Source organism: Saccopteryx bilineata, chromosome 12 (assembly GCF_036850765.1).
Source record: "Saccopteryx bilineata isolate mSacBil1 chromosome 12, mSacBil1_pri_phased_curated, whole genome shotgun sequence".
In the NCBI taxonomy this organism is placed as follows: Eukaryota; Metazoa; Chordata; class Mammalia; order Chiroptera; family Emballonuridae; genus Saccopteryx; species Saccopteryx bilineata.
Window position 1 is genome coordinate 50246314 of NC_089501.1, and position 139568 is coordinate 50385881.

General features: G+C 53.6%; 3 protein-coding genes and 1 long non-coding RNA gene across 4 annotated transcripts in view; all 4 read left to right on the forward strand.

Annotated features, from left to right (window-relative positions):
• The first annotated feature begins 3286 nt into the window (after positions 1-3286).
• SYNJ2 (synaptojanin 2) lies at positions 3287-103279 on the forward strand. Its single transcript, XM_066247808.1, is given in 29 exon segments — positions 3287-3664; positions 27534-27620; positions 35323-35593; positions 39791-40016; positions 46973-47056; positions 56104-56165; positions 60889-60985; positions 65922-66094; positions 68463-68544; positions 69143-69292; positions 69366-69531; positions 73927-74118; positions 76394-76475; positions 77177-77317; positions 78295-78487; positions 81601-81759; positions 83213-83373; positions 83627-83733; positions 84392-84509; positions 88398-88587; positions 88589-88617; positions 88729-88807; positions 89353-89518; positions 89939-90109; positions 92567-92698; positions 94181-94296; positions 95720-95828; positions 97520-97671; positions 99211-103279. Coding segments are annotated over 29 exon segments (4533 nt in total). The 5' UTR covers positions 3287-3537; the 3' UTR covers positions 99922-103279.
• Positions 103280-104076: 797 nt separating this feature from the next.
• LOC136316369 (uncharacterized) lies at positions 104077-105547 on the forward strand. Its single transcript, XR_010727690.1, has 3 exons — positions 104077-104283; positions 104502-104691; positions 105446-105547. It is a non-coding gene; the product is annotated as an uncharacterized lncRNA (long non-coding RNA).
• A 1149-nt stretch (positions 105548-106696) lies between these two features.
• LOC136316364 (E3 ubiquitin-protein ligase RNF213-like) lies at positions 106697-115138 on the forward strand. Its single transcript, XM_066248388.1, has 6 exons — positions 106697-106781; positions 107530-107769; positions 108591-108667; positions 109384-109418; positions 114284-114369; positions 114748-115138. The coding sequence occupies exons 2-6, from the start codon at positions 107542-107544 to the stop codon at positions 114808-114810; spliced, it is 489 nt and encodes a 162-aa protein (XP_066104485.1). The 5' UTR covers positions 106697-106781; positions 107530-107541; the 3' UTR covers positions 114811-115138.
• A 1930-nt stretch (positions 115139-117068) lies between these two features.
• LOC136316363 (uncharacterized) overlaps positions 117069-139568 on the forward strand; it is a 27736-nt gene continuing 5236 nt past the window's right edge. The window contains exons 1-7 of the mRNA XM_066248387.1: positions 117069-117737; positions 127978-128054; positions 128654-128815; positions 130746-130818; positions 131440-131535; positions 132629-132760; positions 136300-136452. Coding sequence (XP_066104484.1) covers positions 117281-117737; positions 127978-128054; positions 128654-128815; positions 130746-130818; positions 131440-131535; positions 132629-132639 — 876 coding nt within the window. The 5' untranslated portion in view covers positions 117069-117280 and the 3' untranslated portion in view covers positions 132640-132760; positions 136300-136452. The remainder of the gene's footprint in view (positions 117738-127977; positions 128055-128653; positions 128816-130745; positions 130819-131439; positions 131536-132628; positions 132761-136299; positions 136453-139568) is intronic.

Below are 139568 nucleotides of genomic sequence, written 5' to 3' on the forward strand. Positions count from 1 at the left end.
CAGTTCTCTCAGGGCCCACGCCCACCCCGTTTGCTCACTGGGAGTTCACCAAGGGCCAGGCCTCCGGAAGGGTGGCTCTGCCTCTTCCCCTTCTCCCAGCCCTGTAGCTGTCCTCCTCCTGGCTGTCTCCACCCCCCCACCTCCTCCCCTCCCCCCTCTCCCTCGGAGGCGCTGATCCTCCCACTACTCAGGGCACCTCCTCCCCCACCACCACCCCCACCTCCTCCCCTCCCCCCTCTCCCTCGGAGGCGCTGATCCTCCCACTACTCAGGGCACCTCCTCCCCCACCACCACCCCCACCTCCTCCCCTCCCCCCTCTCCCTCGGAGGCGCTGATCCTCCCACTACCCAGGGTGCCTCCTTCCCACCCGCAGCTTCAGCGCTCCTCTTCCGCTGCGCTGCTCTGCTGACCTGAGCAGCCCCTCCCTGTCTTAGGAAGGTTTCCACCAGCCAGGCTCCTAGGACCAGCAGGTCACGCTTAGTGCCTGCCTTTCTTCCTTAAATCTTTGTAAGCTGCGTTGATTGCCCAGCCCTCTAATAAAACTGCCCACTCAAAGGTCACCGTTACCTTCTGGCCGAACCACTGTTCTTTTCTGAGTTCTTCTCAGAGACCTGAGGTTTTCAAACCACTGACCACTCCCTGCTTCCAGAACATTCCACACCCCACACTTAGCTTCTCTAACCTCGCAGGCTGCAGCCTCTAGTCTTGTCCCATGCTCAGACGGGGCCTCCTCGTCCTGCCGGGCTCCCCTCCCCGCACAGGCCCGTCTTCCTTTCTGGGCCTCCCCATGGGGAGCCCCTCCCGACCCTGCCCTCAGCACATCCAAACCATTCCCCACCCCCAGTTCCTGTCTCTGCTCCACCAGCCGCCTCCCAGAGTCTCCTATTTCTGTCAACGGGGGTGCCACCACTGTCCCAGTCCCTCAACCCCGGGGTCCTTCCTGAGGCCTCCCCGTCCTGTTCTCCTGTCCTGCGATCAGGTGCCACACGCAGCCTCGCACTGAATGCAAAGCTTGCCCGTTTCTCCCTCTGCTTTGGTAACTCGCTGGGCCCCGGCCCCCCAGGGCCTGAGGCCGCACAACCATGCAGAAGTTTCTGCAGTGGCCGCCTCCGCGGGCTGATGGAATTGGCTGTTTCTTTCTTCCTGACCTCCTCTCCTCCAATCACAGGCCTCCAGGAGCCCCACATCTCAGGGGCGGGACGCCCCCAAACGTTCCCCACTCGGACAGGTCCACCTGTTTTCCACTTATGGGTTAGGTCTCAGAGCTGACCCTTTTTTTTTAAGTGTCTCAAGATCAGTTACTTTCTCCATCTGCTAAATCTGCCGGTGCCCCGTGACCCTGTGACCCTGTGCCTATCGAGGTGGGGAGTCTGTATGGAGGCTGCTTCCTCTGCCACCCAGATTGACCGTCCTGCTCCAAACCAGAGGACAGTGACCTGAAAACCAGCAGGTGCTTGGTTCATTCAGCCAGTTCTCAGAAATAAGGGAACTGCACTTGGCTCACTGAGCCTAACGTGCACATTATAACACTGCTGAAATTAGGGCATAACTGGCAATTTCATTAAACTGTGTAATTGGCAGCATTTCTCCTTCCTTAGTGGTGCATAAAGTACATCTTACAATTGGTTCATCTTACAATTAGTTGTCTTAGATTCTAGAAGCCATAAAGCTCAAGTGCTGGTCTTGACTCTAGGAAAATTTCTAAAATACGTTCAGCGTGCCACTTTTCAGCGCTTTAAATTATGTGATGGGAGGGAGGGCAGAAAAGGGGAAGAGAGTTAAAAAGGCTTGGTCCCCTCCCTAAGATCTTATACCTAATTTCTGAAACAAGGCTAAGCAAGAAGAAATATGAAAACACTTCTCAAGAGACACATGAACAAGTGAGAGTTGATGTGTGCATCTGTGAATCTGAGTGTATGCAAACACTATTTCTGGAACCTCAGCATCCCAGGAAGGCTTCCTGGAAGAAGGGGGCTTGGGGTTTAAAAGGAAAGGAAAAGTGAGCCAAAGACTACTCTGCCTCACTTAAAGGGCACACTATTCTCCGGAGGAAGTAATACCTCCCTCTTACAGAGAACAGCTTATGCATATCACATGTGGGACACCCACCACTTCAAAATGTGTGCACGAGGGGTCAGAAGGCTCTCGAATGATTTGAATCTTTAGCGGCTGTTCACGTTTTTATACCCCAAATCATCACCTGGGAAGTTGTGCACAGAGGATGGAATGGATGTGTGGTCATTCCTGGTGGTTACTGAATGTCTGCTCCTTCCAGACACGCCCAGGAGACAAATGGCTTGACCCACAATCATCTTTTCAGTGTGAGCAGGAGTGAGAGAGGAACCAGGCTGGTTTGGGGACCCGGTGGCAACACCCCGATGGAAGTGTGGGAGCTACCCACACACATCCATTGCAAGAGAATGAAATGAAACCTCCAGGCTCACCCAGAGGGCGATTCCAGGTAAGCCTGGACGCCAGGCAGTGCCCTGAGGGGCTGCTTCTCCCTTTACTTAGGTCACCCTCAGGTGGGCAGTACTCCCTCATCCCGTGGACGAGGCTCCCATAAGTGCTGGTGTCTACACAGCTGAGCACAAACTGGCTTATTGTAGCATGTGCCCTTAAGTCACGGGCTACACTCAGCGGAAGGAGGGCTGGCAAGTTGGAGGGGAAATGGCACCCCTCACTACCAGGCTCACCAGCACCTCCTCCTAGTTGCCCCTGCTTGTGACTTCCCAAGCTTCTGGTCCTTAATTCCTCTATCACCACCTGTCACATCCCCGCAGCCATGTGTAAGGGCGTTGAGGGTGGAGTGGGGATGCCTGCACAGGTAATGTCAGGTGAGGAAAGGCTCAGGGAAGTCAAGGTCACAGGCTAATTGGCAGGTCTAAGGACAGAGGTACAGTCTCTCTGAGACAACACACCTTTGATCTCCATAAAAAGCTGGGAAAAGACAACATTTACCGAGCACTTCCCACTCTGCGGGCTCTCCCTAAGTCCTTTCCGCGAATTATATAGTTCCATCCTCACCTCAACCTTACGAAGTAGGATCAGTTCTCAGTCCCCCTTTACCCGCAAGGCCACTAAGGCGCAGAGAGGCATAGTGACCCGCGTGCCCGCAGCGCCGGCCGGCAGGGCTGCCCATATAAGGCCTCGGGCGTCCGCGCGGGTTTAGGACCGGCCGGCCCCCGCGGCCAGCAGCCTCCCCCGCGCCTAGGAATGTGTGGAATCCGCTGCCCGGGCGGCCGTCCCCCCTGGGGCCCGCGACAGTCCAACCGCGCTCCGGGACGCGGGAGCCGGCGCCCTGGGAGCCGCGTCCCGGCTGGGCGTCACCGCTTGGGGGAGCGCGGCGCCTGGGCGGCCGGCCGGGAGGTTGGGAGGCCCCTCACCTGCCACGGGCGGCGCGGAGGAGGAGGCAGCGGCCGCGGGGAGGAGCCTGCGCCGCCCCCCACCCCCCTCGCAAAGCGAAACTCCGGGAAGTTGCGGGCGCGGGGAGCGTGGCGTTCTGCGCGCCCTCGGGCTGGACGGGGCCTGGCGCCCATGGCTCTGAGCAAAGGGCTGCGGCTGCTCGGGCGGCTGGAGGCCACGGGGGACAGCAGCGTCCTGCTGGAGGCGCGCGGCCGCGGGGACTGCCTGCTCTTCGAAGCTGGCACGGTGGCCACGCTCGGTGAGTGCCTGCACCCCCTCGCCGCCTGCCAGGGCGGGAGGGGGGGAGGGACACCCAGGAAACAGGGCCCTGCTTGCTGAGACTTGGAGACCCGGGCGCCTCCCTTCCCCGAGGTGACCGGTCCGGCTGAACCGAGACAGCCGGGCGTGAGGGCGGGGGGCCGGCTTGTTTGAATGAAGTGACCACTGGTGATACGGGAGAGCACTTCTGGCTGGGCCCCGTGCGCTGCGGCCCTAAGCCCACCTCGGCCGGCTCTGCCATCTGCGCGCCCTACGCAGGGTTCAGTTCTTGCAGAGCTGCTCTGGCCTTTGATGCCCTGCGGGGACGAGCTGCTCTGGCCTTTGATGCCCTGCGTGGATTCGGTACAGATCCCTGATGGTCGGAGGGGGCCGATGTAGGAGCCAGCTCTTTTTCTTTTGCACCTGTTGATGAGATCCTTTGGTTTGTGTGGTCAGCTTCAGCCCCAGGGGGGATGGGGACAAAATCTCCATAACACAGCCTCTAAGAAACCACAGATGCCACCTTTGTGTGTGTTATTAGGTGCATTTGAGTCGGCCCTGACACTTGGTGACCTGGTCTCTGAATGAGTGATGTCCACATTGTCCTGCCCTCAATAACCTGCTTGTTTAGCTCCAGTAGACTTACTTCAATAGCGTCTTCTTTTTTTCTTTTTTCAAAGATCTTTTTATATATTGATTTTACAGAGAGAGGAGGGGAGGAGTGAGAAGTATCAACTTATAGTTGCTTCACTTTAGTTGTCCATTGCTTGCTTGTCCTTAGATGTCTTGACCCGGCAAGCCCAGGGTTTCAAACCCCCAACCTCAGTGTTCCAGGTCAGTGCCCTATCCACTGGGCCACCACAGGCCAGACTCAATGGCTTCTTATAGGGAATCATGCCCTCTCATATTTGGTCTTCCTCTTTTCCTGCTGATGGCTCCTTTGCTGCACGTATAGTCGGTGGAGAGCCCTCAGTACTGCAAAGAATAGAACTTGGAGGCAAATTACTTCCTGATGACTCCGTCTTTATGTTGGGTGTTTTTGAGTAAGATGTCAAGCCAGTATGTTTCATGTAGGGCTTCAGGAAGTCTTTAGACAGACATTGTGCTAAGAACTGTAGAGACAGTCTCATTTATTTTTACAGTTCTACGAAAGAGCTATTATTACCCCCATATTACAGATGAGTAAACTGAGTCCAGAAGAGGCTAAGAAACTTGCTTGCCCAAAGTGACCCATCTCTACCTGACTTCTGTGGCTATTCTGAAATCACTGACCCTGGTCCCTTACTTTGTGGCTAACATTCATGCGGAAGGCTTAGGTAACACCAGAGTGAACGAAACCAGGCAGGGTTGTTAGAACTTTGACTTGAACACTGGAGCGGAGGCTTCCACCTGGTGTCCCACTGTGCCGTCTTCCCTTGTTCGTAGCTGGACAGAGGATGGTCAGTTGTCCTTTGATGGATGACCAGTGTGCTGGCTTTCACAGCACTTTATAAAATGTCTCTAGTCTTTTTTTTTTTTTTTTTTTCAGAGACAGAGTCAGAGAGAGGGATAGATAGGGACAGACAGGAACGGAGAGAGAGATTGGAAGCGTCAATCATCAGTTTTTCGTTGCGAAACCTTAGTTGTTCATTGATTGCTTTCTCATATGTGCCTTGACTGTGGGCCTTCAGCAGACCGAGTAACCCCTTGCTCGAGCCAGCGACCTTGGGTCCAAGCTGGTGAGCTTTGCTCAAACCAGATGAGCCCACGCTCAAGTTGGCGACCTTAGGGGTCTCGAACCTGGGTCCTTCCGCATCCCAGTCTGACGCTCTATCCACTGCGCCACCGCCTGGTCAGACATCTCTAGTCTTTTGTTCACATTTGTGTGCATCGGTTCTTAGGATCTATGTCGTGGAAAGATCATCTCATCCACTTCCACTTTCCTAATAATTTTATTAGCATTTAGGTATGGGCCTGTTTGATCACTTTCAGAAAATAACGTCTCCAGTTGTGTCAGAGCCATACATGTTCCCCGAATTCGGGATTAAGTTGTTATCAGGTTATTTCTGTTTGTGCTCAGTCCTGAAAAGTCCAAGTTTGGTCATTTGCTAAGGTCTTGTGAGAAAACCACAGAAATTTCCATCCCATTTTAGATGTCCACTTCATACCACATTTATCAGGGCCGAGAGATCAATTTCACGGTACAAGACTTTCATTCAAAGAGATTACAGTGTCCTTCAGTTGGATTTCTATGTTAAAGAAGATTCGTATGCATTTGAGTTCTTTTGAAGCCACTTGGGGAAAGAGACCTTTTTTTTTTTCAAAAGTGAAGATTTAAACATGATTAATGAGAATAATGTCATGCATATTTTCCACTTGGAAATCGAGAAGGGGCTGAAATGCACGGACGTTACATTGTTGCGATGACCGTACATTGGGTTCTGGAATCGGGGGTGTAGTGAGACGCATGGCACGCCTTCTCCTCGTGTACTCCCTGTGTTTGTCACTTAACCCTCCATCCGTGTTTCAGTAGACCCTGGGCTGAATACTTGAATTTTTTTTCTTTTTTTTTTTAAGAGAGGAAAGGGAAGAGAGAGAGAGAGAGAAACATCAGTAGTTGTTTTGTTTTTTTACAGAGACAGAGAGAGAGTCAGAGAGGGATAGACAGGGACAGACAGACAGGAACGAAGAGATGAGAAGCATCCATCATTAGTTTTTCATTGTGCATTGCAACACCTTAATTGTTCATTCATTGCCTTCTCATACGTGCCTTGACCGCGTGCCTTCAGCAGACCGAGTAACCCCTTGCTCGAGCCAGCGACCCGGGGCTCAAGCTGGCGACCTCAGGGTCTCAAACCTGGGTCCTCCGCATCCCAGTCCGACGCTCTATCCACTGCGCCACCGCCAGGTCAGGCTGAATACTTAAATCTTTAAAGTCTGTCTTTTTTAAACTGAGTGCACCTGTTTTTTTTTTTTTTTTTTTTTTATTTTTTTTTTTATTGATTTTTTAATTGATTTTTAGAGACAGGGGAGAGAGAGAGAAGGGGGAGGAGCAGGAAGCATCAACTCCCATATGTGCCTTGACCAGGCAAGCCCAGGGTTTCGAACCGGCAACCTCAGTGTTCCAGGTCGACGCTTTATCCCACTGTGCCACCACAGGTCAGGCAGCACCTGTTTTTTAAAAGCAGCTGCTGTCGCATTTGGCGGTATTGCTGGTCCTGGGAGGGACTGTGGAATGTTTCGGTTACTAGAAAGTGGTTATCTCAAACTTTTACAGCACCCTCAGCTCACCGGAGTCAGTTAGAGTGGCTCTAAACTGGGAATTTCCATCTGTGTTCCAAAGCCCTAGCTTCTCTGTTTCCCTTTCCTTGACAGGTTAAGAATGCTTCCTTTTCTTCTCCCCCCCCCCCCCAAGGTTGCAGTTTCAGCTGTTGCGTGGGACAGAACATCTGGGGCAGCTGGCACAGCTGGCCGCCAGTCCTGACCGGGCACCCTTTCTGTGAAGTGCAGGGTGAGGAGCGGCTTTCTCTTCCACTTCAGCCGTGGTTTCCGGGGACAGGTCTCCCAGTGACGCGTGAGAGGCCAGGGAGACTTGAGTGGAGGGTTTCTTCCTGTGTGGGTTCTGACTTCTCCCCAGTTACAGAGTGGTCCTAAATTCTGCCCCAGTCTGTGGCAGATGCACGCTGTGTGTATGGGGAGCAGCAGGAGAGCAGTGCCTGGTGGCCAGCCATCCGTAAGCACAGCTGGGGCACATTGAACCCCACGCGCATCCTCACGTGAAGAGGCCTCTCTGTGGAAGGGGCTCACGATGGCTCAGTGTTTTCAGGCGGCGCCCAGAGAGGGTCAGGTGCTTGAATTGGGTTGTAAGTTTAGGAAAAACTAATGATCCTTGATTGGTGGATTGCTGGGTACATCCCTCTGTTCCAGCGTGTCCGCCGAGGTCTCCACACCAGGTCATCCAGCCAGCCAGCACGAGGGCGGCTGGAGGAATACTTCCCAATCCCTGCTCCTAAAATCTATCCTTAATGTGGATTGGGGAGAATGGGCATTCCAGAGGCAGAAGAGCCAACCATTTTGGTGCCCGTTTCAAAGGTTTTTGTAACGTTTCCTCGGGGACCTGATTGAGCGGCAGGCGGCTTCGTGGGTACAGGTGAAAAGCCACCGAGTGTAAGCATTCCGCTTGGCTCACAAACCAGAATTAGGGGCTAGAGGTTCTCTTATTGGCCCACCGGGGTCAAAAGGACCTGCTGTCCTTGTCTCTGCCTCTTTTAGAGTTTCGGGTGCGGTGTGGGGCAAGCTGAAGGGAAACGTGCCTGTTGTTCATGGGTTTCGTCCATCCTCAGGGCCGGCACCGCTGCTCCGAGGTCCCGCATCCTCCAGAGGCCCCCAGGCGGGGCTGTCTGCGAGCGAGCATGTGTGCTGCGTCCGTGTTCGCACCTGTGTCTGAGCTGGTGCGGCGCTGCCTCTGGCTGGCGGGTGACCACGCAGTGGGGGTGGCGGGTGGGGAGGAGGCTTGGGAGACTTAATTAGTGAGTGTTCCTAAATCACTTTGAGCTATGTGTGTGTTGGGGGGGGGGTATCTATGTGAACGCCGCCCGGGTTTTCCCAGCTGCTGTTTGTACAGAGGCCACGCTGTGTGCTTGTTTGAATTAGGTCGCCATGGAACCGAGCAAGGCTTCCTCTGAACTGTGGCTGTGGGCACTTCCGCCGGCTCTGGGGCCCGGGTGTATTTGGTCGGGGACTCGGAGTTTGACCTGCGTGTTGAGCCCCTGAGAGGATCGAGTGGGTGGCCGTCCATCACCTCTCGGGGCGAGGCCGGTGGCCGGCTGGCCTCCGCGGCTTGAGCTCGGGCGCTTCCTGGCTGTAGGTTTGTTCAGCATAATTTTACAAAAAATGCAAACTGGGTTCGTGGGATTTCCTGTCTGTGATTTCTGTAACTTACTGGTAGGAATGTGATTTCAATTCTTGCCGGGATCCTTTTGGGGTCTTTAACCTTTAATTGTGAAAATCTTTATATGTGCCCAAAAAGAGGAAGGAAAAAGTCATTCCCATGTACCTGTCACTCAGCCTTGATAATTATTGATTTATTTCAAATCTGTGTCACCCGTGCCCGCATCATGTTTTATGAAAAACGAATCTTCTAAAATAGTTGGTTCAGTGCCAAGCAAGGCTCTAACCTGGCTTGGCTCCCCCGTCCCAACTTGCATTTTGTTTAAATTCAATTTTCCCTGACAGATTCAATTTCCCCTGACAACACCCGAAATGGTGGTGTGAATTGATTCTGAGGTCCCGGCCAGGATGCATTTTTAAAAGCAAAGGGGTCCCCTAGGCAGAGCAAACCACAGCCTGGAAGAGCAGGCTGTCCCCTCCTAGGGGTGACCTCGATGGGCTCAGGAGACAGTCTGCTCCCAGACCACAGCAAGAGGGACCTCGCCTTACGCCTCTCCCAGGAGGGATGAGAGGGGCCAAGGGACCGTGTCCACCTGTCGACAGTGCCCCCCCCCCCCCGTCTGGACCGGAGTCTCCTAACACCTGGTGCCTAGCCCGCTTCAGGCCTGCTCTGGTCTCCTCCCAGAGCCCTGCGGAGGACTGCACAGTGGGGGTGTCCACTTTGCGCCCCGGGGAAGGGGCGTGATGAGGGAGGGACTGGACACACCCCAGCTGGGGTGTCAGGGTGTGTGCGCTGGGGCCCTGGCAGGTGGTCTGAAGCTGAGAGAGAGAGAAAGAGAGAAGAAGAAGAGGAGGAGAAGGAGGAGGAGGAAGAGGGGGAGGAGGAGGGGGAGGGGGAAGGGAGGAGGAAGGGGGAGGGGAGGAAAGAGAGGTGGGTGGAGCCTGACCAGGTGATGGTGGTTAGGGCATTGGACTGGGACACAGAGGACCCAAGTTAGAAACCCCGAGGTTGCCAACTTGAATGAGGGCTCATCAGGTTTGAGCAAGGCTCACCAGCTTGAGTCCAAGATCGCTGGCTTGAGCAAGGGGTTACTTGGTCTGCTGTAACCCCCCGGTCAAGGCACATATGAGAAAGCAATCAATGAACAATTAAGATGCCACAGGGAAGAATTGATGCTTCTTGTCTCTCTTCCTTCCTGTCTATCCCTATCTGTCCCTCTCTCTGTCTCTTCCTGTCTCTGTCACAAACAAGATGGGTGGAAAGATACTGGGGTGGGCCGGAGGACAGTCCCCCCACTGGCCAAGTTCATCACGGGGTGCACTTCTCAAGCTAAGAAGCTAGAACATATTTTGTTTAATAGTTTGTTAGCTTGATTTAAAACTTAAAAACTATTTCAACATACGGGGTACAGGGCTCTGTTGTGAAGACGGTCAAGCAGATAAAAGGGACTGGTGTCCTCCCAGGTCTTGGTCTTGAGTGGGGAGAGGTTTCTGAGAGTGTGCCGGGCGCCCTGTAGGAAGGTATCTTCCTGACCGTGTGCTTGTTGTGAGGAGTGGACGGGGGCTCTGCCCGGTGGGGACGTACCGTGCTGTGCACCTGAGGTGACACTGGGCACCCGTTGTGGGCCTGGTGCTGGGCTGGGCACCTTAGCAAAGGGCCCCGCTGGGAAGGGGGGGTTGGCCAGGGCCTGGGGGAGGAGGCGGGCTGCACTGCTGGCACAGGAAGCTGGCGGGCTGCCCTTTGCTTGTAAAATATCCTGTTCAGAAATGACTTGAGGCGGGAGGAGGGTCCCGCTGAGCACATTATCGGTGGAAGGCGGCCTGGGTCCCTGTTCATGGCAGCAATTCCAAAGCACGAGCGTGAAACTTCAAGTTTAAGGTAGTTTCTTGAGGATATGGGAGGCTTCTGTAACATCCCAGGAGCTGGTACCTCATTTTGTCGCTGCATATGTGCCACTTGTGCATGGCCTCCTCCCTTCCCTGGGGCTGGGAGTGACCGAGCCGCCCTCCAGCCCGAGGTCCGAGGATGGGGCTGTGCTCTGCTCGCCCCAGACTCTTCCTCATGTGTTTTCAATGAAACCCGCCACTCCCTGAGATCAGGGCCTGGTCTGCCGCTGCCTCTGCTGCCGCTGCCTCTGCTGCTGCTGCCTCTGCTCCTTGACAAGGTCCGAGGTGATGCTCAGAGCAGAACAGGAGAGAAGAAATGGAAAGGGACCCCCCGCAGCCTGTGAAGCAGGGTGAGGCCACTCATTGCAGAGCGCGGGGTGGGGAGGACAGGGTGTTCCCGGCTGACGCTCTCCGCCAGCGCCAGCACAGGACTCGAACGGTCTCGCCATCACCTGTCGAGATTCAGATGTAAGGGGGCACCTGTGCTGGCTGCTCCTCTTTGTATTCAACTTGTATTCACTTCTCCTTGATTGGTGATAGTAATCTCTACAATGAAGAAGCAAACTATTCCCCTGTCCTCAGGTCTGACCCCTGGGGGGCAGTGACAGCACTCCAGACCCTCCACCTGTTTAGTCTTTGTCAGCAACAGCAGACACAGGACCTGAGGTCAGGCTTTGGACTCCTCCTGCGTTTTTGCCTTGCGGGAATTAACCCCTTCAGACCTCAGAATCCTAATCTGAACACACATGAATGACAGTCTGTATTGCCTTTCTACTCTGAGAGTCCTGTGTCTTTAAAAAAAAAAAAAGCTTCAACACTTAAGCATAAGCAAATAAGAAAAACCACTACTTCACACACCTAGTTAAAATGATAGGGATTAAGAAATACAAATTGGTAGTTACAACATGGTAATGGGGCTGCAAAGTGCAGCACAGGGGTATAGTGAGTAGTATTGTAATAACTATGTATGGTGTCAGATGGGTGCTAGACTTCTGGGGGAGGCGGTCACTTCATAAGTTATGTAAATGTCCAATCACTACACTGTACACCTGAAACTAATGTTGTACATAAACCGTAATGGAAGAAATAAAAAATTATTTTTAAAAAGTCACACACACACACACACAAAATTATAAACTGAGCAGAAATTTAAATCTTAGAAGTGACTTGCCCACGTAACATCTAAGTTGGCTCGGATCCGAGGCTGGACCTAACCTAGGAATCTGATGCTGTATGTTTTTATTGGCTGCTTACCAACTAATTAAAATGCATGAGAACATCTGCCCTTTGTTTTGCTCCTTTCCTATAACCAGGAAAAAAAAAAATTAAAAGGCCTTGATGATTTCAGTTGAAATTAGGAACACGAAGTGTGGTACTTATTAAAGTATCATAAACTGTGGTAATTCACTAGTTCCTTTAGCCCAGTGGTCCCCAACCTTTTTTGGGCCACGAACCGGTTTAATGTCAGAAAATATTTTCACAGACCGGCCTTTAGGGTGGGACGGATAAATGTATCACGAGACCGAGACAAGTGTCAAGAGTGAGTCTTAGATGAATGTAACAGAGGGAATCTGGTCATTTTTTAAAAATAAAACATCGTTCAGACTTAAATATAAATAAAACGGAAATAATGTAAGTTATTTATTCTTTCTCTGCGGACTGGTACCAAATGGCCCATGGATCGGTACCGGTCCGCAGCCCGGGGGTTGGGGACCACTGCTGTAGCCTGTTCTTATCAATATGCACTGCTCTTAGAGCTACCTTTCGTCATATTGCACACATTTTTTTTAATGATCTGGACTGGAGTGGAGAGCTTGTGTGTTGGGCAACGTGCAGTCTTTTATTTTTTCAATCTGTCTTAACTGACTGGCAGCCTGAGCTTAGCTTCACAACGAATCTCATCCCTGGCTGATAAATACCGTGTGTGGAAAAACTCTCTTAACCCTTGGAGTAGTGAACTGTTTTCATGCTCGCTGACCCCCGGGAGTGAGTTTTCTTTTCAAAAAATGAATTTAGTTCCAGTTGTATTAACTTAAAGTCATGTTTGTTTGATAACTAATTTATGGAAACAAGAAGAACATACATCTGCCTTTCTTTCATGTTGAAACAGAAGATTCCATTTGTCCACACAAGAAACAAAGTTTCAATGTGGCCGGTATGACATACTCTGGATAGTCAGGAGGCACGAGGATGGGATGCATGTGAATGTTTGCACTACTCAGAGGGTTAAAGCAGAGGGACCATTCTCTGCAGCTCATACCACCTGGCTTAGTGACACTGAGGTCAGCTGGAGCCGAGCTGGACATAGTGATGCTCTCATCCCAGCCTGTTTCAACAATGGGCCTGATTTTATTTAAATGGTGTGGATAAAGAAAGGCATACTGGAAAACGAGGGTTGGGAATCACTCGCCACCCGCCCAGGCCTGGGCCAGGGCCTTGTAACGAGGTCCACATGCGTAGGGAATCTGCTCATCATGTCACGGAGACCACCAGGAGAGGGGAGTCCCGGGGACGGGACTGGAGGCGAGGTATGGAGGTCAGACACCTCTTTGTGGGTAATGTGGAAGACCAGCAGTCGAGCTGGAAGAATGGAGGGCCACATTGAAACTTTGTTTCTTGTGTGGACAAATGGAATCTTCTGTTTCTCATTTCCAAGGGCTTCTTGCCTCTTTCTGCAGACAGACTACAAAAACAGTGTTTTGAGATGAGGGCTGAGACATTTTATTGGGTTGTATGGATTGATTTTAATAAGAATTCTATCATCTAAATCTTGCTGTTTATTAACAGGGAAGAGGTTCGATTCTCATTAGAATGTTAAAAATATTGACAGCCTGTGATGCAGGTACAGGGGAAGGTCTAGGCCTCAGTGCCAGGTTCTGAGGGGCTGCTCCCAGCTGTGTGTGTGTGTGTGTGTGTGTGCGCGCGCGCGCGCGCGCTTGTGCAGTTTTTCCGAATCCTTCATAGGGGCTGGAGGCTGCCCTGGAGAAAGTCAACTGGTAGTGGCTTTTTTCTAACTCGTGTGGTAGTAATAAAGTTTTTAACTCGACGGTGAAGCTGGTTGTCCCCTACAGCATGGGAACAGATTACAGAAGACCCCATACATGAAGTGAGAAGCTGTAATGAAACAGCATGGCCTGCCAGGCATGGCCCCGGGCCGCAGCAGGAGAGGGCAGGTGTGTCTGGACCCGGGAGAGGGCAGGTGTGTCTGGACCCGGCAGCCTGCTCCCCTCTGGGTTTCCGGTTCAGTTTGCTGTTGGGAAAGTGAGGTTACCGAGAGCCTGTTAGGATTTGGTCTTGAGAGAAAACATCCCCCAAGGGAAGACTTGTAGAGTGCCCCTATGAGAAAAGGTGGCGAAAATTAGAGGAAGAACTTTGTGCCTTTGGTTTGGTCATCGCCGTTGTCCTGGGGACAGACTCCCTCCATTGTGGGGCTACTGTCTTCCCTGCATCCTGAGCACTCTCAAGCCTTCTGGGCACAGACGATAGATTTGTACACTTAGAAAATCCAGGAGACGGATTCTGAAGGGCAGTGATATCTCGGCTGGCATTAGCTTGTCAACACTCCAGGAGACAGACAGACAGACACATGCAGCAGCAGCAGCAGCGAGGAGAGAGTAAGTGATACAGATTGGGAGGATGTTGATGGCTGCGGAGCTGGGTGATGGACGTTCGGTTGTCCATCAGACAGTGAGTTCATCTGTCTGCCTTTCAGGCACAATAGATAAAACTTGCTAGCTTTCCCAAGTTTTATCATCAGTCAATTAAAGTGTGTTTGTGGGGGAGGGGGAGAGATTCCACTCCCAGGGACAGCAGTTTCTGGGAATAAACATAATAAAAGACATAAGGCCTAAAAGATGAAAGGTATGAAACCTGACTGAAGCACCGGATACGTGAAGAGGTGTAACCGCACTTGGGGGACAGGAGCATCAACAATGAAGCCTATTCGTTCTCCAGTTCATCTATCAGTGCAAATAAAATCCAATTACATTCAAATTAAAAGTTAATGGGCGGATTTTAAAGTATATCTGGGACACCCCCCCACACACACACACACATATGCACTTAAGTGTTTTCTTACCGTAATCCCCCTCTCTGGTTCACGGCAGCCCATGTGGGCGGGACAAATGCTCAGGACCAGGACTTGTGAGCCATCTGGGTCCTGCTGTCTTCCGCAGCCCCATCCAGCCCACCAGCAAGTCCAGCCCACTGTCCAGATGGGTCTGAGCCCCCCAGTTTCCCCTCCGCAGCCCTCCCTCCCTCAGACCGGCAGCCGCCACCTCACGGGGTCCCGCTGGCCCTCGAGTCCACCTCCCCAGTCCCCGCAGCGGTCTGATCGTGCCTGCACAGCCAGTGTCCTCTGCCCGGCTGCTTCTCCAGCCCCCTCCCCCGTGTCCTCGGGGCTCACTCCCCTCCACAGCCCTGGCGGGGTCCACTCTCAGGGTCTCCGCACTTTCTGTGCCCTTGGCCCACGGTGCTCTTCCCTCAGACCTCTCTTGCCCGCCTCCTTGGGCAGGCCTAACTCAGTGACCTCAGTGAGACTGTCCCAGACCACCCTAGCGGTCCACGCCCCGACTGGATCGGTTCCAACATCTGGTTTCTCGTCTTCGTAGCACGTATCGCTGAAATTGCCTTCTTTACTTCCTCCCCCTGGTCTGTGTGGGTGTGAACACGGGCTCCTTGGAACAGGACGCTGTGGGTTGTATTGTGTCCCCAGAAAGACATACTCGAGTCCTGACCCCTGGCAACTGAACGTGACTTTATTTAGAAATAGGGTCTTTGCAAACCTAATTAAGATGTAAATTAAGGTAAGGTCACACTGGAGCAGGCTGGGTCCTCAGTCCAGGAGGATCCAAGGTGGAGGAGGAGCAAGGGGTCTTGGGGGACCACCAGTCCTCTGTTTTCAGATGTTCGGGCTGGTTATTGAGTGTGTTCATTTTGTGAAAACTCACAGAGCTATAAACTTAGGATCTGTTCCCTTGCCTATATACGTTATACTACAATAAAAAACCACATTTCTTTACAGTCTGTCAGGTTCTTTTCTTGTATGACTTCTGAGTTTGATGCTTTGCTTGGGAAGGCTTTTGTACCCTTCCATAGGAGAATTTGACATTTGTTTAACTATAACACTGCTTAGGGCAAACATGGCCTTACCTGGCAGATTGCTTCTGGAGAGGGAAGACCTGCAAGTGAGTGATAAACTCGGGTGGAGACACCAGGCTTTGTGCTTCCTGATGTCTAAGAGCTCTGGACCCGGGCATGCCCCTGGGGAACCCTGGAACCTATAGCGTTGGGGGTTTTGTAAGGGGTGTGGGGCTCCTGTGGGCATGAGGCTTTAAGCTGGGAAGAAGCTCGTCACCACTGTAGTCATTCTCAAAAGGATACGCACTTATGGCCAGGACGGGGGAGCCCACACTGCTGCTGAGCCCCGTGATCAGTGTCGGACGGATGAATGCTGATTCTCTGTTCTCCTCCTCCACTTCTCTTGCTGTCTCCTGTGATTCAGGGAGGGCAGTGCAGGGTGACAAACAGTGTACTCTCTTAGTCACCCCTCCCGCATGCCCCCAAGGCTATGCCCTCACAAAGGTCCCTCTCTTGGAGGCTGACCTCTTTCCCAGGAGACATCAGGGTCTCCCCTGCACTGGCTCCAGGGCCAGCCCCTCAGGGCTCCAGACAAGCCCAGATTTGCCTTGTCCCCTACGGGAGTATGGGCTCAGGTGAGAGCCCCGCTATGCTCCGTGCTGGGAACACGAGGGCAGGGCTCCGGGCGTGAGGTGTGAGGCGTGTGCAGTGACTGTGGCAGGACCAGGAGAGGTGAGGACCAGAGCATCCTTCCCTGCTTCCTTCGTCCCCGTAAGTCCCTCCGAACCCCTGCCCAGAGTGCTGCAGCCCGCCAAGCCCTCAGTCTGCGGACGCCCAGCCCTGCCCTCCTCGTCTGGGCAGCTCCTGGTCCATGGCAGCCGTGCCTGCCGCACTAGCCCGCTTCTCCTCTGCACTGTCCAGGGAAAGCCCAGCCCCCCGCCCCAGGCTCCGCACTCACAGTGCTGAGCGGGGCTGGGGGAAGACGGGGGCGCTGGCCTGTCTGTTGTAGCCTCGTAAAGCATCGTCAGGGCTGCGCGGTAATCTTATTACATCTCCTCGGTCACGCTCCTCTGCTCTCCGGGAGGACTTCTCCACGCCCACTGTCTCATGCCTTCAGTGCCTGTCCCCTTGGCTAGTGGTTTAGCTTCCTATTTCACTGAGAACATAAAAACAAGCAGAACTTGGACCAGCCCCACCTCCTCGTCTGTTCGCCCCGTGCTGGTGGGCACCGCCTTGCCTCTGCCCCACCGACGACTTCCCGCATGGACCCGCCTTTCCGCAGGGTCCTGTCCCCTCTCACTGTGAAGACTTCGCTACCACAATTTCTCCTGTTCCTTCCAGCGAGGTCCCTTCCACCCTTACGCGGAGACTGTAGACTCTCCTGTGAAGAAACCCTCGCTCCGCCCCAGCCCCCACCCCCTTTCCTTGTCCCCCATGGAAAGGGGGTCGTCATCCACGCATGCTGTCTCCACGCTTCCCCCTCCTGCTCTCCCCTGACGCAGGGCCTGCCGGCTGCGGCCCTGGCCACGCCCCTGAAGCCCTCCATCAACGTCCCCAGAGTCCTCCGCCTGAGGGACCCCGCAGGTCTGACCTCCATCCGGCAGCAACACTCAGGGACCCCACCTCCCTCCTGAGGTGATGCTTCCTGTGCTGGTCCTGCCCCAGCCTTGCTGCTGTGTCCCGGGGGCTAGAGCAACACACACACACACACACACACACACACACACACACACACACAGCGGCGCGTGTGAAAGGCTGTGCCTTTCTCATTCCCTCCGACTCCCCCCCTGCATCTCACGCAGAGCGTAGTAGTAAGGTCTGTATGGATCACACTGCACGGCTTCCGGAGGGGTGTGCGTGTGCGCACGTGTGCGCGTGTGCGTGCAGTGCCCACGCAGGGAGCCGGGCTTCTGGGTAGGAGGGCGCACTGGGGGAGGTTGTGGCAGAGCTGAGTGGGGCGCTCAGTGGAGGGATCACGGGAGGAAGAGAGAGGAAGTGCCCAGGGACGAGTGTGGCGGGTCTGCTAGCGAAACTGGAGGAGAGGCCGGAGCGGAGCGGGAGCCTGCAGCACCAGCCCGGGCACGGGCTCGTTTAGTTTGGCATCGGAAGCACACTGAAGGGCTTGTCCTATGAGGACGTGACATACCTGGCCTTGGTCCCAGAGGAGCCCCTTGGGGGCAGGGAGGGACCGAGGCCCGGGAGTGAGATCTGGGGTCAGGCCAGGGGCCGTCCCCAGAAGGATCCGTCTCTGCACACCCCCCACCCCTGTGTCTAAAGAGAGCACATGCACATTTGTGGAGACCGGTGTCTGTGTGCCCACGTCCACCCTAGCCACCCCCATGCTGTACCATCCTAAGGTGTCAGGAGCTGCTGATTGGGGCGTGGGTCCCTGTCCCTAGCTGGCCAGAAGCATTTTCAGCGCCGTATCCGTGATGAATTAGGGCCCAGATTCCCTCTCTTTATGGGGGAGAGGGGGACAACTGTAAAGGCTCCATGTCCAGCTCTGCACTCAAGCCTCTTGTCTGAGGGGCCAGCCATCTCCTCCTCCTTCGGCCTTGTCACTCCAGCCAGCCACTGCTGACCCCGGCACAGGGAGGGGTGTGGCCCGGTCCGGCCCTGCAGATGTTTCTCAGCTGTGGCTACAGAAGAGGATCAACTTTCCTCTTGTTTGCTCTGGCTGCGTGGTGCTCAGCAGCAGGGCTTGGTGGGAGGCCGAGCATTTGCTTAGGTAATGCTTTTTTGAGGGCGCCCCCCCCCACCCCCGTGGCGGACATTTTGGTGGGGGGAGGGGAGGGGAGAAGGGGCAGGAAAGTTTCTTAGCAGGGTGGCGGGTGTGCCAGTTGGCAGTTGGCTCTCGTCTTGGCTCCCTCCAGCTTCTGTTTCAGACTGACTGATGTTTTGATTTCCACTGTGCTTAGCAACGCCCCTGGGGCCTCTGTCGTCCAGGAAAACCATTGTCTTTCTGAAGAGCTGCTCCAGCTCCAAACTGATAACTCGGCAAGGAACAGCCCTAGCCAGTCTGAGCTGGGCCGGGAATGAGCACGTGGAGGAGACAGTGACCTCGATCTGGAGGATTCTGGCCTCCTGAGATCCTGAAACACAAGCGGGCGGTTTAATCTTCTGTGCAGGAATGCGGCCACACATGGCACCTCCGTCCCGGGCTGTCTGCATTGTTAACTTGACCTAGTTGTTTTTCTGACCTGTGGGCTGGGTTTTTCTGGAATTTCCTTATGGCGTGTTAGTGTGGAAAATATTATGAAAGAAAAAAAAATATTATGAAAGAAGGAAGCGCGTGTGGTTGGTTTGCATATTTTTTTTAATATATTTTTTTAATTTTCTTTATTCATTTTAGAGAGGAGAGAGAAAGGGAGAGAGGGAGACAGAGAGGGAGAGAGAGAGGAGAGAGAGACAGAGAGAGAAGGTAGGGAGGAGCTGGAAGCATCAACTCCCATATGTGCCTTGACCAGGCAAGCCCAGGGTTTAGAACCTGCGACCTCAGCATTTCCAGGTCGACACTTTATCCACTGCGCCACCACAGGTCAGGCCTGGTTTGCATATTGCTCCGGACCGGCTGCTTGCTGACCAGGAGCACTGCCCGCCTACCCGCCTACCCTGGGTTTTAAGGAGCAGGCTCTGGCTGCCCCGGTGACAGCCGCCCCCTGGAGACCACCCCCAGCCTCCGATGTCTGGTGGCAGAGCTCTGTGCTGGGGTCCAGAGTCCAGGGCCAAGTTTGCTGTGCTCTGGGGCAAGCTGCTGGTTCCCCGCAGGCAAGCACTCTTGCCCCAGTGGGGGCTGATTCCCTTCCCGTCCACTTGCCCACTAGACCCGGGGGTGGGGTGCTTGTCCCCTGGGCTTCTCTCTGCCCCCTGGACACGCTCCTTCCCTCCTCCATCCTAGCACTCAACCTGGAATCTCCTGCAGAGCACCTGCCAGGAGGCCTTTCTGGGTTCCTCTAAACATCCGACTGTCACACCCCTCCGGGACCCGGGACAGACAGGAACCACAGCTCTTTGGCGCTGGTGGGCGTGGCAGAACATGCTCCCCCACAGCATCCCCAAGGCCTTCCTGTAAGTCCCCACGGCCACCGAAAGTCCCCCAGGTGCAGCTCACTCACCTGACGGGGATGCCAGGGCCACGTGGCTGGGCAGTCTCACTTCCCACAGGACCTGTCTGTGTCAGAGCGGTGAGCTTGCAGGGTCTCTCAGACGACCCCTGCCCCGTGGCTGTGATAGTTCACTTGTGCTTCCTCTCTGTCCAGATCCTTCTGTCAGTTGGGTCTATTTTTATCATAAGCCGAGTTGTCTAATAACATAGACAGCGTTTATCAGGTTACCAGGGAAACAAGGCTAGAAAGTGGACCTAAGGTCAGATTCTCCAGCAGGCTGAGTTAACCCTGTGCCCACAGGTGCCAAGGAACCCTGTCGCTCACCACCCCTCCCTGAACCTGACTGGTTCCCTGGCGGGTGTACCTTCCGCCTCTGTCGGTCTCCCTGTTGCTGTGTCCTGCCCTCACTCCTGGTTCCTTCAGAAGCCACAGAGACCTTTCTGAAGACCTTGGCCTTCAGTGTCGTGACTTCCCCTCCTCCAGCGAGTGTGTCCTGCACCCTGGCTCGGCCACTCACACCACAGCCATACCCTGGTCCCGGCACCATCCGTGTCAGTCATCCCTGTCCTCATCTTCCTCCTCTGTCTTCTTAGCTCACCCTCAGTTCCCCAGCTCCACCCATCTCTGACCCTCCGGGTCGGCGAGCCCTACAACCTGCCACACCGCCCAGTCCCTCCCTGCCCCACGCCCCTCGTCCCTCTTCACTGGCTCGCTCACTCGACCTGGCCTTGCACTCTCCTCCCTCTCCTGCTCTCTGCTGCTTGGTCAAACCACTGGGTAGCTCCTTCTCGCCTGCACCTGCCTCTCTGCACCTAGAAACTACCCAGCACATGCTCACAGGCCTCACTGCCACTCCATGATCCCTACGTCTGGTGGCCCCTTCAGTTATCTGTATCCAGTTCACTGTCCCACCCCCAGTTAATTTTCACACCTTCCCTCTTCTCCCTTCCCCCTCCTCCCCCCTTCTTCCTCCTCCTTTCCTCCCCCTCCTCCTTCCTTCCCCTCCCCCCTTCCTCTCCCCCTTCCTTTCCCTCATCTCTTCCCCCCTCCCCTCCCTCCCCTCATCCCTTCTTCCCCCTCTCTCCCTCCCCCTCCCCCTTCCTCCCCTCCCCCCTTCCTTCCCCTCATCCCTTCCTCCCCTCCCCTCCCTCCCCCTCAGCCCTTCCTCCCCTCCCCCTTCCTCCTCCTCCCTTTCTCCCCTCCCCCCTTCCTCCTCTTCCCTTCCTCCCCCTCCTCCCTTCCCCCTCCTCTCTCTTCTCCCCCTCCTCCCTTCCCCCCTCCTCTCTCTTTTCCCTCTCTTCATTTCCTCCCCCTCTCCTCCTCCCCCTCCTCACTCTTAGCCAAGGGAGTTGCTTCTCTTTGCCCTGAGAAAGTGGAAGCAAGCAGGAGAGAATTTCCGCAGCCACCCGCCCACCCCCATCTGTCCCTTCTGTCCGGTTAGCCTTGGAGGACTGTCTGAGTTTCAGACAAGCCGCCACCCATACATTGGGTCCCCTCGACCTGCTCGAGGTCCTGGCTCCAGCAGAGCTTCCTCTCTCTCCTACGGCATCCGTTTCTACCTCTCCGGTAGTTCCGACCCACCTGCACCCCAGGTGTTCACCCCCCCGCCCCGTACTAGAGGAATCTTTTGACCTCAGTGTCCCCTACCACAACCTCCCATTTCTCTTCTACACCATACACAGACACACACGCACACAGATACGGGCGCACGCACACAGTTCCTGAGAGAATTCTCTCTCATGGTCTCCACTGTGGCTTCGCCCTCCTGGGGGGCTCACCAAGGCCTCATTTTAAAATGACGCGAGCGCTATTTTGTCACAGGACGTAGAGCTGCGCCTGTCCCACTGACCCCCATCCCCGCTTCCTGGCACCCGTTCTTCTCCAGGCTTTGGGACACCTCACACTCCTGCTTTTCCGCGTGTCTTGGCCATGTCTCGGTGCCCGGGCAGTAAGCACACTGTCGCCCACCCTCACTCCCCGGTGATCTGCCCATCTCACGATGTTCAGTGCCTTCTGCTGGTTCTCTCTTCAGCCGTCCTCTCTGCGGGGCTCCGGACCGGCTCCGGACCGGCTCCGTCCTCAGCTTGCCACAGGCCACAGGCCACCGCTGGGCATCTGGCGGACCCCCCTGCACCACCCAGCCCTGTCCTGTCAGCCTTCGCCAGCACGGGTGACAGCCACTCTTCCCTCCGGTGGCTCAGGGGACAAACTCAGTGCCATCCTTGAACCACGACCTCTCGTACCCACACCCAGCCGGTCCACAGGCCTTTGTGTTCTACCTTCAAAGTGCGCAGCTGTGTGATGCCGTTAAGGAATTATGCCTGTGCTTTTTTTAAAAGGTGGGGTAATGATATTGTGGTTATGAAAGAACCCTTATCTGTTAGAGATTCTAACTGAAATATTTATAGGTGAACTGATGTGAAGTCTGGGGTTGACTCGGAGTAATCTAGGGCAGTGCTCTCACCAAGAGGACTCATTAGAGCACAGATTTCTGGGTCTCAGGTCCACAGTTGCTGATTCAGCCGGGCTGGGGTGCCGCCTGATAATTTCTGTTTCTAACGCTGGGTGACGCTTACTGTCCGGGGGCCCTGTTCTGAGGCCCACTGATCTCAGGGTGAATGAAATAAGGTAGGGCCTGAGCTGATGTGGGAGCGGGCGGGTACACGGCAGGTGGGTACACGGGAGGCGGGTACATGGCAGGGGAGTACACGGCAGGCGGGTACACGGGAGGCGGGTACACGGCAGGGGGGTACATGGGAGGCAGGTACATGGGAGGCGGGTACATGGAGGCAGGTACATGGGAGGCGGGTACACGGAAGGCGGGTACATGGGAGGCGGGTACACGGGAGGCGGGTACACGGCAGGTGGATACATGGTAGGCGGGTACATGGAAGGTGGATACACGGGAGTTGGGTACACGGCAGGGGGGTACATGGGAGGTGGATACACGGGAGGCAGGTACACGGGAGGCGGATACACGGGAGGCGGGTACACGGCAGGCGGATACACGGGAGGCGGGTACACGGGAGGCGGGTACATGGGAGGCAGGTACACAGGAGGCGGATACATGGCATCTATTACACTTACTCTGCTTTTCTCTGTGAATTTCCATAATAAAGGTGTGTGTGTGTGTGTGTGTGTGTGTGTGTGTGTGTGTGTGTGTGTGTGTTGTCGTCAGAATTCGGCTGTTTCTCAGCTTCTCCACTGCTGCCACCACGGCCCAGCAAGCACCATCTCTTGCCTGAGTCATTGTAGTGCCTCCTAGCTGGTCTCCTTGCCTTTCCCCCTCACTCCTGTGGGATCTGTTCTCAACGCAGCAGCCAAAGTGACCCCCACAGCCCTGCAAGGGCTCCCTTTCGCTCAGACTGAGACCCGAGTCTTCTTATGACCTAGAAAATTCTTTAGAATGTGTCCTCTACTCCAATTCCTCTCTGTCAGACACTCTTATCTTCTCTCTGGTCCTTGAATATGCCAGGAACACCTCCACCTCAGGACCTTTGCACGTGTTCTTTTGGGCCTACAGTGCTCCTGACTCTTCACTCAGCCTTCTCTCTCATTTCCTCCAGGTCTGCATTCAGAAGTCACATCGCAGTGAGGCCTTCTCAAACCCTACTGTGTGAAATCTCTCTCTCTCTCTCTCTCTCTCACACACACACACACACACCTTCGTGCCCCCCTTCCTTGCTCACTTTCTCTCCTCAGCTCACATCACTGTCTGTATGGTGCTGACCGGCCCTGTCTGTCTGCCCTGGCAGGAAGCTTTCATACTGTGCCTCGGCAGTGCCCCTGCTCCAGGGTCCCACCCACTGGGTGACCGCCACTGTTGTCACTCATCCATCATGCCATCCGTTCCGCCTTTGCCACAGCCCAGTGCCTGCTTGGCTGACCCTGGTGTCCACGGACTGTGGTCTGTCCGGCTCACTGTGGGATCCCTGCTCCTGGGGCAGTGCCAGCCCCCATTGGCTCTCGGTGCCCGTTTGCGAATGGCTGGCGCACAAGGGGCCAGGGGTGGGGCAAGGAAGGGGATGGCAGAGTGGACGAGAGGACGTTCCTAACAGGCTGGACGTTCGCAGCCCAGGGCAGGGGAAGCACCGACGTCCTCGCGGGGGAAACCTGCAGGAAGTGCAGTGGGAGTGGAAGAGGGGAGTGTTCTCTCTCCGAGACACCACGTGCGGAAGGCCTGAAGCTGCAAACGGGCAGGCACATGCAGCCTGCAGAGGTGTGTGCACTGCCCACGCGGTGCTTAAAATAAGTCTGCGCTGGTAGTCAGCACTGAAGAGTCAGGACTGTCCTATTTCTCGCGAAAAGGAGACCTGCTGGCAGTGAGCTGGCGCGCCCGCCCCGGGGCCGCGGCTGGAACCGGAAGGGACGGGCGGCCCCATTTGAGCCGGGCTGTGTCCTCTGGTCACCCACGCCACCGCCAGCAGCGACATTCGTGATTTGTGAGCCCTCCTTTGAAGAACAAAATGGATTTCTCCTTCCTTCAGAGCTGATGAGGGTGTCGGGGGATTGGGGAGCAGGCTGCCTGGGCGGCTGGGCTCTGCGGACGGTGGCATCTGTCCTGCGGGGGGGGGGGGCGGGTCAGGGGCCCTTGGAGAGGAAGACGTCGAGAGAAGAAGCGAAGCTCACTGGAGAGATGGTTTGCCGGGGAGTCGAGGCTTTAAAAGGACGGGCTCCCCACGTGAAAATCATGGCTCCCCATGATTGCCAAGTGTAAGTGGGTTCAGTGAGTGTGTCCCCTAGCAGGACATGTTGAAGTCCCAACTCCTAGCACCTCAGAATGTGACCTTATGTGGAGTCATTGGCAATGTAATTAGTTGGGAATGCAGTCATTCTGGAGTTGGGTGAGCCCCAAATCCAATAGACAGGGGTCCTTACAATCAGAGGGGAGAGACACAGACACATGGGGGGGACGGTGGCCGCCCCGGGAGGGGGGAGGAGGCAGGGAGGACCCTCGCTGGAGCCCTCAGAGGGAGCCCGCCCTGAACACCCTGCCGTCAGACTCGTAGCCTCCAGAACTGTGAGGTGGCAATTTTTCCATTTTGAGCCCCCGGTCTGCCTCCTGCTTGTCTGTTCGTGGTGGAAAATGGTGTCTTCTCACAAGAGGGATGCGGCCACTGAGGTCACCACATGCTGTGAGTAGTCACGTGGGACGTCAGGCAGAAAGATGTTGACACTAGGGAGTCAATCATTTACAGGATCTGCATGGGACCAGGTGGCCCTGTGGGGTGGCGTTTGTTTGTTTTAAAATACGGAGATGAAAAGTCCTTTTTGTTTCTTGGTTTCATTTTCCCGCTGGCTGACGGGTAAAGTGATGTGTGCCTTGTCATCTGTGACCCAGCGGGGCAGGCGGTCAGTCTTGTCTCCACAGCTTCTCCTGCGGTCACGTTCCCGCATCTGAAGTGTGGGTGTGACCCCACAACCTTGCCTAGCGGTCTCCTCCTGTTCTGTTTGGTGCCCAGAGGGCCCCTTGCTTTACGGTTAACAAGCTGAGGACCAGGTGATGCCCAGGCTTCGGGGTTCTGTCGGAAGGCTTCGTAAAGCTCCTCGACTTGAAACGCAGCTAGATGGTGTGTCAGGATTATCCCCTCACATTTATCTGCTCTTCTGCTGAGCGGAGGCCCAGCAGCTGCCCACTGATCGCTCCCTGGCTCTGCCCACAGCCCTGTGGACCCTGAAACGCCACACCAGGCCATGCGCATGCCTGCAGGAGGGACATTCACCTCCACCTGGGAGGCTGGGGTTTCACAGGACTCACCTGTCCTCCGGCAGGGAGCAGGCCTGTTTCCAGGAGGACTGTGGGACGCATGACGGTGCCGGTCCCTTAGCAGTGCGCCTGTCATTGCCTCTGTGTGGAGGATGTTGTTCAGCCCGGCTGGGAGCAGGCGTGAGGACCGGAGAGGGTGCCTCGTCCCCTCATCCTGCATCAGGGTGGGAACGGAGACCTGCAGGCTCGAAGGAGTGCATTGTATCCACCTGTGGGCCTCTGAGATGTCCACGTCCCAACCCCCAGTTCCTGTGAACGTTCCCTTACATGGTCAACGGGACTTGAGCCGGGAGGTCATCCTGGGTGCCGTGGGTGGGCCCAGGGTGCTCACAGAGGGAGGCGGGGTGGGGAGGAGGCGGGGGGTGCCGTGCGTGGGCCCAGGGTGCTCACAGAGGGAGGCGGGGTGGGGAGGAGGCAGGGGGTGCCATGGGTGGGCCCAGGGTGCTCACAGAGGGAGGCGGGGTGGGGAGGAGGCGGGGGGTGCCGTGGGTGGGCCCAGGGTGCTCACAGAGGGAGGCGGGGTGGGGAGGAGGCGGGGGGTGCCGTGGGTGGGCCCAGGGTGCTCACAGAGGGAGGCGGGGTGGGGAGGAGGCGGGGGGTGCCGTGGGTGGGCCCAGGGTGCTCACAGAGGGAGGCGGGGTGGGGAGGAGGCAGGGGGTGCCATGGGTGGGCCCAGGGTGCTCACAGAGGGAGGCGGGGTGGGGAGGAGGCGGGGGGGTGCCGTGGGTGGGCCCAGGGTGCTCACAGAGGGAGGCGGGGTGGGGAGGAGGCGGGGGTGGGGTGGGAGCAGGGCAGAGGGACACCGTGGCTGTCTTGGGAGAGGGGGAATGGGCTGGGAGACCAGGCGGCCTCAGGGGGCTGGAGAGAGAGCCTGGCTGCGGAGTCTCTCCTAGAGCTTCCAGAAGGAACCCCGTCCTGCTGACTCCTCGACTTGACCTCAGGGAGACCCGTTGCAGAGACACCTGACGTGCAGACTTGTCAGACCATAAACGTGTGGTGTCTTGAGCCGCGGAGGGTGTGGTCATGTGTCAGCAACAAGCAGGAACGGACAGGCCGTTCGGGCAGCTGGACGCGGTGGGCATGACTAGAGCCGCCCAGCCCTTTTCATAATTATCTTTAGGGTCACTCTGTCCCCACTCTCCCCACAAAAAAAAACCCCAATCAGAAAATTCATTCATACGAGTATTGGGTAGACATGTCATTTATTCAAGTGGTTCTTAACCTCTCTGGTGTCACTAACTCCTCCGAGACGCTGATGGAAACTATGGACCTAGCTCCTTAAAAATATACTCCCGAGAACATTAGCATGCAGCGTTAGAGATGAGGCAAATTCCCCCCAAAGCTTCCGCCTCCGCTGCAGTGTGGGCCGCGCCTTCCTGTCACCCCAGATTAAGAGCCTTTGTATCAAGTGAATGCAGGTGAGGCTGAGTGACAGTTTCCCTGGGAGTCTGCTTTGCTGTGCTTACAGGTCCTCCCGTGAGGAGTCACCCCTGCTTGTGCGGTGCTGTGCATTTGGAGACACGCTCCTGGGAGGGGCTCCACGCGGCCCCTGTAACGGCCAGCCGGGGCCGGGGCCTCTTTGGAAAGGCTGGGGCTGGCTGCTCTGAGGGCCTTCCTTCTGCCAGCCCTGTGTTCACAGCAGCCTGTGACTTACCCCGCTGGGGAGGGTGCTCTGTCTGCTCATGCACCTTGCCTTGGGGTTCACTGTAAGGGGGCGACGTGGTCTTCTGCTCAGCCCCTCTGTGAGCACTGCAGAACAAGCCTCCAGGGGACATTCTTAGGAAGGAAAGTCCTCCCCAGTGGGTAAGGATGACTCACTACTGTTCCCGAGAAGGTGGACGGTGGTGCAGAGTGACAGGGTCAGGCCCACGGCACCTGCTGCCAGCGTGAAGCCAGCCAGCCCGGAGGCCCCCTCGACCTCCCCAGCCCCCCAGGAAGCGGTGGGTGCTTCCGGAGAGCAGGCTCTCCCTGGGGAGGCCTGAGTCTCTGCTGCCTGGTGATTCGCTGATGGTAAAACCTCCACACGCAGGCCTGGGGGCCGAGCTATTGTCTCTGCGTTTTCCTTTTCGAGTGGGTGGGGAGCCATTGGAAGACGGCAGTGAGGGAACCCCACCCGGGGGGAGACTCAGGCTGATGTGGTCTGTGATGTGTTTGTCCCCCAGCCCCGGAGGAGAAGGAGGTCATCAGAGGCCAGTATGGGAAGCTCACCGACGCCTACGGCTGCCTGGGGGAGCTCAGGCTAAGATCTGGTGAGTATCCCTCCCCGCGGAGCAGGGAACAGCAGCTGTCAGAGCGCCTGCCGGCTGGGCAGCGCCTCCGTGGTGCTCTGCAAAGACTGCCGGGTTCTGCATTGTCGCGTTTTAACTGTCAGGATCGTTTAGATGTTTGTTTTGCTGAGCCTGCTGCTCCTTGCCGGGAAGGTCAAGGTGAGTGCAGCCTGGCTCTCACCTGTCTGTGTTGCTTCCGGCCTTGGGTGCAAAGAAAGCTCACCTTTGTGTTTGCCTATCAGGACCTTGGGGGGGGGGTTGTTTGTCATTTACGGGGACCTGTACTCTGTACTCTAGAAGGGGTGGACACCAGAGGCCCTAAGCCCCCTGGCAGGCTGGGTGTGTTCTGAGGGAGAGGGGTGGGGTCTGGACATGGTTGGCAAGGAAAGAAAAGCCACGAGGACCTGAGCTCTGGAGGCGGTGGCGGAGAGGCAGGGGGTGGTGATCCAGAGGAGAGGAAAGTGCATCACAAAATGGGCCACTCAGTCTGACTGGAAAAGGCAGAGAGCTGACAGGAACAAGCGGGCATCGCTGCTCAGTGTGAGATCGAGGGGCCGAGCAGTCAGCCAGCCGAGGCTGCCCTCGGGCGTTGCAGCCTCCCTCTGGGACCACCAAGTCACCTCTGCACCCCTGGACCTCCTGGGAGCCCGGGTGTCCCCACGTCCTTCCCTCTGTCTCAACCGGCTAATTTATGTTGGTCTCACCCGGTGTCGTCAGTGAGTTAAAGGGCCACGACCGGAGCCCAGGTGGCATTCCTGATTCTAGGTCCCACTTGGTCAAAATGGGAGTGGCTGTGAGCTGACCGAGTGCAGGCCCACGGCTTTCCCACGCCCAGCACGCCCCTCTCCCCACCGCCCTCAGTCGCTGTTTTCAGACGGACGCCGGTCAAAGCCGCCAGACCAGCACAGGTGTGGGCCGTTACTTCTCTGGCTCTTTTCTTTTAGGGAGTGATACTTTCCTGAACTAAGATGATGACATCGGTCATTTCTACACAGTGTTTAGGGAAAACACTCCATACCCACACGAGAAAGTGCATTTATTAAATGTCTACTCTGTGCCGTGCCAAGGACCAGACATGCATTTCCTCAGCTAATCCGGCAGGTCAGCAGTGTGAGAATGCATCTTCCTCCCGGTCACGGTACAGGCAACAGGCTCACGGGGTGACATAACTTGCCTAAGAAACAGCTAGGATCCATGCCTGAAGGGAGCTGCCTCCAAACGCTGGCTTTTTCTGTGAAAATGTGCTGCCCGCCCAGGGCTGTCTACAGGACGCCCCCTCCCTCGCCTTCCGCTGTCATCTTTCCGAGGTGACGAGGAATTCCTGTGGCCCTTGCCTCACTCGGGGCCCCACAACGCTGAACTGGGCTCTCCTGACAGCCTGGGAGGCTGGGGCTGCCTCTGTCCTGCCTCACAGACTAGAAGGACCAACTGGGACATCTTCCCTGCCATGCAGCCTGTCCTCTGTGCTGTGACACTTTCTTTGTTGTTTACATTCTAACCTCCAGGCACTCAAGAAGTGTAACAGTTGTTGGCATGTTAGTTTCTGGTATCTTACTGTTATAATTGGCAACGTGTTTTTTTTCCCCTTGTACTTAATGAAAGGCTCCATTTGCCCCTCACGGGGTCTGGCATTCAGTGCGTGCTTGGCCGAGGTCAGGCATTCTGAAGCTGCCACTCAGGATATGTGCCCTCGGGCACCGGGAACTGCTTCCCACCCCTAGGCCGCTCTGTCTCAAAGGGCCCACAGGGACAGTAGGGCAGCACCTCCCCCACCCCAGGGGAGAGCACCTTCTCGTGGGCTGTGATCTGAGGTCAGCTATAGGTGCCGGGTCCTAACCAGCAAGCGTGACAGCCTCCCAAAATATTATCGGAGCTGGCTCGCAAGTCTGCGGGGTGCCCAGCCCAGGGACCAGGTGGCCTTTGGCAGCAGCGTGTCCTGGGGCAGGGGTGTGGAGAGGGGACAGCTCCCAGAACTGCCCTGGTCCAGACCTGCCCCCTTCCAGCAGCCACTGCCCACCTCCTGTCCTCCGCTGAGCGGGGGCGTGAGCACAGCCGCTGGTGACGCGAGCTGAGGAGGCCCTCACGTCAGGTTGCCTGCCCCCACCTCTAAGGTCCTCTGAGTAACCCCAGGCCCACTGGCCCAAGGCTCCCTCCCGGGTGGGCTGAGAGGGTCCCCGTGGGGTGAGGACAGGAGTCACTGTCGGAATGTCAGGACTATTTGGCCTTTTCCAACACGTTTCTGGATGTGACCTGGGGTAGCTGAAGCATGGAAGGATTGGGCCTTATACCTGACTTTTCCAAATGCCCTGAGGTCACACTGAGGAGTGTTTGACTTTAACTTGATTTTCTTTTCCTCGGAAAGCCACTAAAGCCACTAACCCAAACTAGGTGTTTTCTCCGCCCCCCCCCCCTTCCACCTGGTGACAGTATTGGGGAGGGAAGTTTAACAGTCTTCTGAGAGTCATTATTCTCCAGCAAGTTGGGAAATGGAATGTCCTTCATCGGTCTTAGGATAGTTTATTTTAATTCCTATACCCAGTGGTGTGCTGGCAAAAGTCAGACATCCAGCTCTTTGGGGGAGTTTCCATGGTGTCAGGACGTGGACCCTGGCTGATGGCAGGCTACCAGTCAGACTGGGGACGGCAAGGACACCAGCTCACGTTCTGGAAAGGGAAGGGGGAGTGCTGAGACCCCGCTGTGCGGCTGCCAAGGCAGTGGAGTCCTGAACTTGTTCGTACAGGGCGGGAAAGGGGGTTCTCGGGGATCCTGTGGCCAAAGTGCCTCACTTCCCAGTGAGACAGCCCAGAGGTCCTGAGTCCTTTGTTTACAGATTACAGTTTGCGTGTCCCGGGCGAGCGGAAAGATGGGACAGACGGGCAGAAAGGTGGGACAGACGAGCAGAAAGGTGGGACAGACGGGCAGAAAGATGGGACAGACGGGCAGAAAGGTGGGACAGACGGCAGAAAGATGGGACAGACGACAGAAAGATGGGACAGACGGGCAGAAAGATGGGACAGACGGCAGAAAGATGGGACAGACGGGCAGAAAGATGGGACAGACGGGCAGAAAGATGGGACAGACGGGCAGAAAGGTGGGAGAGACGGGCAGAAAGGTGGGACAGACGGGCAGAAAGGTGGGACAGACGGGCAGAAAGATGGGACAGACGGCAGAAAGATGGGACAGACGGGCAGAAAGGTGGGACAGACGGGCAGAAAGGTGGGACAGGCGGCAGAAAGATGGGACAGACGGCAGAAAGATGGGACAGACGGGCAGAAAGATGGGACAGACGGGCAGAAAGATGGGACAGACGGGCAGAAAGGTGGGACAGACGGGCAGAAAGATGGGACAGACGACAGAAAGATGGGACAGACGGGCAGAAAGATGGGACAGACGGGCAGAAAGATGGGACAGACGGGCAGAAAGGTGAGACAGACGGGCAGAAAGATGGGACAGACGGGCAGAAAGATGGGACAGACGGGCAGAAAGGTGAGACAGACGGGCAGAAAGATGGGACAGACAGGCAGTCAGCAGCGCAGAGTTGTGATGGGCAGGAGCCTCGCTGGAGAGAGAGCTCAGAGCTGAGCAAACCCAGAGAGGTGCCAGCCCCGGGGAGGCGGGGCCCCGGGAGAACACACCCGGCATTGTCGCGGGATGAATGGCATTGTGTCTGCCATGACTCATCGTCATCCCATGCCAGCCCTCCCTGCCAGATGACAGATGGCCGCAGCGAGATAAGACATGGACCCTGTCACCTCAGGGCTTGCGGGTGTTGGGCCGCTCTGATTAGGAGGTGGGTTTTGAAGGCAGCCCTCTCGAGGGAAAGAATTTCTAAGTTGAGCCTGAACAGGCAATGGCGCAGTGGACAGAGCGTCCACCTGGGACGCTGAGGACCCAGGTTCGAAACCCCGAGGTTGCCAGCCCAAGCATGGGGTCTCCGGCTTGAGCACGGGATCCTTGACATGATCCAGTGGTTACTGGCTTGAGCCCAAGGTCGCTGGCTTAAAGCCCAAGGTCGCTGGCTTAAGCAAGGCGTCACTGGACTGGGGAGCCACCCCCTGCCCTGGTCAAGGCATGTATGAGAAAGCAAACAATGGACAACTAAGGTGCCACAACTATGTGTAGATGCTTCTCACCTCTCTCCCTTCCTGTCTGTCTGTCCCTATCTTTCCCTCTTTCCCCCTCTCTCTCTCTCCCTCTCTCCTTCTCTCTCTCTCTCCCTCCCTCTCTCTCTCTCTCCCTCTCTCCCTCTCTCCCTCTCTCTCTCTCTCTCTCCCTCTCTTCTTCTCTCTCCCTCTCCCCCTCTCCCCTTCTCTCTCTCCCTCTCTCTTTCTCTCTCTCTCACTCTCATTAAAGAAAAAAAGAATAAGTTGATATTGAGGTTTCAGAGTTGTGTTTTTTGTTGTTGTTGTGAAATAGACAGGAGGTAAAATTTACCATTTTATTAATTTTCACATGTACAATTCAGTGGCATTAGGACAGTTACACTTTGGACAGCCGTCCATCTTCAGAACTTTCTTCATCTTCCCGGACTGAAACCTGCCCCTTAAACCCTGGAGATTGAGGTGGCAGCGTCCGTTCCCACCCGGCCGTTCAGGCTGCAGGCAGAGTGTCTGCACAGTGAGCCTCCGGCCCTCTGGAAGGCTGTATGTGTGTGTGCGTGCATGTGTGTGTGCGTGCACGTGTGTGTGTGAGACTGTGTGTGTGTGTGTGGAGTGTCTTCTGCCCTGTGACCCATTGCTTGCCCACCGCACCATCTCACCTGACTGGCCAGCAGCCTCTGACCTGGCGTGGGGTTGCTTTAGCCAGCACCCCGGAACCAGCATGTGTGAGCCGGAAGGGATGTGGGGACCCTACGATGCTGTGAGCCCCAGAGAAGCTGTGAGGCCGCCCGGCAGTTGGAGGTGCGCAGAGCTCCGAGCCCCGTCTTCTGAGGCCAAGGCAGGTGTGAGCTCGTCTCTCCCTTCCCACACAATGGCCCCAGCCTGGACTGTCGACTGAGTCCCTCCCCAGGCTCCGTTTGCTTCTTGGCTGTGACAAAACTGACCCAGTCTCACTAAAAACCAAGCTCAGGTCCCGTGCTCCAGGGGAGCAGCAGAGGGGACTGGTCACACACCTAGGCAGGGGGATCCCCCTGGTCTCACGTTTGTCCCTTAGAGACACCTTCTCTGTGGGACATGGGCCGACACCACCCTGACAGGCGGGCCGAGGGACAGAGACCCCCCCCCCCCAAGAGTGTGGTATGAGGCTCGAACCAGGGCCCCTGCCCTCCTGTGGACGGGTGGCTGGGGGAAGTCTGTGGGCCGGGCCTGCTGCCCTGGGAACGACTGTCATTACAGCCTAGCTCCCAGGATCATGGTGAGGCCTGTTCGCCCGCTGCCTCTCCTGAGCCCCCGGTCCCGGGACAGGGCCCAGTTCTGAGGGCTGGCAGCACTGTCCTTGTTCCCACTGATTTGAAGAGTCCTTTCATGCCTGCCTGTGGCACGCCCAGCGCCCCGGCCACACCCTGCCCAGGAAGTGCCACCGTCTTCGTGGCAGGCTGCCGGGACTCGGTCCCCACACAGAGGCTGGGAGGACTCGGATAGAGAGATGTTAAGTAAACTTTTTTAAAAAATTATTTTAAATTGATTCCGGAGAGAGAGAAAGAGAAAGATCGATTTGTTGTTCCCCTTATTTATGCATTGGTTGAATCTCATGTGTGCCCTGACCAGGGATCGAACCCGCAATCTTGGTGTATGGGGATGATGCTCTAACCACCAGAGCTACCTGGCTACGCCCTCCCCTGAACCCACGCCCTACAGAGTCTGAGCCTGGGCTAGCAGCCTAGATGGAGCACAGGGGCTCTCATCGGGCCCCCCGGGACCGTCCCCGAGTCCCGCTTTCCGGCACTGAGCCCATCGGACAGGCAGAAGGACCCCAGGGCCTTGGTTCTAGCGCAGGCTGTGGGGCAGTTCATGAGGCTGTCATTTGAGGACGTCAGCTCCGTGTAAATCTGCCCGTGTTCCAGGAATTACCCCTGTTCTGCCTCACAAACAGCCCCTGTTACCTGGCACCGTCTACAGCCTAACTGCCTTGTTCTTGTGTTGTTTTAAAATGCTTTCCTGGTCACCTGACCGATGAGTGGGCGATGAGCCGTCACGGGTCACCCTGTTGTTGCACCCCCCACCCCAGCAGCAGGTGTGGTGTGAGGGGTGACGTATTTACTGAGCGAGGACGGGATCTTCCATAAAACCAGACATCACCTGACCCCGGGCACCATTCTCCTCCTCTGAAGTCTGAGGAGGGAGTTGGCGGAGGTGTTAGCGCTGGAATTGGCAGTCTCGGGGGTCTTCTGTCAGTGTCCAGAGATCTAAGCTAGTTGACCACCATCGCTCCAGTAATGACCACTGGCCATTCGGAGTAGAACTTGCTGGGAACAGGGTGGGAGGGGTGCCCTGTGGGCCAGAACCACACCAGCCCCCGAAGGCTGTTCTGTCCTCTCTGGGTCCCCTCCTGGAGCAGGGAGAGTGGGGCGCTGTCCCCTCTGCCCCTGAGCTTTGCCCCGCGCCGGGCTCATGCAGCAGCCCAAATGCCGAACAGAAGGCAGACAGGGAGGTGTGGGTGGGGTCCCTAGGGTGATGTCTCCCCTTAGCACGGAGTCAGCAGGGGTTTGGGTAATGTTCATGGGGGCAGGAGGCTTGAGTGGCTCTCAGGTTGGCTTGTTTAGGAAGAATTCATCAAACACAGTGCTGTCCTCAGGAGCACCCCCCCCCCCCCGTCTACTGGGGACACAAGTGGGGAGGAGGGTATGAGCTCTGCCTATGACAAGGGCTCAGGGATGCTGTTGTCACGCAGAAGAGGCAACTATGTCTTGGGAGAGCAGGGAAGCCTCCTTGGAGGAGGTGCTGCTGAGACAACCCCACACAGTGCAGAGGAGTTCTCCGGTTAAAGGTGGTGGCGGGGAGGCAGGCAGATAGGTCCCGCTGGGCACGCAGGAAGGCTCGTGCTGTTCTAGAGGGTGGAGGCGAGGAAGGCCTTGGTGGGCAAGGTATCTGAGGCAGCATCTTGGGCAAAGGCCAGGGGTGGCAGGGCGCATGGTGCACTAGAGGAGCTGCTGGCCCCCGGGTGTTTCTGTGTGGGGAGGACAAGGCTGGGAGGAGTTCCCGCTTCAGTCCTAGGGGAAGTGGGATCCATGGGAGAGTTTAAGTGGGGGAGAGAGGCCACTCCAGTGACAGCCTGGAGGATGACCTCGGCTGGAGGCCCTGAGCCTGGCGGTGGCTGAGGCTTCATGGGAGGGCGGCTTTAAAGGCTTTGGGTGGCAGATTGGGGAGAGGGTGCAGGGCTGGGAAGCCTGCAGGCCAGCAGCCCTCCGCCTCTGCTGGGCCGCGGGATCCCCTGGACCTGTCGGAGCGTGAGCCGCCAGTGCCGGCCTGGAGGTCTGGATGGGCCGGGACTTTGCATTTCTAACGGGTTCCCAGCTGCCGCTACCGGTCAGGGGCCCGCTCAGAACCACGGCTCCAGGCGGCAGGCCCACGTGGCAGGGCCGGTCCCCCAGACGCTGAGTGGAGGAATTTGAGGTGCCGGGGAGTGTGGGGCAGTCACAGACAGGAAGTCACGCAGCTGCAGAGAAACCTGGCTGCCTTGGGCCCCTCAGGACTGGCAGCTGCCCGCCGTGGTCCTGAGCCCTCCTGTCCGGTTTCCCCTCCAGGTGACACGTCCCTGAGCTTCCTGGTTCTGGTGACAGGCTGCACATCCGTGGGCAGAATTCCGGAGGCTGAAATCTACAAGATCACGGGCACCGACTTCTACCCTCTGCAGGAAGAGGCCAAGGAGGAGGACCGGCTCGCGGCCCTCAGGAAGATCCTCAGCTCCGGCGTCTTCTATTTCTCCTGGCCCAGTGACGGGTCTCGCTTCGACCTGACCGTCCGGGCGCAGAAGCAGGGCGATGACAGCCACGAGTGGGGGAGCGCCTTCTTCTGGTGAGACCCTGGCCCCAGGGTGGGCGGGGCCTGGTGGCTGCCCGCATCCTGGACCGTCCCGTGGTACCTCTGAGAGCGAGGTCCGAGCCGCTTGCTCTCCACTCCCCAAGAGGAAGACAGGTCCCACAGTCCCCGCCCCCGGGGTCAGGGAAGGTGTTCAAAGTGGTCGATTGGAGAGGAAGACAAGTCCCACAGTCCCCGCCCCCGGGTCAGGGAAGGTGCTCAAAGTGGTTGATTCCAGAGGAAGACAAGTCCCACAGTCCCCGCCCCCGGGGTCAGGGAAGGTGTTCAAAGTGGTCGATTCGGGAAGGAAACCCGAGGCCACAGTAAAGGGCGCAGTAGCCAACGTGCTCCGGGCGCCTCCCGAGAGCCGGGGCCCATGCTCAGCCCTCCGCTGCGTCCGAGCGGTCCCGGTTCTGCCTTGCGGACGATGCCGTGCTCACGTTCCAGGCGTGTCCTCGGTTCTCCTCAGGTGACATACTCGTCCTCATAGGAGTCTCTGAGGTGGGGTCTGTTATCCCCATTTTACAGATAAGGGGACTGAGGCTTGAACAAGTGATGGAATGCGAACCCAGGCATTCTGGCTACAGATCCTAAAGCAGTTCCAGCAGTGGAGAAACTGAGTCACCCTGCCAAGGTGCCAACACCTGTCCCGAAGGCCAGACAAAGCTGGCTAGGTTTCTGATGTGTAGGGTCATCTGGGTGCTCCTTCATGGGCATAGCTAGGTGTGGATGCCCCTATGAATATGTAAGTCATCTAGGGCCCGTTCTGGGTCCTGGGTCGTGACCCCGATGAGTTCTGTGACAGGGGCCAGTGACTGACATAGGCCGGTGCTCAGGCCTGGGTTGTCAGTGATGCTGTTCCCCTCGGATGTACCAGGACCAGGACACGTGTGAGAAGCCAGTCAGAAGCAAAACTGATGAAAACCCTGCTGCAGAAAATGTCCCACTCTGCCTCCCGTAGTGGGGTATTCTCAGAATTCCAGCGTTTGCCTTGGGGGCTACGCCAGTCCCTCGGTCCTACGACAGGGTTTGGGGGTTCATTTACATCCTTTGCTTGTGCCTACCCCTCACCCACCCAGGGCAAGCCATAGGTCCCCTCCACTGCTTAAATGGTCTTTCCTTGGCGATGTGGACCCCCCACCCCCAGGGAATTCCTGACTTCTGTTTGGAGACAAGGGGACTCCAGCAATCCTTCTGTGTGTCCCAGCCCTCCCGGCCCCTGGGTCCGCTCAGGTTGTCTGGTTTTCATCTCAAACTTGGATCTCAAAGTTTGATGCTCAAACTTTAAAGCTGATGTGACTTTCCTGCTGATCTTTTTAAATTAAATTTGTTGGAGTGACATTGGTTAACAAAACGATACAGGTTTCAGGTGCCCAGTTCTATAACACACCTCTGTCCACTATGTTATGTGTCCATCCCCCAAGTCAAGTGTCTGCCCATCGCCATTTATCCTTCTCAACTGCCCCCCCCCCCCCCCACTGGCAATCATCACTCTGTTGTCTGTGTCCAGGAGTTTTTCCTCTTTTTCCCTTTTCTTCCTTTTTTCTCTCTTGCTCACATGCTCATCTGACTCGGCGGGTCTGGCCTGGGCCGAGGCTCAGCATTGCCATCCAGGTCGTGATGTGATGGCGGCACCGATGCTGGGGGTTCAGGACCGACTCAGAGTGACAGGTCCACAGGACGGTGTTTCTGTGACCCACCCGGTCCACGTTGCAGGGCCCAGCTGGTGCGCATGGCCCTGAGGCCGCTGACCCACAGGCTGAGGGGTCTTTGTACTGAGTCATTTTCAACGGGACTGTCGGGGGGCAGGGGTAGGAGGTCCCCGAGGCTGTGACATTTCTTTGAAACATTATAGAGGGATGTGAGGGGACCCTGGACACCCCCGCCTGTGTGACTGCTCTCGGCCACCCCACCCCACCCCCGCCGGATGTGGCTGGAGGTTTGAGGCACACAAAAATGGGAAAACAAAGCAGATTACCCAAGGGGGGGCCCAGGGGGCTTGGGCAAGGGAGACCCCAGTGGACACCAGACTCGATCTTGAGTTGAGAGGAGGCGGCAACTCTGGAGGGTGCCAGGCTGCGGGGCTGCACACCAGAGTGTGGCCTTTGGTCTCAGGGTGGCACCCCTGGAACTGACCACAGTTGAGTCGCGGCCCTGGCTGAGTGGTCACAGGCTTGGTTCCCTAACCCACCATTTGGGATGCTGTGTCCAGACCCAATCTGGAGTCAGATAGGGTCAGCGCTGAATGTGGCTAGTGAATGAGGGACAGTTGACAGTGAGGTGACATCATTTCTCCGTGCTGGCTATCAGCCCCGCCAATAACTGCTTCCTAGGACCAGGAAGGCCTGGGAGGAGAGGCGGAGCTGATTGCTTTGTGGCTCCCCCTCCGAGAGGGGAGCTGTGCTCCCACAGAGGGGCAGCCGGCGTGACCACAGCACGCCTCACTCGGAGTTGTCCGTTTGCCTGAAGTCTCCTCCTCCTGGCCCCTGGTGACAGGGTGGCCGTAGCTGTGTGACTGGAGCACTGGAACAGTGGCAGTGCTTGCCTCGTTTCTAAGGCTGGAATTGGAGTGAGTGGAGGAGAGAGATGTGTGTTTGTAAAGTCTCCACGATCATTACATTTCAGGCAGGCAGGCAGATACTGTGGTCCTGAGAGCTCAGAGCACGGGGTCCCACATGGCCACTTCCCGAGGGGTCTCAGCGCCCACGTGGAAGTGGCCACGCTCACAGTCAGGGAGACTAAGGGGGGGGTGGCTTCTGCTTGGAGAAGCCACATGGACTTCAAGGCTCCCGGCACGCTGCTCCAGAAAATGCCGCTGTCTGAGGAAGGCTCAAGGGCAGGACTAGGACTCTGCTTTTTGAACAAAGAGGGCATTGTGATCTAGATTTGCTTACTACCCTCAAGAGAGTCTCCTGTGACAGTTCTGCCTCCCTGGGAGCCCTTTAGAGGCCTCAGCATGGCACTGCACGGGTCCCCTGGGTGTGCCACGTGGAGCCCAGAAGCCACCCGAGGTGTCCGGGTGTCCGCACATCCCCTCTGTGCCCTCACTTCTCAGAGCGACCACCTGCTCCTCTCAGTGAGCTTGAGGAGTTGTTGGAGGGCTGAGCGAGCGGGAGGAGAGGAGGGTGTGGCCTTGCACAGGTGTGGCTTCACAGATGGGGCCTTCACCATGAGAGGCTGGAAGAGGGGGCCGGCTCCCAGCTCCACGCTGCCACTACCTGGCCCTGGGACCGTGGGACCGTGGGACTGTGGGACTGTGGGACTGTGGGACTGTGGGACTGTGGGCAGATGGGTACTTCACACCTCGGTTTCTTTATCTGTAAAATGGGCTGAGTGATAATACCTGTCACATGGCATCATTTCAAGGATGAAGCGAATCAGTCCCTCCCGGAGCACTTAGAATGCTGCTCAGTGCACTTGATAGATGTTGACCGTTATCCCCGTCATGACACTGGGGGTCTCCAGGGGCCCAGATCAGTCCGCCAGGTCTGGAAATAATACTTCTGCCAAGTTTTATTTCCATCTAATTCCCCTTATTTGGGATTGCTTTGTGATTCACCTCATCCAGGGGTCTCCAAACTTTTTACACAGGGGGCCAGTTCACTGTCCCTCAGACCGTTGGAGGGCCGCCACATACAGTGCTCCTCTCACTGACCACCAATGAAAGAGGTGCCCCTTCCGGAAGTGCGGCGGGGGGCCGGATAAATGGCCTCGGGGCTGTATGCGGCCCGCGGGCCGTAGTTTGGGGATGCCTGTAATAGACTATGGATATAATTTAAATAAGCATGCATGTATTTAATGTGATTATTTTCATGTGTCATTATTCAATCACAAAACATAGGGTTGAATTTTTACTGAAGGGATTTCCAGTTGAAAACATGGAGGCCATAGGTCTAAACAGAGCCCCCCCCCCAAATTCCCAGACAGGCCGTGATGGGCTCTCAGGCCACGCTGGGCTTCCCTTTGCTGTTGCCACGACAGCGGCTTCGGGAAAGGACTCCTTGCTGCTTCCTGCTGCCTGTGTCCCGGTGGCCCTGCCTGGTGGCCCTCGGAGCCCACAGACGCGCTGGGCCCCGTGCCCGCATGCAGGGCACAGGGATGCCGGCCCCGCAGGGCCTCCTCCCGCGGGCTTTGGGTGCAGCGTCCCCTGGAGGCCGTGAGGTGACCAGCGTCGCTGTGGACCCCGTTTTTCAGGAACCAGCTGCTGCACGTGCCCCTGCGGCAGCACCAGGTGAGCTGCTGTGACTGGCTGCTGAAGGTCATCTGCGGGGTGGTGGCCGTCCGCACGGTGTACGCCGCGCACAAGCAGGCCAAGGCCTGCCTCATCTCCCGCGTCAGCCGTGAGCGTGCCGGCGCCCGCTTCCACACCCGCGGCGTGAACGACGACGGCCACGTGGCCAATTTCGTGGAGACGGAACAGGTCAGTGCCCAGGCCGGTCCTGGCCCCCGGGGTCCGGAGGGGGTGCTGCCCGTGCAAACGGGTTTCCGTGGGAGGGTCCCGAGGCCGCGTCCTCGGGCGTGGCTCTGACTCTGCTTGGCAAGTAGGGCGCGGCCTGGGGCGGTGTCTGCGCGCGTGGCCTCTGGCTTGCACGGTTTGTCTTCTTTGGCTTCTCCTGCGGGGACAGTATTGCTCACGGAGGCGTTTTCAGCTGACAGGAGGCAGGCTTGTGCCGGGGTTGTGAGGGTTGGGCAGTCACAGTTACACAGCAGCGGCAACTGCCATCCACCACAGCACATCCGTCACGGAGGGACAGAGAGGGAACAATCCCGGTCCGTTCTGAACCAGCCGAGCCTTCCGCCCAGCCGCCGTCTCCGCACGGGTCGACTCTGTGTTCAGCCGCCGCTGCTTTCGGCGCCCGTGGACCAGAGTCATCTGCTCAGCTTCTCATTGATCAGTTCTCTGAGTTCTGTCCTCCTTCCCGGAGGAGCTGTCCCAGCTGCTGCTGTCCCCTCTGACTTGCGACGGGCAGGGTAATGCCACCGGATGGGCTGACGGGTGGAATCAGTGATCCGAGGGGGGAGCCCCACGGAAGGCACAGGTGCAGGGTGGCTGGCGAGCTCGGACACCTGTGTTTACTTAGTGACTGGGGCTCTGCTCCCCTCCCGCGGTCGTAGCTGGGAGCGGGGTGGCCTGGGAGGACGGTGGCCCATGTCATTCAGCCCGGATGGACGGGAGGGCCTGGCTTCTGTGTGCGAGCGGCCGCCTGCTGGGGCCTCCAGGCGCGCAGAGGGGAGGATGCCGAGCGGGAGTACCTTCGGACAGGAGCCTGACGATGAGCCGCAGGGCCAGTTTCCAGCCTGTGACTTCTGCTCGTGGTGTCTGGGCTCCTGGGTGGACACGAGGCAGGTAAATCCGGATCCGGTTGAAAATGACGGAGGAAATGGCGCCCCCCAGTGGAAGCCGCTTTCTCTCTCTTCTTGCTCATGTCTTCATGATGAAAGTCACTTCCTGCGGTTCTCACACCCGACCTTCGTCCCCACCCTCCACCCCCTGTCGTTAGCCTTTGCATCATTCAATTCATTCAGCAAACGTTTATTACTTATCACCTGCCGTGGGCCAAAGTCCGTTTGTACAAATCAAATTACCCGAGCCCCAGGCCTGGGAACAGAACCAGATTCTAAAGCAGGGGTCCCCAAACTACGGCCCGCAGGCCGCATGCGACCCCCTGAGGCCATTTATCCAGCCCCCACCGCACTTCCGGAAGGGGCACCTCTTTCATTCTTGGTCAGTGAGAGGAGCATAGTTCCCCTTGAAATACTGGTCAGTTTGTTGATTTAAATTTACTTGTTCTTTATTTTAAGTATTCTATTTGTTCCTGTTTTATTTTTTTACTTTAAAATAAGATATGTGCAGTGTACATAAGGATTTGTTCATAGTTTTTTTATAGTTGGGCCCTCCAACGGTCTGAGGGACAGTGAACTGGCCCCCTGTGTAAAAAGTTTGGGGACCCCTGTTCTAGAGGCTTCGTCAGGCAGCCCTAGAGGCCTGTGCCTCAGCCTCTGCCTCCTCCTCCATGCAGCCCCCCAGCCCGACAGTCCCTCATTTGCTCCTCGTGTTTGGTGTGCCCTGGATTTTTGGATTCTGACTGGTGTTTAAAAATTGGGGTCTCGTCCCCTGTTCTTACGAAGTAAGTCGTTGCGGAGTCAGCTGTCTTCCACATCACTGTTCTTTCCTAAAAGCGGTCATTTTAACTGAAAATGTGAGAGGACGTGGGTAGTCCCTCAGGCATCTGTAGTGAAACAAGGTCCCTCCGCAGCCTTGAGGGAGGACCCTGCTGCCTTTTCCAGCTCCTGGTGGCCAACCTGAGGAAGCCTCACTCCAGTCTCCGCCTCTGTCCCCACGTGGGGTCTTCCCCTTCCACGTGGGTCTCTCCCCCCTTTCCCTCGGGACACCGGTCCTGTTGGATTAAGGGCTCTGCCTACTCCAATATGACCCCAGCTTAACTAGCTGCCTCTGCAGTGACTGTTTCCGTAGGAGGTCATGTTCTGAGGTGCTAGGGAGGGCTGAACACTTCAGCACATCTTTTTGGGGGACAAACTTTGGTCCCTAACAAGGCGATAATCTGACCTTAGAGGGCTGTGTGTAAATGCAGTACGTTTCGCTTTATGAAAAAAATCTCACTATTGTCTTTGATTCTCACAACTCTCTACAGACGAGGGCTGTGACCTTCGCTGTGGTTATTTTGTCACCACGCGCCTGGTGACATGCTTGTGTGCTGTGTACCCGGTTTACCTGCTCGGGCTCAGAGTCCTGCACCTCAGAGATGCCAGCGCCTGCCCCCCCCCCCCGCGCCTGGGGCCCACAGCCTGGTGTTACTGCAGTGGCCTCCGCCCCTCCCTTCCCGGGATGGAGTGGGGCTTACTGGGCTCCTGCAGCCCTTCGCTCCTCCCGGTTCCTCCCGCTCCCCCTCCTTGGGCTGCGGGTCAGGGCCTGGGGCCCACAGCCTAGTGTTACTGCAGTGGCCTCCACCCCTCCCTTCCCGGGATGGAGTGGGGCTTGCTGGGCTCCTGCAGCCCTTCGCTCCTCCCGGTTCCTCCCGCTTCCCCTCCTTGGGCTGTGGATCAGGGCCGCTCCCGGGAGTGGGGGACAAGCTCACAGGCAGGCAAACTCTTCCCACATCTCTTGTCCCCCCGAGATGGCAGACAGTTGTGAGCCAGCGCCGACCGGGGACCCTGAGGTCGCTAGTTGACCTTGCGGTGGTGTCCTTTTCACCAGACACATCGTGGGGCGGACGGTCACGGCCTTGCACCCAGAGCCATCCTTTGTGGGGCGTGTATGTTTCAGGCTGCAGACAGTGGGCCACGTGCTCTTCGCTGTGGGAAGGATGATGCACAGAGAGCCCCCAAACAGTGTGACCACCGGAGCATGGGGTGGGGGAGAAGGCGACTCCCAGGGGAGGAGGGGAGGAGGTCAGTTCCAGAGCTGATTCTGGGGTGTCCTCTTTGGAAGCATGGGAGCAAACCCTGGGCCTCTCCGCTGAGTGTGACCGTGAGCCTGCCCACGGGGGCGGGGACGGGGATGCAGCAGGAATGAGACAGCGCTGGCCCCAGCAGGTGGCTGTGTCTGGCCTCCGGGGTGCCTCCCACGTTGGCGCTGAGCTGCGAGAGCCCTGCGGGGTTGGGCAGCGTGAGGGCGAGGAAGCCACCGCTGGAGTCAGCAGAGCGTGAAGGCGTGTGCTTCCTGTGGAAAGCATCCTGATGATGGACGTGGATGGGACACATGGGACCCAGCGCAGCCTGATGGGGGGCCAGCCCCTCCCCGAAACCCCTCCGGTCGTGTCCACCGTACGCGCACCACCCCCGACTTGTGCTGTCTGGAACCAGGGCGTGGTTTTGTTAGGTGCTTTGTTGCTGCAGAGGTGCTGAGGTCGATCTACGTGTTTTACTTGTTAACACAACCGTCTCTAAGTGGAATCGGTTCTCAGCAGTGTCCCTGCCGAGGGGCAGCTGTGCTTTGCCCTCCCGCCCCCCCCCCCATGCCCAAGGCCCTTCAAGGGTAAGTCAGGGACTGGCGCCTGGGGTGTGCGCTCAGCCTGCAGGCGTGCGCTGAGCTCAGCGCTCCGCTCTGGGAAGTGTGGACGCCCAGTGAGCATGAGAGCAGTGTGCCTGTGACCCTGTCCAGGCTGAGGTGATCGGATGGGGTCACCTTGACGTGCCCTTGAGTTTCCGCAGCTGCAGTTGGGAGCCCCTGGGTCTGGAGCCCTGGGGCAGAGTGGGCTCTCTCTGCGGCTTTCCTCGTGGTGAAAGAGCAGATGGTGCCTGGCCTCCTGAGGCCTGTGAGTCAGGGGGACTCGGTGGGCACAGTGCGTGGATTTCTTCAGGGAGCATTCTGGTGCCTGCTTCGTGAGCTGACGCTGGAAGAAATGGCAGACTTTGAAACTCGGTCCTCTCGCCCGAGGGTGGCAGGCAGCGTCTGTGGGGAAGGGTCCTCAACTGGGGCCGCTCAGCCCTCGGGGTGATTGCCTGCAGGTCAGCTCCAGCCTGCGCCCCTGCTGTGGGGATGAGACTCCTCAGGCCCAAACCCTCAGCTGTTTGAACGTGGAAGCCTGTCTTCAGTGCAGGAAGGAGGGTGACAGCATGATGCTCTAGCGATGGGACTAGACCAAGAGCAGGCTGGTCCCCTGATGGCCCAGCTGAATTCAGGGCTCAGGGAGCCGGGAGGGAGGTGCTTTTGACACCGTCCGCTGCTGCTTTGCTGTAACATTTTCCCTGAGAGAAAGGAGCAGCTTTCTCTTTCTAGACAAGCTGTGTGAGGTTGCGCAGGCGTGCGCGGTGTGTGTGGCGTTTGTGTGGGGGGTGTTTTGTGTGTGTGTGCACATGCGTGTGTGTGCATTTGTGTTGTGTATGTGTGTGCATGTGTACACAGCATCTCAGTCTGGCCAGGAGGAAGCCTTGAGTCATACTTGGTGGGCTTGCTCTGCGACCGTGACTCACCGCGTGGAAAAACAAAACCAGCAAAGTCCCCTCGGTCTCGCTACCAAAAGAAACGCAGATGAATATTGGACTACTGAAGAGGAGGCCCTGACTAATCCAGGGAGGTTACGATGACTGTGCCCCCCCCCCATGCAGACTTGAAAAGAGTTGGTTTGTAAACGGAAGTTCAGCAGAAAGCCCTTTGGGTGGAAGCTGTGCCCTGGTCCTGAGTCTTCCTGCTCTGTCCCTTTCTCTCTGTGGTCACAGGGTTTCTGCTCCCAGCAATCTGGGAAAGGGCTGCTCAGAGGAGCCGAGTCCAGGGGGTCCGGGCCTGGTCTGGCCCCGGCACGGCCACGATGGCCGCCCGCTTCCTGAGACACAGCTGCCCTGCTTCGCCCTCCAGCCTCCTGCCTGTCCTGCCTGTCCTGTCCTGTCCTGCGTCCCTCCTGCCATGGCCCAAACCCGTCCCACAGAGCTGGGACCCCTGCCACGCAGAGCTGTGATTCCTGCCCGGCCTCTCTCTGTCCCCTGCGGGGCCTTCTTCACATTCATGGGCAGCACTTTTATGGCCTGAAGAAACCCAACTCCCTCATTGACTCCTCCCTCTGTAACAGGTGACAGAGAGGGAAACTGAGGCCAGAGTGGTTGAGGAAGGTTGCCAGCATCATCCTGGTGGGCAAACGGGAGTGGGACCCAGGATGGTTATCATCCCAGAGCCCAGGTGCCACCCTGCTTTCACTGTCCACCCTGCCCCCCTCCCCCAGGGGCCCCTGACACCCTGTTAAAATGACAGCTGTGGGGCCTCCAGTGTTTCACTGCTTACCCCCAAGTTCTCCCACCCGGGAGGGGGCAAAGAAGGCCATCCTCAGAAGAGGGTGGGCCGCGGGGCTGGCACCTTCTCGTGTGGTGGGGCAGAGTGGAGCAATGTGGGGGCCTCATTGCTTCTGGCCCCAGGGGTGGGGTCTGGAATGCTGGGACTGCTGTCGCCGTTTCTGACGCTGTTCCCCGCCCCTCCCACACCCCCCAGGTCCCCGCTCAAGAGGAGCAAGGTCTAATGTGGGCAGTGGCGTTGTTAGCAGGTGTTCCTTAAAGTGAGGGGTAATCGTTCCGTGGCTTACGTCAGACCCTGGGCCCTGTAAAGAGCTGTCTCCGTAGAGAAGTGCTGGCTGAGTCGGTTTCCTTCTCAACAGCCCGGGCCGTGCAGCTCACAGGGCGGCCCGGTGGTTTGCTCTCTCTTACTGAGGGCCAGCTCTGCCTACCGTATTCTATAAACAGCCTGCCACTTTATTCCCTTATTGTCAGCAGAACGATGGGGGGGGGGGGTAGACCAACATGCTGGTGGTCAGTACCTGGGTGCAGACTGCGCGGTCTGCACCCAGTGCCTTCTCCCTTTGGAGCTGTGGGGGCAGAACGCCAGCCCGACCAGGGGCTCCCGGGCCCGTGCGATTCCTGCAGTCCGGGGAGCCCGCAGGTCTCATGTTCGAGTCCTCCGCTGCAGAATTACTAATGCATGTGCGATCGGAGCGTGATCTAGCTCCCTGGAAAGCTACCCTGTAAGGGAGCAGGCTGGTGAGAGACGGAAAGGGCTGCAGCCTCGCCCGGGCCGCCCTGCCAGGTCAGGGTAGAGTTACTCAGATAAAGGGCAGTGCATCTGAGAACTGCCACACAGCCGCCTCCTCGTGACGCTCGGGCTGGTACTTTTTGTCCTTTTAAAACTGCCTTGCACGCCCATGGCAGCGGGGGCCTGCGGCCCGATGAGGCGCTGGCTCACTCCGGAATAACTGGGGTGGGGGTTACAGGGGGTTGGGGAGGAGTTGCGGTCGGTAACGTGTGAGTACCACCTGTCTCCGTGCCGGTGTGTCACGCCGGAAGCTTGTGGAAGCTGGGCTGTGTGTGTGGACTTAGTAAGCGGCACGTTGAAGGGCCCCGTGGCCCAGGGCCAGGACCGAGGACAAGCTCACGTTGAGGCTCGACTGGCGCTGTCCAGTGCAGGGCTGACGTGGGCCCTCCGCGGCCCTGGTGGCTCCAGTTTGTCCGTTTCATTCATTCAGCCCCTGGCGGTTGCTCTCTGCCACGTGGCTGGTGGACGGAGTGCAAAGAGGGGCTCGGGGGGAGGTCTCAGGTCACAGGGCACAGTTGTTCCTGTTCCTAAGGTGGGGTGGCGGGCCGGGGTGGGGGCATCGCCAGCCCTTTCCGGGAGCTCAGCGAGGCTCTGGGAATTCCCCACCAGCTGCCTGGACTCAGCAGGCTGGTCGGCCGCCAGCGTGCCGTGCCCGTGAGGGCACTGGGCCGGCCTGGGGGTCAGGGAGCCGCGGGGGCCCGCGGGGGAGCAGAGCCCGGGCCTGCAGGCCGCTGTCCGCCCCACGTTCCGGTGTCGGGTCTCAGGCGGCCGGATCCCGTTACCGGCCCAGGACATTCGGTTTCACTGAAGAATACTTTCCTTTATGTCTCCCTGTGGTGCAGACGATTTACATGGATGATGGCGTGTCGTCCTTCATCCAGATCCGAGGCTCCGTCCCGCTGTTCTGGGAGCAGCCAGGGCTGCAGGTAGGTAATAAAACAGTCCGGCACGTGTGTGACTGCTGCCCCCCCCCCCCCCATCTCTTCCGTGCGGCTGTGGTTTGTTCCTTTTAACCATGGGTTTTTCCCGGAGCAGTTTCTGGCCCTTTCCCTCAGCCCAGCTGGATTGAGCTGAGCTGTCCCAGCGCGCGTGCAAGTGCGTGTGTGTGGTGTTTGTATGCAGAAGCACACACAGCGTGTGTAATTTTCTGATCGTGAGCTCACTGTTGACACAACTGAAGTGGGAAGGTCTCTTCTGATAAGTGAACCGCATAGTAGAAAGGGATAGAACTGCCTTGAGTTAGACTCCAAGTTCGTTAGCTTGAGAATGTGGTTAAAGCTGTTTTCTGAGGGTTGGGACTGTCCGGGAGGGCTTTGTGAGGTCCCCGGGGCCGGGGCCGGGGCCGGGCCGGCAGCGGGCTTGGCCTGTGGAGGTGCCTGCTGTGCGGCCACATGAGAGTTGTGCAGAGCTTTCTCATGATTTCTAAAAATACACCTCGCTGCCAAAGCAGGGCTCTGGCCAGCGCCAGAGGTGTCTGACGTTCTGTCTCCTGGGAAGAGTTCGGGTTGGGGGAGTGCTGTGCTGTAAGAACACATTTGTCGTCAATGGAATGGCACTGCCTCATTCAGTGAATGCCTACCGGGGCTGTCACAGCCCAGTGGCCTGGAGATTCCTCAGCCCCAGTCCCCATCTCCCTCCCTGGCCTGAGGGGACAGTGTGCGCTCAGCAGACCTCCCTGCCCCGGCCTCTGGCTCTTTGACTCTTCCTATTGTACTTCCGGCTCAGTGTGACAGCACTCGGGTTGTCAGCTGGTAACTGAAGCAGCTCAGGGCCATCTTCCAGGCTTTGGGGGGTGTTTGACACAGCTGGGTCTTACCTGGCCCTCGACTGGACCCCCTGTCCCCGTAGGTGCTCTGTCCTCGTGTCCGTTGTCACGCTGCCACGGACAGACGTGGTAAGGACGCACATCAGCTCTCAGAGCAAGATGGACAGATGAATGTCGCATTTGGTCTCTGAGCTCTGGGGGTGAGAAAGCTTCCTTAACGTCCGGCTTTCCATTAGAAAGGAATGGCTGAGATGTCTGAAGACAGCTGGTGGCATTACGTGGTGGCAGAGAAGAACACTCCTGAGAATGATTATAACATGGAAAATTCCTCTGGAACGATCTGGAAGTTTCCTTCTGAAACTCCCTGAGCTCTGTATTTAGAATAAACAGCAAAGATCAAATGAGGAGAGTGCAGAAAGAGAGAGGGAGACCATGTTAAGAAATCCACAAATTGGCCTGACTAGGCAGTGGCGCAGTAGATAGAGCGTGGGCTTGGGAACCTGGAGACCCAGGTTCGAAACCCCGAGGTCACCGGTTTGAGTCCAGGTTTACTAGCTTGCGCGCAGAGTCACCAGCTTGAACATGGAATCATAGACGTGACCCCATGGTCACTGGCTTGAGCCCAAAGGTCACTGGCTTGAAGCCCAAGGTCGTTGGCTTGAGCACAACCTGCAACTTTATTCCTGGCTCAGCTGGAGCCCCCTAGTCAAGGCACATACGAGAAGCAATTAATGAACAACTAAGGTGCCACAACTATGAGTTGATGCTTCTCATCTCTTTCTCATCCTGTTTGTCCTTCTCTCTTCCTCTCTCGCTAAAAAAACTAAAAGAAGAAAAAAGAAAAAAAAATCCACAAATTGGGGGGATGGTCATGATAGAGTGTCCTAGAATTTGGGAAGCTCACTCTGAAATTCACCCATTTCACCCAGCCCAGGGGTCGCTGTCCCAGGATCTCTGAGGGCTGGCCGCAGACGCTGAGCCCGAGGCCGTGATCTGGAGTGGCTGCTGCTGTTAGTGGCGTCTTCCCTGGAGGGCGCTCTGTCCTCCTCAGGGTGATGCAGCCCAGAGCAAGTCTGGTTCTAGAGCTTCCTGCTCCTCGGGCCATCGTCAGCCATGTTTCTAGGAGTCCCCACGGTCTGGTCTCCCTCTTCTGAAAGCAAAGCACTCTTTTGTCATTCCCTCTTTAATTCTGGTCGCCAGTTTGACTCCCCCCACCCCCCATGCAGCCTGATCCTGCTGTGGAACCTGGTGGCCCACTTCTCAACAGCGCTGCCACCTTTCAGATCACAACACTGTGCTTCTCCAGAGCCTCCATGGTTCCTTCAAAATGCCTTTCCAAAGGCGGTGTGTTCACGGATCTTATCAAAGACTCGCTAATCTTTGGGTCTGATACCCATGTATGTATGTGTACTCTCTCTGTACCTCCCACCATCAAAGAGAGATTCGGTTGTCTCCAGGGGAGACCAGCAGGGCAGATCTCAGCTGCGTCTGTGGTCTCTTTTACTCAGCTGGATACGTAGTGAGCCTGAAGATCGATTCCGGTTGTCTTTCTCCATCTTGAGCTTTTCGCCTTCCTTCTTCATTTAGGTTATATTAAAAGTGCAGATGATTTTGGATGAATAGCTTGCATTATAAGTTGCAATGTTGCTACCCTGTGGGAAGGGGGTAGGGTGGGAGAATGGGCAGAGGGGGCTATGGAGTAGCGATTTGTGAGTTTTCACAGGAATGGTACCTTCGTTAGAAACGCCTAGATTCTGAGGCCGTTTCTAGCAACCATATATACCTTTGATAATTTCATCCTTACCATGTAAACAGGTTGTACAGTTTATAAATAGCCACATTGAGATTTTATCTTTAAAGCTAATTGCTCTCCTGGTACGGTTAGTTATGCCGTGTTTTTCAACTGCTGATCCGCAGACCAGTCTGCCAGGAATTTCGTGCCAGTCCTCAAACGAGTTAACCACCCTGATGTTGTATGAAGATTACCGACCCAGTGATCTCAGTCGAATTCACTTAGCAGTTTCTCCCTTCACGGTCCCCAAAATAATTCCCCTATTTTGCCTGGTCCCCAAGTGTAAAAAAGGTTGAAAAGCTGTGTTATAGGGCAGTGGTCCCCAACCCCCGGGCCTCAGACCAGTACTGGTCCGCAGAGAAAGAATAAATAACTTACATTATTTCCATTTTATTTATATTTAAATCTGACCGATGTTTTATTTTTAAAAAAAGACCAGATTTCCTCTGTTACATCCGTCTAAGACCACTCTTGACGCTTGTCTTGGTCACGTGGTACATTTATCCATCCCACCCTAAAGGCCGGTCCGTGAAAATATTTTCTGACATTAAACCAGTGCGTGGCCCAAAAAAGGTTGGGGACCACTGTTATAGGGTATATATTTTATACTGTATACATGGTGGAGCAAAAGTCGGTTTACAGTTGTATTCTTGTATTATTTATTAACTGTTGATTGTTTTCCACACAAACAACTGTAAACGGACTTTTGCCCCACCCTGCAGCCCATTGAAGATTTCGTCCCCTTTGTCACTTGAGAAACCTTCCCCCACATAACCTGCACATACAGACAGGTGTCCCACAGAGATGGGGTAGGTCTGCTTTGAGGCTTCCTCTGACTCCGCCCACTGGAGGCTGCAGAGTAGGTGAGACTGTGCTGTCTGCACGGCGCCCCCCCCCCTCGGAGACTGTGTGCTCGGCTCCTGGCTGCGTGGTGTGGTCTGTGCTCCTGTGGGGCTGTCCCTTTCATTGTCCCCAAATGTGAGATGGCTTGTAGAATAATGGCCTCGGGTACGATGAAGGGGTTGGACTGAGGGGAAAAAACACTTACAATGGAAATGAACTGAAGCCAGGTAAGGTTGCTGACGCGTCTTGTCCGTGGGTCCTGCGTGTTCACCCGAAGCTTCCATCACAGAAGCAAGATCACGCACGATTGAGAGCATGGACTTAGACGTGACACAGACCCGGGTTCGAGTTCGAGTTCTGACTCTCCCACGTAGAAACCATATACTTGCGACAAGTCATTTCAAAATAGTGTACGTATCTCAAAAAAAAAAAGTTTTATTTCCCACAAGAAGTCCTTATCTCGGAAAAAGCGGAGAATTCCTTATTTTTGTTAAGCCTTAGTTTTACTCTCTGTAAAGTGGGGTTGACGATACCACCCTCGGGGCTGTGAAGAGGAGTGAAGAGCACAGTGTCGATGGGAATTTAGCAGTCTCTGGGACCCAGACAGGACTGAGAAATGGTGGCCGTTGAGATTAATAACATAAACGAAACATCCGGGAGACAAACGCACACGCTGCATTAGGAGAAGCACGGCTGTGCGTATCCGGAAGGCGGGATGGGAGTTCCCCTGCGTCTTTGTGAGGACAGTGTGAGGTGTAGTGACAGTGTCCTCACGTCTACCAGTACGCAGCACAAGGAGCAGTCTTCTGGGCTGTTCCATCTCCCAGCCCTCTCGACACCCCAGGGCCAGCCGTGTATTTGCCCCATAGATGCTCATTGATGATACGTGGGACGTCAGATACAGCCTTGGGGAAAGAGGGGACAGGGCATGACAGTGGTGTGTGAATAGAGAGGTGGCTCTCGGAGGACCGTGCACCCAGGCTGAGGGGAGGGGTTGGGTTCTGAGCTGGCTTGGGAAGGACAGAGCAGTATCACCAGGAGTCCTAGGCCTGGGGCATGGCGGGAGATGAGACCGGAGAGGCCGGCGAGGGCCAGATGAAGATGGGCTTGAATGTTCTGCTCAAGGAGGTTCTGTTTTCCCCCTGGAGCTGCCAAATGAGTGGTCCCCAAACTTTGCTGCCCATTAGACTCACCTGGGCAACTTTAAAACTCCTGACACCCAGGTTGCATGCCATCCCAATTAAATCACAGTGTTGGGGGGTGGGAGCCAGGCATCAGGACTTTCTGAAGACCCCTAGATGACTGCAGTAATTCGGGAAGGCTTGGGGAGCACTCCGGGGTATGCTGATAAACCAATTTTCTGAGGGCCAGGAAGAAGTTTGGTTCGCAGCATTGGCCCACTACTGTGGCGTAAATATTCCCATCATGGCCGATTTCAGCCACCTACTTGATGTCCCTGAACTTGGAGCTGGGGAGAGATACACCTACAGTGGACATGTGGGCTGGTAGCAGTTGGCCCCAGCTCACACTGGACCACTGCACTGAAGGGCTGCCAGGGTGCGCGACCTGATGAGACACGGGTGTAACAGGTTTTAGTCTGGGAGGAGGAGGCTGAAGGTAAGACACCAGGTGGGGCAGTTGCGGCGATCCAGGTAAGATGCCGGCAGCTTTACCTCGGTGGAGGTGGGGAGGGGCACGTGTGCCGGAGAGCTTTGCCAATGCCCTTTGTGGTTGTGGGCTCTGCTCTCTCAGTGCCGGTGTGGACTCTGGTCTGACTCACGGCCAGCCAGCTGCCCTCGAGACCGGTGCTCAGGGCCAGTGCTCCTCGGTCTGCGGTCTGTGATCCGTAGGGTTGAAGTGACACCTCAGAAATGGAGTGGGTGCCCAAGTGCCGGCGGCCAGGGAGAGGAGATTGGGTGGAGGAGGAGAAGCGAGGCTAAATAAAGCCTCGCAGTCAGTTCCAGCGCGCCGGTGCCAACGGTGGCCTCAGTCCAGCCCCAGGCTGAAGCTCCCTCTCGAGACTCCTGACAGGCCGAGGCCTCGGGACTAGGTGACACCAGAGAGGACCGGTGCGGGTCAGGGTCAGAGTGGGACAGGGCAGGAGGCAGGGTGGGGGGAGGCAGGACGTGAGGCCTAAAGCAGGCAGGCTCAAGGGATGAGGCAGGGACCTCCTGAGAGAGTGTCCCAGTTCCTGTCCACCGTAGGAGGAGCCTGGGGAAGCAGCCGTGGGCTGGCCCGGTCAGTGCCCTGGGACCGTGCAGGTGTGGATGCAGTGCTATCACTGCCCCCCCAACCAGCTGCTCACTTCCTACTGCCTTACCCCCCCCCCCCCAGGCATTTGCAACCTGAGCTAAAAGGGGAGGACGAGGAGGAGGCGATGGAACCAGTGCTCCTCAGACTTCAGTGCGGGGGGAGGGGGTGCCCACGCGCAGACACGTGCACAAGCAGGCAGGAACCACGGGGAGGACTTGTTAAGTCAGAATTCTCCACCCCCCTGCCCCCCCTCGAGATTCTCATTCAGCTGTCTGAGGTGGGGCCCGAGAGTCTGATTTCCAACCCGCACTCTGGGGTCTGCTGAGGCCACAGGTCCGGGGACCACACGCTTTGCGAACTGCTGGGGTCAGGGATCGTGACTGCCCCGGTCATACACTGGGCAGTGCCCTTGACTTCCTAGTGTTCCCAGGGGGGCTTGTGGTCAGCAGAGACTTGGACTGACTGCTGTAGGCGACAGGACATACCCACGACGGTCCTCCTCGCTGGGCACACGGATATTAAAGTTGGACGAGAGAGAAGCTGGAAGCACCAGAAGGCATGTGCTCCCGCCTGGTGGGCTGTGCCCTTTCCAGCTGTGGGGGCTGCTGCTTCCCGCTGTCCTCCCGCCCTGAGTCCCACCGTAGTGGCATCCTGCTCAGGCCCCCTGGTGTTCCCAGCTCGTTGGGGCACAGTGTCCACAGATTGATGTGCACTTGGCATGCAGACTTGTTCAAAACCAGGAAGTGTGTTTCCAGGTGTCTCCTCGGAGATCCCAGTTGTGGGAGGGACATCGTCCAGGGTGCAGAATTCAGGCTCTCCCATCTCTTCCCAGTCTTTCTACTGTCCCCAGGGCCGCCTTGACACTGGTGTCGGTGCTCACCGACTCTGTCCTGGACTGGTTATGTGCTTTGTAATGGGATTCAGATAGCTGTTGTAATGGGAGGCGTTTCAAGCCCAGGGATTGGACATGCCTGAGTCCAGTCATCCATGCCCGAAATCTCTCCTTGTTTAGAAGAAGGGACGTTGGGCTGTGACTCGGCGGGAGACAGTTGGACGTGTCCGGTGATGGGAGCGTCACGGCTAACAGCCAGGCCTCTGAGCCCCGAACCCTTGTCCCCCCCCCCCCTTTACTGCGTCCCCATGGGAACGGTTCTTAAAACAGCCGCAGTGTGTGCCTGAAGCCCGGGGCAGATTTCTGGCGATGCCTGACCGACAGGCAGATGCAGAGCGAGCAGCCCCTTTCCCTGGCTTTCAGTGCCCTTGGGAGTCCTGGAGCGTGGCAGAGAGGAATACAGACCCCGTTTCTGCAGACGCCTTTTTTGTGAATCCAGAAAAAAAAATGGGTGCCGACTGGCCTGGGAGTGCAGGGCAGTGAGCAATCTTCCCGGAGCTGGGCTGGGGGAGGTTTTGGGAGGAAGTGTCTCATTTCCTCAGCCAGGTACTGACAGCCGTCGGGGAGGGGGCGGAATAAACACGGCCACAAACGGAGGCCTTTGGCAGGAGCCGTTCAGCCAGGGTTTCTTCGGACCAGACGGCTTTGTTTGTAGACTCATTGGGACGGACAGCCCCATTCCCAGTCTTCTCAGAAGAGAGAAGATGCTGAGAGGCCCTCTGCTAGACGGATGCCGTCCTCGGGTGTGAAGAGGGACGCGTGTTACCTGCGCTGCCAAGAGCAGCAGTGGGTGCGTTTTTGTAACGACTGCCTCTGATCCTTAGGTGAATCTAATGACGCCGTTTTTACGATGCTCAGTAACCACCCAAACTAAGCATTTCAGAGAAACCTTTTCTCTTGAAATAACACCAGACCTTCAGCCGAGTTGGAAGAGCAGTAGCACGGCTGTGTCCCCCTCAGGGAGTCTCTCCGCCCCTCATTAGTGGTGTCGATGTTGATCACCTGGGCAAGGTGCTGTTCAGTGTCTTCCCTCGCAGTTAGTGTGGTCTCCTTTTCAGTAAGCAGCCTGCGGGAGACCCCCCGAGACCACTCACGTCCCCCACTCCTCACCAGACTCTCCCCTAACAGGATCAACGGATGATTTCTGCTGAGCGGTGATTTACTGTAGTGGCTGTAAAGGGGTGATTTCCACCACTCCTTCCACTTTCATTAGTTGGTGCTGTACTGCCAGGGAGAGCCCTGCCTTCTGCTCTGCCCACCTGCCCATCCGACCACCTGCCAGCCCTCATCTGCGTAGATTCATGAATTCCCACTTTATCTTTTCAGGTTACAATCCAGTACTGTTCTTAAATAGTTCGATGCTCAGACTGTCCCAGGTGTATTCAGAGAGAGCCCTTCCGAGCTGGCTCCAGGAACGACATGTAGCTTTGAGCTTGTTGTTTTAAAATGTCCCGTGTTTAACAGGTGGTTCTAAATACTGAGGCCCCATAGTTTGCAGGTCGTTATAACTCGAGTTCTAGGGGCAGTCAAGGCCCCCGTTGCTGCAGCGAGTCCCAGGACGGCGGTCTCTCTCCTGTTGGCGTAGCTGTGCCTCGTGGTCTTGCCCAGAAGTGTCTCTTCTGTCTGTGGAAGAACTCCAGCAGCGTGGATTGTGCTGCAGCTCGGACCGGGCCTCTGCAGAGCCCGGCTGGGGCTGCGGGACCTGAGCGCAGGGCGTGGCCCTCCTGAGCTGGCAGGGGCCCCAGGGGGGCCAGGTCGGGCTGCCCAAGGCCTGGCCGACAGGGGCCCCAGGCGGGCCGGGTCGGGCTGCCCAAGGCCTGGTCGGCAGGGGCCCCAGGGGGGACCGAGTCGGGCTGCCCAAGGCCCAGCCGGCAGGGGCCCCAGGCGGGTCGGGCTGCCCAAGGCCTGGCTGGCAGGGGCCCCAGGGGGGGCCAGGTCGGGCTGCCCAAGGCCTGGCTGACAGGGGCCTCAGGTGGGCCGGGTCGGGCTGCCCAAGGCCTGGCTGGCAGGGGCTCCAGGGGGGCCAGGTCGGGCTGCCCAAGGCCCGGCCGGCAGGGGCCCCAGGCGGGCCTGGTCGGGCTGCCCAAGGCCCGGCCGGCAGGGGCCCCAGGCGGGCCGGGTCAGGCTGCCCAAGGCCTGGCCGGCAGGGGCCCCAGGGGAGCCGGGTCGGGCTGCCCAAGGCCTGGCTGACAGGGGCCTCAGGTGGGCCGGGTCGGGCTGCCCAAGGCCTGGCTGGCAGGGGCTCCAGGGGGGCCGGGTCGGGCTGCCCAAGGCCCGGCCGGCAGGGGCCCCAGGCGGGCCGGGTCGGGCTGCCCAAGGCCTAGCTGGCAGGGGCCCCAGGGGGGCCGGGCTGGGCCAAGCTGCCCGCAGGCTGGCTGGCACGGAAGTTGGCAGGGCAGGAGTCACTGGTGTCACTTCTCTGTTTCAGGTGGGCTCCCATCATCTGAGACTCAACAGAGGCCTGGAAGCCAACGCCCCTGCGTTCGACAGGTAAGGTCGTTGGACCCTGTCCTCAGCCTGTCGTCCTCAGGGGCCTTCTTCCCGTCAGACGGGGGCACAGGGGGCAGCAGGAGGGGGGGACCACACCCTGCATCTAAATTTCCTCTTTACTTTGGTCCTTTATGCAAAAGGGAGTTTCCAAAATGAGACTTTTTTTTACCTGCTCCCAGGCTTCCCCGAAGCTTCAGCAGTAAACGCTCAGGTAACACTTGGGAGTTCTGTTACTTTGTCAGTTCTTGCTGTCGCGAAGCTTTATCCATCCGTCCTGATGAATAAGGGCTCATCTAAATAATAGGGTGTTTGTAGCTGTTTGTTTTAAAAGTAACATATTCCTGCCCTGGCCGGGTAGCTCAGCTGGTTAGAGCACGGCCCCAATACGCTTAGGTTGTGGGTTTGAGCCCCGGTCGGGGCACGTACAAGAATCAACCGATGAATGTAAGATAGAGTGGAACAAGGTATCGATGTTTCTCCCCCGCCCCCTTTCCTTTCTCTCCAAAAATCAATCAGTCAATATTTTTTTAAGTATTTATATTCTGCAGTTTTAAAGTCACCACATAGAAAGGTATAAAGTGAGACATAGAAGTACCCTAACTCCCACTTTTTACCATTAGTTTTTTATGTGTCATTCTAGAAAAAAATATTTGGCATCCTCATAGTTCATGTTTTAAAATACAAATTGGACCATGACATACTAAGTATTTTGCAACTTGCTTAAGAAAATCTATTGCTAACCTGTACTATTAGTAATTTGAACTTGAAGAGTTAATGAGCTTCCTAAAATACCTGCTTTTTAAAAATCTAAACACTGAGTTTAAAAATTATCTTAGTGAATGTCATAAACTTTCGAAAAGCAATCTTGTGCTTTAATCACCATACCTGCAGCTTAAACTTGGTGGCCATCTCGTTGACCACGAACCGGTCACACTAGCCCAGCTGTGCCCCCCGTGAGCTCGGTGCGGAGAGGGGCTTTTCCTTGCAAGAAATCTAGAACCTATTCGTGAACATGCTGTCGTCCGTCTTTCTCAACACTGTTCACGTGTTCTCCGCACGGTGCACATGGACTCCTCTTAGTTGGCATTGATCTACATTAAGTGCTCTTAGGAAATATCATAGTAAGCGTACAACCAGAAACAAAATTCTTCCTGAGCCGGCTGGAAGGAAAAGGCAAGGGTTATACTGGGCTTGTTTCAGAAACCTTCATGTCTTCATGAGCTTTTTTTTTTTTTTTTAAATTAAAAACTCTTGCACAGACTTAGTTTGAAATTGTGTGTGTGTGCAATGCATGTGTGTGCACACACGCGTTTTCCCTTCCCCACACTCACTTCTTCCCTATGTCTAAGGGTAAACTCAGTCTCTCCTGGGAATCCCTAACCACCTTTCTGAGATCCTGCGTCCTGTTACAGGCCGCTGCTGCTTCAAATTCTGGCTGACAGCAAGTTTCTTTTTTAATGCTTTCTGACCACAAAGCCTGCGCAGAACTGTGCCCTCGCCCACTCCCGGCGGGCGGAGCTCCTGTGTGCCCACAGCTGCTGACCTGCTCGCTCTCTTTGGAGCGCAGTTTGGGAGCGAGGCCACGGGTTTCTCTAACAGACCGCGGTGGGACGCTGTGGGCCCCCCCAACCAAGGAACGGGGCTGTGTCACCCCCCAGAGGGGTGCCCCCAGAACTCGGGGACATCATGGGGTTCTCAAAGAGTTTCTCAGTTCGTTGATGTGTTTGGTCCAGAGTAAATCCCTCCGCCCGCCCCCACACCAAAACGTCTTTACATGGTTAGTTTTGAAGCCTGCAGAGTGCTGGTCATCAGTGCTGTGCCATTTCCCTAGGTTACTACTGTCCCTCTGTCATCTGTCAGCTGTGTCTGGAGGCAGGGGGTGTCTGGAGCAGGCCTCGGCTGTGACTGCTCAGGGAGGGTCTTGTCCTGCAGTGTGGCACGGTTTTGATGGAAGCCCCAGCCCCGCACTAGGCGGAGCCTGGGTCTCACGGAGCAGGACGGCGAAACTGCTCCATCCCCCTCCCTCACTTTGCATGGAGCTGCTTGTGTCTAGACATCAGGGTGGGTCTGTTGGTGCCTCAGTGATGTCCTGAATTTGAGAAGGGTGCTGTCAAATGGAAACCTGACTCCTCAATGTTCTGAAAAACTGCCCGGTTTTCCAAGGAGCTTCCTATAACAGTAACAGGTGGACAGAGAGTGGGGGGAGGACAGACTCAAAGTGACAGAGATACCAAGGCCAGGATGAGTCTTACTCTCGCGACCTCGGTGTGAACTCCAAGACTCTGCCGCTTGGAGCCAGTGAAACGAGTCTTCTCATTTATCAGTGATAAGTGGGTTATTTTATTTTTAAATAAAAAAGAAGGAAAACCAAATTCCCTGTACCAGGCATTGGCATTGTGCTTGTCACTGTCACTCCGTCCTCTTAACCACTCTTTGCAGGAGGGGGATTAGCCGTATGGTACAGACGCAGGAACTAGCTCAGAGGGGTGAGTAATTTGAGCAAGGGTGTTGGGGGCTGGTGACGTGAATAATGAGTGGTACTGTTTCTCTCCCAACCTTGGAATTTGGAACCATCTGAGATGTATATGCGGGCATCAGTCCCTTGGAGATCAGACATGAGCCGTGTTTCTGACAAGTTGAGTCTTGGCTTGGTTCTGGCTTGGATGTGTGGCCATCACGGCCTTCCCCACATTTTACCCCCAACTCAGGGGTGCTCACTCAGGGCCGGGCAGCTCAGACTTCCCGCTGGAGCAGGGCCTGCTCTTTGGTCCATGTGTGGGACCTTCGGCGAGGACATCCCTTCTCTGGGCAGACACACCCAGAGGAGCCCAGAAGGGCCAGGCCAGGAATGTTCCATTTCTCAAGCAGCTTCACCCAGGGCTGCCCACGCCAAGCTCCAGGGGTGCCCGGGCTCCAGGGATGGGCTCCGGGGGTGAGCACAGCCTGCCAGAGGCCCTGATGTCACCGATCCCTTCATCTTCCTCCAGGAGGCGCTGCAGGGAGGGCTGGGCAGCCAGCAGCCTTGTTCTAGGCCAGGGGCAGTCAACCTTTTCATACCTACCGCCCACTTCTGTATCTCTGTTAGTAGTAACATTTTCTAACCGCCTCCTGGTTCCACAGTAATGGTGATCTATAAAGTAGGGAAGTAACTTTACTTTATAAAATTTATAAAGCAGAGTTACGGCAAGTTAAAGCATATAATAATAACTACTTACCAAGTACTTTATGTTGGATTTTTGCTAAGTTTGGTAGAATAAATCTTTATAAAACAACTTACTATAGTTAAATCTATCTTTTTATTTATATTTTGGTTGCTCCGCTACCACCCACCATGAAAGCTGGATCGCCCACTAGTGGGTAGTAAGGACCAGGTTGACCACCACTGTTCTAGGCAAATCAGTCCACACAGGCAGGAGCCCGGAGTAGACGCCCCTTGACCCCTAACCGGTCAGTGTAGGCAGGAGAACCTCAACTGCCCGCCTCACCCGAATGCTGCCCCTCCAAGTCAGAGAGTATTTTTTTTTCTCTAAAAATAGTTCTTTTGAGGCCCTGGCCGTTTGGCTCAGTGGTAGAGCATCGGCCTGGCGTACAGAAGTCCCGGGTTTGATTCCCGGCCAGGGCACACAGGAGAAGCGCCCATCTGCTTCTCCGCCCCTCCCCCTCTCCTTCCTCTCTGTCTCTCTCTTCCCCTCCTGCAGTGAGGCTCCATTGGAGCAAAGATGGCCCAGGCGCTGGGGATGGCTCCTTGGCCTCTGCCCCAGGCGCTAGATTGGCTCTGGTTGCAACAGAGCGACGCCCTGGAGGGGCAGAGCATCGCCCCCTGGTGGACAGAGCGTGGCCCCCTGGTGGGCGTGCCGGGTGGATCCCGGTTGGACGCATGCGGGAGTCTGTCGACTGTCTCTCCCCGTTTCCAGCTTCAGAAAAATACAAAAAAAAAAAAAAAAAAAGTTCTTTTGAGATCATTAACTTTTAAAAATTTTTGTTTATTAAAAAAAATTGTAGAAATGTGGAAAATAATGACATGGTGAAGGGAGAAAAGAATTTTAAATGACATAGAATCCCACCACTTTGAACATCACGCTGTGTTATATAGTCTGGTCTTTTTTCTACGTTTGGGTATAAAGATGGCCCCATTAAATGACAGTTTTTCATCTGCTTTTTTCCTTGCATCTTTTTCCTGTGCTTTTTAAAAACACTACATCTAAACATTTCTACCTTTATTAAAATGGTCAAGTTACTTCTCAAAAGCTAGTGATAAAAGAGATATTAGGGTCCCCCCCCAATATTTCAACGTGTCTTTTTAAAAATGGTCTCTGATAGACAAATAATCTTTCTAAAGACTGAAATTTTGTTGTACCTTCTTGTTTGGGTTAAAACATCATAAAATGCAGCACTTAGATAAAGATTAGACCCTGAGGTTGACGGCTCTCCTACCTGGTTTTCTAGTTTGGAGAGAGCGAGACAGCACCCCGTGACACCGACTCACGCCAGAGACACACACGTCACATTTACAAGGCTCTGTTCATGGCAGGCCTAGTTAGCTGTTCCAGATTTAATAGGGGTGCTTTATAGAAAGTTCCTTCTCTGACGCGCTGGATTCATTCTTGGCCCGAGCCGTTCGTGTGGAGCCTCCTCCTGGGTCTTCGTGCCCTCGGTGGCGGGGCGGGGTGGTCCGTCAGGGTCCCGGTCACCCGGGGTCATTGTGCTGGCCGCTCTGTTGCAGGCACATGGTACTTCTGAAGGAGCAGTACGGAAAGCAAGTGGTCGTCAACCTGCTGGGGAGCAGAGGCGGCGAGGAGGTGCTCAACAGGGCCTTCAAGGTAAACGCGGCCCCTGCCTGCTCTCCCACACGGGGGCGGACGTGGGGTGGGAGCGGGGAGACGAGGGGCCCCTGCTCAGAGGCGGGCTCCCTTGGGGGCTGGAAATGGTAATGGGGATCTCGCCATGTTTGGGGCAGTCATTCCCCGCCAGGGCTCCAGCACTAGGGGATCTGGGCACCTGACGCATGGTTAGTGTTTACGAGCCAAAGCCCTGGAGAATTTGCTCAAAGATGAAACGGAGCATCTCCCGTCTCCAGCTGCATTCCCTCCAGAGCTTTCCACAGGAACCCGAGGGGCTAGGGACACTCAGGCCTTTCCCCACTCACTTGGATGGACCTGCACACGTGCACGCACCCACACTCACCCCCCCACACGCATGTGCACATGTGCACCAATGTTTGGGCTCCGCCCCATGCACCCCTAACCTGCTGGGGACCCTGAGCTCCCACCCTCCTGGGTCTGACTCAGCCGCTGGCTGGCCGCACCTCCGGGCCAGCTCACACAAGCTCCCGCAGGGCTCTTGTGCCGGGTGGCTCTTCAGAACCCCAGATCGTTTAAAGCAAGGAACCCTCCACGATGTCCTCCTGCTGATTCGGACCCTCCAGCCTCATCCCTTGTTGGGGCTGCCCCGAAAGGCTGTTTCCTGGGCCCGGCTGCTCGGGGCTACCTGGGGCCCCCTGTGCAGGGTCAGGGGGGTGTGGCGAGGAGCCCTGGATGGGAGGAAGCAGCTGGAGCAAAGGTCTCCAGTCCCCTTCCCACCCCGGTCTCTCCCTGCCCCCAGAGCTGTACGCATTGTCTGCTACGTGAAAAGCTCCAGCGTGGGCTGTGGGCACTGCCACAGCCCTTGCCCGATCACCCACGGCCCCCACTAAATGGAGAAAGGTCTTCTGGTTGTTCCAAGGTCAAGGAAGCCCCTGGTGGAGAGAGTTTGAAGTCAGACGTCACCTCATGGGCAGTGGTGTTTGCTGCCTTTCTGACCCTTGACCCCTGACCCCTGACCAGTGGCAGCTGACTCCGGCTGGGTGATCATGGATCATTTCACTCTGCTTAGGAAAGCCATGGGCCTGGAGCAGACTTCCTGGTTGCCAGTTTCATTTGGCCAGACCTGCTTTTCCTGTTTGGTGTGTTGCTACTAGCAACAAGATTGAGAAGTCCCTCCCCCACCCATCTTGGCAGCAATGTTGGTAGCTTATTTTAAGGAAGAAGAAACGGAGAAAAAGCAAAAATAAAACAGAACCCAAGAATCTGTTCCCCCTTTATGCCTTGCGTTATGGGGCAAGGATGTCCTTAGCATCCTGTCTGCTGGCTGGCGGTGGGACCTCCTGTGTGGCCGGGGCCAGAGACCCTGGGTCAGGGAGGGCAGGCTGCTGGGCAGCCGGGAGGTGAAAGGCTGACGTGGCACCTGCAGGAGGCCTGCGGGGGGTGTCACACGGAGCCCCTGGCGCCCAGGTCTGTGCACCTGCAGGAGGCCCGCGGGGGGTGTCACACGGAGCCCCGGGCTGCAGGAGGCCTGCGGGGGGGTGTCACACGGAGCCCCGGGCGCCCAGGTCTGTGCACCTGCAGGAGGCCTGCGGGGGGTGTCACACGGAGCCCCGGGCGCCCAGGTCTGTGCACCTGCAGGAGGCCTGCGGGGGGTGTCACACGGAGCCCCTGGCGCCCAGGTCTGTGCACCTGCAGGAGGCCTGCGGGGGGTGTCACACGGAGCCCCGGGCTGCAGGAGGCCTGCGGGGGGGTGTCACACGGAGCCCCGGGCGCCCAGGTCTGTGCACCCGCAGGAGGCCCGCGGGGGGTGTCACACGGAGCCCCGGGTGCCCAGGTCTGTGCACCCGCAGGAGGCCCGCGGGGGGTGTCACACGGAGCCCCGGGTGCCCAGGTCTGTGCACCCGCAGGAGGCCTGCGGGGGGTGTCACACGGAGCCCCGGGTGCCCAGGTCTGTGCACCCGCAGGAGGCCTGCGGGGGGTGTCACACGGAGCCCCGGGCGCCCAGGTCTGTGCACCTGCAGGAGGCCTGCGGGGGGTGTCACACGGAGCCCCGGGCGCCCAGGTCTGTGCACCTGCAGGAGGCCTGCGGGGGGTGTCACACGGAGCCCCGGGCGCCCAGGTCTGTGCACCCGCAGGAGGCCCGCGGGGGGTGTCACATGGAGCCCCGGGTGCCCAGGTCTGTGCACCCGCACGAGGCCCGCGGGGGGTGTCACACGGAGTCCCGGGCGCCCAGGTCTGTGCACCTGCAGGAGGTCTGCGGGGGGTGTCACACGGAGCCCCGGGCGCTCAGGTCTGTGCACCTGCAGGAGGTCTGCGGGGGGTGTCACACGGAGCCCCGGGTGCCCAGGTCTGTGCACCTGCAGGAGGTCTGCGGGGGGTGTCACACGGAGCCCCGGGCGCTCAGGTCTGTGCACCTGCAGGAGGTCTGCGGGGGGTGTCACACGGAGCCCCGGGTGCCCAGGTCTGTGCACCTGCAGGAGGCCTGCGGGGGGTGTCACACGGAGCCCCTGGCGCCCAGGTCTGTGCACCTGCAGGAGGCCTGCGGGGGGTGTCACACGGAGCCCCGGGTGCCCAGGTCTGTGCACCTGCAGGAGGCCTGCGGGGGGTGTCACACGGAGCCCCTGGTGCCCAGGTCTGTGCACCTGCAGGAGGCCTGCGGGGGGTGTCACACGGAGCCCCTGGTGCCCAGGTCTGTGCACCTGCAGGAGGCCTGCGAGGGGTGTCACACGGAGCCCCTGGTGCCCAGGTCTGTGCACCTGCAGGAGGCCCGCGGGGGGTGTCACACGGAATCCCGGGTGCCCAGGTCTGTGCACCTGCAGGAGGCCCGCGGGGGGTGTCACACCGAGCCCCTGGTGCCCAGGTCTGTGCACCTGCAGGAGGCCTGCGGGGGGTGTCACATGGAGCCCCGGGTGCCCAGGTCTGTGCACCTGCAGGAGGCCTGCGGGGGGTGTCACACGGAGCCCCGGGTGCCCAGGTCTGTGCACCTGCAGGAGGTCTGCGGGGGGTGTCACACGGAGCCCCTGGTGCCCAGGTCTGTGCACCTGCAGGAGGTCTGCGGGGGGTGTCACACGGAGCCCCTGGCGCCCAGGTCTGTGCACCTGCAGGAGGCCCGCGGGGGGTGTCACACGGAGCCCCTGGTGCCCAGGTCTGTGCACCTGCAGGAGTCCCGCGGGGGGTGTCACACGGAGCCCCGGGCGCCCAGGTCTGTGCACCTACAGGAGGCCTGCGGGGGGTGTCACACGGAGCCCCGGGTGCCCAGGTCTGTGCACCTGCAGGAGGCCTGCGGGGGGTGTCACACGGAGTCCCGGGTGCCCAGGTCTGTGCACCTACAGGAGGCCTGCGGGGGGTGTCACACGGAGTCCCGGGTGCCCAGGTCTGTGCACCTGCAGGAGGCCTGCGGGGGGTGTCACACGGAGCCCCTGGCGCCCAGGTCTGTGCACCTGCAGGAGGCCCGCGGGGGGTGTCACACGGAGCCCCGGGCTGCAGGAGGCCTGCGGGGGGTGTCACACGGAGCCCCGGGCTGCAGGAGGCCCGCGGGGGGTGTCACACGGAGCCCCCGGCTGCAGGAGGCCCGCGGGGGGTGTCACACGGAGCCCCGGGCTGCAGGAGGCCCGCGGGGGGTGTCACACGGAGCCCCGGGCTGCAGGAGGCCTGCGGGGGGTGTCACACGGAGCCCCGGGCTGCAGGAGGCCCGCGGGGGGTGTCACACGGAGCCCCGGGCTGCAGGAGGCCCGCGGGGGGTGTCACACGGAGCCCCGGGCGCCCAGGTCTGTGCATCCGCACGAGGCCCGCGGGGGTGTCACACGGAGCCCCGGGCTGCAGGAGGCCTGCGGGGGGTGTCACACGGAGCCCCGGGCGCCCAGGTCTGTGCACCCGCACGAGGCCCGCGGGGGGTGTCACACGGAGCCCCGGGCGCCCAGGTCTGTGCACCTGCAGGAGGCCCGCGGGGGGTGTCACACGGAGCCCCGGGCACCCAGGTCTGTGCACCTGCAGGAGGCCTGCGGGGGGTGTCACACGGAGCCCCGGGCACCGAGGTCTGTGCACCTGCAGCCAGCCTCCGGCCAGCGAGCCCGCAGTTACCAGGCTGCAAGAGGACAGGAGGCTTGCACCAGAATGTGGAGCAACAGAGCAGTAATACACTGTTCAGTTCAGCCAACGTCATTCTCATAGTGAGACTTTCTTGATGATGGCGCGCGGGCATTGATTTGCGTCCTGGCCCAGGTGGACAGGTGCTTTGAGTCCTAGGGACCAGACAGCCAGAAGTCCTTCTTTCTAGGCCTTCCAAGTCATTTGACACTCTGGACAAGTCTGACCTGAAGCCGTGGAGGTGGGGGAGGCCTGAGGCCAGGTCCTTGGGAAGGCCCTGGGGCTGGAGAGAGAGCTGAGGAGTAGCCGGGAGGTTCCTCGTGTGGGAGGGCCTCTGCCAGGAGCACCCCCAGGGCCCGCTGGGGCACTGGCTGCTTCAGAGCATGCCCACCTGAAGCTGGGGCTTGTCTGGATGGGGTTGGTTACCAGGCAACCGGGAGCTGGATTATGAGCTCCCAGCAGGCCGCCCTGGCTGCCCTGCCCTGTGCCTCAGGGGCCAGCAGTGGCACCAGGGTATCTGAGGAGCAGAGTGGTCCTTCCCTCCCAGGTGCCCCCGGAGAGCCCTGCAGAAGGGTGATGTTGGAGCGGGGCTGGGGGCTGCCCCGGGAGCCTCCCCCGCCCTGGCTGTCATTTGCCCAAGGCGGCCCTTCTGTCGGCAGGGTGCTCTTGGCGGCTTTGTGGGTGTGCGCCCTGCTGTCCTGTCAGGGTCAGGACTGACGGACCTCGTGGTCCCCCACAAGCTGTGACACTTGAGCCAGGCGTTCTAGGGAGTGATGGGTGCCGGCGCTCAGGTTCCCGCTGGGACCGGGCTTGCTGTCCTTGTCTTCCTTCCGGGGCTCCCTGCCATCCTCACTCTCTGTCCTTGCAGAAGCTGCTCTGGGCTTCTTGCCACGCCGGTGACACGCCTATGATCAACTTTGACTTCCATCAGTTTGCCAAAGGCGGGAAGCTCGAGAAGTTGGAGAACTTGCTGAGACCCCAGCTGAAGCTGCACTGGGATGACTTGGACGTGTTCGCCCGGGGCACGGGTGTGAGTCCACGGTGAGTCTCCGCCCACATCCCAGTGTTCACCGGGGCAGGGGTGTGAGTCCACGGTGAGTCTCCGCCCACATCCCCGTGTTCACCGGGGCGGGGGTGTGAGTCCACGGTGAGTCTCCGCCCACATCCCCGTGTTCACCGGGGCGGGGGTGTGAGTCCACGGTGAGTCTCCGCCCACATCCCCGTGTTCACCGGGGCAGGGGTGTGAGTCCACGGTGAGTCTCCGCCCACATCCCCGTGTTCACCGGGGCGGGGGTGTGAGTCCACGGTGAGTCTCCGCCCACATCCCCGTGTTCACCGGGGCGGGGGTGTGAGTCCACGGTGAGTCTCCGCCCATGTCCCCCGTGTTCACTGGGGAGGGGGTGTGAGTCCACGGTGAGTCCCCGCCCACATCCCAGTGTTCACTGGGGCAGGGGTGTGAGTCCACGGTGAGTCTCCGCCCACATCCCCGTGTTCACTGGGGCGGGGGTGTGAGTCCACGGTGAGTCTCCGCCCACATCCCCGTGTTCACCGGGGCAGGGGTGTGAGTCCATGGTGAGTCTCCGCCCACATCCCCCGTGTTCACTGGGGCAGGGGTGTGAGTGCACAGTGAGTCTCCGCCCATGTCCCCCGTGTTCACCGGGGCAGGGGTGTGAGTCCATGGTGAGTCTCCGCCCACGTCCCCCGTGTTCACTGGGGCAGGGGTGTGAGTGCACAGTGAGTCTCCACCCACGTCCCCGTGTTCACTGGGGCGGGGGTGTGAGTCCACGGTGAGTCTCCGCCCACATCCCCATGTTTGCCTGGGGCAGGGCTGTGAGTCCACGGTGAGTCTCCGCCCACGTCCCCGTGTTCACCAGGGGCGAGGGTGTAAGTGTACAGTGAGTCTCTGCCCACCCATGTCCCTGTGTTTGCCCTCAGCGAGGGTGTAAGTGTACAGTGAGTCTCTGCCCACCCACGTCCCTGTGTTTGCCGGGAGTGGGGTGTCAATCCACGGTGAGTCTCCGCCCACATCCCCATGTTTGCCTGGGGCGGGGGTGTGAGTACACGGTGAGTCTCTGCCCACGTCTTGTGTTCACCAGGGGCAGGGGTGTCAGTCCACGCTGAGTCTCCGCCCACGTCCTCCCGGTCTCCCTGCTAGGCGGGAAAACCACCTTCCTGCCCCTGGTTGTGCTCATAGCTTCCTGGGCACGAGAAAAAGGAAGTCCAGTATCATCATTATCCCCAGAGTCTGTGTTTGCAAATGTGCCCACTTGCTAAAATTTACTTGTGACCCCCAAATCCACACACCCGGCACATTCACAGACAAACTCAGAACGGTAAAAACTTCTACTCACCCGCCTGAGCAGGTGGTGGTGCAGTGAGTAGAGCATTGGCCTGGGATGCAGAGGACTCAGGTTCGAAACCCCGAGGTTACTGACTTGAGCATGGGATCATAGACATGACCCCATGGTCGCTGGCTTCAGCCCAAAGGTTGCTGAGTTGAAGCCCAAGGTTGAGTCCAAGGTCGCTGTCTTGAGCAAGGGGTCACTGGCTCAGCTGGAGCCCCGACACTCCCCCCCATCAAGGCACATATGAGAAAACAATCGATGAACAACTAAGGTACCACAATGAAGAATTGATGCTTCTCATCTTTCTCCCTTCCTGTCTGTCTGTCTGTCTGTCTCTCTCGCTCACTTGCTCTCTCACTAAAAACAAAAAACTCCGAGTCGCCCAGCATGCATGTTCCCGGCAGATTCCGCCCTGGTTCAGCTCAGCTCTCTTGCTGCAAGCAGGTGTCGTTTTTGCCGTTTCTTTAGTGTCAAGTTTTCACATTTGTGTGCATTTTGTTGGCAACGTCACTGTTTAAAATGGCCCCCAAGTATAGTGCTCAGTGCTGTCCTGGGATGCTCAGCACCAGAAGGACTGGTGTCCCTCACAGAGAACGTGTTAGAGAAGTTTCTTAGAGCTGTGAGAGTGCTGTTGGCTGTGACTCCAGTGCTAATGAACAGCGTATGCTAAATAAATGTCTTCAGATAGAAACACACATGAGACAGGACTACATGTTGATTAGCTGATGAGCATGGGTGACCAGAGGCTCGCGGGAACCTAGCCCAGGATTTCCCCAACGGGCCGTGGTTCAGCCTCTGCTCAGGTGCTAGTGGTTCAGCGCACTGAGTGTTCACAACTTTCTAGAACGTGACTACAGTGGATCGTGAGAACCGACTGTGTTTAGAATGACTCTCAGCGGTGCTGGGGTCCATCGGGATGTAAACGGGGTCCTGCAGCGCTACTAGGGAGATGTGAGGGGTACAGGTGTTTTGGCGGGTCTACTGTCAATCGTAGGCCACTGTGCTGCCGCCATTGCCCCTTCAGACAGAACGTGTAACCATTGATTTCTTACTGTTTTCCTCAGTTTTCAGAAAGGCACTTTGCGGATGAACTGTCTCGACTGCCTGGACCGAACCAACACAGTGCAGAGCTTCATTGCCCTCGAGGTCTGTCCCTGTCGCTGCCCCTGGGGGCAGGCGGGCTGAGTGCTTCCCGGGGCAAGATGAGGGTGTCACTCACTGTGGGGAGGAGGGACAGGATGTGCCAGGTACCCGGAGGTTGTCCTGGGGCCTGGCTTGCCCTTGCCCCGTCATAGGCACCGATTCTGTGCATCTCGGACATGGTGGCCCAGGTGCACCTTGGGGAGCAGTAGTCCTGTGTAAGGATCGTTGTGAGCATACTGTTAGGCAGAGGCAGCGTGAGGCTGGGGAGGTGGTTTCCCTGAGCTCTGTATGTCTGAGTGACCTCTCCCAGCTCCCTGCTGGCAGGAGGCCGTGGGGTCCGAGCCTTGGCTTGCTGTCTAGCCCTCTGGTGGTGGGAGCCCGGAGTCAGGAGTAAGGGGGTCAGAGAAGGGCTGGGCAGGGTGATCAAGTTGCGAGCAGTTGTGGTGGGAGCCCCTTTCTCTGTGAGGGTCTCTCGTTCTCTGGAGGGGTGCACGGTGATCCCCGATCTGCTGAATAAGGAGTCCCATGCGATGTGCGGAGGCGGCTGAGGGGAGCGTCTGGGTGAGGAGTCAGTGACACCTGTCCCTTCCTCCTCGCCCAGGTCCTTCACCTGCAGCTCGAGAGCCTGGGGCTGAATTCGAAGCCCATCGCTGACCGCTTCGCGGAGTCCTTCAAAGCCATGTGGTCTCTCAGCGGGCACAGCCTGAGCAAGATGTTCACGGGCAGCCGGGCCCTGGAGGGGAAGGCCAAGGTAGAGGCAGGCCGGGGGCGGGATGGGGCAGCCCCGGGGGCCCCTCTCACAGCCTGTGGCCGGCTCCCGGCAGGTGGGGAAGCTGAAGGACGGGGCCCGGTCCGTGTCTCGCACCATCCAGTCCAACTTCCTTGACGGGGTGAAGCAGGAGGCCATCAAGCTGCTGCTGGTTGGGGACGTCTACTCCGAGGAGTCCGCGGACAAAGCCAGGATGCTCCTGGACAACCCGGCCCTGCTGGGTATGAGGGTGCCCCCTCTGCTGGTGTGGAGGCGTCCAGCTGCCCCGCCACCCAGAGGGGGTGTGGGGTGCTCGCCAGTCCTCCCCCCTCCCCCGTACAGTCCCAGATGGCGGGCAGCAGACGCTCCCCTGAGCTGTGGGGGACACGGAGGGAGCTTCTGAGCTCTGCACTTGGCTGTGACTTTAGCTGGACCTGTTGACTTAAGTGGTTTGCTGGGTGTTTCATTTTCTTTAATGAAATGGTGGGTCACGTGTTGCCACAAGAGGAGACAGGAGAGGCTCAGAAAAAGCAATTTTTTTTCTATTCGCAGGTCCTAGAGGTTGGGCTAAGAGGTAGAGGCAGGGCACACAGGGCCACATGGGAGAACCCCAGGGTGGTCAGGAGGCAGGAGCCAGGGGCCAGGGACACACTTAGGCCGTGGTCTTTATCGGGGTTTCTGTGGGAAGGGCATGGCCCGGTAAACAGTTTAAGGTTGGCCTGTTTGACTAGTTCCAGTGGGCTTTGTGCAGAAGTGGGCTCTGATCGGCTGGGTACCTGTGACTGAGGCAGAAGATTCTTGCTTCCAGGGTGTGCAGGCTGGAGAGAGGAGGCATGCACCTGGATTGGTCAGTTTTAGTCTCCCATGCATGCGCTTGGCCATGATATGGAAATAGCCTAAGTGTCCATCCACGCACAAATGGATAAAGAAGACGTGACATATCTACAGTGGAATACTACTCAGCCGTAGAAAAGGATGGGAGGTTGCCATGCGCAGCGTGGATGAATCTGGAGGGTCATATGCTAGGTGGAGTAAGTCAGATGGAAAAAGACAAAATCTTAATATTTCATTCATATGGAATATAAAATAAACAAATGAAGAACCAAAAAAAGCACAGAAACTCCTAGATACAAGCAAACCAGAGAGAAGGAGGAGGGGGAAATGGGTAAAAGGGGTTAACTGTATGGTGACAAATGGAAACTAGAGTTTTGGTGGTGAGCTCACAGTATATACAGATATCAAATTACAGTGTTGTACACCTGTAACTGAGAAGCTGTAAGCTGGCAAAGTCCTTATAGCCTAAGGTTTAGTTTAAGACTAAGCTCTTCCCCACCCTTTTAATACTAAGATCTTTTCAACCTCCTTCTAATACTAAGATCTTCTCAAAACTAAGCTTTTCCCCACACCCTTGTCTGTCCCATGATGGGGGGGGGGGTGCACTCTGATGAGGAATCCCATTTATGCCTCAGATAAGTGGCTTTGTATCACAGACTTCCTCGTTTGCATATGGTTTAAAGGCTGTAATTTTCTACACTATAAAATAAAGCTGACCGGGGGCTCTCTCTCTCTCTCTCTGTTCCTGCCATCAGCATTACAAGGCCTCCTGATCCCATCCTCTTTTTCTGGGTCAGTCTATTTTCTTAATTCCGCATCCTTTCCCCTCAGGACCTGGAATTACTAGCTGCGCTGGTTCGCGGCAAGTGGCGCCCGAACAGGGACCTGGGTGTGAGAAACCTAAACTAAAGGCAGGTGGCGGAGCTCCCCAAGTGTGCACAGTGAATCAAGTTTCTGGGGAAAGTGTAGTTAGGAGTAATAAATTTTGGGACAGTTAGGATCAAAAGTAAGGGACCTTTTTATAGAAATGTTTCCATATGAGAACGAATCATTGTCTGAAGAGTATCAGGGTGAGCTAGAAGCAGAGGGATGGGAATACGAGAAGACCTTGGGGTCTGAGGATGACTCAGGAGATGGTGAGGGAGACAACGAGGGTGTCGTGACTACGGCTGTCTTAACCGTGGCACCTCCGCTGCCCTCTGCTCCTTCTTCTGCTCAACCCTCTGCTCCTCTGTACCCTTATTGGGCTGCTCCCAGAGTCTCTAGCTCACACCTTGGAGATCCCTGGTCCAACAATCTTCGGATCAGGCTTGAAATCTAGGGGAAACAGCGAATGGCTTTGCATGCTTTCCTGTTGTAAAAAGACAGGACGATGAAGGGAACCTAGTGCGAGAGCATGAACCTCTCTACCTTGTAAAACTGAAAGAATTTAAACTTGCTTGTGCTCAGAATGGGTCTACTGCACCTTTTACACTCGGTTTATTAGATACTATTAGTGCAAAGACTCTTCGCCCAAATGACTGGAAGGCGATTGCTCGTGCCTGTCTCTCCAGGGGTGATTATTTGGTGTGGAAATCAGAATTGTATGCAGGAGCCGTTGAGCAGGGTGAGAGAAACCGGCAACAGCAAGTTGCTGTTACCGCTGATATGTTAACGGGAGGAGGACAGTATGCCCCTATGGCGGCTCAATTAGAGTATCAGCTAATGTTTATCAAATGATTAACCAGATAGCCACACAGGCGTGGAGACGCCTGCCTATTACAGGGGCCAAAACGGAGGAATTGAGCAAAATTAGGCAGGGTGCCAATGAGCCATTTCAAGAATTTGTTTCACGGCCGATTCAGACAGTTGAAAGAATAGGGGTAGACAGAGAAGCAGGAAGGATTTTAGTGAAACAGCGTCTGAAAGTGCTAATTCTGCTCGCCGGGCTGCACTTCGGCCTCCGCACACGATGGGGACTACATCAGAATACGCGCTCACGTGGGGCCTGCACGCATGCAAGGTCTGGCTGTTGCCTCAGCGTTTCAGGGGTGGCTTCCAGGACGATGCTTTGATAAACGGCAGAACAAATGAAAGAAGGCAGGCCAGGGAAGTACTTCTGCCCGTGGGCCTTGTTTCCAATGCGGGGGTTCAGGACATTTTGCTAAACACTGCCCTACTCTCCCCGGATATCAGTCTCAGCCTCCCGCTTCAGGGGCAGCCGGCTCCTAAAGCTCCAGACCTCTGCCCACGCCGCAGGAGAGGGGAACACTGGGCGAGTGAGTGTAAGTCTAAGTGTACTGCCGAAGGGCAGGTGATTCAGAGAGACGGACAGCCCCGGCAAACGATAGGGGTGGGGCGATGTCGGTGTTTCCTCAGCAATACTGATCCCAGCAGGCCAATTATCACCCAGTTATCCCGAGCAACGGCAGGCAGTGCAGGACTGGGCCTCAGTCCCACCTCCCAATTCGTATTAACTCCCGACGGGGGGCCTCAAGCTATACCCACAGGACAGTGGACTCTTACTAGGCAGAAGTGGTTTAAGTATGAGAGGGTTTTTTGTTCTCCCTGGAGTAATAGATTCTGATTATACAGGGGAAATGACAGCCTGTCTCCCACATGTAACTTATGTTATTAGCCAGTGTTGCTTTGATATAAAAAGAAAATGATAAAAAAAAAATAAAGAAAAGAAAGAAATTGGCTAGCCCCAGGAAGGCAGTTTCTCACCAGCCAGAAAGATTTTTTTTAAGACGTGTGTGCGTGCGGATGTATGCATATAATAAAAATACGTGTTTAGTGCCAGCTGCCACTGTGTTTCCTCGGAGCCCATGTGCTCTGGCCTCGAGTGGGAGCCCGCTCTTGAATTTCTTAGTTTGGACTAGTTTTCCAAGCCGAGAGGAGTCAGTGTACTATTCTAGAAGTGTCGAATTTTTGGAGTGCTAACTCACACCAGAGACCCTTTGTCACCCCGAGTGGGTTCTTGGTCCCATTGCCAGGTGCTCTGTCCCCTGGGCCCTCGCCTGAGGGTGGTGTCTCCCGTCTCTGTCCTGGTCCCAGGGCCCCGTAGGAGGAAGAGGTAGAAGCACCTGCTTTCAGGGGCAAGACAGTCGTGACTCAGTCTGTAGCCAAAGGGTTCTTCTCTTTTTTTTAAAAAATTGAGATACAATTGGCCTGTTGTATTAGCCTCAGTTGTACAACACAATGATTTAATGTTTGTATATATTATGAGATGAGCACCAGAATAAGCCTGGTTAACATCCACCATCGTACGTAGTTTACAAAACGTGTTTTCCTTGTGATGAGAACTTTTAAGATCGACTTCCTTAGCAACTTCCACATACACAAACAGGGCTGTGAACTGCCGTCACCACGCTGCAGATGACATGCCCAGGACTTACCTGTGTCGTACAGACTCCTGCATGCACCCGACCGGGATCCACCCGGCATGCCCACCAGGGGGCGATGCTCTGCCCATCTGGGGCGTTGCTCTGTTGCAACTGGAACCATTCTAGTGCCTGAGGCAGAGGCCATGGAGCCATCCTCAGAGCCTGGGCCAACTTTGCTCCAGTGGAGCTTTGGCTGCAGGAGGGGAAGAGAGAGACAGAGAGGAAGAAGAAGGGGAGGGGTGGAGAAGCAGATGGGGGCTTCTCCTGTGTGCCCTGGCCAGGAATCAAACCCGGGACTCCTGCACGCCAGGCCAACGCTCTACCACTGAGCCAACCGGCCAGGGCCTGTTTCGTACTTTTTGACCCCCTGCGTGTTTCTGGAAGGTGCAGGGGCTGGGGGGATGCCAGCAAACGTGCCCTTTGTATGCCTCCTTGCAGTGACCCCCAGGATCCTGAGGGCTATGACAGAGCGCCAGGCGGAGTTCACAAACTTCAAGCGGGTCCGTGTTGCCATGGGGACCTGGAACGTGAACGGAGGGAAGCAGTTCAGAAGCAACCTCCTGGGCACGGCCGAGCTGGCCGACTGGCTGCTGGACTCGCCCAGGCTCTCCGGAGCCGCTGAGCCCCAGGGTGAGTGTGGCCGCTGCCCTGAAAACAGAATGTACGGTCGTCGGGCCCTTGGCTTGACGTTTCCGGTAGTGGCTGGTTCGTATTGGGCGGGCTCGCTGCTTCAGGGTACGGAAGGCCCAGTGACCTCCCTTCCCAGGACCTGCCCGGCCAATGTACCGTCTGACGCCTTCTCTTGTCCGGGTGTTTGGAAGGGTTATCGAAGAGGTGAATCTGTCTTTTTCATTCACATACAGAGATGTTGCAGTTTGAGGTTTTTGCTCATTAGGACCTTTTGTCTAAGGAGGGAGGGTGGCTTCTAGAACCCTGTTCTCGGGAGGAGCTGACACATGTCACATGTCACAGCTGGCCAAGGACATCTCTGTCCCTGCCTTTTCTGAAACCAGCAACCCCATACAGCTGCTGCAAGTCACGGACTTGTGTGCCTGTGAGGAGGAAATAATTCCAAGTTAGATGGCTCGCCTTTAGTCTTAGGCCATGCGAGGTAGTACTTGATGACCTCGGGACTCAGGGCTTGAAGAATAAATGAACTTCCTCCGGTCAGCGTTTCCGCGGGGGCCTGGCTTCCTCTGGGTTCCTCAGACTCTGGGGGAGCCTGGACCCCGCTCTCTGCCTGGGTGCGCGGGAGCCTCCTCTTGTCGCCTGAGCCTCATCCCCGCCATGTCCGACATAAGCTACACCCTCCCATGCTGCCTCAGGGAGGGGGGCAGGGTAGCTCGAGTCGGCCATTTGGGGCCCCAGGCATTCTGCATGCCCACCCACGCAGGCCCTGCACGTGCTGAGGACTTCACACAACCCGGGCTGAGGAGCTGTCTGTGTCTCCCCCACCCCCACCCCCGTTTCACTACAGTGGCTCCTCTTCACTTTAGCAGGAACGGGACAGGCACCGACAACCAGCCTACTCTTACTTTGCAGGCTTTTCATGGGCTCGCGAGATCTCTCAAGAAAACTCACCACATTAGGGAGAGAGGAGGAGTTGTGACGGTTGCCAAGCAGACTAGAGGATCAGTACTTTAATAAAAGGAGGCCCTGGCCGGTTGGCTCAGTGGTAGAGCGTTGGCCTGGTGTGTGGAAGTCCCGGGTTCGATTCCCGGCCAGGGCACACAGGAGAAGCGCCCATCTGCTTCTCCACCCCTCCCCCCCTCCTTCCTCTCTGTCTCTCTCTTCCCCTCCCGCAGCCAAGGCTCCATTGGAGCAAAGTTGGCCCGGGCGCTGAGGATGGCTCCATGGCCTCTGCCTCAGACACTAGAATGGCTCTGTTTGCAGCAGAGCAACGCCCCAGATGGGCAGAGCATCGCCCCCTTGTGGGCATGCTGGGTGGATCCTGGTTCAGTGCATGCAGGAGTCTGTCTGGCTGCCTCCCCACTTCTCACTTTAGCAAAATACAAAAAAATAAATAAATTTTAAAACTAAATAAGTAAAATAAATAAATAAAAGGAACCCTAAGCCAGCTAAGCCTGAGGATCCAGGCTGCCCCGTGTGGCCAGCAGGAAAGGAAGTGGTAGCCTGGGCTGCTGATGGAGTCAGGGAGGGATGGGTGTCACTTGCTGCAGCATGTGGAACCGCACTGGCATTGATGGCTCAGGCCGCTGGACGTGACTGGAGAGATGCGGCCGGGGGGTGCAGGGCTGGTCTGAGGCCCCGAGCCTCCCTGGTGAAGGGGCCCCAGGGAGCACGTGTGGACATGCTCCGCCTGCTCTGCTCCCCAGACCAGGTGCTGCTTTAGCGGCTTCGTCAGAGCAGCCCCGGCCCACCTCCGCTGGGCTGGCTCTTCCCTTCTCTGGCCACCACGATGACAGTCCCCGGGATGGGACCACACCAGTCAGTCGTTAACCAGGGACGGCTGGGCCCAGCACTGGAGAGGACTTGGGGGACACCGACAAGAAGGAGACAGTGCCCCTGCCCGGTAACCTCGGGTCTGCCGGGCGACCTGGGTGTGATGCACGTGAAAGTCACCAGCAAGGAGGAGGGACCACAGGATCAGGCTGTTACACACCCGGCAGGGTGCGGACTTTACACACGGCCTCTGATTGATTGTCACTTCGCGACCACCCTGTGAGGTGCAGCCACGTGCCCCAGGAGGTAGACAGGGAAAGGCCCTGCGCACAGTGGGCAAGGGGGACGAGGTGGGCCCCACGTGGAGCTCCACCCTGTGGCCGGGATGAGTGCACCTGGGCAGGGGGACAGCTGTGCCCCCAGGCAAATGTGGCACCCCACAACTCCGCGAACGCAGGCCTTGGGGGGTCTCATTTCCTTCCTCTCCCGCTTTGCCCCTCAGATGACAGCAGCCCAGCTGACATATTTGCTGTGGGCTTTGAAGAGATGGTGGAACTGAGTGCAGGAAATATTGTCAATGCCAGGTAAGCGGCCGGGCTCCAGGGCGCAGGACAGTGATGCGAAGCCTAGTGAGGGTTTCCCGAGCCGGGTTGCAGGGCCACAGGCCACCTGTGTCTGCATCTGCTGACCTGTGCCCCTTGCAGAGGAGCGACCGCTGGTGGCCCTTCCTGACCCCTGTCTCTGCTAATAGGGGATGGGAGAGGGGTGGGTGGGCGTGCTGGCTTGCGAGCTGAGCGCTGTGGGCAGGCTGCATCCTGCTCTGAGCTGGCATGTGGCCGGGAGGGCGTGGGGGGAGGGCCCGCGGGAGGCGCTGAGTCATCTTTCCTGGGGAGAGGTGTGAACGCACACGCAGGAGTGTGGGAGGAGGTGCTCTCCCCTCCCCGCCGCTGGACTCCCGTCGCTATGGAGTCAGCCAGACCCTGTCGTTCCTAAACTGGCATGGCTTTATTTCAGCGGCTTTCTGAGCACAGAGTAAAACCCGTCTGTGGGGCTCGTAGGAGCAAGGGGTCCCGTGCTGGGTCCCAGGCGGCAGGGTGGGGGAGTGTGCAGTGATGTGCAGGACACAAGCGGGAATAAAGGACAGTCCAGGCCCGACACCGTCGGCAGTGCAGACCGCGTGAGGTCACTCGTGTAACAGGAATGAGCTAAGGGCTGGAGGACTTTGCAGGAGGACAACCCTCTGCCCGCCGACTAAGTGGCCTCACTGTGCCCTCTCCTTTCTCAGTACCACCAACAGGAAGATGTGGGGCGAGCAGCTCCAGAAAGCCATCTCGCGCTCTCACAGGTACATCCTCCTGACGTCGGCGCAGCTGGTGGGCGTCTGCCTTTATATCTTTGTGCGTCCGTACCACGTCCCGTTCATCAGGTGAGAGCCTCGAGTTTCCGAACATCTGGGGGAACCGGGGTGGTTGGTCATGGTCTTTTGTCCCGACTTCCTCCTCCTGCTACAACAGGAATCAGGAGCTGCCATTATTCTAGATAAATGGGAGAAAACCCCCAGGAGAAACTTAGCTGAATAGAGCATTGTCTAGATTAACCGGCCGCAGTGGGAACTGGCTAACTTAGGAAGCTGACCCCTTGGAGGACTGTTACACGGCCGTCCTCGCCCAAGCTCAGCTTTGCACAGGGAAGAGGATGCCTCGTTGACGTTTTAGACAGGAAACCGCTGACCAAGAGCTGAGGAACTCGTCAGGAAATGCCAGTTCTTTTGCCTCTTTTAAAAAGAAATCCGAGTATGATGCGTGGGCAGGAAGCCTCTACAGCCGGTGTGGGCCTCAGTCTGTGCTTTCGTCCGCGGTCCATGCACCACGCATGCGCTCGTGCGTCCTAAGTGGGCGTCCCACGGCCACCAGGAGTCTGCACCGAAACCGCCTACCAGCCCAGCATGAATAACGGGACACTTCCTGTGCCTTAAAAATGTGTTGATTACCTGATGGCATCTCTGTGCTTTGCAGGAAAGCCGGGTGGGCGGGGGGTGGTGACGTCCAAGCTGCTTCTGCTGGTGGTGAGAACGAGGAACAGAAAGCGGAGAGGTGGGATGGCGTCAGGGCGGCTTTGGGGGTGCTTTTGTGAGGGCAGAGCCCTTCAGAGTGGGGGGGGGGGTGGAGAAGACACTGCCGACAGTGAGGGGAGGCCCTCCACAGTGACCGCGGAGGTGATGGCGGTCACGCCGGTCGCTGTGTGTGGCTTCACGGCTGGAGACGTGTTTAACCAGCTCAGAGCTGGTGGTTTTGGAGGTCTCCGAGCCCCGAGCCCTGAGCCTCAGACTCAGCCGACTCCTCTCTGTGGCAGAGCAGGGCGATGCTTCTCCCCAAAGCCACAGGTGCTCACTGTCTGTTCCAGGGACGTGGCCATCGACACGGTGAAGACGGGCATGGGAGGGAAGGCCGGGAACAAAGGCGCCGTGGGCATCCGCTTCCAGTTCCACAGCACCAGCCTCTGCTTCGTGTGCAGCCACCTGACGGCCGGGCAGTCCCAGGTCAAGGAGCGCAACGAGGACTACAGGGAGATCACCCAGAAGCTGAGCTTCCCCATGGTGAGGCGCCTGGAACCCGCCGGGGGCTGGCAGCCGGCAGCGGGGACGGGGCCCTTCAGTGGCGCACGCACTGGCCTCCGTGCTCAGTCCAGCCCCACGCGGCACATGGGGCTGCTTGTGAGCTGCTAATATGGGCAAACACTGGGGATGTCACCAGAGGAAGGTCCCTGCCCTTGGGGACTCTGAACTGGGGGAGGGAGATGTCCTGGGCTGGTCCAGGAGAGGGAAGCCCAGGATGTCCAGCCTGGAGGGTTCCATCACATCTTTGTACATTTATTCAGTGTCTCCATGTACCCTGCATTCGTTTCTTTCTTTCTCTCTCTCTCTCTCTCTCTCTCTCTCTCCTTCTCTCTCTTCCTTCCCTTCCCTCCCCTCCCCTCCCCTTCCCTCTTCTTACCTTCTCTCTCCTTACCTTACCTTTTTTCTTTTCTTTTCTTTTCTTTTCTCTTTTCTTTCTCCCTCCTCCCTCCCTCCCTCCCTCCCTCCCTCCCTCCCTCCCTCCCTCCCTCCCTCCCTCCCTCCCTCCCTTCCTTTTCCTTAAGTGAGAAGCAGGGAGGCAGAGAGACAGACTCCTGCATATACCCTGACCAGGGATCCACCCGGCATGCCCACTAGGAGGCAATACTCTGCCCATCTGGGATGTTGCTCTGATGTTCAGCAACTGAGCTATTTTAGCACCTGAGGCAAGGCCATCGAGCCATCCTCAGTACCTGGGGCTTACTTGCTCCAACCGAGCCATGGCTACAGGGGGGGGGGGAAGAGAGAGGAGAAGGGGGAGGGAAGAGGGGTGGAGAAGCAGATGGTCACTTCTGTGTGCCCTGACGAGGAATCAAACCTGGGACATCCACACACCGGGCCAATACTCTACTATTGAACCACCCTGCATTTTCTTATGTGCATTTTCCAATTTTCTAATTCAAGTGTATGGAATGGGGAAGGAAAATCAGTATGTCTGTGCTTTGTCCATGCTGATGAAGAATATTTGAATCCTAGCAGTACAAGGCTCAGTTTTCCTGGGAGTCACAGTCTTGGCACACACATTCTGTTGTGGCTCAGATAAGAGGACCCATTTCTCCACACGGGTGAATTTGATTCAGGAGCCATGGAATTTCCATCTGGTCACACAGTCGCCAATAACTTGCATCGTGCTGCCCTCTAGTGGTGATCCAGAGGTTTTTCATGCTGAAGCCTGGCAGGTTTTCTTTTTCCAATGCATATTTGAATATTGTCCATTCTGTGCAATCTTGACAGCCCACACCCTGTCCGCCTGGTGCTGACCACCTGTCTCCCAGCAATGAGGGTAGATGTTAGCTGTTCCTGTCACGGTGTCTGAGACACGGTTGATTAGGTCCTGAGCTCTTCCATGGGAGGCCAGAGCCCTTAAAACAGACGTCCCACTTACTCGGCTGCACAAGCACTCAAGGCAGAAGTTCCTTCCTGTCCATCAGGAAGCTCTGTAATCCTTACTGTAGTGTTATTTCTCAGATTAAAGAAGAAACAACTACATTGGGAACCTGGCAATATGTCATTTTCCAGACTATGTAGGACATTGTGCATACTTTTGTGTGTGTGTCTGTGTAATTTAAATGCACTAAAAAGTGCATTTAAATCAAAATAATTATGTCTTATTTGAAGAACACATTCAAGAGACTTCAAAGACATCTGATATAGCTCCTTTTTCAACTGTAGAAATATTGAAGATACCTATAAGTTAGTATTCTATACTTGCACTGTCCAATAAAGCAGCCACCAACCAGGCATAGCCTTTAAATTTAAGTTGATTGAACAAAACTGTCCCTGGTCGGGTGGTTCAGTGGATAGTGTCCTCCCGGCACCCCAAGGTGATGGATTCAATCCCTGGTGAGGGCACAGATGAGAAACAACCAGTGAGTGAGTGCACAACTAAATAGAACAACAAGTTGATGCTTCTCTCTCCCCTCTACCCCCTCCCTTCCCCTCTCTCTCTCTCTCTCTCTCTCTCTCTCTCTCTTTCTCAAATCCGAGGGACAATTTTTTTTTTTTTTTAAGAATAAAACCTCCCTCGGTTGTACTGGCCACATTTCAAGTTGTTGGGGGCTGTGGCAGCGGGTGGCTCCTGTTCTGGGGAGCATGGGTGGGACCATCTCCATCATTCTGCTTGGTTGTGGTCCTTCTCATCTTCCGTCCAGATTACTGTTGTGGGTTGGGGAGAGGAGGAACGCCACGTGACAGAGTAGAAGAGAAACAGAGTTTAGGGCACGAACGGTATAGCCTTCAGCAAGTTTTTCTGAACTTCTTTGTAATCTAAAGGAAAGAGCCAGTAGGGTGGCTTCACTGGGCTGCTGTGTGGACAGAGGGCCCCAGGACAGAGGCCAGCCGTTGGAAGCAGTGGATAGGCAGCAGCTGCTACCGCTGTGACACCTGGGGGGAGGGATGGCGGGGACCCAGGCTCCCAGGTCAGAGTGACCGGGCGAGATGGGCAGGGAGGATCACTGGGTGAAAATATATGAAACCCGTCAGCTGTTACAAAGCTGCACATCCTGAGTGATTCTCCTCATTTCCTTAAACCGCATCCTCATAACACTGAATGTTTGGGAAATTCTTCAGATATCGACGTAAAAGCAGGGGACCCCCTGATCACCAGGAGCAATCAGGAGGGTAAATATTGGCAGTTGTGCCACCCGGGTGAGAGTCAGTGTTTTCTCCAAACCACTCAGAAACACTGATTCAAAATAGAAGAGTAAGCCAGCTTCCTCAGTAGGAGTATGTGAAACATAGATGTTCTAGTACAGTGGTCGGCAAACCGCGGCTCACCAGCCACAGGCAGCTCTTTGGCCCCTTGTCTGTGGCTCTTCCACAAAGTACCACGTGTGGGCGCTACCTCAAAAAGGAATGTACCTACCTATCTAATTTAAGTTTAAAAAATTTGGCTCTCAAAAGAAATTTCAATCGTTGTACTGTTGATATTTGGCTCTGTTGACTAATGAGTTTGCCGACCACTGTTCTAGTAGAAGACTTTTTTAAAGTAACGTTTTAAGAAAGTGTCTGCTTATCGCCTGCGTGGTGAGGTTTTCTCCCCCATCTACCTTCCCTGCAGGACGGGCCCCAGTGACGATGGTTTTCTTTCAACTCAGGGAAGTAACGTTTTTTCTCAGGACTACGTGTTCTGGTGTGGCGATTTTAACTACCGCATTGATCTCACTTACAAAGAGGTCTTCTATTTTGTTAAACACTGAGACTGGAAGAAACTTCTGGAATTTGATCAGCTACAGCTGCAGAAGTCCAGTGGAAAAGTAAGTCAGGTTTTGAAAGTCATTTTAGCAGCTTCTCCAGCAGGGGGTGACATCTACCAAGTGTGCATGCTGGCGTTGAGCCCCGTGCGTGGACTGAACAAGGATGCGTCCTTGTAGGAAGTGCATGAGGCCTGTGGAGGTGGAGAAATCCGAGCGTCCATTCACACACACCTCCTGTTCCTCCCCAGATGTGTTCGGGGTCTGTGTGACCTCTCATGGCGCATTGACCATCACTGTGAAGAGTCACTGGCCGGCACGTGAGCCAGCTGCAGGTCCTGATGCCAGCAGAAGGCTCTTGCCACCCCCATAGCCTGTGCTCTGTGGGTGCAGCTGGGGTGGCTGCCCCTTATGCTGGCCAACCAGGAAGCCACTGCGCCCAGGTTGAGTCACAACTGCTTGGAATGGCCCCGTCTCAGTATCTGAGCACCCCACTGCGTGAGGATGGTGAAGCTTTTGTCCAAAAGCCCATTCCCCCTCCCATAGTCAGGCACAAGCCCTGTAGGGACGGCTTGTACTCCAGGCATACCAAACCACTGAGGGGCTCTCAGGACCCTACTCAAAATGTGTGCTTTGAGTGATACACCTATTTCTCATGGATGAACCACACAAACAAGTTAGAACAACATCTCACATATACTTTACACACCAATTTGTGTGGTTGAGTCTCAAGACCACCCAACAAATTAGTCATTATACCCATTTTATAGGCAAGAAAACTGAGGCTAATGTCAAGATAACTCATCCAAGGTCATATGGGTCAGTATCAGAGTCATGATATGGTCCAAGACTCCAGTTACACAGCTGATGTTTTCCCCTTACATGACCCACGTGCAGGTTTTTAGTGACTCCTTAGGCCATGACATAAGTGAGAATCAGGTGTGGGGATCTATCCTCAACTCTGCAGAGTCACACTGGCCAGCCTTCAGATGATCTCCTCCCGCGAATACCATTTGCTGATTTGGGAGCCTGTTGGCTCTCCCGCGGGCTGGGCTGGGTTGTAGGAAGCACAGCGAACGTGCACTTGCCTGTTGAGAATGCAGTTGGTGAAAGGCATGTGGACAGGGGAGTTACAGCTCTCCTTCAGCGAGGTTCGGCTGTTCTCCTGGGTGTTCTAATCCCATCCCCCACCCCAGCCCTGCCTGTGACATGGACCTCTGAGGGTGGCTGCGTGTAAGTGTAACCACACCATTCCTTCCTAAGGCGGGTCTCTCTTTCTTCCTCCCTCCCGCCAGCATTCCCCACACCCTTCCACGCATGCTCTGAGCAGACATGTTCCTGGTCTGCCCTGAAGCCAGGGCTGGGTCTAGTGTGAGATGTATCTGTAAATACAATGTAGATTCTGTGAGTCTTAGGAGTTCAGTACTGGCCGCGGGCCCCTTTTGTTTCTGTATGGAACATACAGAATCTTCAAGAACCGAGGTGGTCTTGTGATGCTTTTTTTTATCCCCACTAGATTTTTAAAGACTTTCATGAAGGCAGCATTGATTTCGGACCCACCTACAAGTATGACGTTGGCTCTGCTGCCTACGACACAAGCGACAAATACCGCACCCCCGCCTGGACAGACAGGGTGCTGTGGTGGAGGAAGAGGCACCCCTTCGACAGGACAGGGGCGTGAGGCGTGAGCGCGTGGAGCAGGGGCTGGCCGGTGTCAGTACTATAGAGGGAGAATCACAATGATTCAGCCCGAAGGTCGTTGCTAGGGAGATACCATTTTCTCGACAACCCAAAAGCTGCACAAGAGTCATCCCAGATGTGAGCCCCTAAGCTGCGGAGCTTGTGCTTTGTGGGGGGCGCTCCCCACTGTCCTGTTTCTAGGTTCTCTGCAAACAGACCTGCTCCTGACTGTCCCCATCCTGCACCACAGCTGTCCCCCCACACCACCTGTCTGCTTTTGTTCTGTACAGCAGCAGGAGAGGCCACGCTGTTGCCCTCCACAGCTGCTGCCCTCATGCACACATGCCTGTGCTCCAGGTCTTGCCGTCCAGCTGAACTCTTACCTGCGAATGCCTCAATTCCAAACTGAATGCTGGAAAGACAGGAGTTTGTTATCAGTTGGTTTCTAGTATGTCTTGAACGATGATCGATGCCTAGCTAGGAAGTGCAGTTGATTTAAAATTAGACCACCTATAAACCATTACGTAAACAGCTAAACTTCTCTGATGAGGCATATGCTGGAATTTCAAAGCCAGGAAATCACCACCTCTGCAGGTTGAAAAGATACATTTTCGTTCAGCTCAGTCTGTGGACACACTTGCATAGCCCCAGGGCACTGAGAGGCCTTTGTGTTCTTAGTGTCAGCACCTCCTGGTTTTCAGAGGGCTGCAGACCTCCTGTGTCCATGTCCGGGGATAGACACCTCACAGCACGATTTCTGTCCCCCCTCCCCCCGACTATGCCCACTGAGGGGAAACAAGAGGGGCTGGTCTTACTGTTTTGGATAATACACATGGGAGATTTTTACCCCAGATCCAAGGCCACCTTGGTGTGGTTTCAAGCCCAAGGGGTCAGAGCAACCGAGTCTGAGGCTTGTGATCCACCTTTTGTTGTACAAGTTCTATAATCGGCATTCGTGTATGTTGATGGAATTTTCTGTTGTCTCTGGGTCTCTTGATTGGATTTCTGTGCGTAGCTGAAGAACTCAACCTTCTAGACAACGACCTAGACGCTGACACCAAAGTCAGACATGCCTGATCTCCCGGAGCCCTCAAGTATTACGGCCGAGCAGAGCTGCAGGTGTCTGATCACAGGTACCGGCCTCGCTGCCCCGGCCCATGCTCCCCTGCTGGGCAGGCAATGTCTGCTGCTCCCCACGGGGGATGACCCGCTGTCCTTGTCCGATTGTGTGTGTGTGAGACACAGTGAGGAACAAAGAGCAGTCAGACAAATAGCTGTGTACCCACCACCGAGAATTAGTGAGCGTGAGCATGTCATCACTCGGAACCCTCAATGACATCATTTATGAAAATTTCAAAGACACAACCGGTCATATTTTGTGTCACTTAAATTCTCATAATGTCATTGGGCCGCTTGCTTGTGTGCCCTGTGATGTCTTTGAGATGCAGTCACTTCGACATTATAGATCTGGCACGTTCGTTTGCAGCTGCTGTCCAGTATTACAGTAAAGGCGTCCATGGGTTCAGCTGCTGTCCAGTGTTACAGTAAAAACGTCCACGGGTTCAGCTTCTGTCCAGTGTTACAGTAAACGCGTCCACGGGGTCAGCTGCTTCCAGTGTTACAGTAAAAACGTCCATGGGTTCAGCTTCTGTCCAGTGTTACAGTAAACGCGTCCACGGGGTCAGCTGCTGTCCAGTGTTACAGTAAACGCGTCCACGGGCTCAGCTGCTGTCCAGTGTTACAGTAAACGCGTCCACGGGGTCAGCTGCTGTCCAGTGTTACAGTAAAAACGTCCACGGGCTCAGCTACTGTCCAGTGTTACAGTAAAGGCGTCCATGGGTTCAGCTGCTGTCCAGTGTTACAGTAAACGCGTCCACGGGTTCAGCTGCTGTCCAGTGTTACAGTAAACGCGTCCACGGGGTCAGCTGCTGTCCAGTGTTACAGTAAACGCGTCCACGGGGTCAGCTGCTGTCCAGTGTTACAGTAAACGCGTCCACGGGGTCAGCTGCTGTCCAGTGTTACAGTAAACGCGTCCACGGGCTCAGCTGCTGTCCAGTGTTACAGTAAACGCGTCCACGGGGTCAGCTGCTGTCCAGTGTTACAGTAAACGCGTCCACGGGGTCAGCTGCTGTCCAGTGTTACAGTAAAAACGTCCACGGGCTCAGCTACTGTCCAGTGTTACAGTAAAGGCGTCCACGGGTTCAGCTGCTGTCCAGTGTTACAGTAAACGCGTCCACGGGTTCAGCTGCTGTCCAGTGTTACAGTAAACGCGTCCACGGGGTCAGCTGCTGTCCAGTGTTACAGTAAACGCGTCCACGGGTTCAGCTGCTGTCCAGTGTTACAGTAAACGCGTCCACGGGGTCAGCTGCTGTCCAGTGTTACAGTAAACGCGTCCACGGGGTCAGCTGCTGTCCAGTGTTACAGTAAACGCGTCCACGGGTTCAGCTGCTGTCCAGTGTTACAGTAAACGCGTCCACGGGGTCAGCTGCTGTCCAGTGTTACAGTAAAAACGTCCACGGGCTCAGCTACTGTCCAGTGTTACAGTAAAGGCGTCCACGGGTTCAGCTGCTGTCCAGTGTTACAGTAAACGCGTCCACGGGGTCAGCTGCTGTCCAGTGTTACAGTAAACGCGTCCACGGGTTCAGCTGCTGTCCAGTGTTACAGTAAACGCGTCCACGGGTTCAGCTGCTGTCCAGTGTTACAGTAAACGCGTCCACGGGGTCAGCTGCTGTCCAGTGTTACAGTAAACGCGTCCACGGGGTCAGCTGCTGTCCAGTGTTACAGTAAACGCGTCCACGGGCTCAGCTGCTGTCCAGTGTTACAGTAAACGCGTCCACGGGGTCAGCTGCTGTCCAGTGTTACAGTAAACGCGTCCACGGGGTCAGCTGCTGTCCAGTGTTACAGTAAACGCGTCCACGGGGTCAGCTGCTGTCCAGTATTACAGTAAAGGCGTCCATGGGTTCAGCTGCTGTCCAGTGTTACAGTAAAGGCATCCATGGGTTCAGCTGCTGTCCAGTGTTACAAACGCGTCCATGGGTTTACCCACTCATTCAGCAGCCAACTGATGTTTTACAAACACCATAGGGTTTTAGTCTCTGAATGCTCTGGGCCGCTGGGTCGGCCCGTGCATCCTGCATTATGGATGCGACACTCAGCAGAGGTCTGTCAGTTCTCTGTGCATGGCATCAGAGGGACGCTCATCTGGTAGACCAGCTTTAAAGGCGCAGAGAGTGGCATTGGGGGGCGACAACGGCTCTTCCCACAGATGCTCCCAAAATTTGCGTGTTTGTTTCAGCTTTTACAAGAGAATAAATTAAGTGAGTTGGTGGGTCTCGATCTCCCCATACGTGTAAGGGCTTTGGAACCTGTTGTGGACGGTATACACTGAGAAATGAACCTCGAGAAATATTCAGATGCATGACTTCCGGGTTTGCTAGTTCAGTGAGTGTGTTTAGAAGCATTCATTTAAACGCTGTTTATGGAGGGGCCTTCTGTGTTGGGGCCTGTTCCTGGCATCGAGGCTCAACAGTGAATAGCACAGAGGAGACCATGCTCTCGGAGGATTTTCTAGTGAGGACAGGCAGTAAACAAATACAAATGCTGTGAAAGAAAAACCAGCAGTGGCAGCGGTGAGATAGGGGTCAGCGCTATATCATACACAGGCTCCAGGGAGTACCCCTCGGACAGGGGGACCATGGGGCCAGGCCCTGCAGGAATGAGAGTGTGAGCCATGTGGGTATTGGGGGAAGGGCATTCCGGGGGCATGGCAGTGAATGTTCAGGACTGGGCAAACAGGGGCTGGAGAGCCCAGCAGTGAGCAGGGGAAGATGGGGAACTGGCTCTGGACCAGGGTGGTCGGGGTCACCCAGGTGGGGAGTGGTTGGATTCTGTTGATGTTGGAAGTGCAGCCAATAGAATTGGCTGGTGGCTGGGAAGCAGGGGGGGGGTGAAAGGAAAGGAGGGTGACTGCAGGGGTTTTGACCTGAATACTAGAAGGACGGAGCAGCATTTGCAGGGCTGGGCAGTCTGGCAGGGGCAGATTAGATTTGGACACACTGGTTTGAGGTGCATCTTAGACATTTACTGGTCTTTCTAATAACAGAAGCAGAAGGTCTTATTTATCAACAACTAGGGGAAAATATATGTAAACTAGTGAATCCCCTGCAGCCCCGCCCCCTGCGGCCGTGGCCAGTGATGGTGGGATAGGCGTCTTCCCCACTGCATTTTTCACATACGTTAGAAGAACTTTCACCAACACAGTAGCCTGTGTGTAGTGTCATGTGCAAACATACTTATGGATGTATATATTATATATAATAGTAGAATATTAGGATTCTATTACATGTGCTGTTAATTATTTGCCTTTTTACTTGCTAAGTTAATTGTTTTTTAAGTTAAACATTTTATTTGGATGGCCGGTATCATTTTCTCTCAACTCATCCTTGGATAAAAATGCCAAGATAGGGCCCTGGCCAGTTGGCTTAGTGGTAGAGTGTCCGCCTGGCATGTGGAAGTCCCGGGTTTGATTCTCAGTCAGCACACAGGAGAAGCGCCCATCTGCTTCTTTACCCTTCCCCCCTCTTTCCTCTCTATTTCTCTCTTCCCCTTCCACAGTCAAGGCTCCATTGGAGCAAAGTTGACCCGGGCACTGAGGATGGCTCCATGGCCTCCGCCTCAGACACTAGAATGGCTCTGGTTGCAACAAAGTGACGCCCCCTGGTGGGCAGAGCATCACCCCCTGGTGGGCGTGCCGGGTGGATCCCGGTCAGGCCAAAGTGGGAGTCTGTCTGTCTGCCTCCTCACTTCTAACTTCAGAAAAAAAAAGCTGAGATAACACCAAGGTTGGGAAATGGTGAAGACTGAAACCCTAGGACAGGCCAGCAAGGCTGCAGGAGCCCCTCTGGGACCACATCAGAGGCCATGGTGTTTGGTGTCCATGGAGGAGCCTAAGGCTGAGGTGGGGGTGGGGGCGATGCTGCCCCAGGTTAACCGTCCCCACCTTCCCTCCGTGTCTCACACAGACCCATGCTGGCCATCGTAGAGGTGAAAGTTCAAGAAGTGGACGTAGGTGCTCGGAAGAGGGTGTTCCAGGAAGTGTCCTCTTTCCAGGACCCCCTGGACGCCACTGTCATCATCAACCTTCAGTCACCAACCTCAGAGGAGAAGAACAAGTTTCCCGAGGACGTGCGCACTGAGCTCATGCAGACCTTGGGGAACCTACGGGACAATCGTTCTTGTCAGGTAACCAGCCGCTGCCCCCGCCGGCGTGGGTTCCAGTGTCGGGGACCCCGCAGAGCCGTGGGGGCTGCCGAGGCTCGCTCGGGTTGACTCGGCACGTTTCCTTTGCTCCAGGATCAACCAAGGGCAGATGCTGGTGACCTTTGCGGACAGTCACTCGGCTCTCAGCGTCCTGGATGTGGACGGCATGCAGGTGCCTCGTGCTTGGTCCCCAGGGTTGTCCCAAGCAGCCACGGGGTCACGTTGTCCCCTCTCCTCACCCTGTGGTGCCCCATAAGGACAGGAGCTTGGACTCTTCATCTGGAGTCTGGTTCTGGTGTGTTTGTAGACGTGTCTAATGTCCTGCCCTGGTTTCCTGTAGAATTTGGGAAAAAGAGTGAGTTTTAGAGTCTGGTTCCTGCTGAGTCAGGGGGCCTGTCTTCGCTCACCTCCATGTGGGGGAGTGTTGGGATCTTTCTCTTTAGAGTATATTTTGGAACAGGCAGCTCAGGTCGTTTCTGTTTTGATAACATCCTGATATTAAATCCACACGGAACGGAAAGCTCGAGTCGAGACAACAGTTTGACCTTCATTTAGACCAAACGCGAGCCTGCCCGAGGTCTGGACCCACCTCTGTTTTTCTCAGCCCACATGAAGATTGGCCCAGCTCCCGCCCCTGAGTTTGTGCGAGCAGCACTGGGGACCGGGGCGGGTTGCCGGCTCCTGCGTTCATTCTGGGCCGGCCGCTGTCCCTTACAGGTGAAAGGCAGAGCGGTGAAGATCCGCCCCAAGACCAAGAACTGGCTCAGGGGCTTGCAGGAGGAGATCCTCCGGAAGTGGGACAGCACGGCCTCCGTGTCGCCCACGGCCAACTCCTGCTTGCTGGAGAACTTCGACTTCACGAGCTTGGACTACGAGTCCGAAGGTGAGTGACCCCTGAGGCCTTCCCGGTCGGGATGGCGAGGTGGGCAGACAGGTTTCTCCCACAGACTGTCAAGAGCCCCTCTAAGAGCCGGCCTCAGAGAGGTCACAGAGGGTCCTGGGAGTGCGATGAGGTGGGGAGCACTCAAGTGTAGGATGATGTGCGAAACGGTCGGTAGGACATGGAGACGTCTGAACTTGCACTGAAAACGGTGGTGAGGAGGATGTCAGGGCCCTGGTTTTGGTCCCCATCCCAGGCAGGAATGGAATCCACACCCATCCCTGCTGACACGCGGGTTCCTGCGGCCTGCTAGCTGCTGGCCGTGGGTCCTGATGCAAGCCACGGGCCCTATTGAAACAGGCCTGCCCACGACGGGCTAGGCCCCCACCCTAATTGTGTTCTGTGACTCACTTGTTCCTCAAGGGGATATTCTCGAAGATGACGATGACTTTTTGGACGAACTAAGTCAGCCTGTGGTCTCAGACAGTGACCTGGGGGGCAATGACCTTTCCGATGCTCCCAGCTCCACAGCAGCAGCGCCTCCCAGCAAGTCACCGGCACGAACCAAGAAGCAGCAGCATCTGACCTACAAAGGTAGCTTGGGCCTCCTCTTCTCTTCTCTTCTCTTCTCTTCTCTTCTCTTCTCTTCCTCTTCTCTTCCTCTTCTCTTCCTCTTCTCTCTCTCTCTCTCCTCCCCCTCCCCCTCTCCCTTCCTCCCCTCTTCTTCCCTTCCCTCCCTCCCCTCCCCTCCTCCCTCCCCTCTCTTCTCTCTCTTTCTCTCTTCTTCTTCCTTTTTATGACCTCCCTTTTCTAACTAGCCTTCAGTACCAAGTTCTCTCTCAGCATCTGTGCGTGATGTCGGGTGCGCCCATCCCATAAGGGCTGAAACACAAAGGCCTAGCAAGCAGTGGGCTGGGCGCTGGGACAGTGTCAGCTACCACCACACTGATTCCCTCTAGTGACCTGTGTGATTTTCACAACGATCAGTGCCCCTGTGATATCCCAGATTCATGATGATTCCTGTTTCTCCTGTGTATTCAAATGCCACAGCTCTGAACTGGTTTTATGTTGGATTTTTTTTCCTTTTCAAAACTTTTCTGATTCCATCCCATGAAAGACCTATTCAGTATCTGTATCCTGAGCTGCTGGTCTGTTGTTACCTTCTTAAACCATGATGTTATTACACCGTAATAATTTTATACATTATGTGATTATATATGTGATTAATGACATTATACGCTTAGACGGTAGAGGGACTGAGAGCCATATGGATTGAACTGCGCATCCCTAGATTATAGGGTATAGTCACTCTTGGGTGGTTTTAAAACCCCCTAGCATTCGTGGGCTGGAGAGGGGTGGTTTGTAGAGTGCAGACCCAGCTGCAGTCACGTGTGCCTCCTGCTGTCGGTCATCGTGTCTTCTGTCGGAGGAACTCTGTGCCCAGCAGGGGCAAGGGCAGGGCTCAGCCTTGTGTCAGGACCCTCGGAGCCGGGGCTGAAAACAGAGAACAGGGTTGAAAGTGAATTGAGATGCTTCCCAGGGAAGGTATGTTGCCAGGAGAGGTGCACAGACCCCCAGATTTCTTTGACTGGGTAGCAGTCCCAAAGCTAGTTAGTAGCCTGGCTGATTGATCCATCAGGAGCCCGGGGACTGACAGGTTCCTGAGCCCCAGCATGGAGATGGGGATTGGGCGGAGGTGGGCTGGGCCCCAGGAATCCCCAGGGGGCAGAGGCTGTGCATGACTGGTCCAGAGGGCTCCTGCCCTGCTGTGGAAGTGGCCGTCGGGATGTGCTCTTCAGATAAGAGGTGGCCCTTTTCTGCAGTGGGGCTTCATTCCAGCAGCCTGTCTAGGGCAGGACAGACATGAGTCCAGATGCCTCTCTGAATGCAGACTGGGGGCACAGGGGCTGTGTAGGCTGCCCGGCCACCCAGTGGGCATTGAGATGTATTCACCCGCTGGGTAATCAGAAGGAGAACCCCCACTTCTCCCAGCTCAACCTCACATCTCATGGTGTGCAGCTGTGGATATGAGGGACGGGGTGTCTGAGCCAAAATGAATTGAACCAGGCTGTGTTGTAGTGTGCCAGGGAGGACCCAAAACTGTTCCAGATTTGTATGTGATAAATGTCTACGTAATAGGCCCTGGCCGGTTGGCTCAGTGGTAGAGCGTCGGCCTGGCATGTGGAAGTCCCAGGTTTGATTCCCGGCCAGAGCACACAGAAGAGGTGCCCATCTGCTTCTCCACCCCTCCCCCCTCCTTCCTCTCTGTCTCTCTCTTCCCCTCCTGCAGCTGAGGCTCCATTGGAGCAAAGGATGGCCCAGGCGCTGGGGATGGCTCCTTGGCCTCTGCCTCAGACGCTAGACTGGCTCTGGTCACGACAGAGCGATGCCCCGGATGGGCAGAGCATTGCCCCCTGGTGGGCGTGCCGGGTGGATCCCAGTCGGGCTCATACGGGAGTCTGTCTGACTGCCTCCCCGTTTCCAGCTTCAGAAAAATACAAAAAAAAAAGTCTATGTAATAAAATCCAAAGTCCTTTCCTCGTGCTGCTCTTAGACTTGGAAGGTCTTGGCAGGACAGATCAGGATGATGACACTTGTGAAAGAGCTGGCCCTGGGCTGCAGTGTTGGGGACTTGAGCGCTCGGGGACACTGCATTCTAGGGGCGTGTCTTGCCTCATTGGTAGAGACAGGAAGTTATTCTCAGCTTCCCAAACAGTTGTCATGTTTTTAGAATGATGGCTTTAAAATGAGGGGCTCTGGTTTTTAACTTGCTCCCCCCCCCCCCGACTCTGTGCAGACGTCTTGTTCTAGAAGGGCACTTGCCTCTGTCTCTGTACTGTAAAATATTCCAGTGTCGTTTATGTCTGGACAACAGATCTTGTCTTGGGCTCACTGACAGTTCCAAGCAAGCACTGGCTGTCCTTCCCCTGCCTTGCCAGCAGTGAGGGGACACTTCAGCTGTCCTTCAGGAGCTCCTCCTGCCCCAGGCGGCTATGTGCACACCTGCGCCTGACCCGACTCCCCTCACTCACATTCCGCCGTGTCCTCCAGATGACGCCGACCTGGTGGAGCTAAAGCAGGAGCTGGAAGCTGTTGGGGACCTCCGCCACTGTTCTCCAAGTAGGTCTCTGTCGGTTCCCAATAGGCCTCGGCCACCTCACCCACCGCAGAGACCCCCCTTCCAAGTAAAACTTTGCTGCTTTGGGCTTTGTGCCTGCTGGGAATAACTGCGTACTTCCTGCTGCTGAACCAATGGCTGTCCGTCCCCTTCAGCCCCACCGTGCACTCTGTCCACCTTGGGTCCCTTTTTTTCTCAGCCCTGTGGCATGTTTGATGTCGACCAGAGACAGCTGTGCTTCTCGTGCCACTTGAGTGACCCCTTTGTAGAGCTACTCTTGGTCTTCCTGTGGCTGTGCTTGGTTGGCTGTAAGCTGCTTCCCGGGCAAAACCTTAGGAAAATCGGGGTCTCAGCAGGCTGAGGAGGAGTTTTGTCGCTTCTTCCGCCCGCCCCCCCCCCCCGCACCCCACCCCATCCCCACAGCATCTTTCAGAATCCTCTCCCCTGGCCTGCTGCCAGCCCTTTCTCCGCTGAGTGGACCCCGGTGCCCTAACGGGCAAGGTGACAGCATGCCTGCCTCTGCCCGGTGTCTCCTGTCTGCGAGCCCAGGCCTGGGGGCTCTGGGCGTTCTGGCTGGGACCTGCAGACAAGCCCCCCCCCCCCGCCCAGGTCTCATGGGAGCTGCTGTTCTTCCGGGCTCCTCAGAACACCATGCTTTGCCCCTTAGACTTGCATTCATAACTGGAAAGTAAAGTTGTGACATGCTTCTGCTCTGTTTCTGGTTACCCTGCTGCTTACTGCCCCAGATCCCCAATATGTGACAATTGAACGCAGATATTGCTAAGGCTTTACTTTCAGAACTGGGTCCACCTTGGCGCACGTCACCATGGCAACCAACAGCACACCCGAAACACATGGCTTTCTAAGTGTCTCTCTTACTTTTCTGTGTTGCTGCTTAGAAGATAAAATATAAATAAAAAATTTTAATGTGATAGCATATATTTTTGTGGGAAAATTTACAAAAGTAAATAAATATAAGAAAGAATTAAAATTTTAATTTCCTTTGACTACCTAGAGATGACAGCTATTAATCAAAAGACTGCCAGCCTTTCTCCAATTATACATATCTATATCTATAAGGACAATTTTTTATTTCAATGTTTTTTACAAAGTTGTTACCCATTTTGTTTGAGCGTTTGTCTTTCATCTGATGTCTCAGTCATTAAGTGTTGTTCTAGGACATGATTTGTTAATAGCCACAGGTATAATTTAGCATAGATTATTGACCTGCTTTGGGATTTTTTTTTTTAGACTTTTGCCCATAAAACATTTTTAAAATTTGGTCCTAGTAACAGTAGTGTATTTAAAACCACTTAAGTCTTTATATCATATTTGAACCCCCTAATATATCAGATTAACATTTTCTTTGAAATAATTGCTGTCCCAGAGAAAACTACTCCCTGTGCATACTCAGACCCTAACTGCCTCTGTGCTCCTGCTGGACCATCAGACTCCTCTGACCTTCCTCGCTGTCGGCTGGCTGGGAATTTGCCTGGAAGCAGTCAGTAGCAGCCCTGAGATTAAGACTTTGCTCTTGTTGGTTTCTACAGCAGGATTAATGGTGAAAAAGTCGGCCTTGGATGTGTCCATCTCCTCCGGCACCCACGGGCAGTATTCCATCGTGCAGACAGCAAAGCTCCTGCCAGGAGCACCTCAGCAAGCAGTGAGTTCTTCTGTCTCTGGCTCAAAGCGAAACAGACATCCCAAACCCAAGGAGTTGGCCCTGTGGTTCACCCTCAGCCCCTAAGATCACCCACAGTCACCCTCTTTCAGTGAAATATACAGATCTCTCTCTCTCTCTAATCCTCTACCTGTCCACCTGCTTATCCTCAAATCCTGTAACTTAGTCGTAGGTCTTTTATGGGCTTCTACACAGTCATGCAGAGCATTAGAGAGAAATCACGTTGATGGAAAACCCAAGTGTCTCTGTGGGGAGGGCTTGTTGGTTTCTAGATGCACCTGCTTCTCTTTCTGCCAATGCCTGGCTTTGACCTTGGTGTGTAGGGCAGTGCTTGGTAGGGGAAAGAATGGAGAAATTCAGATCCATTGTCTGGACAAAATTAGGATCATTCTTGAGTAAAGTTGCCTGAGAAAAGGAGCTAGAAAGAGACCTGGTGGGCCTAAATAATGCAGTAGGGACAGGTGATAATACCACTTTTGCTGGGTTTTAGAGGGAGTTCCAAAGGGTGGCACTGAGCTGCTAAAGACTGTAAGTGAAGGTCATGGGATCAGGGTGTGGTGGTGCTGGTGCTGGTGGAAGCTAATGTGTCCCTGGAGGTACAGGGAGCTGGGCCAGGAGCCCAGGTGGTCACCGCAGGGGCAGGGGCTTGACTACACATCCGTGGTTTGCAGGAATGCAGGCAGGTCACCAAAGGGGACCTAGAGATAGAAATGTAACTTTCTTTTTTTTGTTTGTTTTTGAAGGGGAGGGAGGGAAAGAAAAGCATCAACTCATAGTTGCATCACTTTAGTTCATTGATTGCTAGCTACTACGTGCCTTGACCACTGGGCTCCTGCTGAGCCAGCGACCCTTTGCTCAAGCCAGCTAGCTACCTTTGAGCTTAAGCCGGTGACTTTGAGATCATGTCAACGATCCTGTGCTCAAGCCAGAAACCCTGCACTCAAACTGGGGACCTCGGGGTTTCTAACCTGTGACCACAGCATATTCCGGGTTTACACTCTATCCTCTGTGCCACCACTGGTTGGGGGAAAAGGCATTTCCAAGGAAACATCTATAAGTGTTTTCATCGCTCAGCTGGGTGGAAGGCATGGCTCCTGATTCGCTTTCTGACTCTTTCCCAGTTATTGCAATAAGGTCAGAGGATGGCTTGTCCACACTGCAAAACCCTGTAACCACCCGGTTTGGGAGACGGGGGTTCTGCACTCTGAAATCAACTGCGTTCCTCTTCTCGGCACGCAAGTGCTCCTGGAGGAGAAAGGGGCGTAGGATGCAGCGTAGACAGGACTGTGTCTTAGTCACCATCTGAGGGAGTGCCAGGGACAGGTCAGTACTCAGCAAATTGGCCAGGTGAGGCTGTTTCCCTACCCACGGTAATACCCCTTCTCTTCCTGATTCTGTCCTCAAGCCCAGAGCCAGGACTGGGATAAGCAAACCTTATGATGTCAAGCAGATCAAAACCACAAATGCTCAGGAGGCGGAGGCAGCAATCCGATGTCTCCTGGAAGCCGGAGGAGGTAGGTGTTCCTGGTCACTGGGCTCCCTTTAGTTTCCTGCTCCTGCTAGAGGGGCCAAGATGAGAAAATAACTTCTTCTTTTTTCTAAAGCAGTATTAAATGAAAGCACCCATTAGCAACATTTCATAAAATTCCACTACTAAGATGTCTTGTCCATTTAAAGTTATATATATAAATTTAGTTAAGTGTATATATAAAATGAATCCCAGGGTTATGAAACAATCTCTCCCACGGAAGGGGGAGATTGAAATAAACAAAAATGAATTTTAGGAAAGGGCACTAGGAAAGGGCTCCAGGCACAAACGCATTCCGCTTTAAGAAGGGAGAGCTGGGTGTGCATCCCGGTTTGAGACACAAGATCCTCTTTCTAAATTACCAGCCAATGGTAGGTTCTTTGCTGTTTGTTAATTTAGTTGCTGTTACTTCATATAACCCGTGTTATTCATATTTTACCTTGGAATCTCCCTCATGTATTGAAATCACTGGTACCTAACTTGTGTTGATTTTGGAAGGGGGAGGTTACATCGCCTGACAAGCCACATGCAGTTACAATTGCCTGATTTGTTTTCAGTGGGGTTATTTAACTTACATGGGATTTTCAAATAACATCGAAGGAGGGCATAAATTAAGAGGATAAGAAATACTGTTGTAGGAACAATGTCACCAAGTGGTTTCTTTCTTATTTAAATTTATTTCTAAGTATTAAAAAACATTTTTTTATTTTAAAATATAACTACCATTGTATATAACCACTCAGGTGTCTGTCAATTGATAAACTGGTAAAATGTGGTATAACTACACGATGGAATATTATTTTCAGCCATGATAAAGAATGGAGTAGTGATACATACTATACCGTGGGTGAATCTTGAAAATAGTATGCTATATGTAGACAAACACACATATCCTATTTATGTGAAGTTTGCAGAACAGGCAAATCTACAGAGACAGAAAGTTCTAGTGTTTCCAGGGGCTAGAGAGAGGGTGATGGGGAGTGCATGCTGTGGGTATGTGTGGGCTTTCTTTCAGGGTGAGGAAGACGTCCTGGAATTAGACAGCGGTGACAGGTGCAGAATTTTGTGAATACACTAAAAACCACGACTGCACAGTTTATGGTATATGAATCATATTGCCATTTTTAAAATATATATTCTATGGATATGGAGGTTAGAGGTTTGAAACTGACCTGGAGTCCAAACTGAACATTTTCTTGGTCATGGGTTCTACTGAGATTTTAAGGAGTTCTGGGTCATCTCCCGGAAGAAAGGCACATACATACACGTATATCTCTGCATGTGATGTCAGGGCGCCCCTGATGTGCCCTCAACCACCCACGACCCAGCTCCCTGTGCTGTTGGGCAGGTAAGCATGAGATGCCCAGGGCCAGCCCTAGCCAGTTGGCCCTGACAGCCCTCGAACATTTGTTTTAGGAAGAAGGAAACGCAGTGCATTGGTGATTACCCAGCCCTAGCCAGTTGGCCCTGACAGCCCTCGAACATTTGTTTTAGGAAGAAGGAAACGCAGTGCATTGGTGATTACCCAGCCCTAGCCAGTTGGCCTGACAGCCCTCGAACATTTGTTTTAGGAAGAAGGAAACGCAGTGCATTGGTGACTACCCTCAGGATGCAGACCGCCTCGTGCAGTGGAGTGCCTTGTCCCGCCCACTTTAGCCACACACTTGTATGTTTCAGGTGCCCCTGGAGAAGCCCTAAATGCCGCAGCCCTGAGGGACCAAGGGGCCTCCAAACCAGAGCCCATGGTGGGGGTGGCCCTGCTCCTGCCCCCTTGGCCCATGCCCAGAGTCCCTGCCATCAAGAAGCCAACCTTGAGGAGGACCGGGAAGGTAAGAACCAGTCGCCTCCACATCTGACGATTTGCGCAGACATCTTGTTAGGTAGGAATGGCATCTCTGTTGATGTCTCTCCATACACGTCCATGAGTCCCTGGCATAGCCCCCCTTGGAGAAAGCTTCTCCTTTGTATCCCGGCTCGCTGAGCAGAACACCCAGGAACTTCTCACCACACAGGGACACGGTGTGGAGGTCTCTCTCACCCATCCTGGCTGAGCCCCACATCGAGTCGCGGTGGGGTTCCTGGTGCCACGTGGTCCAGGATTTCCTGTGGTGAATGTAGTCTGTGTTGTGCGTGTGTGGTTTCGCATGGGCCAGGTTTTGTTTGCATTGGAGGGACCGTCACCGGTGCCCGGATGAGCGGCCTTGGGCCTGGGACGCTGGAGGCGCCACCGCTTTTCTCGCCACTTTTCTTGCAGATTGTGTTCTGCTCTCGCTCTCCAGCTTCTCAGCCTTGCTTGCTGCTTCAGAGACATGAGTTTGTCAGGACAGTAGCAGCCCAAAGACTGGCACCTCTAGAGGAATCTGGATCTTCCGTTTGACCTCAGTGGTCTAGTGCCGGATCCTCGGTAACCCCTTGCTGGTGGTGACAGATGGCTGCCGCTTTTCTGCCTGCAGACGGACGTGTGAACCGTGGCCTGTGCGCCGGCCTCACTCCGAGCTCGCTGTCTCCTCCTCTGGCCACGTTGACTCTGCATCTGCCCTTTCCTCCCTATTCCTCCTCCTCTTCGCCTGGATGCACTTTGCCTTTTCTCTGAAAAGCCAGGGGCAGAAACTAAAGCGTTGTCCCCAGCCCGCTGCCCAGGGAGGCCAGTCAGAGGCGGCTGAGAAGGGACCGTGTTTACTGTTGGTTTTCTAAAGAACCAAAGAAAACACTGAAAGGCTGATGCCTAAAAACCGTAGGTAGCGGTTTTGGTACAAGGGCTTCAGTGTGCACCGGTGCGGGTGTGGCCTTCTGGGTGGTTTTGAATTCGAACGGAGCAAAGACAGTGTCTGGGCTAAAATTTTCCATTCTGCTTATATGTAAATAACCAAGATTCGAGCAGCAAGCGTATCTGTTAGTCCTTCCATGAGCCTAGTGCCGGAACAACATAGGTGACTTCCATGTGAATTACCAAAGCTGCCGCCACAAACGGGGAGCTCAGGAGAGGCTTGCTTTGAATACGTGGAGGGAATAAACCCCATTTCCCACAGTCACAAAGGAAAGCCTATCTCAGGTGTTACTCACCATGGCCCTGGTTTTTTAAAGCTTCTACTCTCGTATTTCATGGGACCCGCCAGTGTTCCATGACCGTGTGTGTGTGTTTCTGCCGTGTTCTTCCGTCCCTGGTCACGCTTCTGCATCTCAGACATTCTCAAATCTCGAATTTGCTAGAATGTGCTCTTGACCCCCTCCCTGCTCCTGGCTGACAGTGTCTGAGTGCTGGTTCCCACTCCCCCCACCCCCACCCCGGCCCCGGCCCCAGCCCGGTCTGGCCCAGCCCAGCCCGGCGGTGCCGCTTCTCACCTACTCTACGTCGTGCCTTTCCCCAGCCCACGTCACCAGAAGAACAGTTTGGGCAGCAGGCTGCCCAGTTTACAATTGGGCCCCCTGAGACAAGCCCTGAAACCCCTCCTCTCGTGGCAGTCCCTCCTGTTCCCAAACCGAGAATGCTTCAGCCCAGGAAAGGCGCAGAGAGGAGGCCATGCGTGGGGAAGGCAGCGCCGAACAGTGCCCCTGCGGTGGCTGTGCAGCTCTTCCTGGAGGTGCCACCTCTGGTGCCCCAGGTGCCCCCCCAGAGGAAGAAGTCGGCCCCCGTGGCCTTCCACCTGCAAGTCCTGCAGACCAACAGCCACCTCCTCCAGGACCTCACCTGCGGCAGTGGCGGCCCCTGCAGCAACTGTCCCCCCGGGCGCCCGCCTCTCCTGGGCACTTCGCCCACTGTGCGCCCCGGGATTGATGGCCCCAAGGAGCCAAAGCAGGAGGTGGCCTCCCATCCGAGGCATTGTCAAGACCCCTTCTGGAGCCTTCTCCAGCACCCCAACCTGCTGCAGAACACCTGGCTTTCCAAGAGCTCTGACCCCCTGGATGCGGGGACCGGGAGCCTGGGAGGGGCGCGCACAGCCCCGCTGCAAGTCAGTGGCTCCGCCGCTGAGGAACCCCCTCAAGAGCACAGGCAGAAATACTTGGGTCACTGGCCCACGATCAGTGACAAGGACAAGAGGACAGTACTGCAGGTGTTTGACCCACTGGCAAAAACATGAGTGGGGAACTGTGGACAGCGCTTTCCTTGCAGAATTGTGCCTTCTCCCTTAGGTGTCACTTCACAGATGAAAGCCCATTGGCCTCCCCGCCCCACCCCAGTCAAAAGAGACATCTGCTTAAAGGCACACTGAAAAAAACATTCAGACTTCTGTCACTCTGGTGTCATTTACAAAAGTCGTGTCCTTTATTCGGTGAGATGGTTATTTGGCCACTGAGAGATGTTTTATTCCAGACCTGTGCATTGTGAGTTTCCTCTCTGGTATGAAATGCCTCCCGAGGTGGAGTCAATGTGTGGAGTTTAGAAAAGGGAATTTGCTGATAGCGCCTAAGAAGTTCTCCTCCCATCAGATTTTAAAAGGTTTTTCAATTTATGTGTGTACGGGGTGTTTTTTTTAAAATCTTATTTGTATTTTGCAGATTTGGAATAATTTTTTGGTGCACTACCTGGAGGTTGAGGCATAAAATAAGGAGGCTCACAATAAAAGGTAGTGGGGACCATTAAGAGCCATACCTGGCCCGCTGACCCCAGGTTAAAAAAATCAGAGATAGAAGCAGCAAATAGGTCAACCAGATGGCTGGGCCATCCACTTCCTGTGTGAGCCCTTGTGTTTGTGCACGTGTGTCTTCACCCTGACTGTGTGGGAGGTGGTGATCCACACTGTCTGGATTCTAAGGCGTACCCTGTGAGCCTCACTTGGGCATAAACCTGTGACAGGCTCCTGCGTCCCATCTCAGCTGTGCGTGCTCCATGAACTGCTCTGGTCCTAGACCCCTGATGTGCTCTTTAAACCAGTGTTCCACGCTATCCCCTTTAAAGGAAACTTGTGGGTTCTTTCCTTCCCTGTTATCCCACACCTGATAAAAGCACAAACGTGAAGTCATGGTGGCACGCAGTATTGATCCCGGCATTTCTGGGTTTGCTTATCTATAACTGTTTTTTACGTTGTTTTTTTTCCCAACCTACATTTTTCCTATATATCTCCAACACCACTTCTTGCTATTAAATCATTTAGAAAGACATCACCCTCTACTATTCTATATTTTAAAAATAATATTACTAAGTAAGGCCTAGAGTTTCAATTGGGGTCAGCTTCCCATTTTTGCTAATAAGAAATTCACTGGCAAAATCTGAGCATGGTGCATGCCATATGGAGGAGTCTTTCATGTCATAGAATCGTACGCAGTGGCCCTGTGTAATCCCTGATGTGACCGGGAACCCCTACACTAAATGCTAATGGTTAGGATGCAGTGATCATCTAGCCCAGGGATTACCACTCTTTACTGGCCACACCCCTGGGTTTTCAGAATTATTTCTTATTGCCACTATGCAGATACAGGTTATTTAAATCTGGCGCTCAAGACAAAAGCAAAACTACCACATTGTCTCATTCCATCTGAAAACTGATCAAAGAAAAGGGTGTTGATGACCCATCAGGATAAACAGAGAATAGATGCATGAGTTGACTGGTCAGAAAAGATGGTGTTTCTGGCCCAAAGGGATTAGGACACCTTCCGTAGGAAGTACTTCATTTTCACCTCTGTGACAGATGCAGATAAACAACACAGCCCTTGAAGGCCTTAGAGGGAGAAAGAAAGCAAGGTGGTTAAAAGTAGGCTTGGAGAAGTTCAATGATTTGCCAGCATTCACAATGCTACTAAGGGTACACTTGGAAATGGAAGCCGAGATTTCTTCATTCAAACACCCTTTGCTCTATAACTTTTTTCTCCCCACCTAAAAGAAGGTGAATTTGAAAGCAAGGTACAGATACAACCAGTGAAAAGCAAGGGAAAGTCAGTACCACAGCAGTGGCTTACAATGCTGGAAAGAGGTCTAATCCTCAGGTTTCTTTTCTGTTCTAGAAAGCTGATAGCAGTAAATGGTATAGAGAACAGAACTTCATTTCTTAAGAATCTGACAGTAAGTAGTGACACACAGAATTGTGTTGACTTTGGGAGGCAGGTCATAAGAAAAAGGGCAAGTAGTTTAATGTGAAGAACTGAAATATTTGATCATGGGTGTTCAAGTTCAGTGAACACATACTGTTGCTACATAAGGTTCTCACACCAACATTCTCTTTAAAAAAAAAACAAGAATTGGAATTGCCCTCTCTTTTAAGTCAATGCATAACAGTTGGTAGATTTTCTAGGTCAGCAGTCAGTCAAATCACCATGACAATGAGCCGCTGCCACCTGGGGATTTTATTCTGTGGTTTTTGTATTTTTGTGTGTGTTTTTCTTTGATGTCCCCCACACAGGGCTCTTTATTGTGACCTTGTAGTTTATTTCATTGCTGTTCTGTAAGACATTACAGTTCACTGCAGTGTTTTAGGTACAGTACTTGACGATTCAACATGGTCTGTGATCTTCGTTACTGTATTCCCTTTCACAACATAATTGCTGACTTTTTGCCTAATTTAAAATTTGTTCCAGTAAATGATCGAAATTAGGACACCTGCCTGAGCAATTCCTATAAAAGTTTTAAAGTTGTCGAAGTTCAGGACACTTAATAAAATTCTCCCGAGGGGTCTAAGTATAAGCAAAGTAATGTATTAAAACATTCTCTTTATAATGAAGTGATTTCATCAAAAAGTATTTGTTGGCTGACTGGCAATTAATAAAATACCTATAATGATAATTTGTACTGAAATTGTAAAAAAAATATATATATAACTATTAAATGTTTTGTCTTTTTTTTAAATTTGGCTTATTTGTTTTTAGATTTGAAGAGGACCTTGGGATATCATTTTTGGCTTGATTTCTATTCTGGATGAAATGTGACTACTAGTTATTCCTCTGAGTTTTTGGTTCTTTTCTCAACCATCAGAATGAGTTGAAAAAGCATAAAAATAATTTGGTGAAGAATTTGTGACTTGTATAATGCCAGTAGGGACCATTTTCACAACTTTATATAATATATGCTATAATAGCTATAAGATGTGAAAGATGCTAGAATTTATTTTCTGTAAGATCTTACAGCAAACTCTTATAAAATCTTAGACTGCTAGATTTGTTGAGTGCATTACTGTATAGAGGTAGGAGAAGAGAGTAAACAGTATTTCAAGTCCTGTCTAGTTTTATTTTTAGCTAATTAACCAAAAACCATGGAGGGGGGCAAAAATAGATTTATAATTGTGAGTATATGAAAGTTTATTCTTGTATTATTAATGTTATTTATTTGTATTTGTCTTATTATTGTTATGTCATATCCTTACTTATGATTTATCTTTTAGGTAATGATGGTTAGTAATTTAACCTGTTTGTGCCCATTCCTGTATATTATAAATGTTTTCTGATGATTTTCAGGAATAAGGGTATACTGACAGCCTCAAAATAATAAAGATGACTAGTCCTTCCTGACCAGTAAGTACCATTTTTTTTTTTTTTGTATTTTTCTGAAGCTGGAAACGGGGAGAGACAGACAGACTCCCGCATGCGCCTGACCGGGATCCACCCAGCATGCCTACCAGGGGGCGACACTCTGCCCACCAGGGGGCGATGCTCTGCCCCTCTGGGGTGTCGCTCTGTTGTGACCAGAGCCACTCTAGCGCCTGGGGCAGAGGCCAAGGAGCCATCCCCAGCACCCGGGCCATCTTTGCTCCAATGGAGCCTCGGCTGCGGGAGGGGAAGAGAGAGACAGAGAGGAAGGAGAGGGAGAGGGGTGAAGAAGCAGATGGGCGCTTCTCCTGTGTGCCCTGGCCGGGAATCGAACCTGGGACTTCTGCACGCCAGGCCGACGCTCTACCACTGAGCCAACCGGCCAGGGCAGTAAGTCCCATTTTGAAGTCATTTAATCTGCATGCACAGCCCTGAACTTGGATGGGGAGGAATGAAAGAGCTGGTTACAGTACCTTCTTCAGTGGGAGAGAGAGGTTTCAACATCAACTGTGTCTATAGAATGGCCTCTAACTCAGTGAGGTAGGAGAGCAAGAATGAGTGATTGTGAACAGACGGGCAGGGAAGATTTGAGAGGAGATGATTAAGAATTTGAAAAGTTAGCAAAGTAGGGTTTATGCAGCTGGAAAGGATGTTAGCTGATGGGAAAGAACATCAGAGGACCTGGAATGACAGCTTCGGACTTTATTCTGTAGTGGGTAACAGAAATCTAAATAAATCTCTGTGTCAGAGTGGTTAAGATTATAGGCTTTGCCAGGATTCCATCCACGAGAAGAATAGTTCTTTCCCCACCGGTGATGACCTGAGACTCCTCCGGAAGGATGGTCAGTTACTCCCGCATGTCTGTCAGGAGGCATCACAGAGAACCTGCCGGTGAGGCTTCCGTGGAATACCTGCAGGAGATGGCCCGGATCCGCGTCTGCCTAGACAGGGCTTCCGAGGTCCTCCAGAGCTCCGGCCAGGCTCGGGCAAGTTCTTCCTCTGCACTTTCTTCTCCTCGGCTCAGACCCCCCTTACAGAGAAATCCGGGAAGTGTGGGAGACTGGTCCTCAGAGTAACACTGGCCCCATTTCCCTCAAGTTGGTGTTTTACTCCAAGCTCCTATTTTACTAGCTTCGTGTCTGTCCCAGACTCTGAATGACAACACTGTCCCCGGCACTGACCACTTTATCCTTGGTCTCTGCAGAGATGGCCAAGGAGAAGCAGCAGTTCCTGCAACAGGTCAAGCACTTCTGCGCCCGGGTCCAGAATGACGGGTACCGGGTGTCCCTGGTGAGGAAGCTCACGAGCCTTCAGGGGAAGAGTTTGTACAGTCTCTGTCCCGGCCCAGACATCCGGCCCAGTGGGTGTTTCCCAAGGAAGTCACTGCACAGCAGGTGAGGAGCAGTCCCAACACCCCTGGGTATTGTCACCTCTGGGCACACCCCCCCTCCCAGGAGCAGGTGTCCCCAACTTCCTCCTGCCCACTTGGGAAGGCTGGCGTCTGGTCTGGGCCTTTGTGTCCCAAGTCAGTCAGCTCCACCAGTGATGGCCTTTCCCAGCTTGCCTGAGGGAGAGGTGTGCTGCACCGGCCTCTGCTCCGCTGTCCTCCTGTAGTCCTTATGCGGCATCACTTCAGATCCCGCTGGACACGGGAGCAGTAAAAAAATGGGTCTGTGGCTTTTGCTTCCAGCAAAGTAAAAGTCACTGGGCTTGTAGGACAAGGCCTTTCTACCCCAGCAGCGGGGATGGGGAGGACCAGGGTGCAACAGTCCTTTCCTCATGCTCAGAAATAAACAAATTGCGTTGTTCATAGTGGCACTAAAAACGCTGACATTTTTTTTGGGGGGGGGGGGTTAACTACCAATTGGTGCATAGAGTGAGTGAAGTCACCTGGCCTCTGATACTGCTGAGTGGAGACAAGGTTGGCATCGCCTCCTCCTTCCCTGCTCTGTCCACCCCTCCGGCTGCAGGGAGCCTGGAGGAGTGTCCCACACAGCACTGCACTTCCCTGCCATGAGCCAGCCTGGAGTCCCGGCTTAGCACCTTTGAACCTCCAGTGATCGCCAGCTTCTTTTCCTTCTGCAGTTACCTGCTACACGTTACCCCCACCGTCCCGCCATGATTAACTCTGTGTTCCTGGGCTTGCAGAAGGACTCTCCAGGCCAGATGGATCGCTACCTGGTGCATGGAGAGGAGGACGAGGCTGTCCGTGACGCTGTGGGCAAAGTCATTCTGGAATGCAAACCCCTGGCTCTGGAGGTAGGATGGGTCAAGGCCTCTCAGAACCTGCCTCTTTCCTTTGTTATATCCCACGATGCAGTGGAGTGTCCCAGAGGGTGACAGCGCCTTGGAAGCCACAGTTCCCTGGCCCCCACTGGCAAGCAATAATAGAAGAGCTGGGTGGACAGGTTTGCTTGGTCTCGCTGACCTGCCAAGGCCATTAGTGACAGCAGGTCCTCTATGTTGTGTCTGTCAGTTACTTTCTCTGAGACCCTGCTGAGATCACTTCCTACAAGATTGCTCTGATGGGACGCATGTGGGCACAACCAGCAGTGTGGGTACTCACGGGTGTTCACTGTCCAGCATGTGCCTATTATGCGTGCATGCAGTTCTCGGTGTTAAAGAGAGATGGATGCAGGGTGTTTAGAATCTATCTTTTGGCCCTGGCTGTTTTGCTCCGTGGATAGAGCGTTGGCCCGGTATATGGACACCCTGGGTTCAATTCCCAGTCAGGGCACACAGGAGAAGTGACCATCTGCTTCTCCCCCACACCCCCCCTCCGTCTTCCCCTCTGCCCCTCCCGCAGCCAGTGGCTCTGTTGGTTCGAGCGTCTGCCCCAGATTCTGAGGGTAGCTTTGTTGGTTTAAGCATCAGCCGCAGACGCTGAGGATAGCTTGGTTGATTCCAGCACCGGCCCCCAAATGGGGGTTGCTGGGTAGATCCCTGTAGGGGTGCATGTGGGGATCTGTCTGTCTACCTCCCCTCATCTCACTGAATAATAATAAAAAATGAATAGAGTCTGATCTTTCAAGTGTTCTGGTGCTGCTGCTTTTTGGAGACCCCATTTCCCCTGGCACTGTGCCAGGACATGTTTCCAGGACCAGGAAGTGGTCAGAGCATAGATGGTGGCGTCTGTTATGCCGTCATGAGACTTCTACTGCATGTGCTCTGAGTCTAGTAGAAATCTTTGTGAACTCTGCAGCCTTGGAGCTGTCTGTTGCCAGGAGGCAGTCCTTGAGGCTCAGGGTCCAGGACTGTAGGGTCTTAGGAAAGTCTCCTCACCCTATCGTGGTGTAGGGGCTGAAGCACATGGGCTCTGGCCCTTGGCGGGACCTGGATATGCTACAAAGTCTTTCTTGGTGTCCTTGCTCTCAGGCCTGCAGGAGCTCCAGACCCACAGGCGGTCTACCTACTGTTGGCGCTTTTCAGAGAGGTCACCGCTCTGCACCAGTCCTGCAACGCCAGCCTGCACCCCAAGCCAGAGGTGTCTATCTGTCTCCAGGGCTTGTGGCCATAGTCTCAATATTCGGAGGGTACTCGTCTACCCATAATTTTTAAATCTAGGATAAGGGTTTTCACCTTTCTCATATGGAGGGACTACTTTCTGTTTTACCCAAAGCTTTTAGAATTATAGGTGAAATTAAAGTCAAGGCCGTGGCCAGGTAACTCAGTTGGTTTCAGTATTGTCTTGATTTGCCAAGGTTGCAGGTTTGACCCCCAGTCAGGGCACATGCAGGAATCAACCAAAAAGTGGAACAACAAATCAGTGTTTCTTTCTCTCTCTAAAAGCAGTCAATAAAAACAATGTAAAATCTAATGTCGCCTGATCAGGCGTTGGCGCAGTGGATAGACCATCAGACTGGGATGCAGAGGACCCAGATTCGAGACCACGAGGTCACCAGCTTGAACGTGAGCTCATCTATTTGAGCAAGGCTCACCAGCTTGAGCCCAGGGTCGCTGGCTCAAGCAAGGGGTTACTCGGTCTGCTGAAGGCCCGCGGTCAAGGCACATATGAGAAAGCAATCAATGAACAACTAAGGAGTCGCAACGAAAAACTAATGATTGATACTTCTCATCTCTCTGCATTCCTGTCTGTGTGTCCCTATCTATCCCCCTCTCTGACTCTCTGTCTCTGTAAAAACAAAAAGATGTGTGACTGACTTGAGAGCAAACCAGTGAATCCAGCGTGCCTTCTTCTTTTGTGCTTTAACATGGAAACGTGCTCCTGTCAGCAACGTGAGGCCATGAACAAGTGCATTGAAGAAAGCCAGACCCTTTCCCCCGACATGAGAGGTTTTGCCACATCTCTTGTGGCCAACACACTGCCACTGCTGAGGACGGATCCCGGTGACGGTGGCCCTGAGGGCACAGTGACAGAAATGGCCGTTCATGCTGCAGCTGTCCTCCTCTATGGACAAAACAGAGTCCTTCAACCCCTGAAGAACTTGGCCTTCTCCCCGGCCACCATGGTAGTAAGACTGCACGCTCTGCTTGGTCACCAGCAGACACCCAGCCCCTGCCGGGGGACCTGCTGAACGTGCTTGTTTTCTTGAATCTGCCTCTGTCTCACCTGATCCTAAGTCCACTGTGACTGTGACAGTCTTGCCTCACTCTTGGTTGTCTCATGGAGAGCTGTGACATTTTCTTCACAGTGTTTGGGGTTGAGAAGAAAGAAAACGAGACATCAGTGTCCTTGCTCTGGACCTCCTGCCTGATCATTTCTCTGGACCTCCTGCCTGGTCATTTTTCTGGACCTCCTGCCTGATCATTGCTCTGGACCTCCTGCCTGATCCTTGCTCTGGACCTCCTGCCTGATCCTTGCTCTGGACCTCCTGCCTGATCATTGGTCTGGACCTCCTGCCTGATCCTTGCTCTGGACCTCCTGCCTGATCCTTGCTCTGGACCTCCTGCCTGATCATTGCTCTGGACCTCCTGCCTGGTCATTGCTCTGGACCTCCTGCCTGATCATTGCTCTGGACCTCCTGCCTGATCCTTGCTCTGGACCTCCTGCCTGATCCTTGCTCTGGACCTCCTGCCTGATCCTTGCTCTGGACCTCCTGCCTGATCCTTGCTCTGGACCTCCTGCCTGATCATTGCTCTGGACCTCCTGCCTGGTCATTGCTCTGGACCTCCTGCCTGATCCTTGCTCTGGACCTCCTGCCTGATCCTTGCTCTGGACCTCCTGCCTGGTCATTGCTCTGGACCTCCTGCCTGATCCTTGCTCTGGACCTCCTGCCTGATCCTTGCTCTGGACCTCCTGCCTGATCATTGCTCTGCTTTCTTGGTTTTTCAGACAGCATCTCTCCCAACGATGCCTGAGGACTTGCAGGCTCAAGCCACAAACTGGCAGGGTCTAGAACACGTCCGCTGGTATAGTAAGTATTGATGTCTCAGACAGTCACAGTTCTCTGAGCTTTGAAGTTTCCTGATGCCACGGGAGCCGTTGGCTTAGAGTGGGAGTTCATGTGGTTGGTGCCTGAGGGTCCCAGAGTGCCCTGCCCCTCCTGCCATTGGTGCTTGGTGGGACAGGAGCGGCCTGCAGAGTGTAGATGACCTTCATCATGTCCTTCCTGGTCATGGGCAAGGACCTGCAGGACCTGCTCCTTTTCCCTGGACTATGCGTCTGGGGAGAAGGACACTGGGGACCACTTACATCAGAGGCTCAGTTACAACACAACCAGGTTTTTTGATCTAAAGATATTTTTTTAGAAAAAATAAAACTGGGAGACAGAACCATGTCACCCATGACTTTATGTAAATTTTGCTCTTGCCCGAGTAAATAATCAAAAGTTATTCTAAAAGTTGTTCTAAAACATGCTCGTGGCAAAAAACCCCAGAGAAAACAGAAGTATATAAAATCCTATCTACCTTGCCTTCCACGGTAACCCCAGCATAGGCCTGGGATCTAGTTTCTGTCTGCTCTGTAGACTTCAACTCAGAGACACTTTACCGTACGTACTTGGGACACATCCGCCTTGCGTCCAGTGTAGTCAGGCCAGTGCGGAAAGAGTTAGCTTTCCCTTTGAACCGTGGGTCATTAGGTGAAACCTCACCAGCCAATGCATGTCCCATTGCTCTCCCAACAGTGTGTCCCAATGGTCACCAGTGCTGTGTAGGAGAGGTGAGTCTTGTTTTGGAGCAGGGTTTGGGGGGCTTAAAACGAGTGTTCCTTCAGGGCTGGGAGGGGTGGGAGAGCATGGAGGAGGAGGATAATGAGGTCTTGTCTCTCCAGGAGAACACAGACTGGTTTGAGGGCTGTCCCCGGTGTTCCAAGTAAAGCTCTACATGGAGCTCCGTGTGCCCAGCCAGCCTCTCAGCCTCGACACTTTGCACATACCTCTTTACTGGGGCTGTTATGTGCATTGCAGGGTGTGTAGTATCCCTGGCCTCACCAGATGCTGGGAGCACCCCTCTCCCCAGTGTGACACCCAGGGATGCCATGGGTCCCCTGGGGGACAGAATGGCTGCTGGTTAGGAACCAGTGCTAGCCACTTTTCCTGGCCCCTGCAGACACGTGTCTTTCTGTGATGGCAAAGTGGGGACTGGGTCAGAAGCTGGATGACCAGCCCAGAGAAAAGAGACAGGGCAGAGAGCAGAGCCAGGAAGAGGAAAAAGACTCGTAGCTCATAAGCTGGGGGGCAAGACCTGTATGTTCCTCACCCCTGAGTCCCAATACCCTTGTTAGGGTCGTTGGTAGCTGCCTGCTCAGCAGCGGGCTGTGGAAGCAACAAATGTTAATCGATAAATTAAATGAGAGACACAGAGGGAACTAACTGATATGCACCCTCCGCTCTAAGTTTCCTGACTTCCATATCCGTGAAGGGTGATAGCCAGGGTCACCCCAGACTATGCCAGCCCTGTCTGTCTGTAGTCTGTCCCAGAGTCTGAGCCATAGTTGCCAGCACAGAGTCCAGTGTTGCAGAACGAGGAAGCACTAGACCATATGGTTCCATTATTTTAAAGATAATAAAATAAAGTTAAAGATAACTCATTTTAGCTTGACCAGGTGGTGGCACAGTGGATAGAGCGTTGGACTGGGATGAGGAGGACCCAGGTTCGAGACCCCAAGGTCACCAGTTTGAGCGCGGGCTCATCTGGTTTGAGCAGAGCTCACCAGCTTGGACCCAAGGTCGCTGGCTCGAGCAAGGGGTTACTCGCTCTGCTGTAGCCTCACGGTCATCAAGGCACGTATGGGAAAGCAATCAATGAACAACTAAGGTGTCACAACGAAAAACTAATGATTGATGCTTCTCATCTCTCTCCGTTCCTGTCTGTCCCTGTCTATCCCTCTCTCTGACTCTCTCTCTGTCTCTGTAAATAAAAAAAATTTAAAAAAAGATATTATTCATTTTAGAGAGAGAGAAAGAGGAAGGGGGAGGAGCAGGAAGCATCAATTCCTATATGTGTCTTGACCAGGCAAGCTCAGGGTTTTGAACCCGCGACCTCAGCATTTCAGGTTGACGCTTTATCCTCTTTGCCACCACGGGTCAGGCATTTATTTATTTTTTAAAAATAAAAGTCCATAATGGAGTTGAGGAAATGCGGCGCTCCCAGTATCAGGAAAGAAAGCGCCCGAAATGGTGATGGTAGGGGGTGGAGAGCAGACAAAACCCAGGATGGAACACTGGCTAGACACACAGTGATGATTCTGTCTGGGAGGGAAACTTCAGTTGTCTCTCCTGTTGGAGAAAGACCCAGATTTGCGCATGTTCAACATAATTGGCACAGAACATGTGCCCTGTCCCCCTCCCCCCCGCCACCCATCGATACACACGCACCACCCCTGGGGGCAGCCACTGCCCCGTGGTCCGTCTGCATCATGTGTGCACTGGTGTGGGTCCCGGGGCTGAGGCCGTCGGCTCTGTCCTAGTGCGGCATGCCCGTGGAGCAGAGCGTCTGCATCGCCTGCGGCGCACCCATTGGAGGGAAGGGTCACAGACCCACCCAAGGACTCACTGTTGTCCAGTACGTATGGCTGTGTCCTCCGGTCACACCCTGGGCTGTGGGCTGTCTCTGTTCCGGCTGAGAAACTGGTACTAAACATGGTGTCACTGCTGTAGCACCGGTGTACCAATGATGTGCTGGGAGGTGTCAAGGCCACAGTCCCTGTAGTCATACCCCAGTCTGTCATGTCATTGGCCAACTGGCGTCTTTTTTTTTTTTTTTTTTGTATTTTTCTGAAACTGGAAACGGGGAGGCAGTCAGACAGACTCCCGCATGCGCCCGACCGGGATCCACCAGGCACGCCCACCGGGGGGCGATGCTCTACCCATCTGGGTCGTCACTCTGTCGCTACCAGAGCCACTCTAGCTCCTGGGGCAGAGGCCAAGGAGCCATCCCCAGCACCCGGGCCATCTTTTGCTCCAATGGAGCCTCGGCTGTGGGAGGGGAAGAGAGAGACAGAGAGGAAGGAGAAGGGAAGGGGTGGAGAAGCAGATGGGCGCCTCTCCTGTGTGCTCTGGCTGGGAATCAAACCCGGGACTTCCGCACGCCAGGCCGACACTCTACCACTGAGCCAACTGGCCAGGGCCAAGCCAACTGGCTTCTTACCAGCAAAACAGACAATGTGTTTAGTCCTTATGAATGTGAATACTTGTTTATGCCACGTCTCCCACTAGGGACTGTCTGAGGCATGCTCCTGTTGAAATATGCTTGGCACATATCAGTGACCTAACCCAGAAGGACATTGAAGTTTACAAAACCAAAAACCGGACCTTGTCTCTCTGGGCAGATGCCATCTCACTTGTCAACTCCCTAGTTTCCTCTTGTTAAGAAAGTAAAGGAGACATAGTCTTCCCAAATGCTGTGGGATCCAGGTAAAACCTGGTCTCACAGTCCCGCACCTGTACACCAGGTGAGGACGGTTGTAAGCACTGCCTTAGGGTGGCAGGTGGGGCCTCTGCGTGGTCATTGTCCATGCTGGCTATCCTGGTACAGTTACAGTTTCAAATATTCTAACCTGTTAGCTCCACAAACCATCAGAATGTCCTAGAATGGATAACACTTTTGCAACTGGACATGTCTATCATATAGTACCTGCCATCTGGGTACAGTAGGACGTCCTTTGCCAGACCGTGGGTACTGGTCTTTGATTTGGGAGAAGGAGACCAGTGGTCACATGTCCCCACGTCAGCATCAGCTCTCCTTACTGAGCCCACCTCCTGTCCCCACGGGACTTCAGACGTCCGTCCTGACGTGCGGCCCCGTGATGACACCGAGTGATGGCCGTCTCGTTCAGCCACTTTCCCTCAGAAGGTTGTGGGCTTTTGGTCAGCCAGGAAGGTGGTTCTAGAAGGACGAAGACTTCTAGGAACATGGTCTTGGCTTTAGCAGAAAGAGTACTTTTAACATCATTCTCTTCCATAACATGAGCCTGGTCTGCAGGCCTAAGGGGCTGGTGTGGGCCCTGAGAGCTCAGGAGAAATGACCTCAGCCCTCACCTTGACGTCTCTTGCTCTTCCCAGAGAAAACCCAGACGGAACTCAGACTGGCCATGTGCTGGGAAGCCTGACCTCCAGCTCCCAACCGGAAGTTTCTAACCAACAGCTGTCCCCGTAGTTTTTCTTCTCGCCCGGTTACTCACTCACCTGGCCATGCTTTTGGGAGTGGCGCACAGCCAGCAGGTACTGTGGCATGCTGCCCCTCTCTCTGTTCAGTTCCTACGGTCATGAGCTGCTCCTGCAGTGTCTCACAGCGTGTCCTTCTGTCTAAAAAGTCCTAGCCCAGGGGTCAGGAACCTATGGGTTGGGAGCCAGGTGTGGCTCTTTTGATGGCTGCACCTGGCTCGCAGACAAATCTTTGATGAAAATAATAATGCTAAAAATATAAAACATCCTCATGTATTACAATCCATTAATTTCCTACTGCTCATGTTCATGATTGGGGGTGGCTAGAGCCAATCACAGCTATCCTCCGGGACAACACCAAATTTTTATTCGATAATGTGTAACGTACACGGGTCGTTGTATGGCTCTCACGGAATTACATTTTAAAATGTGTTCACGGCTCTCTCAGCCAAAAAGTTTCCCAACCCCTGCCCTAGCCCCTCCTGAGGATTTTGAGGTTGTCTTGGCTACCTAATCCACAAGCTGACATAGAACACAGGTACCCTGCCTCTCCCCGCTGGGACATCTGATGGTGTGGGGAAGCACTCACCAGCTCTTGTCAACCCCATTTTAAATGGCCAGCTCCATTTCCACCCTGGAACAGGGAAGCTAATGCAGAGTCAGTCTTCCCATGTCGGGGCTGTGGCTCAGGGGGTTGGGGGGCTGAGGCCTACAGTGGGAGGAAGAAGAGCATGTGGCTTCCTCTAAGTTAAGGGACTGTGAGAGCAGGCATCCCCTTTCCTGCTGACAAGACAGAGACCATCTCTCCACCTCCTCTCCCACCCCCCCACCCCCGCCGGCAAAACCTGCTGGCTCACTCGTTTTTTAGCCCTCCTGCCTTCCACTGAGCTCCCTGTCTCCTCCACCTTGTGTGACACATCATTCTCTGGCTGCCGCAGGCTCTGAGCCACATCATCAAGCCCGCAGTGAGGGACCCGAGAGGGTTTCTGCAGCAGCACCTCCACAGGGACTTGGAGCAGAGGTTGCTGGTCCGATTCCTGATCAGGGCACATATGGGAATAGATCGATGTTCCTCTCCCTCTCTCTGTCTCTCTCTCCCTCTTCCACTGAATTCAATAAATAAAGTTTTAAAAAATAAAATAAAGCTGTTAAAGGGGGGGGGGTCAGTGCAACCTTCATGCAAAGGCCCCTAAATTTTAGGAAGGGGTTTGATGAATTGGAGACACTGGGCAGTCTGGGACTGGAGCCTGGCAAGGGTGGGTGGGGAGTGCAGGGATGTCTCTGCCGCTCTCATGACTCCCCCAGCCCTGCACTGTGCCTCCAGCAGCCCCTCTGCAGGCTAGTTCTGCACTGAGCACGTGGCCTCCCCTTGGAAGCCAATTTTCCACACAGCGAAAATGTTTTCTCTTGCCCACTTTAGCAGATGGTCCCCTACCTCGGCCTGAATTGAGAAGCACAGAAATCACACAGGGGCAGACGGCCTCCTTGGCAATGTCTTCCAGGCACGTAAGCTTACAAACTCTCCTCCATCCTCACCCTTGCCATTTGTCTTCATTGTTGCTGTGCCCTTGAGCTGGCCAGGGAGACCACCAACAGGGCACTTGGCTCAGATGCTGCTCAGGAAGTATGAGGGAGGGAGGAAAGAAGGTAGGCAGTTTTTGAGGGCTTGGTTGTGGCTTTTTGTTTCCTTAACACCCTTATCTGCCCCGTCCCCTCCACCCTTCCCAAAAAGGAGACTGCTGAAGTCCAAGTCATCCTGGTGGTTGGCATTAGAGGGGGGTGGATTCCTAGCTCATAGAGGATGAATTCGTAAGTCATAGCAGGGACTCAGGGCCTGGACTTCCACAGTGCAGTCCTCACTCAAGTGCCCCCTGATTTAGACAGCAGAAGAGATTCTTCTGGGAAGAAGATGTGACTTGGATCTTCTACGGATTATCAGAAATATGAACTTCACCTGACCAGGCGGTGGTGCAGTGAATAGAGCATCGGACTGGGACATGAAGAACCCAGGTTCAAAATCCCGAGATTGCCAGCTTGAGCATGGGTTCATCCGGCTTGAGCACAAGTTCGCTGGCTTGAGTGTGGGATCAGACACATGACCCCATGGTCACTGGCTTGAGCCCGAGGTTGCTGGCTTGAGCAAGGGGTCACTCAGTGTGCTGTAGCCCCCTGGTCAAGGCACATATGAGAAATCAATCAATGAACAACTAGAGTTGCAACAAAGAACTGATTCGTCTCATCTCTCTCCCTTTTTGTCTGTCTGTCCCTATCTGTCCCTCTCTCTGTCTCTCTCTCTGTCTGTGTTAAAAAAAAAGAAAGAAAAATGAACTTCTATGAGGTTGAAGGGCAGAAGTCTGGCCTGAAGCTTTGAGGAAGGACAACAGGGATCCCCAGAAGACAATCAACATTGTAGTAAATTCTGGTGAGGACCGAGTCCCTGGAGCAGGACTGATGGCGGGCAGGGGACATGCAGTGGCCAGGGGCCAGAGCCCCTGTGTGAGCAGGGTGGCGTGGAGTGGGCTGCATCAGGGGTCTGTGCAGAGGCCCCCACTGGTAGCCATGGGCTGGGGAGGTTAGTCCTCAGGCTCCTGGAATAGCCCAAAGGGATGGCAAGACCATTTGATCTTGCCTTATTGTTCTGTGCCAGGGGAAACCAAGAGGACCACTGTCCACTTCCCAGAGTGACCATGGGAGTCTCAGGAAATGCAGGTGTCTTCTTGGAGAAACTGAGAGTTGAAATCATTATACAGGTTTCAAAGATCAGACAGTTCGAGACCATTTATTTGAACACCAGGAGAGGAAGGAGTTTCTGCCCCTGTAGGGAGGAGCATCTTGGGAACCTGAGTCTCAGGGACTTCCCTGGACATGACACGTGGTTGTGTGTGGACCGGAGGGGCCATGGGTGTCTGAGCAGTAAGGTCCCAGCAAGGAGCAGGTCTGGGGAGAGCTTAGCTGGGGTCTGGGTGCTTTGTGAGGTGTTGGGCACCTCCAAAGATGAACTCTGACCCGAAGGCTAGTGTGGAGATATGGGCTTCGCAGCTGAAGTCCCACTCTGATTCTTGGAGCTCAGAGGTCGCCCAACCTCTTGCTTACAAAATCAGGTGTTGTCATTAGGACATCGATTTGGATTGAGCGTCCTTAGTGACAGTTGCTTGGATGGTCTCCTCTCTCCTGATCTGCCCAAAAGAGTCCCTGTGCCTGGTAGGGGCGGGGCGGGTGGGGAGCCGGCGAGGAGGGGTAGGAGCGGGCGGGGAGGGGTAGGAGCGGGGTGGGGAGAGGAGCGGGCGAGGAGGGGTAGGGGCGGGGTGGGGAGAGGAGCGGGTGAGGAGGGGTAGGAGCCGGCGGGGAGGGGTAGGGGCGGGGTGGGGAGAGGAGCGGGCGAGGAGGGGTAGGGGCGGGGTGGGGAGAGGAGCGGGTGAGGAGGGGTAGGAGCCGGCGGGGAGGGGTAGGGGCGGGGTGGGGAGAGGAGCCGGCGGGGAGGGGTAGGAGCCAGCGGGGAGGGGTAGGGGCGGGGTGGGGAGAGGAGCCGGCGGGGAGGGGTAGGAGCCAGCGGGGAGGGGTAGGGGCGGGGTGGGGAGAGGAGCCGGCGGGGACGGTTAGGAGCCGGCGAGGAGGGGTAGGAGCCGGCGGGGAGGGGTAGGAGCCGGCGGGGAGGGGTAGGAGCCGGCGGGGAGGGGTAGGAGCCGCCGAGGAGGGGTAGGAGCCGGCGGGGAGGGGTAGGAGCCGGCGGGGAGGGGTAGGAGCCGGCGGGGAGGGGTAGGAGCCGGCGGGGAGGGGTAGGGGCGGGGTGGGGAGAGGAGCGGGCGAGGAGGGGTAGGGGCGGGGTGGGGGTAGGAGCGGGCGAGGAGGGGTAGGAGCCGGCGGGGAGGGGTAGGAGCCGGCGGGGAGGGGTAGGGGCGGGGTGGGGGTAGGAGCGGGCGAGGAGGGGTAGGGGCGGGGTGGGGGTAGGAGCGGGCGAGGAGGGGTAGGAGCCGGTGGGGACGGTTAGGAGCCGGCGGGGAGGGGTAGGAGCCGCCGAGGAGGGGTAGGAGCCGGCGGGGACGGTTAGGAGCCGGCGAGGAGGGGTAGGAGCCGGTGGAGAGGGGTAGGAGCCGGCGGGGAGGGGTAGGAGCCGGCGGGGAGGGGTAGGGGCGGGGCGGGTGGGGGGAGAGCCCGGAGTGTGTGGACTGGCAGCCACTCTGCAGCTCGGCCCCTCTCTAGGAGGCAGCTGCAGGCTGGGGTGCTCCAGTGGCCGGGCAGGGGCAGCGGCCGTGACCTCGCCAGTCATGGGGAGCGAGGAGCCCGCACACCTTGGCTCCAAGACCCAGGAAGTAAAGAACCCAGACACACAGACTCTTTTGGAGGGACCGGGAGAGAGGAGGCCAGCCAAGCAACTGTCACTGAGGACGCCCCAGGATGCTCTGCCCTCAGCATTCAGATGCCCCCCCTCCCGCAGAGCCGCTGCGGGTCCCAGCACTGCTCGGACTCGCACTCCGGCAGCCGCCCGCGCCGTGGGAGCGCGCCCTGCCGCACCTGGCTCCAGTCTCCCGGGGAAGTGCAGGAAACGCTCCCTAAACTCCACTTGGTACGTCTCGCCGGCTTCCTTCTCTTCTCCGCTCCGCCGGGGACCTCGCAGCCACCGGCCGCCACCTCCTGCGTGTGGGGCCCGCCCCACTCTCTTTCATGCGCACGGACAGCCCCGCTGGTTCCCATTCACACGGACTGGCTCTGCGCCGCGCCGAAGCCCGGGCAGCCGAAACTTGGATTAACAGCCGCCGGGAGTGCTGGAGCTGCCGGGTGGTCTGCTGTGACCCGCTGCCCGGCCTCGCGTCCTGGGTTCGCTCCCTCCCGCACCGGGGCCGCTGCCGCCACCGCCGCCAACGCCAAGGACAATGGTGAGCTGGGCGTCCGCCTCCCGCTGGGGACGGGACCTAGCACAGGGCAGAAACCGCTAGATTTGGGGGGAAGTGACAAGGGGGGAAATCAACTAGGGAAGGACAGACCCGGGATGGCAGCCACAGTACTTTTTTGAGGTGCGGTACTGCTGGGCAATGCCTGGGGAAGACTTTTTGTTTTTTTTACTTTAAAATAAGATGTGTGCAGTGTGCATAGGGATTTGTTCATAGTTTTTTTTATAGTCCGGCCCTCCAACGGTCTGAGGGACAGTGAACTGGCCCCCTGTGTAAAAAGTTTGGGGACCCCTGCTCTAGTCCATGTCTCTTAGTCTGGTTTTTATGTCCCACCAATGTATGGAATCATGTAGTTCTTGGTTTTTTTTTGTTTTGTTTTGTTTTTATTAAATTTAATGCAGTGACATTGATAAATCAGGGTACATATGTTGAGAGAAAATATCTCTAGATTATTTTGACATTTGATTGTGCTGTATACCCCTCCCGCAAAGTTAAATTGTCTTCTGTCACCTTCTAACTGGTTTTCTTTGTGCCCCTCCCCTCCCCTAACCCCTCTCTCCTTCTTCACCCCCTCCCCCCCCCCCCCCCCCCCCCGCCCCTGTTGCCATCACATTCTTGTTCATGTCTCTGAGTCTCATTTTTATGTCCCTTCTATGTATGGATTCATCTCAGTTTTTTTTCTGATTTACTTATTTCACTCTGTATAATGTTATCAAGGTCCATCCATGCTATTGTAAATGATCCGATGTCATCATTTCTTATGGCTGAGTAGTATTCCATAGTATATATGTACCAAAGTTTTTTAATCCACTCGTCCTCTGACGGACACTTGGGCTGTTTCCAGATCTTCGCTATTGTGAACAATGCTGCCACAAACATGCGGGTGCATTTCTCCTTTTCGAGCCGTTCTATGGTGTCCTTGGGGTATATTCCTAAAAGTGGGATAGCTGGGTCAAAAGGCGGTTCGATTTTCAGTTTTTTGAGGAATCTCCATACTGTTTTCCACAGTGGCTGCACCAGTCTGCATTCCCACCAGCAGTGCAGGAGGGTCCCCTTTTCTCCACATCCTCGCCAGCACTTATTCTGTGTTGTTTTGTTGATAAGCGCCATTCTGACTGGTGTAAGGTGATATCTCATTGTGGTTTTAATTTGCATTTCTCTAATGATTAGTGATGTTGAGCATTTTTTCATATGCCTATTGGCCATCTGTATGTCCTCTTTGGAGAAGTGTCTATTCATATCTTTTGCCCATTTTTGGATTGGGTTGTTTGTCTTCCTGGTGTTGAGTTTTACAAGTTCTTTATAAATTTTGGTTATTAACCCCTTATCAGACGTATTGTCAAATATGTTCTCCCATTGTGTAGTTTGTCTTTTTATTCTGTTCTTGTTGTCTTTAGCTGTGCAAAAGCTTTTTAGTTTGATATAGTCCCATTTGTTTATCCTGTCTTTTATTTCACTTCCCCGTGGAGATAAATCAGCAAATATATTGCTCCGAGAGATGTCGGAGAGCTTACTGCCTATGTTTTCTTCTAAGATGCTTATGGTTTCACGGCCTACATTCAAGTCTTTTATCCATTTTGAGTTTATTTTTGTGAGTGGTGTAAGCTGGTGATCTAGTTTCATTTTTTTGCAGGTAGCTGTCCAATTTTCCCAACACCATTTGTTAAAGAGGCTGTCTTTTTACTCCATTGTATTTCCTTACCTCCTTTGTCAAATATCAGTTGTCCATAGAACTGTGGGTTTATTTCTGGGTTCTCTGTTCTATTCCATTGATCTATATGCCTGTTCTTATGCCAGTACCAGGCTGTTTTGAGTACAATGGCCTTGTAGTATAACTTGATATCAGGAAGTGTGATACCTCCCACTTTATTCTTCTTTTTTAAGATTGCTGAGGCTATTCGTGTCCTTTTTTGGTTCCATATAAATTTTTGGAATATGTGTTCTATATCTTTGAAGTATGTCATTGGTATTTTAATTGGTATTGCATTGAATTTATAAATTGCTTTGGGTAATATAGACATTTTAATGATGTTTATTCTTCCTAACCATGAGCACGGTATATGCTTCCACTTGTTAGTATCTTCCTTGATTTCTTTTATCAATGTTTTGTAATTTTCCGAGTACAAGTCTTTAGTCTCCTTGGTTAAGTTTACTCCTAGGTACTTTATTTTTTTGGTTGTAATTGTGAAGGGGATTGTTTCCTTAATTTCTCTTTCTGACTGTTCATTGTTGGTGTATAAAAATGCTTCTGATTTCTGAGTATTGATTTTATATCCTGCCACTTTGCTGAATTTATTTATCAGGTCCAGTAGTTTTTTGACTGAGACTTTAGGGTTTTCTATATACAATATCATATCATCTGCAAATAATGATAGTTTTACTTCTTCTTTTCCAACTTGAATGCCTTTTATTTCTTCTTCTTGTCTGATTGCTGTGGCTAGGACTTCCAGGACTATGTTAAATAAGAGTGGTGAAAGGGGGCACCCCTGCCTTGTTCCTGATCTTAAGGGGATTGCTTTTAATTTTTGCCCATTGAGTATGATGTTGGCTGTGGGTTTCTCATAGATGGCTTTTATCATGTTGAGGTATGTTCCCTGTATTCCCACTTTGCTGAGAGTTTTGATCATGAATGGGTGCTGGATTTTATCAAATGCTTTTTCTGCATCTATTGAAATTATCATATGGTTTTTCTCCTTCTTTTTGTTTATGTGATGAATCACATTGATTGATTTACGAATATTGTACCAGCCTTGCCTCCTCAGAATAAATCCCACTTGATCATGGTGTATGATTTTTTCCATATATTGTTGGATCCGGTTTGCTAATATTTTGTTGAGGATTTTAGCATCTATATTCATCAGAGATATTGGCCTATAATTTTCTTTCTTTGTGTGGTCTTTGCCTGGTTTTGGAATCAGAATTATGCTCGCCTCATAAAAGGAGTTTGGAAGTCTTCCTTCCTCTTGAATTTTTTGAAATAGTTTGAGAAGGATAGGAGTTAGTTCTTCTTTGAATATTTGGTAGAATTCCGTTGTGAAGCCATCGGGCCCCGGACTTTTCTTTGTTGGGAGTTTTTTGATAACTGTTTCGATCTCCTTTGGTGTAATTGGTCTGTTTAAGTTTTCTGATTCTTCCAGATTGATTTTTGGAAGATTGTACGTTTCAAGGAATTTGTCCATTTCATCTAGGTTGTCTAGTTTTTTGGCATACAGTTCTTCATAGTATTTTCTTACAATATTTTGTATTTCTGTTGTGTCAGTTGTTATTTCTCCTCTCTCATTTCTAATTTTATTTATTTGAGTCCTCTCTCTCTCTTTCTTGGTGAGTCTACTTAAAGGTGCATCAATCTTGTTTACCTTTTCAAAGAACCAGCTCCTAGTTTCATTGATCTTCTGTATTGTTTCTTTAGCCTCTATGTCATTTATTTCTGCTCTGATCTTTATTTATTTCCTTCCTTCTACTACATTTGGGCTTTACTTGCTGTTCTTTTTCTAATTCTTTTAGATGCAGGGTTAAGTTGTTTATTTGAGCTTTTTCTAGCTTCTGAAAGTGTGCCTGTAGTGCTATGAACTTCCCTCTCAGCACTGCTTTTGCTGTGTCCCATAAATTTTGAGTTGTTGTATGCTCATTGTCATTCGTTTCTAGGAATTTCTTTATTTCTTCTTTGATCTCATTCTTAATCCATTTATTATTTAACACCCTGCTATTTAGTTTCCATGTGTTTGAGAATTTTTGAGCTTTTCTGCTGTGATTCATTTCTAGTTTCATGCCGTTGTGATCGGAGAAAGTGCTTAATATGATTTCAGTCTTCTTAAATTTGTTAAGAGCACTTTTGTGCCCTAACATGTGGTCTATCCTAGAGAATGTACCATGAGCACTTGAAAAGAATGTATATTCTGCTGCTTTAGGGTGAAAGGTTCTGAAGATATCTATTAAATCGAGTTGATCTAGTGTTTCCAATAAGTCTGCTGTTTCTTTGTTAATTTTCTTTCTTGAGGATCTATATAGTGATGTTAGTGGGGTATTGAAATCCCCTACTATTATAGTATTGCTGTTGATCTCGCCCTTTAAATCCATCAAAGTCTGTTTTATATATTTGGGTGCTCCTATATTAGGTGCATAGATATTTATAATAGTTATATCTTCCTGTTGGATTACTCCCTTTATCATTATGTAGTGGCCTTCTTTATCTCTTACTATATCCTTTGTTTTAAAGTCCAATTTGTCTGATATAAGTATTGCTACCCCAGCTTTTTTTTCATTTCCGTTTGCATGAAACATTTTTTTCCATCCTTTTTTTTTTGGTTTTTTTTTTATATTTCTGAAGCTGGAAACAGGGAGAGACAGTCAGACAGACTCCCGCATGCGCCCGACCGGGATCCACCCGGCACGCCCACCATGGGGCGACGCTCTGCCCACCCTGGGCGTCGCCATGTTGCGACCAGAGCCACTCTAGCGCCTGGGGCCGAGGCCACAGAGCCATCCCCAGCGCCCGGGCCATCTTTGCTCCAATGGAGCCTTGGCTGCGGGAGGGGAAGAGAGAGACAGAGAGGAAGGCGCGGCGGAGGGGTGGAGAAGCAAATGGGCGCTTCTCCTGTGTGCCCTGGCCGAGAATCGAACCCGGGTCCTCCGCACGCTAGGCCGACGCTCTACCGCTGAGCCAACCGGCCAGGGCCTCCATCCTTTTACCTTCAATCTGTGTGTGTCTTTTGTTCTAAGGTGTGTCTCTTGTAGACAACATATGTATGGGTCCTGTTTTCTTATCCATGCAGCTACCCTATGTCTTTTGATTGGATCATTTAATCCATTTACATTTAAGGTTATTATTGATATGTAGTTGTTTATTGCCATTTTCTTCTTTAAAAGTGTATTCCTTTTTCTTTTTTTTTTTTCTGTATTCTTTTCCCACTTTATCTGTTTACACCAGGCCCCTTAATATTTCCTGCAGCATTGGTTTGGTTGTAATGAATTCCTTGAGTTGTTTTTGGTCTGGGAAGCTTTTTATTTCTCCTTCAATTTTAAACGATAGCCTTGCTGGATAAAGTAGTCTTGGTTGTAGGTTCTTGTTCTGCATTACTTTGAATATTTCTTGCCATTCCCTTCTGGCCTCAAGTGTTTCTGTTGAGAAGTCAGATGTCATCCTTATGGGGGCTCCTTTGTAGGTGATAACTTTTTTTTCTCTTGCAGCTTTTAATATTTTCTCTTTATCGCTTAGCTTTGGTATTTTAATTATGATGTGTCTTGGTGTAGGTTTCTTTGGGTTTCTCTTTAATGGAGTCCTCTGTGCTTGGATTTGTGAGAGTTTCTCTTGCATTAATTTAGGGAAGTTTTCAGCTATGATATGATTGAACAAAGTCTCTATCCCTTGTTCTTTTTCTTCTTCTTCAGGAACCCCTATGATGCGGATGTTATTTCTCTTCATGTTGTCACAGAGCTCTCTAAGAGTTTCCTCTGACTTTTTGAGTCTTTTTTCTCTTTTCTTCTCTGCTTTCATGCCTTCATTCCAGTTGTCTTCTAACTCGCTGATTCGATCCTCTGCTCTATCCTGTTTTTAATTCCTTCCATTGTGGTCTTTATTTCTGATATTGTATTTGTCGTCTCCAACTGATTCTTTTTTATACTTGCTATTTCTTTATTTAGGTTTTCAAACTCCCCCTCCATTGTTGTTCTAAGATCCCTAAGCATCCTTACAATCATTATTTTGAACTCCGCATCTGGAAGTTTGATTATTTCCATATCACTCAGTTCATCTCTCGGAAGTGTCTCTTGTGGTTTCATTTGGATTGCACTCCTTTGTTTTCTCATCTTCTTTTTTTTTTTTTATTTGTAGAGTTGATTGAGTCTAGGCTTGGTGTTGTCTGCCTCCAGTTTTCAGTTGTGTTATTTTTAGGTCTTCGTGGGTTGGTATCAGCTATTATTTGTAATCCACTTTCGGATTTGGGCAGCTTTGAAGTCTTGATTTGTTTGTTTTCTTAACAGGTGATAGTCTTGTTAACTGATCTCAGCAGGGGGCTTCCTTGAAACTGTATCCAGGAATGCTGTGGGTGTAACCTGAGACGCTGAAGGTCTCTTCCTCCAACTAATCTCACTGGGGGCAGGGTTTTTTCTCTCAGCTTCAGTAGGGGGAGGTGTATCTCAGATCTCCATGGAGACCTGAGTTACTGCCCCTCCTCCCCACTTCTTGTTTTCAGCTGTGTCTTATTGTGCTGATTGGAGCTGGATAGATGTCCGGAGATCTCTGATCCGGAAGCACTTCAGCTCTGTTTTGTGAAAGGTTCAGTCCCTCCCCCAGCTATGGCCGCCTCCAGCACAAATTAGTCAGCTTTTTTATTTTGTTTCTTGCATACCTTAGCCCCTCACAGTCTGTCCCTCTCCCTGTCTTTTCCACTTGGGAGATAAGCTGGTCTTTTCAACCCACCTTGCTCCCTGGTCGCCAGGTAAGTGGCTGTGAGCAGTAGTTTCTGCTCTTTTTCCTCTGTGAAATCCTCTCTGGGCTCTCAGCCTCACCCCCCTCCTTCCCTTCCTGTAAGCAGAGGAGATTCAGGCACTCCTTACCAGGATTATTGTGGCTTCCTCTTTGCTCCTTGGTTTTTGAGAGCTGTTCTTGCAGTTCAGTGTTGGTTTTTCATGCTGATTTTTTCTAAATTGATTTGTATTCCAGTTTGGTATTGAGAGCTGGGTGTCTGTGCATCCGCCTACTCTGCTGCCATCTTTTTTCTCCATCTAGTTCTTGGTTTTTACTGATTTACTTATTTCCCTCCATATAATGTTATCAAGATCCCACCATTTCATTGTAAATGATCTGATGTCATCATTTCTTATGGCTGAGTAGTATTCCATAGTGTATATGTGCCACTTCTTCTTTATCCAGTCTTCTGTTGAAGAGCATTTTGGTTCTTTCCATGTCTTGGCCACTGAACAATGCTGCAGTGAACATGGGGCTACATGTGTTTTTACGTATCAATGTTTCTGAGTTTTGGGGGTATATACCCAGTAGAGGGATTGCTGGGTCATAAGGTAGTTCTAATTTTAGTCTTTTGAGGAACCACCATACTTCCTTCCATTATGGTTGTACTACTTTACATTCCCACCAACCATGAATTGAGGGTTCCTTTTTCTCCACAGCCTCTCCAGCATTTGCTATTACCTGTCTTGTTGATAATAGCTAGTCTAACAGGTGTGAGGTGGTATCTTATTGCAGTTTTAATTTGCATTTCTCTAATAATTAATGAAGATGAGCATCTTTTCATATATCTGTTGGCCATTTGTATTTCTTCCTGGTAGATGTGCCTGTTCATGTCCTCTTCCCATTTTTTTATTGGTTTGTTTGTTGTTTTGTATGAGTTCTTTGTATATTTGGATATTAGGCCTTTATCTGAGCTGTTGTTTGAAAACATTTCCCATTTAGTTGGCTGTCTATTTTGTTGTCAGTTTCTTTTGAGAAGTTCGCTGGGGCTTGAGGTTAAACTAGTGCGAGATGGGCAGGAGCAAGGTGATTCTTGGGGTGAATTTAGAGTCATCGGTGTCAGTGTGTGTCTTGCCCAGAGGTGGGCGCAGCGCTCTGGGCTTTCTTTGAACTGTGCTCAGCAGAGTTTGGGGGCTCGCGCTGGGCCGCTTCCCTGGGTGTCCTTGGAGACTGTCGCTTGCAGTGCCAGATGGCTTTGGGAGAGGTAGGAGTATGCGAGGCTTGAGCACAGGGCGGGCAGAGGACAAGGATTAGTGAACTTGAAGGTGGGGTGTATTCTCCTCCCCAGCCTGTCCCCACTCCTCTCAACCCCAATCCTTGCCTCCTGGTAGCTCCTGTTCACGCAACCCCCCCCCCCACACACACACACACAGTCACTCACACAGTCAGAAGTTGGATGCCACCGAGGGGATTGTCATATTATTACTACTAAGAGGAGCGCGAGATCTTGTGACTACTGGCTGGAGTGCGAGACTCCTGCTTTTAGGACTTGGGTGACAGCCGTGTTTTTGGGACGAGAGGAATGATAGCCCAGCCTTGGGTGGATGCCTCTACCTGGTGTTTGCCTGTATCTGTGTACAAATGGTCTTTGATTAAAGTGATTGAATGAGCAGCAGGGTAGACTTCTTTACTTTAGGAATGTGAAGTCGCTTACCAGTGAATTGATGGAGACACACAAAGATATTAAAAGAAACATAATGATGGGAGGGAAAATGTTGCTTACCTGTAACTGCCTCCAGTGCAGGGAGTTTTAACAATGGAGCAATGAAAACTGCTCTGGCCCCTTTCAGATTACTCTCCGCTCTTTTAAAATGGTCTTTTCTCAATTAAGAAAATATATAGAATATCATAAATAATATAAAACAATGCTTTCAAATAGATGCCTAAAGCAGATTACCTGGGAGACTGTGAGCATAGTATTCAGTGGAGTTTCACACAAGTACTAGGATCGTGGTTTCTAGATTAAGCCAGACCTCATGCTTAGATTTTAATACTGGAAGTTGCTTCTTTTGACATCTCTGTGAGAAGGTGTGGCTGACAGGGTGCTGATGATGCCTGCATCATTGTCCTTACCATTTTGCAGGCATACACAGATGTTTCTGAATGAATAATCTTCTTACTCACTGAATTTTCACTCATTCAAAAAATATTTATTGAGCCAATGAGCACATAATATACAGAGCTGAGCTGGTTGTTATTTTTTTATTTTTAATTTTAATGCGGTGACATTGATAAATCAGGTAAATGTGTTCAGGGAAATCATCTCCAGATTATTTTGACATTTAATTACATTGCATACCCCTCACCCAAAGTCAAATTGTCTTCTGTCACCTTCTGTTTTTCTTCCTGCTCCTCCCCTCCCCCCACCCTCTCTCTCCTTCCTCGCCCCCCACTCCCCCCTCCACCCCGCCGTTACCATCACATTCTTGTCTGTGTCTCTGAGTCTCATTTTTTTATGTCCCATCTATGTATGAATTTATAGTTCTTAGTTTTTTCTGATTTATTTATTTCACTCCATATAATGTTATCAAGGTCCATCCATGTTATTGTAAATGATCCGATGTCATCATTTCTTATGGCTGAGTAGTATTCCATAGTATATATGTACCAAAGCTTTTAATCCACTCGTACACTGATGGACACATGCTGTTTCCAGATATGCGCTATTGTGAACAATGCTGCCATAAACATGGGGGTGCATTTCTCCTTTTGGAACAGTTCTATGGTGTTCTTAGGGTATATTCCTACAAGTGGGATAGCTGGGTCAAAAGGCAGTTTGATTTTTAATTTTTTGAGGTATCTCTATACTGTTTTCCAGTGGCTGCACCAGTCTGCATTCCCACTAACAGTGCCAGGAGGGTTCCCTTTTCTCCACATCCTGGCCAGCACTTACTCTGTGTTGTTTTGTTGATGAGCACCATTCTGACTGGTGTGAGGTGATAATCTCATTGTGGTTTTAATTTGCATTTCTCTAATGATTAGTGATGTTGAGCATTTTTTCATATGCCTATTGGCCATCTGTATGTCCTCTTTGGAGAAGTGTCTATTCATTTCTTTTGCCCATTTTTTGATTGGATTGTTTGTCTTCCTGGTGTTGAGATTTACAAGTTCTTTATAAATTTTGGTTATTAACCCCTTATTAGATGTATTGTCAAATATGTTCTCCCATTGTGTAGTTTGTTTTTTTATTCTGTTCTTAGTTTCTTTAGCTGTGCAAAAGCTTTTTAGTTTGATATAGTCCCATTTGTTTATCCTGTCTTTTATTTCACTTGCCTGTAGAGATAAATCAGCAAATATATTGCTGTGAGAGATGTTGGAGAGCTTACTGCCTATGTTTTCTTCTAAGATGCTTATTGTTTCACGGCTTACATTTAAGTCTCTTACCAATTTTGAGTTTATTTTTGTGAATGGTGTAAGTTGGTGGTCTAGTTTCATTTTTTGCAGGTAGCTGTCCAATTTTCCCAACACCATTTATTAAATTAAAGAGGCTGTCTTTACTCCATTGTATGCCCTTACTTCCTTTGTCAAGTATCAGTTGTCCATAGAGCTGTGGATTTATTTCTGGGTTCTATGTTCTGTTCCATTGATCTACTCCAGGCTGTAAAATCTGACCCAGAGATTTGTTGTCTTAAGTTTCTATTTTCTCAGAGTAAGTGATCTTTACTTACGTGCAGACATAGCATTGACATAGTTGAAGCTATGCCATAAATATAGTTTACTTTTCCTCTAATTATTTTTATTTCGAACTTTCTTATCAAGGAAAAATGTCCCAGAATTTTCACACTAGTTATGTTGAGGCTCCTGGGAAGCTGGAGACACAGTATTGTAAACTAAAGGTAAGTTTTGAGTAACCCTCCTGTGTTCTGTTCATGGAGAATCTGCTTCCCTCCATACAACTCTGCCCTAGCTAGGAAAGCTCTGAGTTTAGCCCTGTTTTGGTTTTCTGTTAATTAGATTGTATCATTTACTCTGCAGTTGTTTATATGTAGTATAATATTTTCTTAATGGATCAGAACCACTGCCCCAGGAAGTTTTAAGTAGAACCTGTCTGAGCTGTCATGCTTTACAAAGCAGTGGCTGTGTGTGCTCTGAGACACCATACTGAAAGTTTGGGGTTGATTAGGAGGGGACTTCTGTGTTTTTCATTTCTATCACTCAGTGTTGCCCAGGGTAGGACAAGCCCAGGATCATTTTTTATCCAGGGAGCCCCACAAAGGCCTGGTTAGTTCCAGCTTTTAGTTAAAATTGACAAGGGCTCTATCTGGGAGTCCTGTACCAGACTTGTACTACATTTAAGTCAATGGAGAAGCACCCAGAGATGTAAAAAGGAAGACAAAATTCATTTCCTGAATCATTCTTTGCTTGGCGGTCAAATGTGCTATCTTCTGTAGATGAAAGGCTGATGGTTTCACCTTGTAACCCTTGCTTTGTCTAGGGAACTTCTAGCTTCCGGATGAGGCACCTTCAGAGCCTGCATAAATTTGTTTCCAGAGCTACAGCCGAGTTGATTTGGTTGAATGAGAAGGAGGAGGAGGAACTAGCATATGATTGGAGTGACAACAATCCCAATATCTCGGCCAAGAAAAATTACTTCTCTGTGAGTCTAGCACAACATGCCTGTCATATTTCTGTAATAGCAGCAGAAGGAGACAGAGGGTCTAGTCTGCTGAGAGCTTGGGTTTCTGGGTTTGCATTCTGCTAGGTAGAAATAAGGATACTGTTTAACGCATCTGCGCATGGGAGAAGTGGATGTGGAGAGAGAGAACTCGCACGCTAGAATGAGTTTGTTTAGAAAGGCAGTGTCTTGGGTTCACAGAGTAGCAGCCTGCAAGTTGTCATTTCAGAAGCAACATGGTTTGTGGTTAAACTTTTAGTCTTTGAAGTGAGCTAGTTCTAATGTAACTTCTTATTCCTCTGCTTACTAGCTCTGTGACCTTGGCAAGTCATTGAATCTCTCTGGACCTCTATAAAAGGGGACAATAATAGCACCACTTCAAAGTGTTGTATAAAAGATTCAGTAAGATTTAATAAGCTAATAATCTTAGTATTGTTTAACTGAGGCCTCTCAGAAATGCTGAATTCTCTAATTCATTAAAAAACTTTTTGGTCTCGCCCTGGCCGGATGGCTCAGCGGTAGAGCGTCGGCCTGGCGTGCGAGGGACCCGGGTTTGATTCCCGGCCAGGGCACATAGGAGAAGCGCCTTTTTTTTTCCCCCGCCCCCTGAAGTTGGAAACAGGGAGAGACAGTCAGACAGACTCCCGCATGTGCCCGACCAGGATCCACCCGGCACGCCCACCATGGGGCGACGCTCTGCCCACCAGGGGGCGATGCTCTGCCCCTCTGGGGCATCGCTCTGTCGCGACCAGAGCCACTCTAGCGCCTGGGGCAGAGGCCAAGGAGCCATCCCCAGCGCCCTGGCCATCTTTGCTCCAATGGAACCTCGGCTGCTGGAGGGGAAGAGAGAGACAGAGAGGAAGGAGAGGGGGAGGGGTGGAGAAGCAGATGGGAGCTTCTCCTGTGTGCCCTGGCCAAGAATCGAACCCAAGACTTCTGCACGCCAGGCCGACACTCTACCACTGAGCCAACCAGCCAGGGCGGATTTTTAAACATCTTGTAAATCCTGTGCAAATAGGAAACTTTTTTTTTAATTTATTTATTCATTTTAGAGAGGAGAGGGAGAGACACAGAGAGAGAGAGGAGAGAGGAGAGACAGAGAGAGAAAAGGGGGGAGGAGCTGAAAGCATCAACCCCCACATGTGCCTTCACCAGGCAAGCTCAGGGCTTCGAACCGGCGACCCCAGCATTTCCAGGTGGATGCTTTATCCACTGCACCACCACAGGTCAGGCAATATAGGAAACTTTTTAACTAACATTTACATTATATATTTTAATTCCATGAATTTAGAGTTTATTTTAAAATATAGGCTTTTCCTGAATAGAGAGTGGTACAGGATTCTTCTGAGGTAAAGGAGACAGAATAGATATGATAATTCCTAGAACAGTCTGTATGAGAACAGACTATATAGATATAAAGAAGGTGCTTGGAAAGCATCAAGGGAGAGGGGTCAAATCTGATAGAAGAGCTGGCATCTAAAGTAGGTCTTGTAATGTTAATAGAATTCAGAGCCAGAAGAGGACACTGCAGGCTGTGGGAATAGTCTTAGCGAAGCCAGCCACTCAGGGCCTCGGGTCCACTGGTGTGTCAGGTCCTGTGTTAGGTGGGTGCAGGCATGAACTAGCCACTCTAGCCCAGTTTTGTCCTTTCTCTGCTTTCAGTGCTCGTCCTATGTTCCCTCACTTACTCAGGTCTGGCGTGGGTCCCACATCCTTTGTGAATCATTCATCAGTAATTCCAGTATTTTTGCTCCTTTCTGAAATCCTTTGGCATGTACTGTTCATGCATCTCATTTTGGCTGTAACCCAGTGCTGTAGGCTTTTAAAAAGTAGGGTAGGGAGCAGAGCCTTTTCTTCACTGATACTGTCCCTTTAATAGTGCTTATTGCATAAACCTTTATTCCACTTTCAGGAGTTGAGAATGGAACTGGAGGAGAAACAGGATGTGTTTCGGTCTCTACGAGATACAGCAGAGCTGCTATCACGTGAGAACCACCCAGCCATGCAGACTGGAGGTATGGACTGGAGGGTGTGTGCTCAGAGGCAGTTGTTATAAAAGTGTTCAAATCAGTGACTTTGTTCTGCTGAAAGACCTGGAGGAATGATGGGAACATTTGTCTTGGGTCTTCTCCCTTTTCGTCTCAGCCCTCAAAAGACTGCAAACAGTTTAGATGGTCTAAGAAGAATACTATGAAAAACAAGAAGGGATATTGACTCCTAACTTCACGGGGAAAATGACTTGGACCATATTTTTTCAAGTAACTGCCCAGACAGATCCTCTTGTTGATGTGGTATCGTTGCCCAGAGAGGAAAGATGGTAGAGGAACTCAGGAGGGGTTTGTTTATGCCTGAGTTTTGCTGGCTAGATCCCTTAGTTGCAACTGAGTGTGGAGAGGCCTTTTCTGTGTAACCCCTTCTTACAAGACCATGTTAGATAAAAGACAAGCCTCTTGCTTACGGGAAGCACTGAGCAGGTGCCAGTCAAGTACCTCCATGTATCTTCTGTAGGCCTCCCTATCCTTAGGACATTGTCCTTGGAGGAGAGCGTTGTGCGTGTATTGGGTGTGTTGATTTCATGCTGCTCTGCCTGTGCTTGGTGGTTGCAGGCTTACAGCGCCGCTGTCCAGTCCCAGTTGCAGTGGATGAAGCAGCTGTGCTTGTGTGTCGAGCAGCACATGAAGGAGAACACTGCTTACTTTCAGGTACGTGGGCTGTGTATTTGTCTGCGTGTGTGCCTTTGTGTAAGTATGTGTGTATCAGAGACTGAGGAGAATATTTTCATTTTGGCAAGAGAGTGTGTGTGCACATGCATATACATGGGGAAGGCAAAGTTGATCTCACCTGTGTCAGTTAGCTTCTATTGTATAAACCAGCACCCTAAAACTTAAGTTGCTTAAAACAGCAATCATTTAGGTAGTTAATGATTCTATGGTTTGACACTTAGGGCTCTGCTCAGCTGCGTGGTCTTCTCATCTTACCTGGCTGAATCATGACTGCAGGCAGCTGGCAGGCAGGCTGGGGTTGGTGGGTCCCTAACAGCATCACTCCATGTCTGAAGTCATCTGAGGTGAGGAGCTACAGGTCTGTATACAAGTCTGTAGCTCCCAGCAGGTTATTCTGGACTTCTCCACGTGGTGCCTCTGCCCACAAGCAGCCAGAGAGAGGGAGCCCCAGCGCACCAGCGCCTGTCTGCTGCCTTGCTTAGTAACAGGCCAGTGGCCAAAGGAAGTCATGTGGCCATGCCCAGCTTCCAGGGGAGGAGAAATAGACTCCATCTCTTGATGACAAGACCTATAGAATAACAGGGCCATTTTTTTCTACAGTCTCTCACAGAATGAAGGCTATGCTACTTGTATTCAAATGAGGGTAAGCAGAGACAATAAATTGTTATCTGTTTGGTTTTGCCCTAAATTAAATATTCTTCCTGATGATTTTGTAATTATACCAACAAATTAAAACATTTGATAACTCAACCTCTAGGCTTTTGTGAACTATACCTCACAGCCCAGTGCTGTCACTAGTGAGAAGTCAAGAATGAGCAGAGCTTTCTGGGGGGGTGAAGCCGGCTGACTTTTCCACAGTGGTCAGCAGGCTTTGTGCTAGTCACCAGTAATAGTTCTAGGCCACGGCATCATAAAAGCTCCCGTTTATACTTCCATGGCCTTTGTAATGAACCTCACTGAGCCGGGAGAGTGTAATCGGCTCTGCTCGGCTCTGCGCAGTAGGCTGTCTCAGTTAAGGTCTTGGTGTTGCGTCGTAGTGAGCGCAAGGCACCCCTCCCGTCTGTCCCCACAGTTCTTCAGTGATGCATGAGACCTGGAGTCTTTCTTGAGGAACCTCCAAGACTCCATCAAGCGGAAATACTCCTGTGACCATAACACCAGCTTATCCCGCCTCGAGGACCTGCTCTAGGACTCCATGGTGGGTGTGGCATCAGTGGGACAATTACAGAAAGGAGCTCTGAGAAACAGGGTAAACCTGTCAGCTGCTACTGTTTATATCCTTGAAAGCTCCAGGCAGTGGGTCATTGTTTTTATGTTTGGCTCACATTCAAATAGAGTTTAATCAGTTTGCTCCCTTTCCTTTTTTCCTTTCTTTCTTTAAAGACATTGCTAATAAGATTCCTTTGGGTACATTATTGAAGTAAAGGCCTAGTCATCTCCCCTGAGCCTCTTAGCGCTCATCATACTTTCTTTGCCTTGTTCCTGTCTGTTTCAGTTCTGTAGTTGGAGCCAGAGATGAGGCGTAGAGCAGGGGTCCCTAAACTTTGTACACAGGGGGCCAGTTCACTGTCCCTCAGACTGTTGGAGGGCCGGACTATAAAAAAAACTATGAACAAATCCCTATGCACACTGCACATATCTTATTTTAAAGTAAAAAAACAAACCGGGAACAAATACAATATTTAAAGTAAAGAACAAGTAAATTTAAATCAACAAACTGACCAGTATTTCAATGGGAACTATGCTCCTCTCACTGACCACCAATGAAAGAGGTACCCCTTCTGGAAGTGCTGTGGGGGCCGGATAAATGGCCTCAGGGGGCCGCATGTGGGCCGTAGTTTGGGGACCCCTGGTGTAGAGCAACAAAAGTAGGGTTGAAGGGGATTAACTGACATCAGATTCTTTTTCACTCAGAAAACCCCTATGAAACTAGACTTGAGCCAAATTTCTCCTCCTTGGCAATTTTCTTTTGGTAATGATGAGGTACTAGAAAATTGAATTTAATTAAGGACATTAAAATCTTACCTAGAGGTAATGCTATATTTCCCAGTTTATTTACGTAACAATATTTACTTTAAAAAAAATAGTATTGCCCTGGCCGGTTGGCTCAGCGGTAGAGCGTCGGCCTAGCGTGCGGAGGACCCGGGTTCGATTCCCGGCCAGGGCACACAGGAGAAGCGCCCATTTGCTTCTCCACCCCTCCACCGTGCTTTCCTCTCTGTCTCTCCCTTCCCCTCCCGCAGCCAAGGCTCCATTGGAGCAAAGATGGCCCGGGCGCTGGGGATGGCTCCTTGGCCTCTGCCTCAGGCGCTAGAGTGGCTCTGGTCGCAACATGGCGACGCCCAGGATGGGCAGAGCATCGCCCCCTGGTGGGCAGAGCGTCGCCCCATGGTGGGCGTGCCGGGTGGATCCCGGTTGGGCGCATGCGGGAGTCTGTCTGACTGTCTCTCCCTGTTTCCAGCTTAAGAAAAATGAGAAAAAAAAAAAAAATAGTATTGCCCTGGCCGGTTGGCTCAGTTGTAGAGCGTCGGCCTGTCGTGCAGAAGTCCCAGGTTCGATTCCCGGCCAAGGCACACAGGAGAAGTGCCCATCTGCTTCTCCACCCTTCCCCCTCTCCTTCCTCTCTGTCTTTCTCTTCCCCACCCGCAGCCGAGGCTCCATTGGAGCAAAGATGGCCCGGGCGCTAGAGTGGCTCTTGGCCTCTGCCCCAGGTGCTAGAGTGGCTCTGATCGCAACAGAGCAACACCCCGGAGGGGCAAAGCATGGCCCCCTGGTGGGCGTGCCTGGTGGATCCCGGTCGGGTGCATGCGAGAGTCTGTCTGACTGTCTCTCCCCGTTTCCAGCTTCAGAAAAATACAAATAAAAGAAAAAAAAGTATTGCATTTAGTATTTAACCCAAATCAATTTTACCTTCATTTCCTCCAATGAACTGTCCCTTCAGGAGTGCTTTAATCAAATCAGCAGGACTACTTCCATTTATTGAATGTCTGTTACGTAGAGTTGGCAAGACAAGGCTCAAGGTACATCTCTCAGTAAGAATGAAATATGTTTGTAATAGAGAAATTACTTTTCCTGTATGAGAAGGCAGGGGACCCTCACACTTCAATAGAAGATTATAAATAAGAAAAGCAGAATAACTCAAAACAATGCCATTTGTTTTGTGGGTAAGACTTGGGCACTTATGAATGTTGGTTGAGGAATTATAAACCTATGAATGAGTTTGCATTCAGTGTTTCACCTGGGCAGATATCTGTTAATTTGGAATAAAGGGTAAAAACCTGACTTTTCAGATGTTGTCTCTACAGTGTCTCTTTCGGAGGTACTTCAGGTGTGAAGGAGGATTATAATAATCCTTGGCTGTTATCTCCTCCCTCCCACAGAGTACCTTCCTGTCGTAGGGTAACTCCTCTGCAGTTGTTGTCATATCTTCTCTTCTCGAGGGTCGCTGCTCTGTTCCCTCCTCTCCAGGTCAGGGGCGTCGGGTTGGCGGCATCCTCGGGGCATGGAGTGACCTGGGTCTGCTCCTCAGCCTGTCCTCAGCTTTCCGTCAGGTTCGGGAGCATCTGTCCTGGCTTCCGGTTCTTTTCAGAACTTTTACCACGCTGAGCACTTGGTGTCTCGAGTTTGAGATGTTTGGCTCTGGGTTAGACAGAAACTGACATCTTTATTGCAAGGCAATGACATGGGTGGTGAGCTTGCAAGTATGGAACAGTGAGGCTGTCTCCCTGATAGATTCCATTCCTCTTTCTTAACTAATAAGTTCAAGTTGTATTTCTTCCAATCATGCTCCCCGGGACAGGCACAGGTAGTTTATTTAAGCATTTTTTTTTTAACTTGCATATTCTTAATTCCTTAATGACATTTCTTAACATTATTAACTCTTTACTCTCATTACATCTATTTCCATTCTAAGAAAGCCCTTTTTTCAGGAGTTTTTATACCTTGGAACGGGCTCAAAACATTCCGGTTAATCTTTTACGTTAATGGAATTGGCAGTAGATCGCTACCAATTTTGTTGACAAGAGGTTCATTAGTTTTTAAGATAATTGGGTTTGCAGAGACTTGAGAGTTTTAATTTTGCATGGTACTGCTTTCAAACCAATCAAATTTACATGATTGTCACACAGCAAGGCACTAAAAGGTGAACCCTAAATCATTTGTCGCAATGCCTTCACCAACAGTATTGATTTGTAGATTGTTGGTTGGAGAGCTAAGATCTTTCTGGAGAAAGTTTGACTCAATTAAAAAAAGTAAAACATTTGTGGTGGATATAATTTAAAATTTTTAAAGAACTTAACTCTAGCTTCTCCTAAGCAGAAGGCAAGAACTGGCTTTTCCCATTGAGAAGTTGAATAACAACAATAACAACATGGTTGTTATTATTTTTAATTTGTGTGTTCTTTGAACTTTATTTGGGGAAATCCTTTGCTAGCTTTATAGTTGTATTTGGCAGCTAGAAGTTCTTTTTGTTTTATTTTTGTCTTTTACTTTTATTTTTTGCATGTAGCTTTTATGGTTCCTTGAAAAAGGGCACAGGGAAAAAGCTGCAAAATTGAGTCCAAATGCACTTGGTTGAAAACAGAAACGGTCTCTCCTTCTTCCTCTACCCCGGTGTTTCTAAGATGGCTCCACCAACAATTCTTGAACTGAGAAATGACATTCTCTAAGGGAGTGGAGCATTCAGTTTTTGTTAGTCACACTGAGTAGCAACATTAGTGTCTTTATTTTCTTCTCATTTTGTAGGATGAAAAGGAGCAGCTTATACAGTCCAAGAGTTCTGTTGCCAGTCTTGTTGGGAGATCAAAAACAATTGTTCCATTAAAGCCACAAAGTCCTGACCATGTGCTAAAGAGCACCATTTCTGTGAAGGCCATCTGTGACTACTGGCAGATCGAGGTAAAGAGGGGGGATGGGTATTCTGGCTCTAAAGGGAAGTGAGGGACAAGGGAAGCTTCCTCATAGAATTATGACAGTAAGGAAAAGTCAAAGAGTGGGTTTTTTTGTCTGTTTTTTAAATTTTTATTTATTTACTTTTTAAACAGAGACAGAGAGTCAGAGAGAGAAATAGACAGGGGACAAACAGGAACGAAGAGATGAGAAGCATCAATCCTTAGTTTTTCATTGCGCTTTGTGACACACTCTAGTTGTTCATTGATTGCTTTCTCATATGTGCCCTGACCATGGGCCTTCAGCAGACTGAGAAACCCCTTGCTTGAGCCAGTGACCTTGCATCCAAACTGGTGAGCTTTTTCTCAAACCAGATGAGCTCTCACTCAAGCTGGCAACCTTGGGGTCTCGAATCTTGGTCCTTCCACATCCCAGTCCGATGCTCTATCCACTACACCACCGCCTGGTCAGGCAAGAGACTTTTTAAAATTTAGAATTTTTTTTTTTTGCATTTTTCCAAAGCTGGAAACGGGGAGGCAGGCAGACTCCCGCATGCGCCCGACCGGGATCCACCCAGCATGCCCACCAGGGGCGATACTCTGCCCCTCTGGGGCATCGCTCTGCTGCATCCAGAGCCATTCTAGCGCTTGAGGCAGAGGCCACAGAGCCATCCTCAGTGCCCGGGCCATCTTTGCTCCAGTGGAGCCTTGGCTGCAGGAAGGGAAGAGAGAGACAGAGAGGAAGGAGATGGGGAGGGGTGGAGAAGCAGATGGGCGCTTCTCCTGTGTGCCCTGGCCGGGAATTGAACCCGTGACTCCTGCATGCCAGGCCGACGCTCCACCACTGAGGAAACCGGCTAGGGCCAAATTTTAGAAATTTTTAAACTTTTTTATTTATTGACCTTGGAGAGAGAAAGAGAGGGGGTGAGGGGAGGAGCAGGATGCGTCAACTCATAGTAGTTGCTTCTCATACGTGCCTTGACCAGACAAGCCCAGGGTTTCAAATTGGTGACCTCAGCATTCCAGGTCAATGCTCTGTCCACTGTGCTACTACAGGTCAGGCTAACGTTTAGAATTTAGACATCTCAAATCTCTTCTGTCATTTTCTTTTAAAAGCTTCAACTCTATAATAATAATTTGCTCCCAACCTATGTGATTGTCTTCATCATCTACCCAGCTGCCTAAGTGGTGACAGAAGTGGTACTTGGTAGCACCTGGGAGATACCTTTGACTTCTCTCTCGTCCCCTATGGCTAGTAGGACTGCCAAGTCAGTACTGACTTATAAATAAACATCCCTTAGCTGTTCCTTTTTCTATCCCAAATGTCTTTCACTTGGATCATTGTATCAGCTTCCTCATCCAATGCATTCTTTTTCTTCTTCTTTTTCCAAGTGAGAGGAGGGGAGATAGAAAGACAGAGCCCCACATGTGTCCTGACTGGGATCCACCCAGCAATTCCTGTCAGGGGCCGATGCTCTGCCCATCTGGGACCATGGCTTGCAACCGAGCTATTTTTAGCACCTTAGGTGGAGGCTCCCCAGAGCCATCCTCAGCACCCAGGGCAATGTCCTCAAACCTGCTGAACCATGGCTGCAAGAGGAGAAGAGAGAGAGAGAGAGAAAAGAGGGAGGGGTGGAGAAGCAGATGGTCACTTCTCCTTTGTGCACTAACCAGAAATTGAACTGGGACATCCACATACTGGGCCGACCATCTACCACTGAGCCACCAACCAGGGCTCTAATGCATTCTTTATCCTACCACCAGCATGATCATTTACAAAGAATTGTCACTCCCCTGCTTAAGTCCTACAGCAGATATTTTATTTGTCATTTCTGACTGATTCTTTTTTATTATTTCAATGTCCTTTTTTATATCTGTTATTTCTTTATTTAGGTTTTTATAATGGCCATCTATGGTGGTTCTGATATCTTTGAGCATCCTAACAATCGTTATTTTAAACTCTGCATCTGGTAATTTGGTTATATCTGATTCACTTAGGCCCTTTTCTGGGGATTTCTCTTGGTTTATCTGTGTTGTATTTCTCTGCCTCTGCATTTTCTCTTCACGGGAGTGGCTGTGCTCCGGTGCACAAGCGTTTGTGGCCTTGGCCTTTGCCCCGCCCCCGTGTGTGACGTTATGCTCGGCCCTGAGGGCACTGGTGAGCACCTTTGCTCAGCTGCGGGTCTCCGCCTGTTTCCGGGATTTTGCCCTGCCCTTGCAGGAGGAGCCCACTTGAGGAACGGCTGCTAGCCTTGGCTCTACTGCCGGGCAGGACTGCGTTCCCAAGCTCAGCTCAGTAGCGGAACTCCGCCTCTACTGGGCTTTTGGCTCCACCCCCACGGGAGGAGCCGGCAACCAAGTCAGACTGCAAGCCTGGGTTGCACGGGCGGGGCAAGGCTGTGCTCCTCTGCCCTTGCTCCGGGGCTGGTTTCTACCCTTTCTGGGTTTCCCGCCCTTTTCCCCGGAGGCTGGATTACAGGCTGCTGGCAGCTGAGCTTGGCCGCTTTTGCATGCCCCCTTCTCCCCAGCCGGGCAAGATTGAGCTCACACCTGAGCCCAGTGGTGGCCAGCCGGCTTCCGCCCCTGCCATCAGAACTGCGCTTTTTTCTCCTGCTGCCGCCCGCCCTCCAGCGCGCCCTCAGCAGGGGAACTTGTTTGGCTGCTCTCCTGCTTCCCTTTGCTGGTATTGCTGTTTCCGGGGAAATATTCACTTCAGCTTTGGGGGGTGACTTGTCCCAGGGGTTAGGGTGGCTATCTCCCAAAATGCTTTTCCCTGTGCCTCCTAGATTACACTCTCTTCCTGTTACTCTGGTCCTCTCCTCTCCCCCCCCCCCCAGGAGCCCCAGGTGGGTGGTTATGAGAGAGATGTTCTGCGTGGTCCCTTTAAGAAGGATCCTGGGTCTGAGAAATCAGACTCTTTCTCAAAAACAGTATCCTGACTTGTTTCCAGCTAAATACTGTCCTTACACCTCTTCTGGGCTCTAGGGCTACAGGCTGGGGCTTTGTTCCTGGGGCTCAGGACCCTTCCCTCTCTGCTACACTCACTTCCTGCCACGCGAGTCTCTCCCTGCTGCCGTTCACTCCGGGGAGCTGTGCAGCCCTCTCCGCGTTTCCCTGTTTCCACTT

Bases quoted from the DNA above. Each gene is read 5' to 3' on its own strand.
- LOC136316364 (XM_066248388.1), top strand. From the start codon at position 107,542: ATGAACAAGTGCATTGAAGAAAGCCAGACCCTTTCCCCCGACATGAGA. The intron at 107,770-108,590 runs GTAAGACTGCAC...TTGGTTTTTCAG, and splicing joins TCTCCCCGGCCACCATGGTA to ACAGCATCTCTCCCAACGAT. The intron at 109,419-114,283 runs GTGAGTCTTGTT...TGCCCACTTTAG, and splicing joins ACCAGTGCTGTGTAGGAGAG to CAGATGGTCCCCTACCTCGG.